This window comes from Leptidea sinapis, chromosome 37 (assembly GCF_905404315.1).
Source record: "Leptidea sinapis chromosome 37, ilLepSina1.1, whole genome shotgun sequence".
NCBI lineage: Eukaryota > Metazoa > Arthropoda > Insecta > Lepidoptera > Pieridae > Leptidea > Leptidea sinapis.
The window spans coordinates 8,082,802-8,226,980 of record NC_066301.1 but is presented as its reverse complement, the minus strand read 5'-3'; the positions used below and the strand labels follow the sequence as shown (position 1 = coordinate 8,226,980).

The 144,179-nt window shown below is 35.4% G+C and overlaps 1 long non-coding RNA gene and 1 pseudogene across 1 annotated transcript; one reads left to right on the top strand and one right to left on the bottom strand.

Moving 5' to 3' along the window:
* The first annotated feature begins 58,302 nt into the window (after positions 1–58,302).
* On the top strand, positions 58,303–59,587 carry LOC126975797 (uncharacterized). The gene is made up of 3 exons (XR_007731795.1): positions 58,303–58,540; positions 58,841–59,044; positions 59,236–59,587. It is a non-coding gene; the product is annotated as an uncharacterized LOC126975797 (long non-coding RNA).
* Positions 59,588–65,531: 5,944 nt separating this feature from the next.
* LOC126975716 (interference hedgehog-like) lies at positions 65,532–115,381 on the bottom strand (annotated as a pseudogene).
* Positions 115,382–144,179: the final 28,798 nt, after the last annotated feature.

The window sequence follows — 144,179 nt, the reverse complement described above, 5'->3', positions numbered from 1 at the left end:
CGAGGACCGGAGGCCATCCCTTCCCCCCCCCCCCCTCCCCATCACCCCCCAACAAAAATATGAGAGCGGTCCTAAAAAAGGTATTACCCCAGGAGGGTACCGGCTCTACCGGAGAATCCCTCCCCGAGCATTCGCGCTCGGGCTGCCCCTCGTATTCTGGGGAGAGCACAGTACCGCGCATTTCACAGGAAAAACGGGGCAGCAACACTGCGGCACCCCGCTCCACGCTTAATGTGGACTTTTGTAACATCAGGAGAATTCACTCCAATTTAAACGCCGTCCACCACCACCTTGAGACGGCGCAGCCGGCCTTGTGTTTCCTTACGGAGACGCAGATATCTCGACCTAGCGATACGTCATATTTAACGTACCCCGGGTACAAAATTGAGCATAATTTTTTGCCTCATGCCGGGGTATGTGCGTACGTTAGCGAGGATATCTGCTGTCGCCATCTCGGCAATTTAGAGGGTAGGGACCTGTCTACTCTCTGGCTCCGCGTAGATTTAGAGGACCGCGTCCGCATCTATGCGTGTGTCTTCAGGTCCCATAGTGGTAACGCAGAAACGGATCACCTCATGGGCTGCGTTCAAACGGTATTTGATGACGTGCTTGCACAGATCCCCTCCGCTGAAATCGTAGTCTTGGGTGATTTCAACGGGCACAATGCCGAATGGCTTGGATCACGTACCACAGACTATGCAGGGCGATATGTGCATAATTTTGCATTGGCGTATGGTCTGTCCCAATTGGTTGAGTTGCCAACGCGGATCCCGGATGTGGATAGCCAAATGCCGTCCTTATTAGATCTTGTGCTGACTACACATCCCGATAGTTACCAGGTCACCAGCAATCCCCTTTCGGAACGTCCGACCATTGCCTGGTCAGGAGTGTAGTGCCTATCCGACGCCAACGTCGCAGACCACTAGCGACCCGCCGCGTTTGGCACTACAAGTCAGCAGATTGGGGTAGGATGCGTTCCTTTTATTGTATCCTACCCTTGAGGCAAGGTTTGTTTCAAATCGAATGATCCTAGTGCCTGCGCCGTTGCAGTAGCCGATGTGATACTGCAGTGCATGGATATTTTTATACCAAACTCTCTAGTACCGATCGGTGGCAGATCACAGCCCTGAATCGATGCGTCAGTTAAAGCAGCATCTGACTGCAAAAAACAAGCGTATCGAACTTGAGTTGCGGCGCTGGGCTCAAAGGATCCGAACTGCAAAGTTCTGAAGAGGAAATATAACCGTGCCTCCAGATTTTTTAAGCGACAAATCGCCCGTGCGAAATCGAAGCACGTCGTCAAAATTGGCGAGCAGCTTTCCAGTTACCCGACCGGAACACGCAAGTTCTGGTCGTTTTCGAAAGCTGCTCTTGGTAACTTCAACCTGCCGTCCATGCCGCCGTTGCACATGAGGAATGACACCCTGGCCCATACGGCAAAAGAGAAAGCCGATCTCCTCTGCACTCTTTTTGCCTCCAACTCGACACTTGACGACAACGGAAAGACATCGCCGACCATCCCGCAGTGTCAGAGCTCCATGCCTGAAGTACAGTTCAGACAAAAAACTGTTCGGCGAGCTCAGTTTTCGTTGGACGTCAGGAAGTCGAGCGAGCCGAATGGCATTTCTCCAATTGTGCTTAGAACTGAAGGTGCTAACCCGTTTATTCCGGCACTCTTATTCAAAAGTCGTTGTCCCTGACTCATGGAAGTCAGCCCTTGTTCATCCAATCCAAAAAAAGGGAGACAGTTCGGATCCGGCAAACGACAGGCCTATAGCGATTACCTCCCTGCTTTCCAAAATCATGGAGAGCATAAGTAACCGCCAGCTCTTGGTATACCTGGAGGGTCACCAGTTGATCAACGACCGGCAGTACGGCTTTCGCCATGTTCGGTCGACTGGCGATCTTCTGGTGTCGTTGTCGATGGTTATTGCTCGATTCCAAAGCCCGTGAACGCTGGAGTATCCCATGGCTGTGTCTTATCTCCCACGCTGTTTCTCATTGCTATGCAGACGACAGCACTGGTGATGCCGTATACACGGGCCATGCAGGTCTCTCTCGGGAAATCGTCGACCAGTGCGGGGAGAAACTTGTGTCTTCTATCGATTTCTCTCTCGAGAAGGTCGTGGAATGGGGTAAATTAAACCTTGTCCAATTTAACCTCCAGAAGACTCAAGTTTGCGCGTTTACCACAAAAAAAAACCCATTTGCCGTATCGCCGCTCTTCGACAACACTTCCCTTAAAGCCTCGCCTAGTATCGGAATACTGGGTCTCGCAATCTTGAGCGACTGCAAATTCCGTGGCCATCTGGAGGGCAAAGCCAAATTGGCTTCGAAGAAGCTGGGCGTCATAAATAGAGCACGGCAATACTTCAAGCCGGCCCACATTCTAGCGCTCTACAAAGCGCAGGTCCGGCCACACATGGAGTATTGCTGTCATCTCTGGTCTGGCGCACCCCAGTATCTGCTCGATCCATTTGACCGCGTGCAACGCAGAGTAGCTCGAATTGTCGGGGACCCAGTGCTCTGTGAACGGCTGGATCACTTGGCGTTGCGTAGAGAAGTCGCTAAATTGTGTCTCTTCTACCGCATTTATCACGGGGAGTGTTACGAAGAGCTGTTTAACCTGATACCTGCCGCCGAATTCCACCTTCGCACGACACGCCACAAATTAGGATATCATCCCCTACCATCTGGATGTGTGGCGGTCCTCCACAGTGCGGTTTTCAAGGAGCTTTCTTCCACGTACTACTAAGCTGTGGAATGAGCTTCCTTGTGTGGTGTTTCCGGGATGATACGACATGGGTACCTTCAAAAAAAACAGCGTACACCTTCCTTTAAGTCTGATAACGCTCTTGTGATTCCTCTGGTGTTGCAAGAGAATGTGGGCGGCGGTGATCACTTAACACCGTGACCCGTACGTTTGTTTGTCCTCCTATTCCATAAAAAAAGTCTAAGTGTTATTGCACTTACAGGCAACGACCACATGCAAGTAAAACGAACATAATTTTTGAATTTTAACAACATAAGAACTAATACTAATATACAATATAATACAATAATATAATAAGATACAATACAATTATTAGTAAAAATGAACAAAACTTACTTTACTTAAATACGGCAGAACTAAAATATTAAATTAAATGAATATTTTTTGTTGAGCAGCAAATTGTATTCCTGTCTAGCAACATATCAATTTCCGAAGTTTATACCGAAAAGCAGAGAGCTTATCATTAAAAATGTCTATAGTTAGATCAACTTTCGGAAGGCCTTTATTAAGGCCTTAATTATAAGTACGAACAATTCTATTAAGAGTACTATCGCAAATATTATTAGTATTATTACTGCACTGCAGGCTCAATTCGATTATATATATACCAGATAGCTAAGTTTAAAGTATTTATTCTAATTATTTTAAAAGTACGGAATCCGAGCAAGAAACGTACTTGTCAACATAAAAGAATATATAACATTATATAAAATAACAAAAAAAACATTAAAAAAAACAACCGACTTCAAAAACACTATTCCAAAACAATAGATATAATTTTCACTAATAATTTTAAAATAATATGAATAAATAATTATATAAATAATAATAATAGACTTTTATGGCTTTCTCATGGCTGCCATTGTCAGATCTGGACCAAATTGCAATGGAACCACACGGGAAGCACCAGCTTTAAAAAAAGAATTATCGAAATTGGTTCACCCATTCGAAAGTTCTGATGTAACACACATATCGACGAATTGAGAACCTCCTCCTTTTTGAAGTCGGTTAATAAGTTTGGCTCATAAATAATCAAGACTTTTTTTTAATGAAAAAATAAATAGCGTCTGATAAAAGTTCTCGAAATCGTTTACCCTAGTTCGTCTTTTAAATTGCTAAGGATTACTGAGTTAAATTAGAAATCTAGAAGATTAATAAAAGGACAAACTCTAAAGCTGTTTTCATAGAATATGAATTTAGATTTTGATCAAACTATGTAAGTTCCAAACGTTGCTTGAGCCACGATATAAATAAATTAGGTTAATGTCTCCGAACTTGAGATAACGTTAAATCCTAATTCTTTATTAAAATTTTTCTTTCAGAGTAAATGGGTTCATTTACTTTGTCTTGTTTTATAATATTTTAAGTTTTATGATCCTTCAAATCTATCTTTAACAAAGTAAGACAAATACATTTTATAGAGTAGCTGTCTTTTTTGTAACAGACTCAATAATAGCACTACATACCTCGATTGACGTTATATTATTGTTGGTAATTACAAATAAATTGTTTCCCCGATATCCAATATCCATAAGTCGCATTGGTCAAATCGCTTATTTGGCTCTTCGGCAACAAATTCAAATATTTTTATTTAAATTAGGATTTAAAATCATCTTCCGTTATTATAGCCTAATGGTGGTTGATTTCCAGTCTGTGATATTATTAACAATATCATTTGTCTTATGTTTATCAGTCCGTCTCCAGGATGAGTTCTCGAAGCCTATCTATATCGCTATATACTGCCAACGCAATTCTACCAGGAAGCTAAGCAATTGAAGTTAACGATGACCTATGATTTAGTACAGCATGATTTGTAGAAGTACCCAAAACTGCTGTCTCCCAAGCCATCGCAACTTTCGTGATAATCCAGGGTTGCTCTCAATAGTCACATTTTGCATCAACAAAATGTGACTATCTTAGTACATATAAAATTGACAAAAGATTTAGAGAATTAACAGCATCGATTGCTAAATACTTAATAAGACGCGCAAAAATAGAAAAAAGATTTTGTAGAACTTTACAAAACTCTAAACGTGGCAGTTATTTTGGTCGAAGATCAATTACCTACTTAACATATAACGCAGATATACTGCTAGTATAGTCTTAATACAACTACCTTATACTTTTTACTACAGGTTTTAATTGAAAATTATTATTTAAAAAAAACAATGTTGATAATTGTATTTACAATTTTATGATAACATTAAATTAAAACTATCATTACGTGGAGCGTACTAAGAATACTGGCAGCATTTCCGTATTGGATAGCTAGGCTGATCCGATGACCGAAATAGCTGCCAGCGCTTGGGTTACCAGTAGACTTATTGAGGCACGCAGTTAGGAATTTGTACAATTTCCGAGCCTCAGGGACCCCACGGGCCAATAATTTTGGTTTGAAAATAAAAAATAAGAATATTAAAGTTACGTGAAGAATTTACATGTTTGCGCTGATATTCATTAAAGGACTTTTTCAAAAAGCATTTCTCTGTTCATTTAGCACGACTTTTTTATTTTTAACGCATTAATAACTACAACTGGTAGTTAAATAGTAAAATTCATTCTTTTTGTTTTGAAGCATTACAGATACCAACTTTTCGTTGATGACGTGGTCAAAACGCCTGAGTTAAAACTACGATAGATGATCCTCGAAATTACACATATATCGACATATAGACATATTTTTATTTCACATCACACAAATTAATTTACAAAGTTTTATTAAACACCTAAAATTAAAACATAACAATATCGTTTAAAATGAAGTAATATTTGTGAAAATATATAATCAAGAATGATGCGAAAATGGACATCGCTCGTAGCGTATGCTGTAGCAAATGCTACAGCGCTGGTTTTCAGCGAAGCCCATTACGATTATTAATTAATTATTGCGCTTAAATAGTTGAAGTTCATCATACTTGTAATTCTTCTCGATTAGATTAGTCTATTTAAATATGCCTAAAGCTTTACCAGTGGGAGGCTCGTTTGCACGGGATGCCGGCTAGATTATGGGAACCACAACAGCGCCTATTTCTGCCGTGAAGCAGTAATATGTAAGCATTACTGTGTTTCAGGCTGGGCCCTTCAGGGCGCCGTAGCTAGTGAAATTACTGGACAAATGAGACTTGAAATCTTTTGTGTCAAGGTGACGTGCGCAGTTGTAGTGCCACTCAGAATTGGCGGCATGGGCAGGGCGTATCAATTACCATTAGCTGAACGTCCTGCTTCAAAGCTACAAATCTCAAAAATCGATTAGATAATTTATACAATAGAGCGTCTTTCTCCTAGACAAGCGCTTAAAAACAGGCCAGGAATATTAGTTTAGTGTACTTGACAAGCTACGTCTTACACTCGCAATTTGTATGGCACTTTGTGTTAGTGCGGTAGGGATCTAAGAGGACTCATATTAATTCCTCAATTATAAAATAATCAAATACAGTCCATTTAAATAAATATTTATACCGAATTACCAGAGCTAGTTGTAATATAAAACAACGTGCCTTTAAGAAACTTGTAGTATTACCTACAATCATTTAATCATTGAGCTATACTTAATAATAAGTAAATATACCTCCAACAAGTCGTTTTTCCTTAAATATCTTCCTGAATTTTAAGTAACTAGATTTTAATTTACTTCATACCTGTCTGTCGTGCAGGAAACTTATTTTTCTAATAAATTTTTCAGCTTTTGTATTAAATTTGCAATTTATAAAGTTTAGAATAATTAATTAATGATAAGTGTAACATTAGTAGTGTATCAAATATTACTTAAATAAATTATTAAATATTAATTATTAGTAGTAGCATATAATTATGATACCCATTTGGATATGATTTGAGGTTGTATTACATCAGAATTATATATCTTTCTTTATCCCAGGCCTCAACTATTTCTGCCATGAAGCAGTAATGTAGAAGCATTTCTGTGTTTCGGTCTGAAGGGCGCCGTGGCTAGTGAAATTACTGGACAAATGGGACTTAACATCTTATGTCTTAAGATGTAGTGCCACTCTTTTTGGATTTCTGAAGAATCCTGAGTGGCACTGCATTGTAATGGGCAGGGCGTATCAATTACCATCAGCTGGACGTCCTGCTCATATCGCCCCTTATTATCATAAAAAAAACTTAAACGGTTTCCACAAAATATTGTGTGATATATTAATAAAATTTGAGTATATAATCTGGTCCATGTCTTTTTTTATTTTATATTTTTATAATATTGACACGGGAGTGGGTCAGGGATTGGAAATAATACTGCGCTTATAGGAACGAGTCTTTATTTGCGTTCACTTTTTCTGAACTTGCACTTCGCCGGTCTGCCGCTGTTCCTCTTGTGGGCGGCGGTACCTTCAACGCGTCACACTGCACCGAACACTACTTCTCTTCTATCTTCTTCCTCTTGGAACACTTCCACTTTTCACTACTTCTTCTTTTCTTCTGCTTCTTCTTTACACTTTCGAGTCAGAACTAGAACTGCCGTAGGCCACGCTTAGTATGGCTTATATACCCCCGGATCCGTTCTATTTTCAAAATGATTCTCCCATTCCATCTTTAAATTTAAATTGTACTAGAAAATTCTTTTAACTATTTTTATCCTGCTTACACATTTTCCATCCCTTTTTTTCTGTTCGGTTTGATCCTGAACTTACTAGAAATTTCCTTTAACTTTACAAAACCCAAAAAAATCCATACACTGGTAGGTGTATCGAACCCGGGTCTACAGCGTCTAAAGTAAACACTTTTCCGCTGAGCTACGAGTATTGCTGACGGAGCTGTTGAAATTAACAATGTCTTGAAGTTTGACAACTCTCGTCATATACTTCGAAGGGTTGCTACGCAACACTGCCCCCTCAAGACATGATCGTCCCGATCATCGTTGCTTCCGTAGTACTTAGCCACCCGATCGACATGTACGATTTTCGGGGGACTTCGAGGGGTACGCTGGATCCTGAGAGTCACATCATTTATCCTTGTGATTACTTTATATGGTCCCTCCCAACTTGGTTGGAGCTTCGGAGACTTCCCCTTTCGCCTTACAGGATTGTGTAACCAAATCAGGGTTCCCTCTTCAAAACTAGGAATATTAGCTTTTCGATCGTAGCGGGTCTTCATCCGTTCACTTGCCTTAAGCCCAGTTGTTCTAATTTCCTCGTAGATGTCAACCATCTTTTTCCGTAACTCATCCACATATTCTGTTATACTTTTCGGAGTATCCGGTGGACAGCCTGAGAGTAAATCAGCTGGCAATTTCAATTCCCTTCCAAAATTGGCGTACGCAGGAGTCACCGTTGTTGTCTCGTGTATTGCGCTTCTATACGACATAAGAAACAGTGGAATGTACTCATCCCAGTTATCCTGATGACTGTCCACTACTTTTGCCAGATGTCGCTCCAATGTTTGGTTAAACCTCTCCACCATCTCGTCCGACTGTGGATGATATGGCGTAGTTCTGGTCTTATGGATTCCCAAGATCTTGCAAACTTCTTGAAATACTTGTGACTCGAAGTTCCGCCCTTGGTCACTGTGCAACTCCAAAGGCACACCGAATCTGCAGAAAACTTCATTCACCAGCTTCGTCGCCACGGTAACTGCTTCTTGATTCGGTAGAGCAAATGCTTCCGGCCACTTCGTGAAATAATCCATCACCACCATTATGGAACGGCTTCCAGCTTTGGTGACTGGAAACGGTCCGGCTATATCCAGAGCTACTCTCTTCCACGGAGCCCCAACATTATACAACTTCATAGCTCCTCTGCTCCGGGTTTGAGGTCCTTTGACAGCTGCACAACTCTTGCATTTACGGCACCAGTCTTCCACATCATCACGGCAATGCAACCAGTAAAATCGTTCTTTAATTTTTATGAGAGTTCTTCTTATTCCCAAATGTCCACCTGAAAAACCATCGTGATAAGCTCTCAGGATCTCGTTCACCTTCTCCCTTGGAACGACCAGTCCCAATCCTTTCCTTGCGGGGTTTCCCATTTCCGGCAGAGCAACCCGTCCTGCATCACCAAACTATTCCATTGCGCCCAGAGACTCTTGGTAGCCGTACTGTTTCTAGCCACTTCAGACCATTTTGGTTTAAGTGATTCACTTGATAGCCAATGTAAAAGTGGTTGAAGATCCTTATCATTTTCCTGAGCTCTCCTCATTGCATCGTTGCTCCAGTTCCCATCGATCGAATCTGTTCTGATCAGTCGGATTATTGGATTTTCTTTCTCCTCCTGACGAATGCAATGTTTGCATTCCGTCGGACAAGGACTTCTAGATAAAGCATCTGCGTTTCCATGAGTTTTTCCTCCTCGATGTTCGATTTCAAAGTCATACTCTTGAAGTTGCTCAATCCATCTGGCCACTTGTCCTTCCGGATTCTTGAATTCTAGTAACCACTTCAAGGCGGCATGATCAGTCCTTACGAGGAATTTGCGACCCAACAAGTACTTAAGTACTAAAGTATGCAATTACAACTTCTTGATCTCCCCTCTTCTGAGATAACACTCCACCAATTCCAAAAGAAAAGGCTCTTTTCTCCTCCGTCAGTCGATGTAAGGGCTTAGCAACATCGGAAAACCCTTGCACAAAGCGTTGATAATAAGAGCATAGTCCAAGGAATGCTCTCACATGTGTCTTTTCTGTCGGCGGCGGCCAGTCCTTGACAGCACTTATCTTGGCAGGATCCGTCGCAACGCCTTGCTCCGAGATAACGTGCCCCAAGTAATTCACCTGACGTTGAAAGAAGGAACATTTCTTTGGACTCAACTTCAAGTTGGCACCCTGCAGTTTTGCGAAGACGTTTTCGAGCTTCTTAAGATGATCTTCAAAACTTCGTCCCATAATGATTATGTCATCCAAGTAGACAAGGCAGGTTTCTCCCGACATACCTGACAGCACATACTCCATCAACCTTTCGAAAGTAGTTGAGGCGTTGCATAATCCGAAGGGCATTGTTTTGAACTTCCATAATCCTTTTCCGGTTGAAAAAGCCGTCTTCTCCTTGTCTTTAGGGTCTAGATCAACTTGCCAGTAGCCACTTTTCAAATCCAGAGTAGACAACCACGTCATACCACAAAGTGAATCTAAGGTGTCATCGATTCTTGGCAATGGATAACTGTCCTTCTTAGTAACATCATTCAGACGCCAATAGTCCACACAAAATCTAGTTGATCCATCCTTCTTCTTCACCAGAACCACTGGAGAACACCATGGACTCGACGACGGTTCTATCACACCATTTTCTTTCATATCCCGAATCATGTCTTCCACTTCTTGTTCGCGTGCAAACGGAATACGTCTTGGTCTTTGCCGTATCGGAACAGTGTCTCCTGTGTCGATCTTGTGTTTCACCAAACCACTTCTTCCGATGTCCCCGTCATTCTTTGAGAAAATCCCGGAGTAGCGTAGCAGGAAATTTCTCGCTTTTATTAACTGTAGCTTGGTAAGATTGTCCATCTAGAAGTTTCTGTATGTTCACATCCTGGTTTGCAGCTTCGGTCTTCCTCCCTTCTTCACACTTTCTTAACCAAGCTATCTCCTCACAAGCTCCGATCACTGTTCCCTTCCTAATGATTTGCTTGTCCTCATGAGGATTAAACAAGGGAACCATCGCAATCTGGGAGTTATCCACAACAGTCCTGGCCGGGATCCATGTCGTGTCCGATGTCTCTCTTTCTATTATAGCGCATTTACAAGGTCTTCCTCTGTCATCCCTTGGCAGGACTACCGGGACTAGGGTATGCGATCTGGGATTTAAAGTAGTGTCTCTTAAGCACAACACTTTCCCAACAGTTCCGCCTTTTATTGGAATTTCTTCACTTCCATGCTTCAATACACCATGTTTCATGTCAATGGTACACTGATGATTTCGAAGAAAATCCAACCCAATGATGCAGTCATCTGTGATATCCGCGATTACCACTTTTTGCCAGTACAACGTATCCCCGATTTTCATGGCCACGATCTTCTCTCCCTGGACTGGTATGCGCTGGCAGGTAGCTGTTGTGAGTGTTATGTTTACATTTTCTCGCATATGTCGTCTTCCGGTGCTCTCTAGTCTTCTTTGGCTAACGACTGTACGTGAGGCTCCCGTATCCAAAGTGAAACTGCAAGATTTTCCATTTATCATTCCTTCTATAACTAAAGTGTTTCCGTCACATGTCTGCTTAACGAAGATCCTTGGGGCTTTGCTTCTACCGGCCAGCGCCCACCCCACTGCCCTGCCCTTTTCCTGCTGCTCCAGCGGTGATGTTGAGACCGCCGCATCCTTCCTACCTTGCGTTATGCTCTCACGCCTGGGGCAAGTGCTTCTAATGTGTCCTCGCTCCCCACAACCATAGCATGCTGGGTTATATGATTGCCTTCGGCTGGAATCTGCTGGTACAATTTTGCGCAGTCTCAACGCCCGAGAATCGTGGCGAACTGCTTCCACTTCCAACACATGTGCCACCGCTTTCTTCAAGCTGGTATGATGACTCAATCGTACGGCTGCTCTAACTTCGGCGTCCCGTATTCCATCGATGAAAACTTGGAGCAACATTTCTTCTATTGCAGCTGGCGACGACTGATATGCTTTACGCACTAGTTTCTCGGCTTCCACGGACCACTGCTGAAGAGTTTCGCTGGCCCTTTGACTGCGGTCCTAAAGTTGCGCCCGGTACACATGTTCGAGGTGTTTATCACCATAGCGTGCCTCCAACGCGTCAATAAGGTCTGTGTAGGTCACTTCCTCCTTCCCAGCGCCGAGTGCTTCCAATACGGAGAGTGCTTCGTCACGGAGCGCTAGTGTGAGGGCAGAGTGCGCTTCTTGGTCACTCCGACCGCAGGCTCTTCTGACCGTCTCCAATTGTAGCTTAAAGGCAGCCCAGGAAGACTTGCCGTCGTAGGGAGGTACTTTTAAATTTCTGCTCGATGTGGTTCCGCAGGAAACTCCTGTGTTGGCTGAAGGACACACGACCCTCCCACTGAGCTGGTTAATGGTAACTTCCATCTCTTCCATCTTCCGTTGAAAGTTCTCTTCAACTTTGTCCATCTTCTTTTCCACACTATCAATCTGGGCGATCTCTTTTTCCACAGCGTCAATACGGGTGGAGTTTTTCTGCACAACGGATAAAATGTCTTTGGAGAGGCCTTCATGCAGGCCTCGCAGCTGCTCCTCCTGTCGGCGTGCTTGTTCCTCCTGTTAGCGCGCTCGCTCCTCTTTCAAGCCCCGCAACTGCTCCTCTTGTCGGCACGCTTGCTCCTCCTGTCGGCGCGCTTGTTCCTCTTGCAAGGCCCGCAGCTGCTCCTTCAGTCGGCGCGCTTGCTCTTGCATCATGGCGGCCATCTGCTGCATGAGCGCGCTGATGTCTACGGCAGAAGCCTGCGGTGCTGACACGGTCGCACTGAGTCCAGAGCCGGATGTTTGTGACTCGTCCTCTGCCGCTGCAGCTGCTCCCGCTCGCGTGGTCACTCCCTTATCGTTCCTGGGCACTAATGGCATCTTTCCAATCCCACTTCTGACACCAATTGACACGGGAGTGGGTCAGGGATTGGAAATAATACTCCGCTTATAGGAACGAGTCTTTATTTGCGTTCACTTTTTCTGAACTTGCACTTCGCCGGTCTGCCGCTGTTCCTCTTGTGGGCGGCGGTGCCTTCAACGCGTCACACTGCACCGAACACTACTTCTCTTCTGTCTTCTTCTTCTTAGAACACTTCCACTTTTCACTACTTCTTCTTTTCTTCTTCTTCTTCTTTACACTTTCGAGTCAGAACTAGAACTGCCGTAGGCCACGCTTAGTACGGCTTATATACCCCCGGATCCGTTCTATTTTCAAAATGATTCTCCCATTCCATCTTTAAATTTAAATTGTACTAGAAAATTCTTTTAACAATTTTTAGCCTGCTTACACATTTTCCATCCCTTTTTTTCTGTTCGATTTTATCCTGAACTTACTAGAAATTTCCTTTAACTTTACAAAACCCAAAAAAATCCATACACTGGTAGGTGTATCGAACACGGGTCTACAGCGTCTAAAGTAAACACTTTTCCGCTGAGCTACGAGTATTGCTGACGGAGCTGTTGATATTAACAATGTCTTGAAGTTTGACAACTCTCGTCATATACTTCGAAGGGTTGCTACGCAACAATATTTTCACTTAGATTTGTTTGTTTCCTCTTCCTCAAGCAAATTAAAATATAACTTTTGTAACGACATGACGTCTTCCTTTCATTGACTGATTTCGAGCTCTCACAGCTCATATCTCCGCTATGCAGAGCTCACATCTCCTCTCCGCTTTGGTGGAAAAGTGTGTATGTAAGTGTATGTTTGTATGTATGTAAGTCGTGTAAATGTTTGTGTGCATGTATTTTTGTGTTTGTGTCAGTTTGTGGATTGTGTTTGTGATTGGGTGATGTCGACATCAGGGTAAGGGAGAACCGCGGCCTCCGACGCGCTATTTATAGGCACGCTCCCGCCGCCCTGCTGGCCGGAACCTGTAATATCTTCGAAAATATACATTTAAATCATATGCTGTAATGGGCCATATAGATCTATATCAAATCAGCTATGTATTTAAGGTAATTAATTAGATAAGGATTAATGCTGAATTGGTTAAAAAAGCTTCGAATATTACCCATTATTTGTCGTAAAAAGTTATTGACAAAAAATATTTATTTCTGTGGGAAATCCATAAGAGAAAGACATATACCATAGCGGAGTTCCTTTTCTATGTGCAATACTAAGAACATTATTTTGATAAATCTCGTAGGGTTCAGTCTGCGTTTGCAATGTGAGCGGAAAAATATAATTATTTACGACATCACATTACAAACCTCAAAAAATAACAGTATTTCTCCACTATTTAATGGATGTTATTACACCTTCCTCTGCAATCACTCTATCTATTAAAAATTGCATCAAAATCCGTTGCATAGTTTTAAAGATTTAAGCATACATAGGGATATAGGGACAGAGAAAGCGACTTTGTTCTATACTATGTAGTACGCATTAATATATCTTCAAATGGTAGGTTAATAGTAAAATTCTTTCTTTTTGTTTTTAGGTATCAGAGATACGAAATATTGGTTGATGAAGTTGTCCAAAAGCCTGAGTTAAAACTACTAAAGATGCTCCTCGAAATTACTTTGCTTAAATACTTTTAATTCATCAAACTTGGAATTCTCGTCGATTAGATTATTTTGTCTGTTAAAATATCCACTAAAGCTACAAATCTCTTGTGAAAATTCGATTAGATTATTTATACGTCTAATATTTATACCTCTTCTTGCTAGATAAATGCTTAATAAAAGGTCGGGCTTATTTCTTACAAGTATGTGACAAGCTACGTCTTACACTTACGATTTGTATGTCACTTTGTATTAGTGTGCGTGCATTGCTCAAAATATAGGTTAACTGTGAACCTCACTTTTTTGGATGTTTTCACAACTGACAAGCCATTTAAGCTGTCAGTCTATTAAGATGTATAAATGATCTAAAGTTGCTTGATTGACAAGAAACACGTCATAATGATTTTTTTGCACGCAGCATTACTCAAAATAGAGGCTATTAGTGAAGCTCAATTATTTTCGAAGTTTTCACAGCTGTCATAGTCTATCTAGGTGTATAACTGATCTAAGGAAACTCGTAATATTATTTAATACAGAGTAAATAGAACTTCCAACTCAAATAAGTATTGCGGAATTTTCTTTGCCCAGTACTTAATTGATAAAATAAAAAGCATCTACTATTATAACGTGGAAAGAGCAGGGTCTTAACTTTTTATGGTATTCCTTAGTTCAATATTTCCTTTTATGCTTCCCGAGGGAAAATGCGAGATGCCTTTGAGATAAAATTTTAAAATTTAGTCCTCTTAATATAAAATTAATTTTAACTTAATTAAACTCATTAATATTAAACTTTTATTTTTGATACATATGAAGTGGTGGTTACTATGTTTTTATTATGATATAATGGAATGATATTTGTTGAAGCTCCACCTTCGCACGACACGCCACAAGTTAGAATATCATCCCCACCATCTGGATATGTGGCGGTCCTCCACAGTGCGGTTTTCAAGGAGCTTTCTTCCACGTACTACAAAGCTGTGGAATGAGCTTTCTTGTGTGGTGTTTCCGGGATGATACGACATGGGTACCTTCAAAAAAAGCGCGTACACCTTCCTTAAAGGCCGGCAACGCTACTGTGATTCCTCTGATGTTGCAAGAGATTGTGGGCGGCGGTGATCACTTAACAACAGGTGACCCGTACGCTCGTTTGTCCCCCTATTCTATAAAAAAAAACATGGCCTGTGAGACTCAGACGCGCAAAAATAGAAAAAAGATTCAGTAGGACTTTACAAAACCTATATCTATATATATATATATATCTAATCATCCATAAAAAAAAGTTATATTGTTAAATAAAATACATTAAGAAAAATTGTTAAACATATTTAGAATATTATTCTATTTTTAACCCTTTACGAAGTGGCGGTTTAAATAAATAAATCATTTATTTTGCTAGACAACATGTAACAATGGGTGTAAGTAGTTTTAATGTATCAATGTTATCGGCCATTTCTGGCATGCAAAATTATTATTAACAAAATTTTAGTTATTATTATAATTGATTTAGCATTAACAAACTCTATATTTCAAGCACTTAGGTCAATTTAAATTATAATTATTATTTTTAAATGTCATTATTTAAAGACTGGAATTAATATATATTTTAAAGTCAATTTAATTTAACCTAATGTGTCAACATTTCATTTATGGAATAAAAACATTTATCTATAAGCCATGTAAAAAGATCCTTTTTAAATCGTTGGACGGGTAATACGCGTAAGCTTGGAGGGAGTTTATTAAATATTTTATACACATGACATAGCTACATTTTCCGTAGGATGCATTATGAAATTTTCGTGCAATCACCAGTCTGTCACCGTTTCTTGTATTTCTCGGATAAATATCTCTTGCTTTTGTAATTAAATGGTCATGTTGTTTGACAAAGATACATATTTCGTATATATACATACAGGGAAATGGAAGAATACGTAATTCTTTAAACAGTGGTTCACACGAATCTAAGTAAAAAGCTCCTGTCATAGCTCTTAAACATCTCTTTTGGGCTATGAAAGCCCTATTAGCCTCGCTAGAGTTTCCCCACAAGATGAGTCCATATCCAAGTACTGATGCGACATAACCATGATAAGCTGCCAGGAACAGTCAAGTACAGACTTGTGGTAAAGCCGTATTCCGCAATCTATATAACACATAAGCATATCTATCAATTTTTTGGCATACCATGTCTACATGCTCTTTCCATTTTAGATTTTTATCTAGAAGTACTCCTAAAAATTTAACATGCAGAGCTTCTTCTATTTGGGTATTTGTATAATTTATCTTAAGTTTATAGTTACTAGTGCGGTTACTTGAACGAAATTGATTATTATCCTCTAGCCAATTTACCACTGTATTAATTTCACTTCCATAAATATCAATCTCATTTTTATTATTACATGTCATAATTATTGATATGTCATCGGCGAATAAATAACAGTCATTTTTTGTCACACTAGGCAGGTCAATAATATAAATTAAAAATAATAATGGTCCAAGGACGCTTCCTTGCGGAACACCAAATCTATTTAATATAAAGTTTAAAGTTAAATTTTGACAAGTAATATTTTGACATTTATAAGTGTCATTTCCGTGACCTACATGAATAAAGTGATTTTGATTTAATTCGACTTGATACAATATGTTTTATTAATAATATTATAAATATATTTTATTTCTTGAACTTACTACTCGTCTACATCGAGTTTTAATAAGTATCGTACTTCTTAACTCAACTTTCAACTAAAAAATTAGGTTCATATAAGATTTATAAATTTAAAAATCTATACCTAGCCAATCGCTGCGGACGATAAGGCATAATAATCTATTGTTTTTACAGTATCTGAATCTATCGGAAACCGAATTGAAAACGAGTTATGGTTTTGGTTTATGACGAATTGACGGTAGCTTGGGGCGGGAATGTCGAAGAAAAATGTTTGCAGATTCTTTTTCATGTATCGTAAAAACGGAGGCAGGTACGTTTGATCAATTGGGTGGAAAAACAAATTGATTCAAGCATTTAAGTTTGACGTGTGTTCGATCAGTGTGCAAATGACGGTGGTGGATAGAAGCGACCGTTAAACTAACTACCCTCATATTGTCGAAGTGACAGCTGTCAACACCTACCAGACTGTGCGAGCGACACACACACGAGTCGAGAGTCCATGTCCGAACACTGCAAAGAAGAGGTGCTGTCACTTTGCACTCTGAAAACCCCCTTGTTCTATTGTTGCGTCTTACGTAACGGTTTCGATTCCTAAGTCTCCTTTTAACATCCGTGACGAACTCCTATTGAGCTACGAGTGCCGTGCATCGAGCTGTAAGTTAAGGTGCTGGATTCAGATCCAGTTCGTCCTCTTCGTTCGTCGTCTTCCTGCCTCAGGGCAGGAAGAGGCGAGGAAATTTCAGGTTAGTGGTCACTATTCTATCGTTGTCCCGATTTGGCACATTGCGGTAGGGATCTAAGAGGACTCACATTAATTCCTCAATTATAAAATAATCAAATACAGTCCATTTAAATAAATATTTATATAGAACTAGCTGACCCGACAGACGTTGTTCTGTATATAATAAATAAAATTATGTTTTTATTTGATTTTGTCAATAATATATCATAACATCAAAAATTACTTCGTAAAATATGCACCCTGCTGTCGTAATGAAATTGTTTCACAGCAGAACTGTCAAACCGTGCGTCAATAAATTCTCTCATAGAAATTATGTATGGACATATCAAAGGAAAAACAAAATCGTTGTTTTTATTTAATTCCGAGCATTCTTATATTTATTCACCTTTTAAACTTTCTCTGGACATCGACAAATAATTCAAGGCCGAAATTAGCCAAATCAATCCAGCCGTTCCCGGGTTTTAGCGAGACTAACGAATAGCAATTCATTTATATATATATAGATTACCAGCGCTAGTTGTAATACAAAACAACGTGCCTTTAAGAAACTTGTAATGTCAGCTACAATAATTTATTTACTAAGCTGTACTTAATAATAAGTAAATATACATCCAACAAGATATTTTTCCATAAGTATCGTCCTGAATTTTATCAAGTACCTAGATTTTAATTTCCTTTTACCTGTCTGTCGTGCAGGAAACCTACTCTTTGTATATAAGTAGTGTGTTATTAGTAGTGACAATTAAAATATAATAAACATTATTTTAATTAATTTTTACTACTTTTTATGTGAAACTGTAATAACTATCGTTTTAAGCGCTTATTTCTTGTTAAACATTCATGTATCTTCATACCTTTATGTCGTATTTTTATTCTTGTAATAAATTTTTCAGTTTTTTGTATTAAATTTGAAATTTTTTAAGTTTAGAAATATTAATAATAATAATAATTATATATAATTTTCGTATTTGTTGTCCACTTAACTCATACATCATATTATATCCATTCCTATGTGTGAAAACTTTTAACACATAGGAATGGATATTATCATTTTATCTCTAGCCTCAACTACTTCTGTCATGAAGCAGTAATGTATAAGCATTAAGGTCTGAAGGGCGCCGTAGCTAGTGAAATTACTGGGCAAATGAGACTTAACATCTTATGTCTCAAGGTGACGAGCGCAGTTGTTGTGCCGCTCAGAATTTATAGGTTTTTTGACGAATCCTGAGCGGCACTGCATTGTAATGGGTAAGGCCTATCAATTACTTAATCAGTTGAACGCCCTGCTCGTCTCGCCCCTAATTGTCATAAAAAAATCTTGAACGGTTTTCACAAGATATTGTGTGATACAAATATTTTAATATTTGAGTATATAATCTGGCTTATAATACAGAAACTTCCATAGAAGACTTACTGTGGGGAAACACATCCAAATAGTAAAGAGAATATTCAAGGTAGTGCGTGTCATTCGAAGGTGGAATTCAGCGGCAGGAATTAGGATAGGACAATACAAAACAGGTGTTCAATGCAGTCCCTTGAAAAGCATTCATATATTGCATACTCTCACTAGTTTTATTAATTGTCACATACATATGGTCAAAGGGGATGTAAATACTACGTAATAAGAGGCGAGACTGCCTAAGTAAAAATTGAAATTTAGTATAGTATGAAACGTGCAGTGATTTGACGTGTTTGAAATACCAGTAATTACAGTAATGCGATTGGCGACGAAGTATAATCTGGCTAAATTTAAAAGCGAAAAATTTAGTTGCTTTTAAGACTCATTGGATTTGGATTTCAGTTATCTCTGTTTTTTACAAGATTATATCCGTCATCTGTCAATCTATCAATGACTGCACGTTTCATGCAATCGAGTGAATCGCTTTTTTCTTAGTTTCGCTAGGCTGATATGGCCTAGTATTTAATAAGAATTAGTTATATCAAAAGAACTAACATTATTCGTTGAAGTTAGAGATTGCTAGACAACCAAATCTAGTTGGGTAAGAGAGGTTTTGTTGTATCTTATAAAGTTTGTGTAATTTATGGGAAGAGAAAACTGAAACCTAAGCTTCAGATAATGTGATAAAACTTGACTTACCTCTGTAATCCTACTAATATTATAAATACGAAAGCTTGTGAGTGTATGTGTATGTATGTTACGACTTCACGCAAATACTGCTAAATGGATTTTAATGAAACTTTACAATCATATAGCTTACACATCAGAATAACACATAGACTGTAACTTATAAAGATATAAAGTGAATTTTCCAAAATATAACGATAATTGCCAAGAAGTAGGAAAAAAATCTGCAATTGGCGAGCTATTCATTTTTGCGGCGCAAAGACCGTAGGGGTTACAAAGATACATATTGTAATGAATATCGGTGCCAATACTACAACACACTTATTATAAAAACGAGAATAATACGATTAATAATTTTACTCTAAAGTTAAATCATCATTTGATTAGATTGTGATGTAAAATTATTGTTAAAAGCATTGTCGAAAAGTAATGCTGACCGAAATAAATCATACAGCAAGTTTATAGGAGTATATTAGAGCTACCTATAACTTTTCCATCATATACATTTGTACCTATCTATACTGACAAACTATAGCGTTCATAATACCTATTAGTAAGATCAAAAAAAATACTTCCAATTTACATACAATACACAATATAGTTGTTCGAACAATTATAACTGGGGAACGGTTGGACCGATTTTCATGATTTTCTAGAATTTTATGGATTTGTCTCCGTCCTGAATAGCAAAATAATATAAAAACATTGAAATATTGACGAAAAAATTAAAATAATTTCTATAAATGATAATGTCTGGATCTACTGAACCGTTTCTAAAATTTCTGTTACCAATAAAAAGCCACATTTATTATGAGTGTCTTATAACCCAAAAAATGAAAAAGGATTTAGTGGAAGTCGACTTTAAAAAGTAAGTCTGAGAAAAAACTGGTCGTACACTAGAAATAAATTATATGGCAAATCAACGTTTGCTGGGTCAGCTAGTTTTATATAAACACGATAAGGTAATGTTTTTTTATGGAAATAAGGGTTGTGACGAGCAGGACGTTCAGCTGATGGTAACTGATACGCCTTGCAATGCAATGCCGTTCAGGATTCTTGAAAAAACCCTAAAAATTATGAGTGGCACTACAACTGCGCTCGTCACCTTGAGACATAAGATGTTAAGTCTCATTTGCCCAGTAAATTCACTAGCTACGGCGCCCTTCAGACCGAAACACAGTAATGCTTACACATTACTGCTTCACGCCAAAAATAGGCGCCGTTGTGGTACCCATAATCTAGCCGGCTTCCTGTGCAAAGGAGCCTCCCACTAGTTAAACGCGTTTGGAGTTTCCCTGCGTGATCGAATCAGAAATGAGATCCGTAGGAGAACCATAGTCACCTACATAATTCGGGCGATGACGAAACTGAATTGGCAGTGGGCGGGGTACATAGCTTGGTATCTATACCGCATCATCTATGACGTCATCTATGACGCATGTACTATCGATAAAATTGCCAGTTTCTGGATACCACAACGGCGCCTATTTCTACCGTAAACGGTAGTACGGTAGCAGTACCTTATGTGTCAACATTATTGTGTTTCGGTCTGAAGATCGCCGTAGCTAGTGAATTTAGTGGGTAAATGAGACTTGACGTCTCAAGGTAATGATTGCAGTTGTAGTGCTGCTCACATTTTTGGGTTTTTCAAGAATCCTGAGCGGCACTGCATGTAATGGGCAAGGCGTATCAATTTCCATCAGCTGAACGTCATGCTCGTATCGTTCCTTATTTTCTTAAAAATATAGCCCTCTCCATTACCCTCTGGGCGACCATAAACTTATTTATTAAAATTTAATAAATTAAGCCGCGTTAAAAATGTCATCTCGCACGTGACTTATGCCAACAATCGAGAAAGTAATCCTTAAATATTAATCAGAACAGCGGACGTGAAACAACGTGGAAATAAAGCAAATTACAGAATATTAATCACAATAATATTATATTACATCAGTCAGTCGTTTCAACTAACAACTTATCTTTTGATAATAAAATATTATTATAAAATATATTATTGCAGTTTCAATTTATTCGCATTGCCGTCATTTTGCACACCACTGCTGTACAAGTCTCTCAATATCCGAGGCGTTGCAAGCGTACTAAGCAATCTAATGTGTCCAAATGTTTTGAGTTTTTCTTTAGTGTTAATTCCGCCAATATTTGTCTTTTTAAACAATTTGACGTGTTTCGCCTGTTCACGAGGCATCCTCAGGACATGTTGATCACCAAAATCTGACACGAGACCATAATATAGTGTAAAGAAAAACTCATTTGGATAATTATGGATTCCCGCAAAGTAATGCCTACTTCAATAAATAATGTAAAGTGTGTATATATGCGAAAAGATCACGCAAGGACATCACATAATATTTCTATCACCTTATTACATTTCTATAAATGGGGTAGTGTAGAACATTTTAGTTTTCGGTGCACTTGCTCTTTCCAGTAACAAGACTGCATGAACGTGATATTAACATATTAAAGTAATACTCAACCAAATATATCGCATAACTCTTAGAATTATTGGTAAAGGATTTGAAGATGAATAACTCGATCACAATAACACGCTCTCTGGAGTTTCTTGATTTTCATTTAAATATTTCACAGCTTAGTCGTAAGTTTAATTAATTAAACACACACGGATGAAATCAAATGGAATTATTCAATAAATATTTATATTATTATAAAATAATATGTGTCACACGGTAGAAGATTAAAAATACTCATTGAAAAGTATTAAAAAATAAACAGTCGCTTCATGTATACTGTATATTTGTAAATACATAAAAAAAAGAGTTAGGATTATTGAAAATAATTCAAATTTCATCATTTTCTATACTTTTTTCAACCTTTTTACCTGTTTGTGTCTCTATCGTGTCGCTTTTTCGTTTCATCGAGTTGCAAATCACAACGATTCTAAAGAAGTTTCAATTCAAATAATAACAGTACCGATTGTAGAGTAGGGTCCTATTAACAGGCGGCAGTGTTGTCTTCAATAAAATTCAATATAGCTTCTTCAATACGTATATTACTTCATTGCATTAATTATTATAAGTGAACCGAACTACATGAGTTACAGACCGCTACTGAATATAAAAATAAAATATAATTGATGGGAACACAGTGTGGACACGCATACATAAACAAAATGCTGCCTTAAGCATATTTGCATACGTTTGTCCCTACACCGATCACCGAGTAGGGACGACCGAGCTAAGTGTTAAATAAAATGAAAAAAAGACGTCAGGGACAATATTCAAGGTTTGTCTATATTCTACAGATAGGATAAGCGAAACAGCTGATCTCAACGTATATACAAATTTCAAAAGTGACTGGCGAAGAGAAAGAGATTGATAGCCACGGCAGTCACGTACACTGACACGAGTGGGGAGCGCGGAGCAGCTGCCACTCATACACCTATATATCTCGTAACGCTAGATCTGACGCTCTCGTGTAACGCTTAAATCTGACGCTTAGGACGGATTGAGTTGCCTCGCAGCGAGCGGCCCGGACATCCGTTTAAAAGCTTCGATTCAATAGTAAATACCATTAAGAAGGCAGGTAAGTTGCCCGTAAAGGTGGCAACGTAAACTTTCTGTATGGACAAACTTATTCTGTGACATCGAGTATTTACGAGTGAGAGGCTTCCCTGCACAGGATGTACTTTATCTACCTTGAAGCAAACCTAATCTGTATGAAACTTTGGCATCTTTATAAGCACTGAATTTTTAAAGTACAAATTATTTATAATTTAAAAGTAACATTATATATTAATATTTTATGCTTAGTGACTAAGAATCAGCAACAATATTATAGTGTTAGATTAAGGATTGGTCTCCACTGCGCTCCAACTAGATACCGCACCCCCTAAGAATAATAGATATTTTATTACGGCAACTATTAGATGCTTGTGTGCGTGGCATCTTGACACTCAATGGAATCTTTCAAATTGTAACATACGCTTCGTGCATATTTTATATTAAAATTAATAAATTACAAAATACCTACTGATGATATGTGATCCCAGTGTCTTTCTCATTTCTTGTATTATATTATTACAAAGTCTTCTACGCAACTCGGTATTTTAGTTTCAAGTATTTAGTTCAAGCAAAGCTTAACCGAACATGTGGTACGTCAACGTCACACATTGTTGGAGACTGGTTTGAGTACGCCCACTTGGGCGTAGTCAATTAGTTCCCGCACTTTGCGACTACGCATATCTAAGAAAATAGTTGACAAAATTATTTGTCGTTTTTGCCTGGTGAAGTGGAATTGGGCTTTTAATATAAGAATATTTTATTAACATTTCATTTTATAGATTTGATTATGTCATATAAATAATCATTTAGTAAAATATTAATATACGATACATAATCTTTGCACATATTATTTTAATCTTAGTAAGGTTTAGCTATCTACATACTCGTATTCGTTACAAAGTTAAGCTTAGCTGACCAAATTGGGCTTTGCAAGCTCACATCTAGATAAAACTTTAATTGGTTTTTATGCTACGAAGTTATATTGAGTTTTTGTTATTCCAGCAAAATAGCACCTGTTTGGATAGTTATAATAATAATAAAGCCTTTAATAATGATTTTCCATTTGATTTTCTACATTTTAGTGTTAGTATGTTAGTACGGTTAGTCGACAAACATGATTATTTTATTATTAACTTTTATGTTAGTAAGTTATAATGCATGCACTATGTTAGTTTTCTTCATAATTTTCAAATGGATCCCAGTTGGGTAAAGGCCTCCTCCATTCCTTTCTATTTTTTCCTTTATCGAGCCAGTTAGTTCCGCCAATCTCTCTGATCTCATCGGTCCACCTATTATATGGTCTGCCCACATTTCTCTTTCCTGCAGGTCCCTTCCATGTTGTGGTCTGAATGGTCCATCTAGCGTCTGTTAGTCTGGAAATGTGTCCGGCCCATTGCCACTTTAATTTTAATGCTTGACTTAAGGCATCAGTTAGTTTTCTTTTCTTCCTTATCTTCTGGCTGTATCTTATTAATTTTCCTTAATTTAAGCATGCTTCTTTCCATTCCGCGCTGATATGTCCTAATTAAGTGTTGTATTTTCTTCGTAAACATCCATATTTGGCAGCCATATAATAAAGTTGGATGAACACAGGTTTCTATTACCTTTTTCTTGAATTCTAAGCTGTTTTTTTTTTTTGTATTTTTTTTCCATGCTAGATTTAGGTTTGGATAGTTAAGTGGATAATATTAAAATTAAAATAGAATTTTAAATCACATATTTAACGTCCAATACTACCACCCATAAGAAAACGTATGCCTCAGACCTGAAATGAGCTAGTGCAAGTAACTGAGAGGTCTTTTTTTTTTAAATACACTATTGATCTTACAGTAAGCATTTATAACTATTCAAATTATAAATAATTAATAATAATTATTCATAACTTATAACTATGATTCGAAGTGTAAAATCTATTAAAGTGTATACAGCATTCACAAAACAAAAACAACAACACGTTAGTAAAAACAAAAAAAATAAAATTAAATAAAAAAAAAACTTAAGCTAGTTTATGAAATCAGTTTTTTTAGTTCACTTATAAACTTGGACCCTTTATTATATCGGAAGATATCGATAGTGCTATTATTAGCTTGCAGTTTGTTATATGATCGTTTCATTCTGTTGTGGAGCGAATTAAAAACTTGGGTTCGTTCTACTGTATGACAGATAGAAGGAGTTATGAATGGGTTGTCTAGGAATGATGTGCGGAACATATAGATTAATATTTGTAAATAAACTAAGGTCTTTAAAATATTATTAAAAAAATTTAACGATGAAGAATTAGTATAGACTATGTGGGGTCCACATATTACCCATCTAGCAGATAGACTCAGCTCTGCGGCATATGCAGTTAGAAAGATTAGAGAGTACACGAATGTTGCGACCGCTAGATTAGTGTTCTTTAGTTATTTTCAGCAGCATGACGTACGGTATATTACTATGGGGTCATGCTGCTGACATTGATATAGTGTTTGCACTGCAAAAGAGAGCTGTTCGTGCTATATATCAGCTTGGTTATAGTCATCGTCAATCGTCACCTTTTTGCTCTTAATAGTGATTTTCATTATTATAACACTAGAAATAAGGGATTGCTTGTAACTAATTCTAGTAGGCTTCATAAGATACATAATAGCTTTAAGGATAAATGTATACACTTCTACAATAAAGTCCCAGCCACTGTTCAGGCATTATCTATAAATAAATTTAAATGTTTTATAAAATAATGGCTCTGTCGTAAATCCTATTACTCCACTGCTGAATATCTAAATGATCGGACAGCCTGGGACTAGATTGTGATTATTTTATAGCGATAGAAATGACTGCACAATATTGAATATTTTTATTGAAAAGAGCGCAAAAAAAAGAATGCTGTTGTTGTGAGTTTCTTGCGCTTCTTCTCTCTCAGAGCGCCATTTGTTTCCGAAGCGGTAGTAGTATCTAGTAGTATAAGAAATGACATCAAAAAGAATTCTAAAGGAATCAATTTTGAAAAAATTAATGCCTTTTATGCCTTTAGATTGGACCAAACCAGTTTATCCTGAAATGTACTTATTCATGTTAGTCTCAACTAGTTTATTAGTTTTAGCTTAGGCTAATCGGGGCTGTCCTAAAGCCGATAGGTGAAATTAGTTCAACCCAGTCTGTACCGGTTTACCCTATTGCCTAATCAAAAGAAACTAGTTTGTCCTAAAATCGGAATTAGCCTTTAACATAAATATGAAGTACAAAAAAATTTTACTATAGCTTAACCAAAATTAAAAGGAAAACTGTAACTTCATCCAAGTATGATTCGGTTGCAGACAGAAATGTAAATATACAATTGCTTTTAGTACGCGCAGCTAAGTCGTAAAGAAAATTGAATACGAACTATTATTGTGGTACAAATAATCTTTCAAAATATGTTCAAATACATAACGTAGGTCTTAAAAATTTTTGTTATTTACAAATAATAAAGTTTTGAATTCATTCTTAAGACCGGAAAAAGTTTGTGTATGCAGGAATTATTCAGGTTAATATTAGTACCACCTGTCGAGTTTCACTACCGGAAACACGTCAAACATCGAAATTTCACTTGTACCACATTGATATCTGATATTTTACCGACTCGCGTTTCGCAATAAAATTCCCAGAGCCAAATTTCAGAAACCTGCTGCCGAAAGCATCATTCCCATTATTAATAATACAATTTAGGGAACTCCAACAGCATAAGTGAGTTTTTTTAAGATTAATCACTTTTTTTTTTAATCTCGTAGGGTTCAGTCTGCGTTTGCAATGTGAGCGGAAAAATATAATTATTTACGACATCACATTACAAACCTCAAAAAATAACAGTATTTCTCCACTATTTAATGGATGTTATTACACCTTCCTCTGCAATCACTCTATCTATTAAAAATTGCATCAAAATCCGTTGCATAGTTTTAAAGATTTAAGCATACATAGGGATATAGGGACAGAGAAAGCGACTTTGTTCTATACTATGTAGTACGCATTAATATATCTTCAAATGGTAGGTTAATAGTAAAATTCTTTCTTTTTGTTTTGAGGTATCAGAGATACGAAATATTGGTTGATGAAGTTGTCCAAAAGCCTGAGTTAAAACTACTAAAGATGCTCCTCGAAATTACTTTGCTTAAATACTTTTAATTCATCAAACTTGGAATTCTCGTCGATTAGATTATTTTGTCTGTTAAAATATCCACTAAAGCTACAAATCTCTTGTGAAAATTCGATTAGATTATTTATACGTCTAATATTTATACCTCTTCTTGCTAGATAAACGCTTAATAAAAGGTCGGGCTTATTTCTTACAAGTATGTGACAAGCTACGTCTTACACTTACGATTTGTATGTCACTTTGTATTAGTGTGCGTGCATTGCTCAAAATATAGGTTAACTGTGAACCTCACTTTTTTGGATGTTTTCACAACTGACAAGCCATTTAAGCTGTCAGTCTATTAAGATGTATAAATGATCTAAAGTTGCTTGATTGACAAGAAACACGTCATAATGATTTTTTTGCACGCAGCATTACTCAAAATAGAGGCTATTAGTGAAGCTCAATTATTTTCGAAGTTTTCACAGCTGTCATAGTCTATCTAGGTGTATAACTGATCTAAGGAAACTCGTAATATTATTTAATACAGAGTAAATAGAACTTCCAACTCAAATAAGTATTGCGGAATTTTCTTTGCCCAGTACTTAATTGATAAAATAAAAAGCATCTACTATTATAACGTGGAAAGAGCAGGGTCTTAACTTTTTATGGTATTCCTTAGTTCAATATTTCCTTTTATGCTTCCCGAGGGAAAATGCGAGATGCCTTTGAGATAAAATTTTAAAATTTAGTCCTCTTAATATAAAATTAATTTTAACTTAATTAAACTCATTAATATTAAACTTTTATTTTTGATACATATGAAGTGGTGGTTACTATGTTTTTATTATGATATAATGGAATGATATTTGTTGAAGCTCCACCTTCGCACGACACGCCACAAGTTAGAATATCATCCCCACCATCTGGATATGTGGCGGTCCTCCACAGTGCGGTTTTCAAGGAGCTTTCTTCCACGTACTACAAAGCTGTGGAATGAGCTTTCTTGTGTGGTGTTTCCGGGATGATACGACATGGGTACCTTCAAAAAAAGCGCGTACACCTTCCTTAAAGGCCGGCAACGCTACTGTGATTCCTCTGATGTTGCAAGAGATTGTGGGCGGCGGTGATCACTTAGCAACAGGTGACCCGTACGCTCGTTTGTCCCCCTATTCTATAAAAAAAAACATGGCCTGTGAGACTCAGACGCGCAAAAATAGAAAAAAGATTCAGTAGGACTTTACAAAACCTATATCTATATATATATATATATATCTAATCATCCATAAAAAAAAGTTATATTGTTAAATAAAATACATTAAGAAAAATTGTTAAACATATTTAGAATATTATTCTATTTTTAACCCTTTACGAAGTGGCGGTTTAAATAAATAAATCATTTATTTTGCTAGACAACATGTAACAATGGGTGTAAGTAGTTTTAATGTATCAATGTTATCGGCCATTTCTGGCATGCAAAATTATTATTAACAAAATTTTAGTTATTATTATAATTGATTTAGCATTAACAAACTCTATATTTCAAGCACTTAGGTCAATTTAAATTATAATTATTATTTTTAAATGTCATTATTTAAAGACTGGAATTAATATATATTTTAAAGTCAATTTAATTTAACCTAATGTGTCAACATTTCATTTATGGAATAAAAACATTTATCTATAAGCCATGTAAAAAGATCCTTTTTAAATCGTTGGACGGGTAATACGCGTAAGCTTGGAGGGAGTTTATTAAATATTTTATACACATGACATAGCTACATTTTCCGTAGGATGCATTATGAAATTTTCGTGCAATCACCAGTCTGTCACCGTTTCTTGTATTTCTCGGATAAATATCTCTTGCTTTTGTAATTAAATGGTCATGTTGTTTGACAAAGATACATATTTCGTATATATACATACAGGGAAATGGAAGAATACGTAATTCTTTAAACAGTGGTTCACACGAATCTAAGTAAAAAGCTCCTGTCATAGCTCTTAAACATCTCTTTTGGGCTATGAAAGCCCTATTAGCCTCGCTAGAGTTTCCCCACAAGATGAGTCCATATCGAAGTACTGATGCGACATAACCATGATAAGCTGCCAGGAACAGTCAAGTACAGACTTGGTAAAGCCGTTTTCCGCAATCTATATAACACATAAGCATATCTATCAATTTTTTGGCATACCATGTCTACATGCTCTTTCCATTTTAGATTTTTATCTAGAAGTACTCCTAAAAATTTAACATGCAGAGCTTCTTCTATTTGGGTATTTGTATAATTTATCTTAAGTTTATAGTTACTAGTGCGGTTACTTGAACGAAATTGATTATTATCCTCTAGCCAATTTACCACTGTATTAATTTCACTTCCATAAATATCAATCTCATTTTTATTATTACATGTCATAATTATTGATATGTCATCGGCGAATAAATAACAGTCATTTTTTGTCACACTAGGCAGGTCAATAATATAAATTAAAAATAATAATGGTCCAAGGACGCTTCCTTGCGGAACACCAAATCTATTTAATATAAAGTTTAAAGTTAAATTTTGACAAGTAATATTTTGACATTTATAAGTGTCATTTCCGTGACCTACATGAATAAAGTGATTTTGATTTAATTCGACTTGATACAATATGTTTTATTAATAATATTATAAATATATTTTATTTCTTGAACTTACTACTCGTCTACATCGAGTTTTAATAAGTATCGTACTTCTTAACTCAACTTTCAACTAAAAAATTAGGTTCATATAAGATTTATAAATTTAAAAATCTATACCTAGCCAATCGCTGCGGACGATAAGGCATAATAATCTATTGTTTTTACAGTATCTGAATCTATCGGAAACCGAATTGAAAACGAGTTATGGTTTTGGTTTATGACGAATTGACGGTAGCTTGGGGCGGGAATATCGAAGAAAAATGTTTGCAGATTCTTTTTCATGTATCGTAAAAACGGAGGCAGGTTTGGAAACAAATTGATTCAAGCATTTAAGTTTGACGTGTGTTCGATCAGTGTGCAAATGACGGTGGTGGATAGAAGCGACCGTTAAACTAACTACCCTCATATTGTCGAAGTGACAGCTGTCAACACCTACCAGACTGTGCGAGCGACACACACACGAGTCGAGAGTCCATGTCCGAACACTGCAAAGAAGAGGTGCTGTCACTTTGCACTCTGAAAACCCCCTTGTTCTATTGTTGCGTCTTACGTAACGGTTTCGATTCCTAAGTCTCCTTTTAACATCCGTGACGAACTCCTATTGAGCTACGAGTGCCGTGCATCGAGCTGTAAGTTAAGGTGCTGGATTCAGATCCAGTTCGTCCTCTTCGTTCGTCGTCTTCCTGCCTCAGGGCAGGAAGAGGCGAGGAAATTTCAGGTTAGTGGTCACTATTCTATCGTTGTCTCGATTTGGCACATTGCGGTAGGGATCTAAGAGGACTCACATTAATTCCTCTAGATCTGACGCTCTCGTGTAACGCTAAAATCTGACGCTTAGGACGGATTGAGTTGCCTCGCAGCGAGCGGCCCGGACATGCGTTTAAAAGCTTCGATTCAATAGTAAATACCATTAAGAAGGCAGGTAAGTTGCCCGTAAAGGTGGCAACGTAAACTTTCTGTACGGACAAACTTATTCTGTGACATTGAGTATTTACGAGTGAGAGGCTTCCCTGCACAGGATGTACTTTATCTAACTTGAAGCAGTATGTGCAAACATTGATTTTCAGTTTGATAGTGCCGTGGTTATTGAAATTATGGGTCTACTTAGACTACTCTTAGTGTAATGTCCTAAAGTGACGAACATAATTGCAATAATAATCATAATTTCTATATAATATTGAAGAGCACTGCGTTATAATAAGTAGAGCTTGACATTCAGGTGAATGTCTGTCTTGTCTGTAGAATATTTATAAAATTCCTAATGAAATGGTAAGTTTTAGTAGGTTAACTCGCTCAATAAAATGAACTTTAATAGGATTATGTTTTTTAGTTTTAATATAAGACATAAATTGACGGTTTTTATCCGTTGCTTAATCATTAATATTAAAACTAATCTGTATGAAACTTTGGCATTTTTATAAGCACTGAATTTTTAAAGTTCAAATTATTTATAATTTAAAAGTAACATTATATATTAATATTTTATGCTTAGTGACTAAGAATCAGCAACAATATTATAGTGTTAGATTAAGGATTGGTCTCCACTGCGCTCCAACTAGATACCGCACCCCCTAAGAATAATAGATATTTTATTACGGCAACTATTAGATGCTTGTGTGCGTGGCATCTTGACACTCAATGGAATCTTTCAAATTGTAACATACGCTTCGTGCATATTTTATATTAAAATTAATAAATTACAAAATACCTACAGATGATATGTGATCCCAGTGTCTTTCTTATTTCTTGTATTATATTATTACAAAGTCTTCTACGCAACTCGGTATTTTAGTTTCAAGTATTTAGTTCAAGCAAAGCTTAACCGAACATGTGGTACGTCAACGTCACACATTGTTGGAGACTGGTTTGAGTACGCCCACTTGGGCGTAATATTAGTTCCCGCACTTTGCGACTACGCATATCTAAGAAAATAGTTGACAAAATTATTTGTCGTTTTTGCCTGGTGAAGTGGAATTGGGCATTTAATATAAGAATATTTTATTAACATTTCATTTTATAGATTTGAGTTATATCATATAAGTAATCATTTAGTAAAATATTAATATACGATACATAATCTTTGCACATATTATTTTAATCTTAGTAAGGTTTAGCTATCTACATACTCGTATTCGTTACAAAGTTAAGCTTAGCTGACCAAATTGGGCTTTGCAAGCTCACATCTAGATAAAACTTTAATTGGTTTTTATGCTACGAAGTTATATTGAGTTTTTGTTATTCCAGCAAAATAGCACCTGTTTGGATAGTTATAATAATAATAAAGCCTTTAATAATGATTTTCCATTTGATTTTCTACATTTTAGTGTTAGTATGTTAGTACGGTTAGTCGACAAACATGATTATTTTATTATTAACTTTTATGTTAGTAAGTTATAATGCATGCACTATGTTAGTTTTCTTCATAATTTTCAAATGGATCCCAGTTGGGTAAAGGCCTCCTCCATTCCTTTCTATTTTTTCCTTTATCGAGCCAGTTAGTTCCGCCAATCTCTCTGATCTCATCGGTCCACCTATTATATGGTCTGCCCACATTTCTCTTTCCTGCAGGTCCCTTCCATGTTGTGGTCTGAATGGTCCATCTAGCGTCTGTTAGTCTGGAAATGTGTCCGGCCCATTGCCACTTTAATTTTAATGCTTGACTTAAGGCATCAGTTAGTTTTCTTTTCTTCCTTATCTTCTGGCTGTATCTTATTAATTTTCCTTAATTTAAGCATGCTTCTTTCCATTCCGCGCTGATATGTCCTAATTAAGTGTTGTATTTTCTTCGTAAACATCCATATTTGGCAGCCATATAATAAAGTTGGATGAACACAGGTTTCTATTACCTTTTTCTTGAATTCTAAGCTGTTTTTTTTTTTGTATTTTTTTTCCATGCTAGATTTAGGTTTGGATAGTTAAGTGGATAATATTAAAATTAAAATAGAATTTTAAATCACATATTTAACGTCCAATACTACCACCCATAAGAAAACGTATGCCTCAGACCTGAAATGAGCTAGTGCAAGTAACTGAGAGGTCTTTTTTTTTTAAATACACTATTGATCTTACAGTAAGCATTTATAACTATTCAAATTATAAATAATTAATAATAATTATTCATAACTTATAACTATGATTCGAAGTGTAAAATCTATTAAAGTGTATACAGCATTCACAAAACAAAAACAACAACACGTTAGTAAAAACAAAAAAAATAAAATTAAATAAAAAAAAAACTTAAGCTAGTTTATGAAATCAGTTTTTTTAGTTCACTTATAAACTTGGACCCTTTATTATATCGGAAGATATCGATAGTGCTATTATTAGCTTGCAGTTTGTTATATGATCGTTTCATTCTGTTGTGGAGCGAATTAAAAACTTGGGTTCGTTCTACTGTATGACAGATAGAAGGAGTTATGAATGGGTTGTCTAGGAATGATGTGCGGAACATATAGATTAATATTTGTAAATAAACTAAGGTCTTTAAAATATTATTAAAAAAATTTAACGATGAAGAATTAGTATAGACTATGTGGGGTCCACATATTACCCATCTAGCAGATAGACTCAGCTCTGCGGCATATGCAGTTAGAAAGATTAGAGAGTACACGAATGTTGCGACCGCTAGATTAGTGTTCTTTAGTTATTTTCAGCAGCATGACGTACGGTATATTACTATGGGGTCATGCTGCTGACATTGATATAGTGTTTGCACTGCAAAAGAGAGCTGTTCGTGCTATATATCAGCTTGGTTATAGTCATCGTCAATCGTCACCTTTTTGCTCTTAATAGTGATTTTCATTATTATAACACTAGAAATAAGGGATTGCTTGTAACTAATTCTAGTAGGCTTCATAAGATACATAATAGCTTTAAGGATAAATGTATACACTTCTACAATAAAGTCCCAGCCACTGTTCAGGCATTATCTATAAATAAATTTAAATGTTTTATAAAATAATGGCTCTGTCGTAAATCCTATTACTCCACTGCTGAATATCTAAATGATCGGACAGCCTGGGACTAGATTGTGATTATTTTATAGCGATAGAAATGACTGCACAATATTGAATATTTTTATTGAAAAGAGCGCAAAAAAAAGAATGCTGTTGTTGTGAGTTTCTTGCGCTTCTTCTCTCTCAGAGCGCCATTTGTTTCCGAAGCGGTAGTAGTATCTAGTAGTATAAGAAATGACATCAAAAAGAATTCTAAAGGAATCAATTTTGAAAAAATTAATGCCTTTTATGCCTTTAGATTGGACCAAACCAGTTTATCCTGAAATGTACTTATTCATGTTAGTCTCAACTAGTTTATTAGTTTTAGCTTAGGCTAATCGGGGCTGTCCTAAAGCCGATAGGTGAAATTAGTTCAACCCAGTCTGTACCGGTTTACCCTATTGCCTAATCAAAAGAAACTAGTTTGTCCTAAAATCGGAATTAGCCTTTAACATAAATATGAAGTACAAAAAAATTTTACTATAGCTTAACCAAAATTAAAAGGAAAACTGTAACTTCATCCAAGTATGATTCGGTTGCAGACAGAAATGTAAATATACAATTGCTTTTAGTACGCGCAGCTAAGTCGTAAAGAAAATTGAATACGAACTATTATTGTGGTACAAATAATCTTTCAAAATATGTTCAAATACATAACGTAGGTCTTAAAAATTTTTGTTATTTACAAATAATAAAGTTTTGAATTCATTCTTAAGACCGGAAAAAGTTTGTGTATGCAGGAATTATTCAGGTTAATATTAGTACCACCTGTCGAGTTTCACTACCGGAAACACGTCAAACATCGAAATTTCACTTGTACCACATTGATATCTGATATTTTACCGACTCGCGTTTCGCAATAAAATTCCCAGAGCCAAATTTCAGAAACCTGCTGCCGAAAGCATCATTCCCATTATTAATAATACAATTTAGGGAACTCCAACAGCATAAGTGAGTTTTTTTTAAGATTAATCACTTTTTTTTTCTCCTTTTAAAGTTTAAGTAAGTCAAAACATTTGAATAATTTTGATGCATCACTTTATATACACTGTATAAAATATAATGTTAAATGCTGAATCTATAAATATAGGTAGATCGCTTTTGTCCCCCTTTTTTAAACAAAGGCATTTTTTCGCTAAATTTAACAAGATCTGGAAATACGCCAGTGCGATTAATCACTTATTTAAAATGATGATGGATATTTAACTGATGCCACAAATCATTTTAAATTATTAAAATTTTTGTAACATTTGATATACAGTTGATAATCAACTGTATATCAAATGTATGAAACATTTAAAACTACTGGGACCAATTTAAGGTCCTTCATCAGGGTGTGTTAAGTTCGCAGTCGCACCCGTTCTAGCACCGAGTGTTTAAGCTCGCCACGTTGCGGGCTCGATTAAGTTTAACATATAATTACTTGAGAAAATTAAAGCCTATACGATATTGTACATTGGCATATCATAAGCTGAAAAGTAAAAGTGCAATTTTATTTTGTATGTTATATTCATGTTATAATGTTTTATACTATACTCATGCCATAGCTTCACTCAGTATGGATTTTATTAATTTTTTTTTGTATTTATATAGTAACGAAACATGTACGATATTTGATCAATATTCAAGACAATTGACATAAAAATATTCAGAATCACAAAACCCATGATAGCTGACGGGACATGTCAAGTGTTAGTAAATATTTCTTTTGACCCGCCAACCCTCCGCCATGTTTGTTCGTCGCCACTATCGGCTGTCAAACGGTGCCTTGACGTTGAGTCAATCTTGAACTCACCCTCATCATTCTCATTACCGAATCGCTTTCATCATTCTTACTGGCTAAAAAGGTTTGGACAAATAAGATAAGATGTGGATGTTTATTTGAATGCTTACAGACACTTGCGGTATATTCATTATTTTGCAACTTCTCTTCCGATTCTATCTCATTAATATTGTATTTATTCCCTTTGCCAATCTCTACAATTAAACCACTGAACTTTTCTCATCCTTTATTCTTAATGTCGTTAGCAGTTAAAGCCAAGAAAGCTTAGAGGAATCTTAATGCTAAAGATTTAGATCAAAAAGAAAAGAAATTCTTCAATGCAATCAAGTGCAATAATAAAACATGACATTCAAATCAATTCAATCTCACTTTACTCATGTAGGTCAGGAAAATGGTATAAATATCAAAAGTTTTCTTTTCTTGTAATATTTGCCGCCACTTCGGAAAAGGTTGAGCTTTGATGAGAAGAAGTGGCACGAAACTTATTGTCGCTCTTTTAACATTCATAGTTTCATCTTGTTACAAATTATTTCAAATAAAATATCCCGTCCCATGTCGCCGCTACCAGGACTACGAGGTTTCACAAATAATTATTATCACTTACTAGTAAACAGTAAAATATTATTTTTACTATCTGGTATTGCTTGTTTTATCTCACTGAATGTTTCATTGATCGCTCGATCTCTGATTGATTACAAATGAACCAATGAATTAAATGAACTTTTATAAACCTAAGTATTATTCTCAAATGATGTCGAACAGTGTCATAAATAATAAACAAAACTTAACACGTAAACAGGTTGTCTATGTAACAGCAAATTATAACATACTCGACCTTAGTATGTGAGTCATAAGATCGAGATTCCTGTAGGTACTCATCGGTTGATTACTTTCGCGAAAATTGGACATGATCTTTGCAAAAATATATCTAATAATTTAAAATCCTGTCCTTTAATATAAAATTCGCCAAATAAAAAACAGTTTTTATTAATCCTAAATATTATAAATTGTTGAAATGCTACTCAACCTTAACCTTGTGGCTTGAAAACTCAAAAGTTTTATTTGGATTCGAGATTGCGAAACCACAGTCGCTGGTTAGCATAGCCTAACTTTGTTTATGATGTATAGACCGCTAACTCCGCTCTCATGTATGGTTCGAGTTATAGATTTAAAAGTTATGTAAGTATTTATACATTGCTGATCGAATTGTTTTCAAAGCCTTTGTTATAACTTAATCCTATTTCGTAAAAATGGTTTTGTTATTTTCACAATTGTATCAACTATATCGCGATCGAATTATAACTCTCTTTCGAGTTGCTAAACAAACTGGAATTGATGACGGATCACTGATGGATGGAGGTTTAATTCAACTAAATCAAACCCAGAATATTCTTTTCACATTTCCTTACATCTTAGATAATTGAGGGATGGGTTATGAACATATTTTCACCCTTTTGGGTAAAAGGCATAAAGGCATTTACTTTTTCAAAATTGATTCCTTTAGAATTCTTTTTGATGTCATTTCTAATATACTAGATACTACTACCGCTTCGGAAACAAATAGCGCTCTGAGAGATACTTTTTTGCACTCTTTTTAATGAAATATACAATATTGTACTGTCATTGCTATTGCTATAAAACAATCATAATCTAGTCCCTAAAATGACGCTGTCGGATCAGTTAGATATTTAGCTGTGGAGTAGAAGGATTTAGGACAGTTATTTTTTAATGAAACATTTAAATTAATTTATAGATTGTGAACAGTGGCTGGGACTTTATTATAAAAGTGTAAAAAATTACCCTTAAAGCTATTATGAAGATCATATAGCTTCATAAAGATCTTCTAGACATTCATTGCAAAAACAAGAAATATTTAATGAATATTTTGAGAAAGTATATTTATAAAAACAATGTTGTTTTTACCTCACACTTTTGCGATAATTCATATCACGCTTTACTACCAAGTCATTCTTTAACGATATTTATAAGTTCCACTGCAGTGGTATTTATATTTCCTTTTTTTAATCTCGTAATAACGCTCTTTTGCATGCATGCATCAGAAAGACTTGTAATTAAACTGGATTTTTTCTTATATCGAATATTTTTTGATATTTTATATTATCCTAGTGATTCAAGCCAGTTATAAATATACAAATAAAATTTAAAAACAAAATTTATGAATCTCTCGCGCGAGATCTGCGTGTTCTAGTTCCGAATCGTTCATAAATTTTGTTTTCAAATTTTATTTGTGTATTAATACCAGAAGTGAGGGTTATCACTTTAAAAGATAACAAATTGTTCAGTTATGAATATATTGTACGTAGGGCGTTTAATAAGAGTTGTTAACTTGTGTGTTGCCGCATTTAATAAATCTAGATTTATTTTCGACATAGTCGAATCTGAATACACTTGAAATATCTTTATTTTAACTGAAAATGCTTATTTAAAAACTCTTCATCTTGTGAACCACCACCTAAAAAATCCTGTACTGCATCGAGTACAGCTTCATCATTGAAACATCGTTCATATTGTTGCGTACAAGATAAATAACCTTTACAATAATCTAAACAAATAGCTGTCAATTTACTATCACAATAGAACTAAATGCAAGCTTTATTTGAAAGAGTGATTACAGAAATTGTACTATACCTTTAATGAAAAGCTTCTACACTTATAGTACACTCACACACACATTATTCTGCTAGTAATGTACAAGAAAAAAGTGTTATTATAATAATAATATTGACTCACTTTTTACACAAATTATCTTACAATTAATTAAGCATATAATATAGCCTGTGTTATGGGTTGCAAGACAACGATATATCGAATACAATATACTTACTTAAACATACATAAATACATATAAACATACATAAGTACATTTAAACATCCATGACTCGGAATAAAAACATCCATATTCATTCAAGCATTCATATGAATGCTTGCACCTACCGGGATTCGAACCCGGGACCTCTAGCTTAGTAGGTAGGATCGCTAACCACTCGGCTATACAGATCGTCAATTAAGTAAAAAAATTATATTTTCTGTTACACACTACAGTACTATTTTAGCTTTAAGATCGTGAGGAAAAAATAAATAGATATTCATTTATTATTATGACATCTTTCTTAGACCGGGGTCGATAATTTTTGAAACCATAAAAAATTACAGTAGGGTAAAACCCATTGGTAAAGGACGAGAATTTAACAAATCTTTTAATACAAATAAATTACAGTGTATTTGGGACATAATAAGGTAAGTTTTCACCAAATATCGTAGAAAAATTTTTTTTCTTTGAAAAAGATATAAATAAAAAATAAAAATGTTTTTTTGAATTTTTCACCTAAATTTTGAGGTTATGTGAAAAAAGTGTAATTACAAAAGTTGTAGATCTCTTTATTACCTACAACTTTTTGCCATAGGACTTGTAGTTTTACCGGATATCGAGATAAACCGTTTTTTACCCTAAAACACCCACCCTTTTCCACTTCCCGACCTCAGATCGCCCGTAATTTATTTTGCCCTTATTTTTTTTTATATTCTCGTCCTTTTCCAATGGGTTTCATCCTACTATTATTTTGTTTCACTTTTTATCATTTTCAAAGGCTTCGGCACTGGTCTATCTCTGTGCTATCAGATAATCTGACAAGACCGTAATATTGTTAATTATAATATTGTTTCTGGATCAAAATTATGAAGCCACGTTTCATCCACGATTATAATTGGGCTTGGTAATGCTTAGAATCGTGTTGTAACACTTCCAAGAAGCTCGAAAAATGTTCAGTCTCATTTGTTTTTGTGCTTCGGTAGGCATTCTGGCAACCCAGAGCACGATTACTTTTTCCATTCCGAAGCGTTCGTGTAAAATCCTATGCACACGATCAATCGAAATTTTCCATTACATAAATCACTTTAATATGAAACGCATTAAGGAATACGATCGATAATAAGAGAAAATAGTAGGTAAGTAGTGGGTATAATTTATATTTTCTTATTCTGCGTAACTAAAGTCGTAAGGGAAATTGAAAACTATCCAATATCGTAATAAATGCACGGAAATATATACGAAATTCTTGATAAATACCTTAGTTTGGGTTTATGCTTCGGCGTTCGCGGTAGTATTTTGATGCGAAAGGGTTCGAGAGAAATGTTTACATACTGTTCTCATGAATAGTAAATACGATGAAAATATTTTTGATCAATTCGATAGAAATAGGGTTCATGAGGTCTTTCTTATTTCGTTATTTGATTATGTAATAAATTTGTTGTTAATAAGGAATTGTTATATAAGAAGAATTAATATGTCATTTCATTACAGTAACTAAAATTCTATATATCAAAATACAGACAGTCACCAAACAATATACGGAATAATCGTGACAAGAACATTGAATTAAAGTGAATGGACGCAAAAAATGAGCAAATTTTATCGAAATTCTAATGTTCTAAAGCGAACAATTTGTAATTGGAGGCTTTTTATTGGCGTAGTACAATTGCCTTTAATGACTGTCAGAATTGAGTTGTTATAGTAGAGACGATCAGGCCTTAATTTACATTTATGTCGATTGAATACGGGTCTTAAATCCATATATTGGATATCAATGAGATATAACTGAACAAAGCATTGAATTTAAATTGAATACAATGTTGAAAAAGAGAATCATTCAGCATTATTAACACAATAATAGGTTAAACGACCATGGAGATATACGAAACCTGTTTAGATTATTGATAAGTCTCCGCGTCCTCCTGATTAGATGCTGCAGTACATCATAATTACATCTCCGTGAAAGAGATAACTTAGTGCGCGGTCATACCTCAATATCCACAAAACTTGGATTCTTAGAGAGTTGATTACAACATAACGCAATGAAAATATTCCGACGCAAAAAATACAGTGCACAAAGAACGACTTAAAGAAAATTTCGAACTGAATAGAATATTTATATGAAATTTAATATCAAATAAAAAATTTGGAAGTTGCTTTCCAAAAATAAACTTTAGGGTCAAAAATATCAGCGATTACAACATTCTTTTTTAAAGAATTTAATAGAATTAGTACTTCTCTAAAACTTAAACCGAAAAATTATTCAATAATTCAATATGTAAATTTTGAATAAACGAATAAACAAAAGAAAACTAGTAAAATTAATGCCCATTTGCAGCTTAGCCACATGATCAACACAAATATTTTAGAGTTGGTTGTAGCGTTTACAATCCTAGTCAGTCCGCGCCTTAAGGCGCAATACAGTATATATTCAGTACTTTATCTTTATACTAGAGCGCCCGAATCGACGCACTTTCACATACACACAATTTACACAGCCGCTAAGGCAATCTTGTGGAGACAAAACTATTGAGTGTCACGCCGTATGCCGCCGAGACTGGAAGCTGTCCGTCTGAAATTAGCTACGTCGCGCCGTCCGCGTCTACAATCTTTCTCAACCGACTTCAAAAAAGGAGGAGGTATTCAAATCGTCGGTATGTTTTTTTTTATGTTTACTTACCTCAAAACTTTCGACTGGGTAAGCCGATTATGATAATTCTTTCTTTTTATTTGAAAGCTGGTGCTTTCCGTGTGTTCCCATTGTAATTTAGTCCAGATCTGACAATGGCATCCATGAGAAAACCATAAAAGTCTTAAATTTGCTATACGTATGTGGACGACAAATTTTCGAATAACTAAATATTGCGCCAACCGATCTCGAGGATTATTTTTTAATTGGAAAGGATATACTTCATAGACAGTTTGGTGAGAGTTTGGTTAGGTTCTGATTACGGAATCTATAACAAAGTAACGAAACTCTTCAATTCTTAGGAGCAAATTAACGATACTCGACCGAATCTTTTTTATACTATCCGGAAATTTAAGTCATCTACCATAACATAGTTATGGTCAAGTAATTGTCGTAGTCGAATGTAATGATCAATGGGACTCCTTAACTGTCTGTAATCAATTTGATTACTCAAAGCGCTTACGTTCATTGTTGCATTGAAAAATTTAGTATATCTGCACATATTTAGACAAAATATTGTTAGTGTACTTCAAATTCACTAAAAATCAAAAAATCAAAAATAAATTAACAAAAAAACAACCGAATTTAAAAACACAAAACTAAAACAATAGATATAATATGCACTAAAAAGTGTAAAAATAGTTGCGTATTTTATACAATCTCATTAGTTAATTGAATTCTAGTTACGATTATGGTAATCTTTGTCGGTGTCATCCAAGATAGGTTTGTAACTACATACGTCATAGTTATAGGTGAGTTGTGCTTGAGTCGTGAGGAGGCGAGAGGCGAGAGCGCGTCGCGACGGAAGGACGCCGATTCCAAAAATAACAATAATCGTAACTAGAATTAGATTAATTATTTAAATTGTATAAAAATACTTTTTAGTGCATATTATATCTATTATTTTGGAATAGTGTTTTTGAAGTCGGTTGTTTTTTTGTTATTTTTTTTAATATTAACCCTTTTTTTATGGAATAGGAGGACAAACGAGCGTACGGGTCACCTGGTGTTAAGTGATCACCGCCGCCCACATTCTCCTGCAACACCAGAGGAATCACAAGAGCGTTGCCGGCCTTTAAGGAAGGTGTACGCGCTTTTTTTGAAGGTACCCATGTCGTATCGTCCCGGAAACACCACACAAGGAAGCTAATTCCACAGCTTTGTAGTACGTGGAAGAAAGCTCCTAGAAAACCGCACTGTGGAGGACCACCACACATCCAGATGGTGGGGATGATATCCTAACTTGCGTGTCGTGCGAAGTTGGAATTCGGCGGCGGGAATCAGGTTGAACAGATCTTCGGAACACTCCCCGTGATAAATGCGGTAGAAGACACACAATGAAACGACGTCTCTACGCAACGCCAAGTGATCTAGCCGTTCACAGAGCACTGGGTTCCTGACAATTCGAGCTGCTCTGCATTGTACGTGGTCAAAGTAATATTTAACACATTAAATGAAAACATTCTTTAAAAAATTATTTCCTGGAAACTTTCAAAATACATTTCGTAGTAGTCATGTTTTTATGTTAAATTACAAAAAACAAACTCGGCAAAAGTTTAATTTTATTAAAATATGAACACAAAAATTTTTGAAAATGGAATCAACTATGAATGTTAGACTTGGATCCAGATACATAAAAACAAGGATTTAATGACCAATCTGTTCTGTGGTAAAACCAAATTCGTGCTAATTAAAAACAAAGTATTTATAAATCACCAATTCCTTTCATATTTTATGTGAAATTATGTTCCCAGAGTTCCTAATAAAAACAATCAGCATAAAACCCCATTTCATAAAACAGACCATTGTGACACCAGAAATTATAAGTTAAGGACGAAAGCGCCTTGCGCTTAATCTTGATAATAATGTCTGAAAAAGTCTGTTTCTTTGATCCGAAGGGAATCGTAAAAAATGATGATGATGGATGGTCAAAATAATGAAAAATTTAACGTCGCAGAAGTGAAATGTAATTTTTTATGCTACTGCTATATTTCCGTTACGTCTTTTTCTGCAATTTTACGGTTGCTCAGATAAGAATACCGTCCACATTTTTACTGGACCTTTTATGGTGTGTTTACTTTTAAAATACTTGAATTGAGATAGTTTAAATTTATTGATGCCTAAGGTAACATAAGTTAAACATGACAATTATAATTTAATTCGTGGAACAATCTGTAATATAATAATTGCATTTCAGTCATCTTTGTGGAATACGTTCGAAGTTTGAGATATCTTCAAATTTAGTTTTTAACTTTCAGTATGTCATATGTTAATTATAATTATTGTATACTAGCTGACCCAGCAAACGTTGTATTGCCATAAAAAGTTATGAATAATGTAATAATCAAAATTTTTAGGGTAGAATATAACGACAAATTCTCAGACCTACCAAATATATCGTACATAAAATTCGATTCGACTCGTACTATAATAATTAATGTATTCGATCTTGCACCCCTATTGCGGATCTGTAGTAGGAACACAATTATATAAAATGATGATTAAAAAACAGAAGTTGATCGTAGAAGGGTGAAAATTTTAAGTTTGTATTTTTTAATACTGAATCATAATAAAATATAAATAAAATATATTAAGGGGTGGGGTCATTTATATAACTTAGAGGCATGAAAAATAGATGATGGCCGATTCTCACACCTATTCGAAAGCACACAAAATTTCCTATAAATCGGTTTAGCCATTTCGGAGAAGTTTGAAAACAAACACCTCGACACGAGAATTTTATATGTTAGATAATAATATCTATTTAATATTTTATAAATATTTTGGTTACGACGCATAGTTTTCCAAAAGTTCAGTTATTTAGCTGGGTTCTGCAGAGCGGGGTCGCTTGCCGCTAGTACATCACTAGCACTACACTAACACTCGCTCACGATGGTGAGAGCGGGCTTCTGAGCGGCACTTTGTTATGAAGTCACGCGCCTTCGCGCCGTATGATATATTTAAATATTTTAGACGGCGAAACGAAAAACATCATAACCTCGAAACTACTCGCATGATCTAATTGAAACAAAACTAGTGTGTTTCTAGGCTATTCCTTCATAATTTGACATACTTTGATGGGCTTAGTACCTAATACTATCAATTAATGACAATTGATCCACTTAGTAATGCAATTCGAAGGTCCTGTTATGGATGGATTTCATTCCTGTGAATTTTCATCCATTTAAATAAAACACTTAAATTATTAGAACGCGTGTAAATTGTAACTGTGTTTTTGCATTAGATTTTTGCGTAGGAGTTACATTATTATTATTATAGTTAACCCGACGTTTCAAGACCTTTCCAGATCTCGTTTTCAGGGGTATCCAAAAAGTGTTTCATTTAATGCGTAACACTCGCGTTAATCAAAGAAAATTTTAATCCTATAGATAAGTTTTGTGAAGTAAGATACAAGTACCAGGATGATATTTTAAATTTCATTTGCGACTTTTCACAAACAACACCGTACACGATAACATCTTACTCGTTTTTAAAGCAAAATAAATCGAAAACATTATATTGCTTCTTATATTTTATGTCCCAAATCCTCCGCGGATTATGGCAACAATTCGCAAATTAAGTACAGTTTTAGGGATCTTTTTTATTTTATGAAAGTAAAAATTTTCATTTAGCTAAATATTTATAAAGATAATGAATAAACAAGTAAACAGTACTTATCGTAGTTAGATTCATAACATTTTAATTTTTCAAAAAATATATGAAGTGATATGCCCTGCCTACTGAGCTAGAGGTCCCGGGATTGAATTCTGGTAGATGCAATCATTTACATAATGAATAGGAATGATTGTTTCCAAGTCATGGATGTTTATACGTATTTATGTATGTTTAAATATATTGTATCAAATATGTCGTTGTCTTGTAACTTGTTTTCATTTGGGGCAAGATAATCTGTGTAAAAGTGTGTCAATATTATTATTATAATATATTATTATTAATTATGACCAAATAACTTATAACTAACAAATACTATTTGATCCATCCATTTACCAATTCTCTATGTCCCACGAAGCAAATAATTATGGGTAAGGACTTTATCTGAATTTGTCCATTACCTATGTGTACTCAGGTTGAATATAACAACATAACTTTTAGACGAGGCATTTGACCAGCAGTCTTCCGGCTGATATAATGATGATGATGTAGCAACTGTTTGGAGGACTGAAATTTAACAAGGACATAATATTAAATTACTTTCATATTATTTTTTTAACTCACCAAACAACCAAACCAGACATTACCAATTTACTAAATGGCTATTTAGTTATTGGTGTATGCAACGACCAGGCTATCAATATATAGACATCCAAATAACAGGCTGCTTTAGCTACGATATAACATCGCACCCAACAATTCGTCTCCTTGATAGAGCCATACTTTTTCTTTTTAGTCCTAATGTTGTCTGAACGTAGACCCAAGTAGCTACTTGGGTCTACGTTTAGCTAATTAGTTCAGCTAATTTAACTTCTTACAAATGTTAATTACTACTGTCACTGAAACTATTCATTAATATTCATAAAAAAACAACCGACATCAAGAACACTATTCGGTTGTTTTTTGTTATTTATTTTTTATTTTATAAATTTTGCATAACAATGACTGTAAGGGCATTGCAATTTGATTGCCACAGATCGCACCCTTACTGTAAGTCGTTGAGGAGTTCCATTGATCACCATATTCGACTACGATAATTACTTGACCATAACGACGTTACGGTAGGTGATTCAAATATCCGGATAGCATAAAAAAGATTCGGCCGTGTATCTTTAATTTGCTCCTAAGAATTAAAAATTTCCGTTACTTTGCCATGGATCTCATAATCAGAACCTTACCAAACTCTCAACAAACTTCCTTTGAAGTATATCCTTTGCAATAAAAAAAGAATCATAGAAATCGGTTGGCAGGATATTGAGTATTCGTATGTTTTTCGTGCGCATACTTATAGCAACTTTAAGACTTTTATGGTTTTGTCATGGATTCCATTGTCAGATCTGATCTGTATTTTCAAATAATAACAGAATTATCAAAATCTGGGTGAACCCAGTCGAAAATTCTAAGGTAACAAACATTCGGTTTAAAGAACTTTAATTTCTCATTAAGACTGTCGTCACTTACATGAGAACATAAAATCAGTGAGTGAGAGGCGAATTTGCTCATTGCTGCTTTCCGGTTTTTTAAGGCGGTGGTCCAAGTTACAAGATATAGTTTATTGTTATTATGATAAGATGTTTTTATTCATTGCTTTGTAAATGATATAGCAGCCTTTTTTTTGAAGATGTTGAGCGAAGTCGCTTCTCTAACAGTTTTCGGTAGCTTATTGTATAGCTGAGCTCCTGCAAATGTTATATTATTTTTACCATAGTTGGTTCTAATACTAGGTAATACAAGGTGTCTGGCGCGACGTAATTCATATTTGTTGGTATTGTGTTTTGTTGTGAATGTTGTATTTGAGTGAATGAGTCTATGAGTTATCTTATATATAAGTATGCATGTGTAGTAGTTGTAAAGTTGAGTAATGTTCAATAGTTTCGTTTCGTTGTAAATAGTTTCTGTAGGAGTTAAGTAGTCATAATTATGTAAAATTTTTATTGTTCGGTTTTGTAGCGTTTGGATTGGTTTTATATTAGTCTTACCCGCATTACCCCATATTTCAATGAGGTAGAGTAAGTGTGGCTGTACTAGGGCATTTTATATCAATAGTCGAGCTTGTTTTGGAATATACCGAACTATTTTGTGTAGAGAGCCTACTAGAGATGAAAGTTTGTTTTTTATATTTATTAGGTGTGATTTACATGTTAAGTGTTTATTGAGTGTCAATCCAAGGTATTTTTCTTCAAAAGTCTTTTGCAATACTTCTCCGTTGATGGTAAGATTAGGAATGTTAGGTAGTTTTTTATTTTTAGCACTAAATATCATATATGATGTTTTGGAGGCATTGATAGTTAAAAGATTACATTGAAACCACTTTTGCAGTATATTTAAATCATCTTGTGCATTTCTCATTAGTTCTTCTAAGTTTTTGCCGAAGTAAAATAGACATGTATCGTCTGCATAAAGGGTAAGATGACCCTGCAAATCTGCTTGATGTATGTTATTTACGTACACCAGGAATAATAAAGGTGCTAGAAGGGATCCCTGAGGAACCCCGCATGTCAGCAGCTTGGATTTGCTTTGATGAACTCCAATTTTTACAATCTGGTACCGACTTTTTAAGTATGACTCTAGGATTTTGTGTGCGGTTTCTATTATACCGATGTGTTGCAGTTTTTCTAGGAGCAGGGTGTGGCTGACGGTATCAAAAGCCTTTTTGAGATCAATAAATACTCCTATTGCCACTTCCCTCTGATCTATTTTGGTTTTTATTGTGGTTACTAGATCAATGGTGGCACCAACTGTATTTGATTTTGGCCGGAAACGTACTTTTTATCATATATAAAGTTTATCTCAGTTAAGTATTTCTCTAATCTGTTATATATGATTTTTTCAAAAATTTTTGAGAATGTCGGTAGAACTGAAACTGGTCGGTAGTTCCCAGAGTTAGATTTATTGCCTGCTTTGTACAGTGGGGTAACTCTAGCAACTTTTAGACTGTCCGGAAAGATACCTTCAGCCAAAAGTTGATTTAGACATTTTGTTAATTTATTTATTATAAGATTTTTGATACATTTTATGGCTTTGGTACTTATACCATCCAGTCCTGTACTCGTGTTGGGGTCTAAGTTGTCTATAATTTTGGAAACCTCATTTATGGTACACGGAGTAAATTGAGACAAATTATGATGTTTGGTGTTGTGGTTAACTATGGGTAGTGTGTATGTGTTACTATTATGAAACGGTTTAGGTATTTTGTTGGCCAAATTTGTCCCTATATTTGCAAAGAAATTGTTAAAAATTTCGCATACCTCTATTGGGTCCGTAGTAACAGTGCCGTTTTCAGAGGTTAGGTTTGGAGGAGCACAACTATTAACAGTTTTGTTATTAGAAAGGGTATTGATTAATTTCCACATTTTTTTCGGGTTATTTGTGAATTTTGAGAATTCTCCGTAGTAATATTTTTCTTTTGTCTTCCTTATTATTTGTGCTAGGTTGTCTCTTTTTGTTTTAAAATCTTTTTCTAGTTGACTATTGTTAGGGTGTTGTTTTAGTCTACACCATAATTGATTTCTTTCATTAATTCCTGCTAATATCTGTCTGTTGATCCATTCATTTTGTGGCTGATTAAGTGTTTTGTATTTGTATTTTTTATTTTCGGAGATCATCTTTTTAATGTACTCATCAAATAGTGTGTAATCAGGAGTATTGACTTCTAAAATTGTCGATTCAACCGTTTTATACAATTTCGCAAAATCTATAGACTCGTATTGAACTATTTGTTTCTTTGGTGGTCGTATTCTTTTTAGTTCTGTATAGATATTCTTATGGTCTGATAAGGATGACTCAATGATAGCTGTATGAAAATTGTCTTTCTTTAGATTTGTAGAAATGTGGTCTATGATTGTTCTAGTGGTTTCAGTCTCACGTGTACAGTATTTTGGATCAATTTTGTTAATCAGTTTATAGCCGGATTCCATAAGCATGCTACTGTAACGTCTAGTTGTACTGTCAGAGCTTAACAAGTCGATGTTTGTATCTCCAAAGATGATAGTTCTCTTTTGTTTAAGAAGTTGTTCCTGATAGTCACAAAGAAAGTCATTAAAATTTGTGTGTCCAGGCTTATACACAACCCCAACTGTGAGTGCATATTTGTGGAGATATATGGATAGGTAGTTATTTCCACCGACATATAATGATGTAGTTATGTCGTGTTTTAAGTTGTTATGCACATATATGAATACACCGCCTCCGATGATATCTGGTCTGATATTATAGTAATGAGTATAGTTTTGAATTCGAAATTGTTGTACTTGTGTATCTGACCTTATCCAGGTTTCAGTTAGTAGGACTATGTGTATACATTTTTTAAAGGAATGTAGGATACAGATGAGTTCGTCAAATTTACCTGGACTACATATGCTTCTTACGTTGGCGTAGAAAAAGTTAAGAGTTGATTTACAGGTAAGTATATTTTGGTATGTGTCAACTACTTGATATGTCATTGTGTCTTCACTGTTTGAGTTTGCATTGCGGGTATTGAGTTTGGTTGTCATATTTAGTTTTTTGAATCATTGATTTCAATGATTTTTGGTAAATCCTTGACATACTTTATTGTGATGTTGTTTTCTCCATTAGCTTTACGCTGCGCTAGTTCAGTTTTCAAAACTTTCAAGTATTTTTGTTGCGCTGGTGTTTGATCTGAGTAGATTTTTATGTTCTTACTTAATTTATCTTTATTACGAATTTTTATAAAATTTATTCCCATACCGCGAAACTGCTACAGTTTCGTGGTATGGGAATAAAACTTTGATGCTACGGTCTTTTTTTGCATTATACTTCCCAAGTCGAAATATTCTGATAGGTTTTGGGCAGTCCTCTAATAGGCTATTTGTGATATTGGTTACCTCCTTCATATCATATAAGCGGCCCTCCTCAGTGTTCGTAGAGTTACATTCCGATATACCCATCAAGATAATATTTTTTTCCCTAGAATAACGGTCCTGTAATTCATGAAGAAAGTTTTCATTGCAGATGATGGTACTCGCAGTCGTGTTGTTTTTCATTCCCATAATATCAGATTCAATTGTGTGAATTTTACTATCGGTTGTAGTCGCTTTGTTAGTTAGATCAGATATTTGCTTCTTCATTGATATCTGTTCCTTTTTTAGGGAGTCAGTTGCTGCTTTAATATCATTCAACTGAGTTTTCATTTCAGAGATGTTTTCTTGAATTGACTTCATTGTATTTTCTTGGTTTTCCGTGAATTTTTGTAACATTGCTGTTATGTCTCTGTGGATATCTTGAAGCTCTTTTGCACAATTACAACTTACATCTGGCTGCTTTCGTTTTCTGTGTGTAACTTGAGACTCCATTGAAAACTCACTTGCTTTGGATAAGTTTGTTAAAGAACTACTTTGGCCCGGTGGTGATCGCCTGACGCTCATGATTTGTACCACACAACAGAATAATTGTCGGTATTGTGTATGAGTCAAATGAGGGTAGTTTCGAGTTACTTTGTTTTGTTCGGAAAAAAATATAGCCAGTCGATATCTATTGGTATAATAATCTAGATGTATTATAATTGTGTTTGTATCGGTTTTATGTTATAATATTTCGTTGACAATGTTAAACAATGTACATTTTCATTCAAACACCAAAAGTGGATGTGATAAACAGTGTAGTTGTTTATAGCAACTGTTACCTTTTTGAAGGAATGCTGCTTGAAGATATTTATGTTTCACAATAATTCACGATATTTTTACTAATCGTAAGTATTTTGAGCAGTCACCATTTATTATAAATTTTCACCGGTTCGTACAGCTATTTAACTCACATATATAGGTATTTGTCCCGAGAATCTAATTTTAAATGATATTTTTATGCCGAGCACAAACCACTGTTACGCGTTTCTGTAGTACTTTTAAAAAAACATACCGACGAATTGAGGACCTCCTCCTTTTTTGAAGTTGGTAAAAAATGTAAGGGTCTTGTTTTATCCTCATTTATCATTCCAGTAGTTCATTATACATTCTGCATTTGCCAATAACATCTCTGCCCTTTACTAGAATTACTTAACTTGCAGGGTTATTTAAATGTGTTTAAAGTTTTTAATATGTTTAGTTACCTTCAGCCATACAAATGATCATTAAACATGGAGTAACTCGTTTATCCTTACCCGAGGAATCACTGCACCGTTGCTAAATTTTGGATGATTGTACATTCTTTTTTGAAGGTAAGGTGAGGTGAAATATCGCACAAAGATCTTTTTTCCATTATAGTTTGATTATTATCGTGGAAGAAACTTCCTTGAAAATCGTTCTGAGGAAGTACGCTGTACATTCAGATGATGAGAACGATACTTGTTTGTGGCTTATGTAGCAATGGTAGAATTCGGAGGCCTAAATAGGTTTAATAGATCTTCAAATATTTACCCTGAAAAAAAAGCGGTCTAAGACACACAATGAAGCAATATCTCCACGCAAAGCCAATTGATCGAGCTATTCACAGAATACTAAATTCAATTGAATCACTTGAGAATTCAAGTGATTCGAGCTAATACTGCAGCACAGAGATGATAGCAATACTCCGTACGGATGTGCCCATACAGTGTGGTAAAAAGTGGGGCGGGTTAAACTTGTCTTGTAGGTGTATAAAACAATAGCTCTTTAGCACTACAGAAAAATTCAGAATCATTATGTAGGTACACGGAATTTGGTGTTCGTAGAAGGAAACTTTAATTTTTTAACATTATAAGTATTCAAATTATTATTTTCCAAGGTCTACTGATCTCACCGCCTAAATTCTTCGTTACCATCAGAACTTCAGACTGTTTATCAGAGCTGTCTTCTCAAGTCATTCCTGATTACATAATACAAACTCAGAATAAGCATCGCAAAGGCAAGAAAAAAGGAGTGGGAATAATCTAGAATCCTGGAGGATTTAGCCAAATTGATGACCCTTGCCGGATGACTAATTAAATAATGTGTGGGCTATTTTTTCTATTGCTGATTGGCACATAGGCTGTGAGCTCCTCAAATTTACTAAGAAGCTAGAAACTTAATCATCTAAAGTGTTGTTTCAGAGACTGAAGGAAGTTAAGAGATCACTTCGTAAAATTATGAAGCTGTATCTATTTATATAAGACTGACAATGAGTTTCTAGGCAAAGCGAATTTTCACTTAAGCATACCTATTCATCATGAAACCAAATTTCCGTTAGATACTTATAACTTAGAAAATTCTTGATTAAAACATTTGTGAACTCTGCATTCTTTCAAAGGTACATTCTGGATAACCATGTCGTTCCAAAGAATAATTACTCCTTTTTTTTTAACTATGCGTACAGACTTTTGGGTAACACTTCCATATTACTTTCACTGTTTTTCTGTTTCTTCGTTGGAAACTAGCAGATTCTTGAACTAGATTCGGAGCCTACCCAACGCAGATCCTTAGTAGAGCTAACATCCTGAGCTGTGTCAACAATATTATATCAAATACTTGTTACTACTCTCAAATCCTACTCTATCTCAAATTCTACTTGAAATAAATATTTGTTAAAATTCTGGATTCCCTAAACTACATCTACACATTATGTTATGTCCGATTGCATAGAACAGGTAATACCAACAATCCCTAGTAATATTATAAATGTGAATGTAAATTTGTTTGTTACGCTTTTACGTCGCAGGTGCTGAACTGACTTTGATGAAATTTGAAACAGCGATAGACTACTTGGAAAGGGATACTACGATAGACTGCTTTGGAAAGGACCCCGCGGGATTTTTGAAAACCTGAAATTCACTTCGATGACCTGTAACTATACCAATAGTAGTTTAGTTTGCCATAGTAATCTTTCTCGAAATAAGATTCATATAATGTGTTGGGAACGGGAGCGAAAACGGGAACCGGAACTGAAATAGGACATGAGAAAATCTTCAATTCGAAACTTGCTTATTTTTTTTAAAAACCCCTTATCTACGCTAATGAAGTCACGGGCATCAGCTGATATTAAATAAAAATGTCTAATGTTATAGTAAATCAATCCAATTTCGTACTTTACAAAATTTACCTAATAATATATAATATAATCCTACATTACGAACTGTTTGCCTAAAACAGCACACTTGTGGATTAGAGCCCAAATTAAACAATCCTATTTTATAGCTGGCTTTGCGCGCGTTCCGTTACAGGCGACAATTACGCGCTACAACTCTGATATTATGACCTTACATTATTAATTATCCTTTATGTAAAAAAAAAGTAAAAATTATCACGTTTCCCTAGAAGGTATCCCCGGAAGCAAATTATTCCGCAATAGTTCCGCAATAGTCTACCAGTTCGAAGATGTCTGTTTGGAGCGAAATCTCCTATTCCTAGGCTGTGCAAGATGGTAAACACATATACCTAGTGACATCATCGATATTAATCTTACGCCTTCTCTCCTTACAGTTCGTAAATAATTTGTATGTAAGTTCAGCGAATAAAAGATAGTCAACGTCGCCTCACATGTAACATACGACCACCACCGAGTAAATAAGGCTGACATCTATAGAGTACTTAGACTTTGCTCAGACTTTACTTAGGTAAAACTTAGCTGAGTGTTTGCTTAGCGTAATCTTTGATTTCGTTTTATAGTCATTTGAGAGCTGAAATTATGCTGAGATTATGCTAAGACAGCCCAATGTAAAAGTCAAGTTCGTGTTTTATCACACTCAGCCAAGTTTTACGTATGTCTTAATTAGTGATCGATATTATTTGGAAGGCGAAAGTGAAACAACGTGGTAATATATAATATTTCAGTATTTAATGCCTTTCGTTGTCGAAGCCGTGATTGGTGCGTAGCGTGTCGTGCTAACCGCAATTGAGTACTTAACTATTCGTTATAAAGTAGAGTTTTGTTTACTAATTAATATATCTAAACAGACAGATACGACGGATACTCAAAAATTCAATGCGTTGAGGTGGCAGGCTATGCGACTCACCCGTGCTATAATAAGTACTGTTATTATCTACCTATTGTACATATTTTAATCGTTTTTAAGTATATAATTATTAAGTTATAATAGTATATTTCTAACATGCAGGACAAACCTCCGTGGTTTTCCTGGTATATATTAATAAATTGTAATTCTATTTTTCATAATAAATAAATATCTAAATGCAGAAACTCTTCCTTAAGTTTGTCCATTTAAAATATTACTATTCACCGTTGTCTTTTTTTTAACTAAACTGCTGTTTCTGCATTAACACTATGAGACTTATTATTAATTTATTTGTATTGCCGTTATTTTGCACGTCAATGCTGCACAAATCACTCAATATCCGAAACGTTGCAAGCGAACGTAACAATCATATGTCTGTATGTGTATTTCCGTTACAATTAGCATTTACGTGTCTATTACCTTCTTATTTAGATTTCATTGATTAGGTCGCAAATGATTATTATTATCTTAGATTATGTATACGACTAGATAGTCTAACCGCCGTTCCCAATATTCAGTCTATCTCTTACTTGAGATAAAAATCGTAACTATCATTGACTTTTATATCGCAATAAACTTATCGACGGTAACTCACCTTATCCGTACACGCTGTCTGTCAATGAGACGATGTATAGCTTACCGGCGATAGAAGTTTGTGTGGAAATTTCAATTCACACGTCCCAATATAAGGCGATTAGAAAGACTTATCGGGTATATTGGAACAACTTCAGATTATTGACGGCTAATTACTGTTAGTAGAAGGTAGTAATTTATCTCTATCTGTAGATAGTGTATTGGGAACTGCTGTAAGACAGCTGCGAAAACGTCGAAAAAAATTATGTTTAGTACTAACCTCTATTTAGTGCAATTGACGCACAATGACACACAGTGTCATACAAATCGCGAGTGGAAGACGTAGCTTGTCACGCACACTAAACTTATATTCCTGGCTTGTTTTTATCGGTTGTCTAACAGCAAGAGACTCTATCTATCTATGATTATTATTAAGACATAAAAAGATTACAAATAAGACTTTAAGTGCGACAATGTCCAAAAATACACAAATAAAATTTGAAAAACAAAATTTTATGAACGATGCGGGACTCGAACCCACGACCTCACGCCAGTGTCGTGTTGTGTCATCTCAATGTTATTCATAAATATTAGAATATTTCATACAAATTTAAATGGTTATATTTAAAACGCACATTTCCGAAAAGTTTAATACTTTGTTCAAATAAACAGCTCGCCAAATGGTTTTTGTCTCAATGAAGACATTGATGATTCATTTGAGCAGACTTCTGATAATCGCTGTAATTTATTAACAGTTATGAATTCAAACTTTACAGATAATTTGTCTCATTAATACTGCTTCAATTATTTATTTCTATTCCAAAGTCGTTGAATGAGTTAGCTTTGTTACAAAAGTTTCATATTTTCTTATTATATTAAATATTTATATGATAAATCTAACTTTAATAAGTGCTGGATTTTAATATAAATGTATTGAATGATGTATTTACTTATGTATATTAGCTCTGCGGGTCAAGTCCAAAAAGTATGGTTTAAAAATATTAATATTAGATAGAATACAAGGCTAAATTAATGAAAGCATTTTACTGTCGTCGGTCCTTGAAAAACGTAAAATTTTTCTATTTGAAGTTATCTTGAAGTAGATGAAAATAGCATCCATAAATTAACATACATTTATACATGTGAAGCTAATGTAAACCATATAAAAATAGACATAAATATCTCTTAAATAAATGCAGAACCAGTTTTAAAATTAAATTAAATAAGTTTTGTAATTGCAAACGACGAATAAGTCTTTCTACAAACCAAGTTACTTTGCACTCAATTAAAAGTTTCTCTCCGTGATCAAATTGGTAAAACTGTTATTGTATAATAGTAACAGCTCGATAGCAAATATTATTATTGTCTTTTATCCTTCAATAAGAAGCTAAGAATATTGCAAATGTTAACTGTGCGAGACATGATGTCACAATAGATACACACTCATAAATAATACAACAGATTTTATTACTAGCTTCATGCGGCAAGTTTCCTTGTGGTTTATTTGACAGAATCACTCGTTGGGGTAATCTGAATATTAACTTACGATTTGTTTGTCGTTCAACTTTAGATATAACAGTCTTAGGAACACAATTATGCTAAGCGTGTGCTGAGACGTAGATGACGCAGGTCCACGCAGCACAGGGCAGAGGAGATTTTGTAATATATGTACGTACTAAGTGCTTCGTACGCTGAAGCACAGATTTCTGCGCGTTGCGTGCATGTTTTCACCGCTTATTCTTAATTTTGTTGCAATTACAGATCATTTAATTAAATTAGTGCGAATTATTTATATGATTCTAACCATCGAGACTATTCAAAAAAGATATTTAAAGCGGTATAATGCGTATTTAATTATTGCCTAGGAGTTAAACATTTTCTATGTAATGTATATTATATAGAATAGAGGTTATTATAATATCTTATATCTTTAAACAAGCAATTCTTGTATATATATATATATATATATAATCTGAATCTCGGATCTCGGAAACGGCTCCAACGATTTTCATAAAATTAAGTATGCAGGGGATTTCGGGGGTGATAAATCGATCTAGCTAGGTTTCAATTTAAAAAAAATGGTTTTATCCATGTTTGAATGAGAAACAGCTACAATAACATTAGAATACAAAGGTAAATTTCGCCACTATATACAAGACTATTATAGCTCAGATGGGACATAGGGTGATCCGGAAAGCAGAAGACCCCGGTTCGAATCCAGATGTCCTATTAGTTTTTTTTTGTTCAAGTTTTGTACATTCTTAAAAATCCGAGCAAGGCTCGGTCGTCCGGATATTAAAGCATAATTTAAGGTCAAACTTCTATGATGTAATAATGTCATTCACTGATTACAGTAGTGAAAAGTGTGATTAACACCACGACAGAAATTATATTCATAAAAGCGAGGTTAAAAATATGAAATATAACTATGCTCAACGAGCGAGTCCCCGAGAGTTACATAGCCAAGCGTGATATCACAGTCCCATTCAATGACAACAAATGAAAGTGCTCAGTAAACGTAAAGAAGTATTCACTTCAACAATAAAATAGCTGGCTAGAACAGTGATTATTTATCATACTTTAGCGTGATTAGCACGTCATCAATCAAAAGTTGGTATTTCCTGTTCCTGAATATGAAAATACACTATTAATGGTGTATTTAAAGTCGAGTTGTTTTCGCTAACACTATCGGAGAGTGCCTTAATCATTCCGTAAAAAAATAGAGCAGTAGTAGTGTGAAGGGCTCTTTTGTTTTGGGTTGAGTTGTAAGTACTGTTTTTTGTTGACCGTATACCTTATACGAAAAAAATGAAGCACTAAGTGATTAATTACTTTTTATTTTTTAAGCTTTAACTATGAGTTTTGTATAATTTTTTTTTTTCAATTTTACTATTGTCTTGCAATCTACCTAAGTACTTGGAATTTAGAATCAGTAGAGAGACGAATCGATTTTCACTACAACGAAGATGGTAGGTGTATACCAATTCAGGGGCCTGACTTTTTAATTTGGTGAAGGCTCTTGCATTGTTGAAAAAATCTTTTATTAATATCATGAAGGAATAAGACCTGCCCCACGATACCGTCACATACAATTCGTTATAGAAAGAAATCTTGCTGTAGGTATATGATAACCATATTCATACTTTATGCTATCTAACATCAGACTTAGACCTATCAGCTAGCGTTAAATATATGATTTTCATGCAAAAAAATAGTTAAATCGATTTTCGAGATACAAAAAACATATATAATGAAAGTATGGCTCCATTATAAAGAAAGTTATAGATATGATTATGATATTGTAATTGAATGATAAATAAAAAAATACTTCAATAATATTCTTTATATCCGGAGGCACAATAGTGCCTCAAGCCAAGTACACGTTCAATGCAACAACATATGTAATAATGTGTGTGAACGTGTAGGCGTGAGGCTACAGTGCCTATATTCTCGAGTCAGATGTCAACATAACCTCACCATATTTTTAACTCGATTTATTTTATTACTACTTTCATAACAACACTTTACACTCACTTTAAATAGTTTAATTATTAGTTCTTTTTATAAAACACCAAAAATTATATCGTTTTTTTTATTATTTAGCGTTATGCTAATTTATAAAATTTTCGCTCCCCCGTTTTTCGATTCTACGAGAGATTTTCCTAATTTCGGTCGAATTTTTTATTTTGAAGTTGGAACGCGCGAAATATTAAAGGAGACCTTTTTTTGGGCCCACTGGATATTATGATGTTTATTAATCGTATTGTAGCACAATAAACAAAAACAAAAAAGTAAAAATGTAATTAATTTTTATTATTATCAACAGGCTATATTCTATTGTAAAATCTAACCGGGTTCATGAAATTATAATAAAAAGGCAAACACTTGATAGATTTCCTGTATCCAGTTATGGTCAGCATGGTACACGTATAATGAAACATTTGTAACATTCATGCGAAAAATTACAAATATTACTGCAAAATGTGGTTGTAACAGTGATTATCAGCTTTTGAAAAGTAACAAATATCTATTGGATCCATGAACTTCATTTTAATTATTGTTTTAGAGGTTAAACTATTTTAGCATTATGTACATGGTATTATATAACCGTGCAATGGAAAAAAGTATCATAGACAAAATCTATATCTGTGATCAGAGCATCTGTCATTTTGATTTTTCAAAACAGAATTCTGTATTTTCCGTTTCTTTCGAGTTGCGTGACAGTTTATTTTGCATTATTATAATTCTTTAGTATATTTCAAAGATTTTAATATGGCATCTACAGCATATTCTACTCCAGAGAGTCGTTGTGTAAATTGTGTTGTACGATTTCAACATGTGCAAAAATGTGTCTGAGATAGCTGGAGACTTACGCCAACTGACCCATGCATGGATTTTTCGTGAGGTGAGTTATTTAGCTATAGAAATTCAATACGTATAATATTTACGTTACGATAAATTGTTGTAAGTGTAACTTAAATGGGATTAAAGAGTATGTTTATATTTATCTTGTTCGCATTGTATGAGTGTACTTTATCTAAATAAAGAAATTATGATTTATAAATAAATTAGTATTGTACATAAAGCAAAGACCTATATACAACCTGTGCACCTGAAAAAATACCTTGTATGAAGTTCCTAGTATAGGGCTCAATACACCTATTTATTTAAAGTATATTTTAAATAACTACAAATTTTTTTTCAGTTAAACCTACTAGACTCAGTGTGTGGAAAATGCTTATTGATATTACAAGATAGTATTTAAACTGGTCAATCAACAAGGAGATTTGGGTACAGGAATATTTGTATTCCATGTGGGGCTTCAATATTAAGAGCATATCAAACTCATACTGTACCTATAGACTCTGCAGAAAGGAGTAGTATTTTGCAGTGGATACCCTCACACCAGGTTAACCATCTCTTAAGCTATTATAGTAATAAAAAGAGTAATGTAATATGTATCTAGGTTTAATGAACATTTATTCTTATTTTAAACATACAAACTCTATTACATGAGAACAATATTTTAAATAATAATCTATGAGTCAGTGTTTTTTGTATATTTTGTATATTATGTTACTAATCTTATATTATTTTCAGATGGAATATTTACAGCAAGTCTTGCTGGCTGAAAACAACCAGAGTGGTGCATCGGCTCAGGCAACATGATAGTAACAGAGACATAGAAGTTCAAACAATGAGTGCTGAAGTTGTCAATACTACTATCTCATATCCACCACCTATGCCTGAACTTGTTATGCCTATGCCTATTTCCAGAGTAGCACCAACAATTAATGTCTAATTACAAGCATGCTGCTTCAACTTCCCATCACTGTATTTTAAGATTATGTGAAAATGTTTCTCGACTCTTAGTACCTGTAATACTAAAAAAAAGATTGAATACTCATTTTATGTGCCCGGTTGTGAATAAAAAAATATAAAGATAATTCTCTGAAAACTTTTGGTTTTATTTACAATTAACCTCATGTGTTTAGGTTGGATCACCCTTTATATATACAATAAGTTTTTCTTCCTATGACAAGTGTACAAGACCTTACCTAGTATTTATATGAAATACTTATTTTAAGACACGAATGAAATTATAATGATGGCTGTTAAGTATTTTTGGCAAGCTTTCTGGTTTAGTGGTTATGGTGCCCTGACTATTATTATGAAGTATTCGGGTGTACATACACCTGGGACTATTAATTCTTGTGTGATGAACATTTTTGTTTGTTAAGATTGCCATTGCGATTTCCACTATTCAAACAGTACAAATCGCATTAAAATCTAAGTAGGTACCTAAAAGACAAATGCCTTTATTATAAGCTTTATATTAAAAAAGAACCTATACTTAATGATTTTTAGGTTATTTTGACGTTCACTTTCTAGTCGCATTTCTCAGTATTCCAGTTAGATGATTTAAAATGAAATATACGGTTGTAATCTACAGATTATAAGGAATAAATCAATATATGTTTCAATAATATATACCGCACAGTGGGCCCATTCGTCGAACAAAAAAAAATGTCTCCTTTAATAATTCAATTAAAATTTTATTATCATCATTGCAATAATTATAATTTTTCTGTTTAAAAAGCATGCGAAACTTATAGTAATTTATAAAAAATTATATCTTACCTTACTGAGAATAATAATTTTATATTGAGTTAGTAGCTTAAACCACTAGGAATAAGAAAAATAATAGTGTTGAGTCCAGGTGTTCCTAATTTGTTATTGTGAAGGTTTTTAAAATAAAATATTATTGTTTTTGTTATTTTTTTAATTATTAAATAATTTATCTGACGCATATGTTAATAATATGTTATCTAAGAACTGGGTAGGTGGATTTATTGAATCTTGATACCTTGCCCAGCTCAAAAACCAAATAATTGTCATTACATGGGCACAGCAACCCACTGTCCGTCGGCCCACTATGCAATTACAGCAATATTGTTTTATGGCTTTTCTGCCTGACCTATTATTTTCATATAAAATATAAACAAAATACAGTTTTCGGCTTATGTGCCTGTTGTGGATTTTTCCTCTCAGTAATGATTAATTTTCGGTCGACGGAAAACCTTCCAGTAGGTTGCTGGGCGTGTCTCTACACACTTCAATAGTATAGGAACCATCACCTCTAATGTGCTCTCCATAGTAGGACCATGCTTGTTTTAACTGATAGGTCCCACAAGCAATGAGGATTAACTCATTTAATTCCATCCTGGGAAAAGGTTCTTTCCAGTGAGTTACACTCTGGAAAAAAGCAATGTCCCTGGGTATCTGCTGCTCTTTTAATGTTCGGTAGAATAATGGTTGATGCTCCTTGTTGAGGTGGCTCAATAATATGTCTTGACAATCTATCACTTCTCTGCCAGCAGTGGTGGCAGATATCATCAGATCTGTGCAGCTGAAATATAGTTCACTTATACATATAAACATATTCTTAATTAGCTATTTGCTCGACTCCGAAACTCTGCTCAATTTTGGAGTAAACCCAGAAATACTTTACATTGCATATCTCGTCATTATGGTCCGGCAACATGGTTTGTTACAGTAAGCCCTGCTGAATGGCTTTGGCAAGATCTGATTGATTACATACGAGAAATAAACACTCCTAATTTTGATAAGTTATCTTCTAATGAAGTGATCATATCTGATCCAGTTTCTGTGTCTAGATTTATTAATAATAAATTTTAAGCTGTTCTTGATTTAATTACGTCAGAAAGTCAACCTCTTGGTAAAGTAAACCATTATTATTGGCGTCTTGAACATCAAGGCAGAGGTATCCAACATCTTCATATGCTGTTTTGGATAGAAGGCGCACCAACTATAGGTATCAATAGCAATGACGAAGTAGCTGAATTCATTATGAAGTATGTAACCTGTAAGTTACCCAACAAAAATATTTCACCTACTCTTCATAGGCGTGTCACTTCACATCAACAACATCATCACAATGATTACTGCTTAAGAACGAAAAAATTAAAATCTAACTACCAAGAAAATTTTAAAACTTGTAAATTTGGGTTTCCACGACCTATTACTGATAATTTTGTTATTCGAGATGCTGCAACATCTATAGCTGGTCGTAGAAGCTTGAAGAGTAAAAGTCGATTTTACGATCTCCCACGTACTGATAAAGAGGATAATATTAATGATTATAATCCAGCTCTTTTAAGTGTGTGGGAGGGAAATATGGATATTCAATTTCTTGGTGAAAAATCAACATTATACCTACCTGAATCGATTCAAATTTTTACCAAATTTAATGGCAACGATACTCTTTGAATCGTCAATTATCTCGATCCGATTGATCGAGCTGTTCAAAACTTATAGATTCATATGGTTGCATCAAAATAATCATCAGTAGGGTCAATGACTTGGTGAGAAGCGGCTGAGAGAATTGTTGTCCCTAAAATCGCTTTTCGCATCAGTTCTTTGGGCTTAGTTATCAGACATGAAAAAATTTGGGGTACTCAATGACGCACGCCAAGTACGTTTGAAAAGTTGTTCGTAATTGTTAAATTTACCACAAAATTTTTTCAATTAAAAATCATAACGGCTACTTGGTCTGTCTTTTCTTTGATTTTACATCTTTTTGTAAAGTGATAATTTCTCCATGGTAATTTTGTAAATCAAAAGTTGTGAACGTGTACTTGGCGCAATTTATTACAGTGAAGCTGTTTTTGTTCAGATTTATATTTTAAGAAAGTCTTAAGATTTCCCTTATAATCTTAAACCAAATATATTTTAAAACTTAATAGAAAAGAACAATGTATATTAGCACGTATGAGAATAGGCACCAATGCATCTCATGTACATTATATCACGAAAAGCACTCCTAAGTCTTGTCTTAGATGTAGCTCATCATTTACAGTCAAACATGTTTTGTTCGAATGTGCTAGTTATATTTCTGAAAGACAAATGTTTAACCTTAGTAGTGATAGATACCTAATATTAAGTGATCCTGATATGTATTGTAATGTTCTACGATTCCTCAAACTTTGTAATCTTTTTAATTTGATATAATTATTGTATTTGTGTTTGTGGTCGCTGATAACCTTGTTGTTCTAAGCGTCCTTAAGTAAAGGGAAAAAGATATATATATAATTATTAAGTAGCGATACTACGTAATGAACCAACCATGACACGCGGGAAGTCGCGTCAGTTCGAGAGGCTAAGCGAGCGAATTGCTCTAAAACGCGTCCCGCGTCCAGAGCTTTATTCGCCTCAGTTTGAACAGAGCTTAATTCTCAACACTCGCGATTTTCACTGTAATCAAAACACAATAAAACGTCTAGTACATTCATCAAAATAAACATATTATTTTAGGAACTTAACGTCTTCTAAGACGTTAACAGTGGGGATGTGATGTGTTTCAGTATGACAGTTAAATAATTTTTGTGCTTCACTCTTTTTTTTTTTTATTCAAACCAGAGTTTCAATAAATGTACACGATATATGTATTTTCGCTCTATCCGCGTTTTATTATTTTATTCAGCGATATGTCAGGTTACTTAAATTACGTTATGATACTGTGTCCAATGTTGTTTTTTTGCTTTTTATATCCCGGGTTTTTTTTAATAATCTTACCGTAAATAAGTATGAACCAGTTTTCATAATTGTAGTGCTGCTTTGTGGGCACTCACTAAAAACTTAACAACAACTTAACAGAGGTGCTTAGTGTAAAATATAGGATCGACATTCTAAATAAAGAGCCGCTAAGTTTCAGTGTCACATAATTTACATAATATTCGAGTTGAGATATTTAATCACCCTACCATATTTTCCTATCGGGCATATTTTTACGTTTTATATAATCTTAATTTATTATTTATTAAAGCCTATTACAATTTTAAAACTATTACTAGTAAATTTACAATATTTTATATATCATCCCGCTGTTGGGCAAAGGCCTTCTTCTTCCATTCGTCATTATTGTTTCCTGTGCGGGACCACATCACTCTTTCGTAATTTACTAGACCGTCTCTCCATCTCTACCAGGTCTAGCTCTTCTTCTCTTGGCATCTAATGGGGACCAGTTTGTTGCTATACTACTCCATCTTTCGTAACTGGCCCTTAATATGTGGCCTGCCCAATTCCATTTTGCAGTTTTTGCGATTCTTATTATGTCTTTAAATTTACTTTTATTCCGTATTTCATTCTTTGTTATTTTGTAGTTTGTGTTAGTTTTTTAAAAAGCTGTAATGTAAAAGCTGTTTACTCTAACACTATGTTAATCCTTATCATTTTATTACTACATATTACAAAATCATTCATTTCCGATGGCTAAAGACTACATTATTTCTGAATACCACATATAGTGCATCATTTTTTATTGACAGAACAGCGTCTGTCGGGTCAGCTAGTTAGTTATAAACAACATCTATCATCCACCGGGGCGCTTCTTTGGCGACAATAAATGAACACGCGATTGGAACGCAGATTGCGGAACCCAGAATCAAATACATCAAAGTAAAATTCGTTCATGAATATTGAATCCTGAGCTCCGTTTGTGTTTTATCGTACAGAGGAACTTGTAATCCTTCGAGCGCAGCTCAAATGCTCTTCTTTTAAATATTCATCAAATAGTACACATTGTTCACTGTACTGAATAAAGATTTGCATTTTTGATTCTTTTGGATGACTTTTTAATATTTTTCATTACTCGACAATATTGACAGTAGATATATATTTTATAATTAGATGAGATATCTTCAAAGAATCCTGAGGCATTCAAATTATGAAATTAATCAATAATTTATCTGATTTTAAATCAATAGCATTCCTAAATTTGATATTCTTCTTCTTTTCAGTCGTTTCCCTCACTGCTGAGGATCGTAACTCCTTCTGATCTTGTCCACTAGCTGTCGCCATTGGTTGCGTTCCGTTGCCTGATGTATTGCAATATTCATTGGCACCTCCAGCTCTTTGGAAATTTGGTCAGACCACCGTTTGGTATTCCGGCCTCTCGGTCTCCTTCCTTCTACCATTAAATTATTGGCATTTCTTCGAGCAATGTGGCCAAAGTATCGCACTTTGCAGGCAGATTGTGGACAAACGCTGAGTTCTCTCTATTTTCAGCTCCTTCAGTACAGAAACGTTTGTGCGGTATGCTGCCAAAGGTATCCTCAGCATCCTGCGCCAGCACCACATTTTGAAGGCGTCGAGTTTCTGCCTGAGTTTATTACTTAATCCCAAGCTATGGTTGCCAACAAATAACGATATTTTTAAAATTATATATAGGTACATAAATATAGGACCTGACGTCGATGACGTCACATCGTCGCTTTGTTACGGTGGGCAGAACAAACATCACTAGGATATAATTATTAGTAAAGAAGCAACGATTTATTTTTTAGTATTATAGATAAATTTGATCATTGATGTAAAGGTGTTGTGTTGTGATGCAGATTATTACTATTATTATAATGATGACAAAAATTAATAATCTTTTATTAATTTTTAATCAGGACTAAGTAAAAAAAGTATTTTCTACTATAAAGTACTATTATAGTGACACAATATAATGACAGAAACTACAGAATTGCACAACAAGATTCAAAACGTATCAAAAAATAACTTCAAAAACAAAGCATTTATTTAGCGTGCGGGGGTGTAAAGGGAACTGGAGGGGCTTCACGTTCCAGCGAAGTCCATAGATAATGTGGCCGTATAAGGAAACTGCCTAAAATACAGCACGTGTTACCAATTTGCAGATGACACTTGCCTTATTGTGTCAATTAAAGATATCCATAGAGCATGTGAAGATCTTCAGTCTGACTTGGACACGATAACTAAATGGTGTCATGATGCTGGTTTAGTACTAAACATTAGTAAAACTAAGCTCATGATTATCAAATCACCCTACATCAAGCACCCTACACCAAAATCTATAATTTCACACAATCATAACTGTCTGCATGGGCTTGGAACCTGTAGGTGTCCTGCAATTGATATAGTGGATACACATAAATACCTTGGCCTAATAATTGATTCAAAATTCAACTGGAGCTACCACATCGAACACATTAGCAATAAGTTACGCCAGTTCCTAGGAAACATAAAAATATTAAAAAATAGAATTCCCTTTAAAGTAAAAATTATGCTTTATAATTCATTAGCGGAATCCTATATTCAATATGGCCTAACAAGCTATGGCCGTACATATTCCTCATATCTGAAGCAAATATACAATCTTCAATTAAAAATTTTAAAAAATACATTATCTGCAAATATGTTTCGAAAATTAAAACAAAACGAAAATGAAATATTTAAACATTGCAATATCTTGCCCATTTATCATAAAGTTAAGCAAATGCTATTGAGCCAATACTTTTTTAATGAAAAAATAAGATTGCAAAAGATAGAACATCCTATACAAACAAGAGCCATAACTCAGAACTGGTTGTCGATTCTCCGGGCCTGCAACGTGTACGGCGAACGAACTGCCGATTACCTAATACCTCGCTTGCTAAATGAGCTGCCCTTCAGTGAGCGGCAAAATTTAAATACTAAAAACATTAATTATATAATAAAGGATTACCTATTACATAAATTATAGCAGCTAAGAGAATTTGAACCTGCTAAGTCATATTTATAAGTTATATTTATTCGTTTTTAAGTCTTTTAAAATATTTTCACTGTGTTCATTTAATTTATAGCATAAGTTGTTGTTGAGTTGTGACGTATTATTAAGTGTTATTAGCATTAGTTGTTAACCTTTGTGGTTTTTTTTAGATGCTAATTTGACCTAGTTTTATATCGGTATATGTAATATGATAAATAATAAAAAAAAAAAGTATTTATGACTATAAAACATTTATGTTCATCATAACATAACTTATTGCACTTACAGGGATTTGAAACCCCAGATTTTAGTCAAGGTCACTAACCACTGTGCTAAGCCGTCGTCTGATGTTTATAGTAAAGTGTGCATGACTTGGCTACGATTCAGTGAACTCTTTGAGGAAACAGAAGGTTTTAACTATGCAAATGCCGAAGTTGTTAAGAAAATAAGTTATAGAAAATATATCACCAGGAATGGTACTGTAGACAAAGTTTTAAATAAAATACAATTTTATTTATTATATAATTTATTTTAATGTTACAAAAACACGTCAAAACAATTGTATGTCGTTGAAAGTATAATCTCATGTGTGCCTTTGTTGAAATTGTAATGAATAAATAGTACGAATATGAAAAATATGTTCCAATAAATTCAAATATTTTTGACTCTTATTACTTCAGCCTTTTCTTGATACATAAAACTGGAAAGTACTTAATAAAAAGCTAAAGTCAGTGTCGTCAACATACAACCATCGGGCTCAAATGATGGTAGGTGGTCACCCGACAGTTTATTTTAACTTCTTCTAAATGTCATGTCTAACAAACTTATCTTAATTTTTAAAACAGATTCATTTATTACCCGCTTTAAAAAAAACCGATTGATCATCATTATGAACACTCATCAAATAATATCAAAAACTCTTAGATTAAGGATTGGCCTCCGCTGCGCTCCAACTAGATACCGCAGGCGTAGTCGCAATGTGTGGCAACTAATACTACGCAAAAAAGGATATACTCGAGCCAGTCTCGAACAATGTGTGGCGTTGACATGTCACATGTTCTGTTTCACTTTACTAATAATTGAAAACGAAATGGTCGCGTAGTAAGACCTTGCAAAAAGAATACTGCAAGAAATAAGAAAGACACTGGGATCACATATCATCAGTAAGTATTTTGTATTTTATTAATTTCAATGTAAAATAACACGAAGCGTATGTTACACAATTTGAAAGATGCCATTGAGTGTCAAGATGCTACTCATACAAGCATCTAATACCTTGTTGCCGAAATAAAAAAGCTTAGCTGCGGTACCTAGTTGGAGTACAGCGGAGACCAATTCTTAAAATATATTTTTTAATCTTACAAAATATTGGATTTCGAATTTGCTTTGTAAAACCACTTATGTTTTTGCTTTCCGTAGTTAAATAAATAAACTCAAATTATAGCCATTATTTAGAAAAATATGCTAAATACTGGTATCATAGTGTTGTGCAGATAAATTGTTGTTATCGATACAATGAAGATCTTAGTATACAGTAAATATGAATGCTTCAATTAAAAAATATTATAAAATATATAAAAGTTCTGAGAGCTATAAAATCTTGCCATGACTTTTTTATGGTATATAGGAAAAACATTTTTTTTTTCTATCGATTATATTATTTCATTTTTTCTTTTTCTCTATAAACAAAATATTAGCAGCCATCAAAACATTCTCGGCTAAACTCTAAGCATTTTGTTTCTATTTCTTATATGGAGGACAAGAGAAGTTCTTTGCAGAGATGCCGTGCTGACAATATAATTCAAAATAAGCACCATATTAGTAGATCTTGTTACCCTGTTGAAAATAAACGCCACCTATCATTTTTGTCTACTGTATTTTTTTTGTTTATTACAGGTAGGTATTATTTGACTTAAACCAAAATTGATTCAGTCCTTCTGAAAGTTATCAGGAATAAACAAACAGAGCCAAAATTATTGTGTTTTTCGTCATTTTGATGTTGAAAAAAATTTATTTATTTGAAAACTACTTGTTCAACTGTAATAAATAAACATAGATTTTTATACACAAAATATTATTTTTTGTATAAAAGGTACCTATTATCTGTTTTTTGAATTTCAGGAATCTTCAAAGTTGGCCAGAAATAAAATGAAATACTCACAAAGAAAGTATCAATATTCTGTAGATTAACCATCAACGTTAAGAGATTCGTGTGCTCCGTCTGTTACTCCTGAATAATTTACTGAGCCGTGTTTTAATAACACTCCTCGAAAAAAGATACTTCAGAAGATTATTGTGAAACAATCAAAAACCTCTTCACAACGGCTCAGAAATTAAAAGCTTTGCAGCTAAAGTGCAAAAGATTAAAACGCAAAATTGCATCCGTCTCTTTTTCAATAATCTCTCTTCAATTTTTTTTTCTACGGGTGTCATCTAGAGGTTTAAGATCCTAATGTTTAGTTTTGAGTGATTGTTGTCCACTGAATATAGTTTAAATGTAAAATGCACAATATGTATAGGGCTTAATAATACCCACATGTAGGTAATATTATAGAATGTAAATTAGTGTAAAGATAGATAATTATAAAGTAAATTATGTATTAAAAATTTAAATGTGTTTATTGCAGTACTTCTAGTTGGACAAGCAAATAAAGACGTTTTTCCTTGTAATCCATACATTCAATTTTAACATTACAGAATGTGTTTGTTTATCCTTTCACGTCAAAATGTATCGGCAGGTTGACGTGAACTTTCTATGAAGAAAGTCGGAGGGCTCTTGGATCACGAGCTACATTAATTTAACCCAACAGTATCTTTCTTTATTTCTTATATTCACAATTTTCTATTTATCGATATTTTGTCGATATTCTAGTGGCCAGCACTACCGTACTGGAATAAAAACAGCTACATATAGATTTGAATTGAAGTCAATTACCGCATGTCGTCTCTTTCTATCGCACTACTAGGTGTATTGGATGAGAGAATAACACTACTTATAAAATGTTCAATTAAATGCGAGCTCTCTAGGCTTTATATTACTGGTCCGAGGCCCAATGTGTTGTGTTTTGACGACTGATTTATGAAACTATGGATCGAATTTTTGAATTTTCGAACACTTTTGGCATTTAACATAATATTGCTTACTTGTTAAGTTTTGAGTCTTTTCCTTTTTATTCAATCAATAGATTTTTTCGTATTATCACAGTAATTGTTGTATAATCGTCTGAATCAGAACCATTCTATAAATGCAAAAATATTGGCATGTTCAGACTTAAGTACCGTGCCAAAATACCAAATACTACCATATATCTGGCAACACTAAACTACTTAAAGACTATTACATATATAATCTATTTTTTAAATCATGTTAATGTTGAATTTAAATACTTTATACTTTTATAGAATTTAATAAAAAAAGAACAATATTTTACTTGGACCAAACAAAATGGATTTATTAGTAGTTTCTGGGACTGTACATAATGAAGTGCATTAAACACGAGGTGTTATAATGCCTAATTATGTACAGTTCCATATACTACTTTATCTAACCCACATACCATAAGCCTCCGTGATACATTCGAGAGCCGCATACTACGACCACCATATATTTTAACCGATAATGGCGGTAGTAAAAAGTTTTCTAGCAGCTGTCATATTTTTTTTAATTCAGAGACAAACTAGAGTTGGCCCCAATTATCATATCATTTGATATCTTACTGTAGTGTAACATTTGTCAAATTTGTTCGCAAATGACATTTCATTTTGAATTAAACGTCATCTCGACCGATATTAGAATAGAGGTCAAATCGAATATTTTTGTTTTTTCAGAGATGTTCGAAATTTGAATGATATAATATTAACTAATCGATGTTTCGATAATCGATTATAGCAATTATAAAATGTTTACACATAAGAAATTTAGTCTAACAAAAAAGTCTATTTTTAGGGTGGTCTGTGCGGTTCTTGAACAGAGGGTTAATGATATGAAATATCATAATAAACATTTGAAAGAAGCTAAAAACTAAAGTGCATGCGATTTTTTCTCCATTAAAGTATAAATGTCTCCTTTTTTATATCAAAATTAAAAATCGATACGTACTTATTATTTTGAGTCGCTCATATTATCATAATTTACCGTGTTATTTTCGTTATAAATTATATAAATCCGCCATATTTAACTACAATCATTAGAAATTACTTATGATAAATTAATAAAATACTGCTCATTTTGCCATATTACACTAACCATTTCTAACTAATTAGTGACATCTGTGAACTCTTAATGGGCAGCAATTACGTTATTCATTCTATATAAAAACTGGGAATGTCATCTAAACCTATCGTCTCAGATCTAAGTATAAATTATTGATATAAATACTAACTAAATAATATATACAATATCGTAACAAAAAATTATTAATACTTATCTAATTTAATAATATCTCATTATTTTAACTGCTCTTTGAAACAATAATTTAAAATATTTCCAACATTAGGCCTAGACCACACTACGGTTAAACCGCAGCGGTTTTTAACCGTGTGAGTTTATGAAACAAGAAAACGAATACAAGCGGCCGCACTTGGTGGTTTTTTCCTCGGCTGATTGTAAAACCGTGATATGTTGCAAATACAAAAAAATCGCCGCAAAATTTGTCAATCATAGAACTTAGTGCGGTTTTTTACCTAGTATTCGGCAAGAATTGTCGCGTTGTCGCGCCTTTACAATTATGTCGTCAACCGAGACGAAGTCTGTTTTAAACGCAGAGTACGAAATTTATCCCAGAATCCCAATCTTGTATCCTTGAAGGTGATGTCACACATGATCGCACATTGTGCAAAATTTTATCGAAGCTGGCTACTGACATCCGATAGTAATTGAAAAAATTATCTGGGTGTTATCTTATAATTCTATGTCTTGTGAAAGAACAGAGGTTCTGTTCTATGGCTAGTTAGCCAGCTAGTTAGTGGATGGACCAAATATTTGCAATATTTTCGTTAACGTAATTTTTTCTGATTCTTAGTATCAAAGCAACAATACATTATTCTTTTGAAAGCCATTTTCAAATTGTGAAAATCATGGGTGGTTTCGCGGATTATAATAGTGGTGTGTGCGCCTCGAGCGGTTTTCGGTTAGAGCGGTTAACCGCTCACTGGAAAAAAACTATAGTGTGGCCTAAGCCTAATAATTATTGTTTCATTAGTTACATACATTTCTAGAATTCTAATACTTGTAACGTTATTAGATATAATAAATAATAATGTTGCTTACAGTATCAGTCTATGGACTAAATAAAGGCTTATCTACATCTAAACTGCCTTAACTAGAAATAAATATTTTGTACTGTCAATAATCCGCGCACTTCAAGTCTTAGACCGAGCCATTTCTACCAAAATGGTAGTTTCTCTATACATTTACATAGTACAGATAATAATATGTGTAAGTTTTATACATATTGCCGTGGAGGTCTGTTTTTTCTTGGATGTGGCAAGGTGTCGTCATTATTGCCGTTCTTACCGCAGTTATTGTTGTGTAGGAAAGACATCTCCACGCCTGCCTCACCGCTCTGCACAAAAATAAAATAATATTTAGTCAAATGCGCCTTATATTACATACCAGTAATACCTAGTTGTGGTAGTTTATCATATGACTATTCGTTGCATATTCCTAAATGCATGTTGAGAAAAATTTATAATTGGAATGTACTTTACAAAAAGATGAAAATTCAAGGAATTATTGGAAACTTGTTCACATTTATTTTAATTTGTTCCCTACATTCTTAATAGCAATTCAAGATCCAACAGGTAATCAACAAAGTTAAGTAGTAGGAAGTGCTATATCGGCAATACCGGGTTGGCAGTAATGGTGATGGGCACTTTTGCTGGAATGTAGCCGTTGGAGCCAGCTACCTCAGCGGGGGCCTTTTCCTCTGTTTATAAAAAATATGTTAATATATTCTCAGTTTTGACACGACAGAAACAGACATTACAAAAGTCACAGATGGGGCCACGCATTGTAAACGTTTCAGATGATGACATTTCTCATCAGATCCGTATGAGTAATTGAGGAATCTCCTCAAGTTATTTAAGCAAAGAATAATATGTAACAGTTGATAAGGTAACACGTGTCGAAATCGTGTCGTCCAGCAGCAGGTTTAACTGATGGTTATTGATACGCCCTGCCCATTTCAATTCAGTCCCACTCACCATTCTTGATAAACTCTAAAATTCTGAGCGCGGCACTACAATTGCGATCGTCACTTTGAGACCTTATATGTTAAGTATTTTTAAAATAAATCAAGCATTTGTATATAGAAAGTATCTAGTCATTAGAACTTTTCAATAATTCGATAGTTCAGCAAATACAACAAACGTAATATAAAGGGTTTGAGCGGTGATGAATCGGGAAGGTAGGGTAAGTAGGTACAACTGACATTGTAGACGTGATTGGGTGTTTTGGAATTTTCATGAAATATACTCTTTTAATGTAAAATTATCCGTATTAATATTGTATTGGTCGTCCCGTGTTATAATTAATACTTTTTTTATGGAATAGGATGACAAACGAGCGTACGAGGGTCACCTGGTGTTAAATGATCACCGTCGCCCACATTCTCTTGCAACACCAGAGGAATCACAGGAGCATTGCTGGCCTTTAAAGGCATAAAAAGGCCGTACCAGTATCTTCCACTGATTTGAAATTTAAGTATGTTACAGGTAGCGATATAATAAAAATCTTCAAATTAATTAACCTAAAAAATACAAAAGACCTATGGGGCCATTCGACTAATATTGTAAAATACATACTTGACATTATAGCACCTGAATCAGCAATAATATTTAATGAATGCATAGATGAGGGTGTGTTCCCTGACCTCATGAAATACAGCAAAGTTATACCTTTGTTTAAATCGGGCAGTTCTTTTGACCCTGCTAATTTCAGGCCTATTTCAGTGCTGCCTGTTATTAGTAAAATTTTTGAAAAACTTTTGCTTCAACAGCTACAAATTCATTTTTGTAAATTAATGAACAACAATCAGTTTGGTTTCACTAGGGGCTTATCAACAATTAATGCGGGTACTAGACTCATTGAGCACATCTTTGACTCCTGGGAAGAGTCACAGGATGCATTGGGCATTTTTTGTGATTTGTCAAAAGCATTTGACTGCGTCCACCATGAAACTTTACTCCTAAAACTAAAGCATTATGGAGTGAAAAATAGAGCCCTAAATCTGTTAAAATCATATTTAAGTGAAAGAGTTCAGATAGTCAATGTAAATGGCAAACGGTCTTCGGGTATACCTGTGGAAATAGGTGTTCCACAGGGTTCTATTCTCGATCCTTTCTTGTTTCTTATATATATTAACGATCTACCGTTTGTGGTAGATGATAGCCATGAGATTGTATTGTTTGCTGATGATACTTCACTTATTTTTAAAGTGAAGCGACGTGCGGATATTGATGACGAGGTAAGCAATGTACTCTCAAAGATAGTGCGTTGGTTTGAGACGAATAATCTGCACTTAAACAGTAAAAAAACAAAGTGTTTACGGTTCATTACACCAAACACAGCGGAGGTACAAACCAACGTACTTATAAATGACCAGAGATTGGAACTAGTGGACACTACGGTCTTCTTGGGTATCACGTTAGATAAAATGCTTCAGTGGGGTCCACATATTACCCATCTAGCAGATAGACTCAGCTCTGCGGCATATGCAGTTAGAAAGATCAGAGAGTACACGAATGTTGCGACCGCTAGATTAGTGTACTTTAGTTATTTTCACAGCATCATGACGTACGGTATATTACTATGGGGTCATGCTGCTGACATTGATATAGTGTTTGCACTGCAAAAGAGAGCTGTTTGTGCTATATATCAGCTTGGTTATAGACAGTCTCTCAAAGAAAATTTAAAGTAATAAATATTATGATTGTTCATTGTCAGTACATTTATGAACATTTAATATATGTTCACAAAAATCGTCACCTTTTTGCTCTTAATAGTGATTTTCATTATTATAACACTAGAAATAAGGGATTGCTTGTAACTAATTCTAGTAGGCTTCATAAGATACATAATAGCTTTAAGGGTAAATGTATTCTACAATAAAGTCCCAGCCACTGTTCAGGCATTATCTATGAATAAATTTAAATGTTTTATAAAAAAATGGCTCTGTCGTAAATCCTATTACTCCACTGCTGAATATCTAAATGATCGGACAGCCTCGGACTACATTGTGATTATTTTATAGCGATAGAAATGACTGTACAATATTGTATATTTTTATTGAAAAGAGCGCAAAAAAAAGAATGCTGGGAGAGTTTCTTGCGCCGTTTCTTCTCTCTCAGAGCGCCATTTGTTTCCGAAGCGGTAGTGGTATCTAGTAGTATAAGAAATGACATCTAAAAGAATTCAAAAGGAATCAATTTTGAGAAAATAAATGCCTTTTTATGCCTTTTTTTATGCCTTTAAGTACGCGCTATTTTTTAAGGTACCCATGTTGTATCGTCCCGGAAACACCGCACAAGGACAGCTTGTAGTACGTGGAAGAAAGCTCCTTGAAAACCGCACTGTGGGGGACCGCTACACATCCAGATGGTGGGGATGATATCCTAAAGTGTGGCTTGATCTCTTTTCTTGTAGTAGATTTGCAAATGTGTAAATGTTATATAATTATGTAATATCTGTCATTCAATGTACAATTTGCCTATTCTCCTGTACTAATTGCTGGGGCATAAAAAGAATAGGGAAGTCCCATGCCCAAGGGTGTCGTAAGAGGCGACTAAGGGTATTTACTAGTCGGAGGCTCCTTTGCACAAGATGCCGGCTAGATTATGGATACCACAACGGCGAATTTCTGCCGTGAAGCAGTAATGTCTGAAGGACACCGTAGCTAGTGAAATTACTGAGCAAATGAGACTTAACATCTTATGTCTCAAGGTGACGAGCGTAATTGTAGTGCCACACAGAATTATTGGGTTTTTTCAAGATACCTGAGCGGCACTGCCTTGTAATGGGCAGGGCGTATCAATTACTATCAGCTAAACGTCCTGCTCGTCTCGTCCCTTGTTGTAATAAAAAAAATCACCACTTATTAGTTCATTTTTGTTTCTCACTTGCAGGCTTGCGACACTTGCACAACAGCAGCGTGATGGCCAGTAACAGAAGCAGGGCAGCTGCTCCAAGCGCCCCACCAGCTTTTACCAGCGTTCCTCTACTCTCCTTGACATTCTCTTCCGGAGACTCCGTGCTTGTACTGGGGCCGTCTGATGTGACGGACCGATGGGTTTTTGCCACCTGAACAAAAATACGAAATTATATTACAACTTTAAGACTGTTCTTATCATTACCGCGCAATGGTGTGGACCCGACTAGTATGAATTGATTCTATCTCCGTTACTTCAGCTTTCCAACCATCAAAACCGCACCAAAATATGTTCTTTAGTATGGGAGTTTTTACGCCACTATCAACTTTCAAACTGTCAGTATGAAGATACAACAATATAAGGAAGTACTGGATTGTCAAAAAAGAGAAAAAGTTCACATATGACAATATGTTAAGGGAATTAACGCATACATTTATACATAACTGACTGACCCGGCAAACGTTGCTTTGCCGGGCTTGCGATGGTTGAAGGTTAAATTAAATTGAGAAAAATATATTATCATCGTAAATATTCGATTGCCATCTTGCAACCCTTCTACGTTTCTTGATCGTTTTTCCCTGGGGAAATATGCTTTCCGAATGAGCTGTTCTATAAAAAATGAAATATTTCAAGTGTATTGTGATAAACCTACGATATAAAAAAAAATGATTGATTGATTGATTGAATAAATATAAATTTATTTTAAACATCATACGATTCACCCTTCAAATTAAAAACTAATGTTCCTCTTACTATATAAGTATCACTGAACTCTACTATATACCACTCGACTGGCGGCTGTCAAAGTGCTTTTGTGCCTGTTTGATATTCGCCATTTTGGCGCTGTTGGCCATGTAGTGAGAGTCTGCGGTACTAAAACTAGTGATGACAACCTCAGCAAACATCGATAGTTGGTGGGAAACTATTTTATTATTATTATTCAAAAAAAAATGTGTACTTTATAACGTTGCTTCTTACAGTATAAATAACACGGAAAAGGAACGAAACTAATTCAAAATGTAAAAATACTTCAGAGTATTGTATGTTCCTTCGCAGCCATTTGTATTATACGTCAAAATTAGTTCTGTAGACGCTCGCGAGTGGCGCTTCCAATAGGCACAAAGAATTTGATGTTAAACATATGGAATAGCCTGTCCAGTGGTATTTATACACGTCAGTGGTAAGTATAGATTATACTTACAAGTATAGCAGTGAAGTCTGACGGCGCCTGCGCAGAGTAGGCCTGCAGTTTGAGCTCGTACGCCGTATCAGGTGACAAGTGACTCAGAATCACGCTGCGAGATGATCCCTCCACCGTCACCTGAGTGTCAAACATTTATTATTACAATGTCAAATCAAATTTTTTACATGATCAGAGACATCAATGACGAACTCGTCGTCAACTTAGTACGTCAACAATTCTCATCATTCAAGTTAATAACTACATTTTTTTACTTTTGATATGTAAAATGCGAGCCAGACTCACATGGGTTTCGTTCCCTTGTATAAATGACTCCTTTAGAACTATTATTGATGTCATTTCTAATATACTAGATACTACTACTGTGTATTAATTTTATTGAATTATAATAATTTAATATAATTTTATAAACTATAATCAAAACTGAGGTTAATAGTCAACCTCAATTTTTTTCAACGTTTTGACAGCTGTCACTGTCTAGACTTATAAATGTTCTAAGCCTACAAACCTTTTCGTAAGGCCCCGCAGTGGAAACCGCCCTGAAGTAGACGTAAAACCCTTCCGCTTCAACGCCGCCATTACTCGACCACTGTTCAAGACAAAGAATAGATAAATAGTTTACACTCAAACACACATCATTAATACTATTACAATGCACGCACGTATCTTTGAGGTTTTTTGGGTTTCCTGTTGTTTAAAACACCAGTGAGACGTCTTTGCACAGCATGGCAGCTAGGTGGTGATCACGGCAGTGTATCGGTGAAACAGTAGGTAATGTGCAAAATATATAATTGTTTCAGTTGAAAGTCCGCCATAGCTAGTGAAATTACTGGACTAACCAGATTTAACATCGTATGTCACACTATCTCACTTAGAATTTTGGATTCAATGAATAATCATGAGAGGCACTGCATTGTATTGGTCAAGACGTATCACTGACCTCTATTATTTACCACTGAACTGGCGGCTGTCAAAGTGATTTTGTGCCTGTTTGATATTCGCCATTTTGGCGCTGTTGGCCATGTAACGAGAGTCTCCGGTACCTCAGCAAACATCAATAGATGGTGGAAAACTACTTACAAAAAAAAATTGTGTACTTTATTAGGTTGATACTTGAAGTATAAATAACAGGGAAAGCGAACGAAATTAATTCAAAATGCAAAAATACTTCAGAGTATTGTACGTTCCTTCGAAGCCATTTGTATTATACGTAAAAATTTGTTCTCTAGACGCTCGCGAGTGGCGCTTCAAATAGGCTCAAAAAATTTGCTGTCAAACATATCGAACAGCCTGTCCAGTGGTATTTATACAGGTCAGTGAGGCGTATCATATCTACATATACATACCATTACAAACGTCTTGCTCATGTTGTCACATTTCCCATAAGAGTTTTTGTTACGGGGAAAAAGTGAATGACTTTTATTCTGATCGTGCGTAGTATTAAATCACAGGCGACATTTTAATACTAAAGGACGAGACGATCAAGACCTTGAGCTGATGGTAATTGATACGCCCTGTCCATTACAATGCAGTGTCGCTCAGGATTCTTGAAAAACCCAAAAATTCTGAGCGGCACTACAATTGCGCTCGTCACCCTGAGTCATAAGATGTTTCACTAGCTACGGGGCGCCCTTCAGACCGTAACACAGGAATGTTTACATATTACTGCTTCACGACAGAAATAGACACCGTTGTGGTACCCATAATCTAGACGGCATCCTGTGCAAACGAGCCTCCCACTGGTAAAAAGTTTGTTTGTAAGAGAGCGTGGTTAGCGGCGACTGGTTGCGCCGCCGCCGTGGTATCTTTGTGAAATATAGCCCTAAGTATATAGCCACGACAAAATATAAATCAAGCGATAAGAATTCGCAGCGGTTGCAGAAAATAAAATAAAAAATAGCAATCGAGTCGATGGCTATCATTTTAAATAGCTTTTAAAAAGTTCTTTTCTATTCTGGTTGTGATACTCACAGTCCAATTGAGTTGTATCGTGTTCGGAGACAGCGCGACCGCCTTGTCCACGACTGGAGTGGTGGGACTGCGGAAACCACCTCGCTGCAGGTAGAACTTGGCACTGCTGCGACCCATATTGTTGTCCTGGTTGGAGTACACCGCTGCGATGCGAAATTATAATGCGCTGTATAAAAATATAATTAGTAAGACTTAGATAATTTATACGTCTAGATAGAGCCTCTTAAACAGGCCAGGCTTATTAATTTAGTGTGCGTGACGAGCTACGTCTTATATTCGCGACTCGAATGTCACTTTGTGTTAGTGTGCGCACATTGCTCAAAATAGAGGTTAACTGTAAACTTTAAAAACCAAATAATTAAACTGTAAAAATATATCACGGCGAGATTCGATCCCTCGACCTCGCGGTGTTTCGGCTTCGCAATCACATTGATTCAACCACTGGTCCAATGACGGTATGATCAATAAGTTATTTTCGATCAGGCCACGTATCCTAACGCAAGTTTTACATTGGCCCCTAAGGAAGTTTTTACTTCCAACACCACAACTTTTTACTTACAACCACGCATCGCACGGACAGACCTGTCGGCGCTTGCGATTAACGAACGAACGAGTCGCGTAGGTACTGCGGTGATGTTAAATCCACACTTCATTTATTGAGATGAAACCTTTTTCAAAATTAATACCTAATTCTATTATACAATCAGAACGGAAACGATATCCGACTACTCTCCTTTAATTTGATTAGCGTCTCACAGTCATACTGTATATTACTTGCTTAACCCGGCCACGCTTCACTGTGACTCATTTTTAGGGTTTCGTAGTCAAATGGCAAAAAACATAACCCTTATAGATTCGTCATGTCTGTCTGCCCGTCCGTATGTTACTGGCACTTTTTTCCGAAACTATAACAACTATACTGTTGAAACTTGGTAAGTAGATGTATTCTGTGAACCGCATTAAGATTTTCACACAATAATAGAAAAAAAACAACAAATTTTGGGGGTTCCCCATACTTAGAACCGAAACTCAAAACTTCCACCGAAAATTCGTTTGAACAAGATCTAGTAAGTAGTTTTTTTAATACATCATAAATCGTTTTATCAATAATTTCATTGTAAAAATACGCAATTATTAAAAAATCGATCAAAGTTACAACGAACTACAAGAACTTTTATATTCTGTTACATGCTGCTATGGAACCCTTCGTAGGCGAGTCCGACTCGCACTTGGCCGCTTCTTTTACAATGTAGCTAATAAATATATTTTAACTTGACTTCCCTATACCTTTAAATGACCTTTGGTATGTGCAAGTATTCAGCTGGCATAGTTTGACGACAATCGGATGAAATGAATGGCAGTAGATAAAATGAATGAAATGAAAAACAAATATTAATTTTTATATACGTAACATCTAATGAATATAAATTCAATAGCATCCACGGTAATTTCAATTTAAATGTATCTGATAAAAGTTAAAATTTCAATATCGCTAATATTTTACGATCAATAGTAAAATATCAAATTATTTACACGTCCGCCCATTAGATTTAAATGTATTAATTACTTTAACGAAACGCTTAGCTCGAATGTAATGAAAAGCGTAAGAGTCAAGTATATGTAATAAAAAATTATAATTAATAATTTGTTGAAGGTTGCTTCATTGACAAGAAACATAGATGTTTTTTTTTAATTAAAAAAAATAATACGAATAACTATGGGTAATTGTTTGTTAATTTTCACTTTATGAATTTGGCAAGGCATAAAAAAAGGCATTAATTTTCTCAAAATTGGAATTATTTTTGATGTCAGTTTAAACACTACCACTTCGGAAATAAATCTCGCTCTGAGAGAGAAGAAAAACGCAAGAAACGCTCCCAGCATTCTTTTTTTTTTGCGCACCTTGGATTGAAGAATTGTGTTCAATCAAGGCATATTCTACTTGTGACTATATTTTGATACTATACACTTTAAGGTTTTTTCATTTAATCATTTAAGAGGAATACGTGGGCCCAATGGGAGTTACTCAACCTCATACACAACCTTAAATTTTTTTCGCAGGAATTTGTTAGTTCCCAAGAGATGTTTTTATTCTCTTCAGATAAATCAATACATCAATTCGAAACTTTAAAAGTACCTATCATTTCTACCATTACTTGACCTCCAAAAATAAATAAATAACATATTTGAGTCGGGTTTCAAATAGACGAGATATTTACTTAATATCAAACTATTCTACATATCTGTTTAAAATAATCAAGAATGATGTAAATTAAAACAATAAATTATTGACTAGCTCTTACACTAGACCGCAAAGCAGAGCTTAGTTCGATTAATATAATATTATGTTATAATGAATCTGTTATGTGTTGCCACAACATAAATTATTCCGAATAGAATAAACACATTAATGCAATAATTTTGCTGCACATGTTGTAATTTAGTTTCAAACTGCGACAAGTTATAAATGAAACAGGGGCTACACTTTAGCTACAAATAATTAATGATATAACATGTTTACCTTTCCATTGAAATTGTGGGATTAAAATTTCATAATGTTGATTGACACATTGATATAGAACATTGATGCTATAATTATTTTCAATTAAAAAAATTCGCTGACCTGTATTAATACCACTGGACAGGCTGTTCCATGTTTGACAGTTTGTTAGAAATTTTTTGTGCCTATTTGAAGCGTAACTCGCGAGCGTCCACATAACTAATTTTGACGTATAATACAATTGGCTGCGAAGGAACGTACAATACTCTGAAGTATTTTTGCATTTTGAATTATTTTCTTTCGTTTTCCGTGTTATTTATACTTCAATAATCAACGTTATAAAGTACACAAATTTTTTGTGAATATTTTCCCACCATCTATGTTGTCCACTACGTTGTCATCACTAGTTTTAGACCGCAGACTCTCGCTACATGGCCACAGGCCAACAGCGCCAAAATGGCGAATATCAAATAAGCACAAAAGCACATTGACAGCCGCCAGTCCAGTGGCAATTGGTTTATAGTAGAGGGGTAGAGGTCAGTTGACCCATTTGCTATAAATGCTCCAAAAACCGTCAGCTTATTATCTACATTAAATCAATAAGTCTCATAAAATGTTCATATTTAACGTCGGATCGAGTGATACTAACCCCCGGTTTCCTAAGTGCTATTCAACGGAAAAATCAACAAATCAAGTGTCAAATCTAATCGTACGCATGAATTGGGTTTCTGAAAGGATGATTCATCATCATCATTAGCCAGAAGACGTCCACTACTAGACAAAGGCCTCCTGCAAAGATTTCCACAACGATCGGTCCTGCGCTGCCCTCGTCCAACGTATTCCGGCGATCTTGACCAGATCGTTGGTTCATCTTGTGGGGGTCCAACACTGCGTCTTCCGGTACGTGGTCGCCATTCGAGCACTTTACTGCTCCACTTCAGTTTCTCAATAAATTGTACTTTGTATTGAATGTATTCGCAATAAATATAACCTCTACTATATTAACTAGTTTGCGGCTAAATTTCTACAATACCTACATATAAAATTTAAACAAGCATTAAAATTTACAGAATGTTCACAAAAAAATATAGTATTTGTCACTTTCTTTATCATTTTTATTTTTAAGTACCCCACATTTGGGATTGAATATACAAATTTTATTTGTACCAAAATTCATGGATGTACTCGTACATCTGTAGATGGAGCCACAATCGGAGAGTTGAACAAGACATACAAAAATTTCAGTTGGATAGAGCGCTCGGACGGAACCTAAGAGGCGCGGTTTGAGTACCGCATCGTCCATGAATTTTGGTATAAATTAAACTTGTGTATATCTGTAGATTTTGTTTTTTATCTTTGTGTATATGTGTATATTTGTAGATTTTGTTATCTTACTTGAAAAATCTGTCCGGTACCAGTCCTTCAATCTCGTAGGAGTGTATGTATGCCGGTATGTCGTTGTTAGCGGTGTGCTACTGAACGCTGGATGAGTTAGTTACTTCACGGTATTGTACCTGCAGAGTAACACTATTACACACACCTATAATATTTATTTATGCAACTGTTGTGTTACAAGTGGTATTAAAACACAATGTGGGTTTATCATATATATAATAGTATCACATGAGTGTTTTATTACCTAACTAACTAACAGTTGCATACAAGACTTTATCTACACCCATAATATGAATCCTCTATAAAATATTCTGAAATAGCTTACTGCTAACATTAAAAAAGCCAGTTCTAGTAACCATTACATCATCCAAACGAGTGTTGTAATGTTGTACTGAATTTCATTACAACACTTGTTTGGATGATGTAATGGTTATTAGAACATTGGTTGTTTTAATGTTGGTAATAAGCTAATTGTTTTAGAATATTTTATAGAGGATTTAATGCTGAATCTAACACGGTCCAATGCAAAAGTCAAGTTCGCGTTTTATCACACTCAGCTAAGTTTTACGTAGGTTAAGTGTGATCAAAGTCTAAGTACGTTCTCAGCCTAAGTCGTATCGCAAAAAGCGCGGTTGCAGAATGCGTTAACATGATTTAATTCTCACATGGTGGAATTCTCATTTTGTGGAAGTAGTGTACGGTGGTAAAATTAGGCTGCTCCTTAATCTGAAAAACTCTACTGAGCACCCCCGTGATATATTTGGTGGAAGATGGCGAGAGACAAGAAAGCAAACGAATCAAACCGATCGGTGATGACTTGATTTGAGTCGCTCTTCGTTGTATGGGATCAAATTGAAGAGACTGGTACTGGGGAGCGCCCGCCCAGAGGTGATAACAGTACTTCATATGCACGTAAGCACTAAATTAAATATATAGCGCCCTCTGTAGTACACATACATACCATTTTATGTTAAAGAAATTGTACTGAATTTCTTCTATGTTTATCATAAATATTTTGCTTTTTGATATTGTAAAAATCGAAACGCTTTGGCTTATAGAATATTATTGATATATATAGTAAGTTGAATATGATTATATATATAATGAAAATGGTCTTTGTTTGAGGCTCAATCACGCCTAAGCCACTGATCGTATCGACATGAAACTCACACCATTCGATGCGAAATTTATCCTAGATGGTTTATTTTTTTTGTTGTATTTCTAATAAGATTGATAAAATGTATTTTTTTTATTTCCTTTTAAAATTCGCACACCGAAGCGGACGGGCCTAACGCCTATTAGAAAATGGACTCAAATAATTGTGTCTTACCTTATAAAACTGAATTGGCAGACCGTGGTTAGAGTGAGTCCACGATATCATGACGCTCTCGTCTGATAGCCGAGTCACGTTGGGTCGCGATGGTGCTATCAGTACCGCTGATAAACGAAAACAAAAATGAATATATTGTTAGTTATGAAACTCTTCTACAATGGGCACGATGAATATGAAATAATCAAATGAAGAAAATTTATTAAATTGCTCGTTATTTTGTGAGCCTTCTTGAGTGTAAGTACCGCTAAGATTGCCAGAATTTGGCGAGCCAACATCTCCTGAGGATGCCTCGTGTTAAAGCGAAACACGTGTCGAATAGATTGAAGACGAATCTTAGCAGGAACTTACAGTCAGAAAGGCTCACAACATTTGGATAATGAAAGAAAAATAAGGTGTTAAAATATAAAAAAAATTCATACAAACATTGAGATAAGTAAAAAGCGATCGGTCTTGTAAACTGAAATATCAATCAGAGTAATTGACGTAGTGACGTCAATTACAATTCAGTGGCTCAATAACCGTCACCATTTTGATTTTTTATAAGAAAAAGTGACATGGATAGTAAGTAAGTGAGACACCCTGACCATTACAATGCAGTGCAGAAAAGGATTCTTGATGAACCCGAAATTCTGAGCGCATCGAAATTGCGCTTGTCAAAATCAAAGTCAAAGTCAAAATATCTTAATTCATTGAAATCAAATTTGATTTTTTTATTTCTTATAATAATAAGAGCTACATAATAATGTAGTTTGTAAAAACAATATATTATTCTATAAAATTATAATGTTTTGTTTTATTTAGACAGAGTTAGAGCATATTCATTCCCAAGCTTTTTTATCATCTAAGTAATCCGTTATTTTATAGTAAGCTTTTCTATTAATTTTCTGACAATTTAAGCATATCACTTGGGAGTTAATTGTAAAAGCGTTCCCCTTAAACATTGCCCTTTAACCGTCGCTTTGAGACATAAGATGCCTCTCATTTGCCCAGTAAATTCACTAGCTACGGCGCCCTTCAGACGGAAACACCGATGCTTACACATTGTTGCTTCACATCAGACAAAGGCACTATTGTGTTACCCAACCTCGGCGGCAAAGAAATCTCCCCCAAAATGGGAGCTTGATGGATTATTAATATATATGTATAGATATATTTTATTTATATAGATATTACGGGTTAAACTAACAATAGTTTTCACGCGGGAACAAAAGTCCATTAGTAGAAATTGCATTAATGAAACTCAACTCAAAATCTTTTATCCTCATGTCCAACTCGGAATCAACTTCTTTCCGAGTGTTGAGGTAAATGCAATCTGACTACTGTCAAAAAGAGCTCGTTTCAGACTAATAGCCATTTTAATGACAATAAGGAACGAGACGAGCAGGACGTTCAGCTGATGGTAATTAATATGCCCTGCCCATTACAATGCAGTGCCGCTCAAAATACTTGAAAACCCAAGAACTCTAAGCGGCGCTACCACCTAGTCACCTTGAGACATAAGATGTTAAGTCTCATTTGCCCAGATATTTCACTATCTACGGCGCCATCTGGCCGGCATCTTGTGCAAAGGAGCCTTCCACTGCAAAAATCACAGATAAATAGACTCGCATGTTATGCTAAGGTATCACACCTTTTCAATAAAAATGTAGAAGGCACCAGAAAACATTGAGACAGTGCGTTTAACATTTATCATGAACATAATCGACTCTCCAGTGCGAAGAATTTCCTGAACGCTTTTCTTAAATGGCCAGCTCGAAAATCTAAGCATTTGAGTTTATGCTATTGCAATCACCAACACGGGTGCACTGGAAGAATAATAACTTACTCCGCCTGGTATTTACCTTGACAGTTGGGTCACGTGACTTGCCTAAGGATATGTCATCAGGTGCGATGCGGTACTCAAACTATTTTCGAGTGAGATAACGCTATAGATATGAGAGAGACGACAACAGCGATTCAATGACGAGGTGTCAGTATAACACTTGTCAATGCGATGTCTTGCCACTGTGTGAATAACCCGAGCAAATTGTGGTTTTTAACTTAATAAAGCACTAATAACTAATAAAATAAATTAATTTGAATCTAAATAGATGAATCACTCGAGTAACTAATTAGTTACTAAGTAGAAGAAGCTGACTTTAGAATATCTAGAACCAGATTGTTCTAGAAATTTTTAGAACAAAGATTGAAATTTTTAACCAATTAATAGTTATGGGCGTAAACTATCGCCTGTTCTCTTACCTTTATCTTTTCTTGAGTTTATCCTATTGTGCCGCTTCGGCGGTTGTGATGGTATTTGCATTGTCTTCGGAAGTTCCGCTGAATAATCCTGTAAATTTACATATTTTATTTATATTCTTAGGTATATATCTTAGCTATATGAACATTGAAATAAAATAATTAAGTTTAAAATATTAGTATATTTGATTATTAAATAAATTATACCCTTAATGTCCCAGTTAGAGGCCGTCAACCGGCTCTAGTGTTGGAAGAGAATAATAATACTATAATTTATTTGCCTATTATATAATACTAGTTATATAAATAGTTAAATAGTTTTATTGTTAATTATATTAAAATACATAACGGTTTTGCAACGATGTCAAAAAGGTTGGACTTCTGACCCCAAAACTAGCAGAATTTCGGGGTCAGTGATACCTCGATAAATAACATTGGCGTATGAAACATAATTATAATTAATAAAAATTTTGTGTGTATGTGTGTGTTTTGTGTGTGTCTGCGTTTTTTTTTCTAGAGGTAGGTATGGACAAAACTCTTACGTTTCATCAGAGCCTATCGTAATAGTATGAAACGTATTTCATCAGGGCCTAGCCTGGGCATGTCGGACTCGATTTTATGACTACAACCATACCGATTTAAAAAAAACCTCCTCTGGCGTCAACCTCTGTATGTCTGTGTGTGTGTGTGTGCGTATTTTTCCAGAGATATGGACAAAACTCTTACGTTTCATCAGAGCCTAGCCTGGGTATGTCAGACTAGATTTTATGACTACACCCATTCCGACTAAAAAAAACCTCCTCCTCTGGCGTCAACCTCTGTCTGTCTGTCTGTGTGTGTGTGTGTGTGTGTTTAATTCGTAGTAAGTAGCTTACAGTAGTAGCACATAATATGGGCTGTGATAGGATTAATACCATAATGTGAGCCGTATGCGCGTTTGTATACTAATTACAATAAAAACAAGAGTACCTGGTCTGATAACTGCACTGGCACCACAGTGAGTAGCGCCGCGTCGTACGCACACCCGAGTGAGTTACAAGCGAAGCACTGCACTATACCCGCATGCCGCTTCTCTACCGCGTCTATGTGCAACTCCGATTCTGAACAGACAGACAATAATTACATTCGATATTCATAATAAGAAACGTCTACGTCTCGGTACGCCCGACACAACTCTTAGGTTGCGGCTCCATCTACAGCAGAGATTCCCAACCTTTGACTCTTATGTGCCTCACCCAATGTTATGCAAAAATACTAAGCCCCCCTGTTTAAATGGGGAGTCAAAATAATAATATTAAACAAACATTTAAAATATAAGTAAGTTAATTTTTATTAAATTGACAAGTACCTTAGACATTTTAGTGAGAGGCGGAAGTCGTTTTTATTATGAAAATAAGGAACGAGACGAGCAAGACGTTCAGGTGATGGTAATTGACACGCCCTGCCGACTGCCGACAATGCAGTGCCGCTCAGGATTCTTGAAGAACCCCAAAAATTATGTACGGTACTACAACTGTGCTCGTCACCTTGAGACATAAGTTGCTTAGTCTCATTTGCCCAGTAAGTCCACTAGCTACGGCACCCTTCGGACCGAATGATAACTTAAAGTAATCTAAGTTGAAATATTTATATTGAAATGGTTTAACTTAAGATAAGCTTACGTTATTACTTAAATTTTATGTATATTAATATGATAATATAGAGGAAAGATTATTTATTAATTAAATCTTTTATTTATTATAAAATAAATTTTATTCAAAGTAACATTTCTTGAGTATGTATACATTACAATTTTGTGTATGTACATTATTATTTAATCCTATAAAAGTAACAATTGGTTAGAGTGAGTGAGGAGGAGCCTGCCTACCGCTACCGTATGCGTGAGCGAAAGGGAAGCCAGACGGACTGGCTTCGTAACGCGTTACGTTACGAAGCGGTTTACCCTCCCTTTCATAACGTGATACATCAAATTTAATAAGTACAACCACGTACTAGAAGACGCAGTGTTGGTAGGCTCACAAGATGGTGCGGTAATCTGGTAAAGATCGCCGGGATAGGTTGGGTGAGGGGAGCGCAGGACTGATCGTCGTGAATTTCTTTGGGGGAGGCCTTCATCCAGCACTGAACGTCTGTCGGCTGAAGTAATGAACTTTTTCCAGTGGGAGGCTCCTTTGCACAGGAAACCGGCTAGATTATGGGTACCACAACGGCGCCTATTTCTGCCGTGAAGCAGTAATGTGTAAGAATTACTGTTTCGGTCTGAAGGGCACCGGAGCTAGTGAAATTACTGGGTAAATGAGACTTAACATCTTATGTCTCAAGGCGACGAGCGCAATTGTTGCTCAGATTTTTTGGGTTTTTCAAGAATCCTGAGTGGCACTACATTTCAATGGGTAGGGCGTATCAATTACCATCAGTTAAACGTCCTGCTCGTCTCGTCCCTTATTTTCATAAAAAGAAATGTTATATGAACTAACCTGTCGCCTTAATTCCTTTTCCAGTCTCCACAAGTTTGGAGTTCAATGCACCGTTGGATGTGGTTGGCCATACAACCTTCCGCAAGTAATGTGCGCACTGCCACCTTCGCTAGCGCTCACGCTGCTAGCAGTATCTTCCCAGTGCGGCGGTTGTAACGCGATCGCTTTCCACGAACGACGAATGCCGTTTGCTGAACAGGAATATATGCCCTGCGAAGAAATTCAGAGGAATCATAATAGGGCATTTTTCCATGAAAATTTTTTTAATCCTATATCAAAATTATTGACAAATAAGATCATATATGTCTCTGATTTACTTTTTTTATATTTGTGTTTTTGTACTGCGCTAGAGTACTTCATTTCACAGTTTGTATATTCAAATTCAACAATTATTAACTTATGGATGCGTTGATTAACAATTAACATTTCGATGTGATTGCATTTTTTGTGATAGTCAATTTGAGCGAAAACATAAATAGTTTTAGCAAACTTTACCGATCCGGGAAATGCACAGGCAGTGTAAAGTTTTTAATAGGCAGGTAAATTAAGTTATTTTAGATTTATTTCATTCATAATAAAAACGGCATATTATTTAGAATTTATTATATTTATCTATATATTGAGTGTTGGGTGAATGGGTGAGTGTTAATGGCATAGTGATTGTGTAATTTGTCGTGTGTGTGCGTGTGTGGTTTTGTGGAATGTGTGAGGAATAGAGGAATACTTTTGATTATGTTGATATTAGATAATTAATAACAGATTCGCAATGCAAATTTACGTAGCGTAGTAACGCTCTGGTTTTGTATAATTTAAGTGTAAATACAAACAGATCCCTTACAAAATTTATCATGTTTATATTTGAAGGCAAATCCTTAAAATAATGACAAGGAATGAGTACATTGCAAACGTTTAAATCCTCTTAGCTTCAAATGTCAAGTGCTCGCAATTCTAAGGCAATTGTTGTAAATAAAGACGGGCTGTAAATCGGCTTATATTTGCGTTGCAGGTGAAATTATTTTTAAGCAAATTTTACTATCTCCTAGTTCACCATAAACTATAAAGATGTTAACTTTCGTTGTTTGCTGTGTTATTATTATTATAGAATTCTTATTATGTGGTTGCAGCGTAATCTTGAGGAAACTTACAACATATTTCAAGATGAAGAAACTTAATTGTGTAAGTTGCCACCAGTGAATTTAGAGAGACAATGCGTTACTATTCAAGTGAAAAATGTCACTGGAAATTATTTCATATTGAAAAATATATAGGTATCACTAAAATCTTATTTCAAACTGGCTATTGCCAAGAATATGTAACAGTACAAGTACAGAAGTCTCACTCCGCAAAATTCATTGAAGAAATAGGGACTCTTGCGGCTATACAATAAGGTGTAATTCAGATCGCACAGCGCTATTAATCTACATTCTTATTCACCTACAAGTTGCCTCTCTTACTGTCGCGTAACTCTTACCTCTTCTGACGACATTAGGGTTGCCTTCTTTACCTAAAACTGCACCTACCTAGTATAAGATCAACTTGTAAAAATATGTCAGTTTTTTCTAAAAATATGAATAGGTATGTAATCGTAATTTGAAGTCAATATTCTTTCGTTGTCAAACCTACATTCGTTGCAGATAGTAATGTATGCGTTGGAAGACCACAACATAGTTAATTTCATAATAATAATAATCACTTTAAATTAGATTGTTTCATCGTCTTTAGGAAGCTAACTTTTATATGCTTTGCTGTAATGTTTCTCCAATTTTAAATGATCGGTCGGACACTGCTCGCCCGTGAGTCCTTACTGGATAGCCACGCTGGCGTGGCCTCTGCGAGTTCTTATGATTTCAGTACCTACACGGGGAGTAAGACAGTCCTGCTATTGCCCGTGACGTCATCCTAACGCTATAAGCAACAATGTCTGCAATCTGCATCTAGCGTGATATTATATTATATTGTCTTAATATTGGGACAAACCTCTTGTTAGTTTAATTTATTCATTAGTTTTTCTCAGAAATACATACAAGCAAACAGACAAAAATTTTATATATTACTTTTCTAGCTTTCGTATTTAATGTAGAACAGACAGCAAGTTCTTTTAAAAAATAATCTTTGTACAGTTTTCACTTTGTTACGATTTTATTACATGTAAAGACTTAAACTCACATTTTTCTGATTAATGGCACAAAAACATGTTTCATATAATGCTAGTAGGTATATACACTGACCTTCAAAAGTAAGTATCACACTTTTAAAATTGGGATAACGTTTTAAGTTCACAAGATATACTTTCGAAATAAAAAGGACTCCAAAGAGAATTTAATTTTGTACATAAAAACTTTATAGTCGGTAACCTTCTTTTAAGAATTGGCTGAAAAAAACTTCAAAAACAAATTCATTCCTTATTCAAAGTAGACGTTTCCGAATTACAATTTTACCATTCACATTTTTCTTTCTGTTTTAAATTTTTTTCAAGATTGATGGGTCTTGTTTTAAAAATTTACGCTAAAAAGCACATAACATTTATTTATCATGCCTCTTTCTCTGGAACTACTGGAACTGGAACTTTTCTGGAACTAGGCATCAGTATGCGTCGCACTGCAAGAATGGTGGGTGTGACGGTACGAACGGTCCAGAAGGTAAAGCGAAGGTACGAAGTGACTGGACACCATCTGAGGAGACCTTGTAATGGCAGACCCAGGTGTACCAGTGCCCGAAAAGATCGTTATATTATTTCCACTGTGTTAAGAAATCGCCACCAAAATGCAGTTGAAGTCCAGCAACAGCTACTTCAGACCCGGAGGGACTACATTAGTGACAGTACAATGAGAAGAAGACTTGCTGAAGCAAATTTGAAACCCCGAAGACCAGCGAGTGGCCCAAAACTGGAGAGACAGCATCGAGTAGCGAGACTGCGATACAGATGAGTCTCGATTCTCCCTTTACACTTCTGATGGAAGACGAAGTGTTTACAGGCGACCTGGTGAGCGATACCTTCAAGCCTGCATCTCAGAAAGAGTCCAATAAGGTGGAGGCAGTGTACATGTATGGGCTGGCATATCTTCAGAACGTCGCACAGAGCTAGTAGCCATAGAAAATGGCACCCTCACTGGGCATAGATATGCTCAAGAGATTCTCAATGAGTATTGCAGGGCCGTATTTAGCAAATATGGGTGATGGATCGATGCTGATGCATGACAATGCCCGGCCACACACGGCTCATATCGTACAAGAGTATATTCAGGAGGTCGGTATCAGCGTGATGGCTTGGCCATCAAGATGTCCTGATCTCAACCCGATTGAACACCCCTGGGATGAGTTTGGGAGGCTAGTCAGAAATCGCAGACCACCACCTACTACCCTCAGGGCACTAAAGCAGGCCCTGGTAAAAGAATGGGAGAATATTCCCCAACATCGGCTCCGAAACCTAGTGTTCGGTATGCCAAACCGGCTCGAAGCTGTAATCAGAGCTCGAGGAGGCAATACCAGTTATTAAAAATTAAATAACATGTAATACATTTAAGTTGAATTTTTTTACACTAAACTAAAATGTCTATTTTCATTGTTTTATCTTTTTTAAGTTAAAAATTTTACTAATATATAATTTTAGTTTCTTAGAATTAAAGCCTATAAAATTTGCAACAAAACGTATTTAATCTTAAATCTCTACCTTCTATAGTTAAGGAAAAAATTTAATTTGAAAAGTGTGATACTTACTTTTGCAGGCCAGTGTATATTAATATTTAGACATGATTATTTTTGTCCTAACTGGAAACACACTGCAACTTTACAAACATTTGATTCGAAGACACCCCATTCTAAAGAAATTATTTCAAGTGCAAAATGTATTGAAAACTTTTAGAGGGAAACCTTGTGTAAAATGGAGTCCTATTGAGCAATATGTAGCAAAAAGAGTATTGATTTTGACATCTTTCCTGGTATTTGTGATTGAATTCAAATAAAGAAAGTTTGTATTCAATCTGTAAAGTGACATAGATACACATGGAGATTGTGTTTGTTAGGTTGTTAGGAATGTTATTGAATCGAGACGCTTCAGGAATGGAGAAAAATTTCGAGGAAAACATTATCTGAACTCTATGATTTATATATTTAGGAACCAAATTTTTAATCACACTTACATGATCGCATAAAATGGCACGAAGTAGGTGTGTGAATCTGTAAAAAATCTAGAGCCTACGCTAGCGCACGGCTACTAGATTACTTACAGGTTGTACCGAAATGATAATACGGTAAACTGATTTATTTATGTGAATTATGAATATTTTTTATAATTACGGATAAGTTGTTAACTATATACAAACTGTAACTTTACAAACATTTGATTTTCAAATCAACACCACATTCTAAAGAAATAATTTCAAGTCCAAAATATATCGAAAACTTTAAGAGGAAAACCTTAAAATGTAGTCCTATTGAACATAAAATTTATAGATTTTCTTGTATTTGTGATGATGAATAAAGTGACATAGAAACACGAGGAGATTGTGGTTGTTGCCATGTTATATAACGTTGTTGGGAAAAGTTATTGAATCGAGAAGCCTCAGAAATGAAGACCATAGATTAATAAAATTTACTCCAATATCTCTGTGTTTTGTCACAAAATTATAAGGAAAACTATTTCTGAACTCTTTAATTAAAATCGTAAAGGCAAGTGTGCATTAAACATTTTCCTATGTAGATGTATATTATACAAGAGATTTTTAATTAAGGAAATTCTTAATAAAAAAAATAGAGATTTGAATAAGATTTTCAAAATCATACCCGAGTTTGGGATTAAAATGACATTAAGCCTACCTTCATGATGTCTATTATATGTAGAAGTTATTACTTATCAATTTTTATGAAAAATCTGCTTGCTTGCGCAAACGTAACACGTAAGCAAACAATATACCTTTTACAGTAATAAATAAGAATCGGTGTATGCTTTACTATTGGGAGGCTCCTTTGCACAGGATGCCGGCTAGATTATGGGTACCACAACCGCGTCTATTTCTGCCGTGAAGCAGTAATGTGTAAGCTTTACTGTGTTTCGGTCTGAAGGGCGCCATAGCTGGTAAAATTACAGGGCAAAGGTGACAAGCGCAGTTGTAGAGCCGCTCAGAATTTTTGGGGATTTTCAAGGATCCTAAGCGGCACTGCATTGTAATGGGCAGGTCGTATCAATTATCATAGCTGAACGTCCTGCTCGTCTCATCACTTATTTTTATAAAAAAAAAAACACAAGACCAAAGTGAAAACTCATTCAAATAAAGTAAGTAGGTGTGCAATTCACTGCAACATCAGCCGCCTGCCTAGACCACCTTATGTTTTATAGTCACAAATATATATCAATGAAAGTTATAAATTGCATAGAATCGGATTATTGACAAGAACTAGTCACATCAATAAAAAGAACACAGTTAAATTCTATTCGAAAGTTGAAGCCGATAACAAATATAAAATTAAAAAAAAAACTATCCATATGTTTTGAGTTTTCCTTAGTGCTAATTCCGGCAATATTGGTCTTAAAACAATGCGACACGTGTTTTGCCTCTACACGACGCATGCTCAGGACACGTTGACTCGCCAAACTCTGGCAAGAGACTGAATTAAATGAGCCGGAAACCGCTCTTTTATACCCTCGTCTCATGAAATGACGCGCTGTGATTGATCGGCTGTTGTGATGTATTACCCCCGTAAGAGATACGTAGCAATGGTGAAGGGACCAAATTTGTTTGTTCATTCAACAATGTAAACATGTTATTTTTGTGTTTTATTATTTCTATTTGCTACAACATATTCAAGCGAAATCCTTTTTCACATGTATGTTTCGAATGTACATATCACACATAAATATTAAAATTATTATTGTTTCCGAATGAGTGACGGTATCAATTAAATGTTTCGCGAAGTGTGAATTTATTTCCAGATGCAGCAATATGTTACTTTAATCTGATTTTTAAAATTTCGACCCGTTTGACCTATATATACCCCGTTACAAGTTTCACAACTTAGTTTATAAACGCCGGATTTCTCGAAATTATTTAAGCGATCTTTGCCATTACATATTCGATTGATATTGTGATTCGTTCGGAAGGACACATTAATATTGTTAATGTACATGTGTTTTTTAAGACAAAAATTGGCGGAATCAACACTAAGAAAAACTCAAAACAATTGGGTAATTATGGATTTCCGCAAATTTACGCCTACTTTAATAAATTTCCTAAAAAAGTTCTATCAAAACTTTCTTTTTAGTTTTAACATATTTAATTTCTCAAACGAGGACCCCAATTAGATGCTCCACGATTTGTTTACAGCAGTGAAAGATATTCACGAGGAAACCCTCCTCGTACAATCAAACAATCAAATTCTATTTCTATTCGTTCTTCTGTCATAGTGCAAGTTGTAACTTTTGGCTTTGCCAGATTAGTCCTCGGCCACACAAGCATCTGTAAATAACTACGTAGCCAGTCTTATTCGCGAGTTTCGGCGCTGAGTAGCTTCCGAATAAGTAAGCACGAATAAATCAAAGTGTGCGTCGATTTATCAATGTGTTATGAACCCAACGCAGCTACGAAATGAGTACGATTTAAATTGAATCTTATTTACAGGCATTTAAAGTAATTTCTTTAAAACTGTAAATGTAGTTGTGACTAACTGAGACTACCTACCTACCTACGTAACCACTCTTTATTAAGTACCGTTACATAGACTAGCCTCACGGCTCGCAACCGGCCCAGAACCCATAAAATACAAAAGATCAGCGTGCCTAATAAAATTTTCAGCTCAAAATACGGGGCGCAGGTCGATTCATGTTATCGATAATAATTCCCAATCCACCGGGAACTGAGAAAAAATATTGTTGATTTGCTAACCAATGGCTATACACAAACAACTTAGATATATTTTTCTGCCGCCTAGATGATTCTTTACGAGATTTTTGTTTGTGAACGCCGAATCCATAATAGTTGGAATTTATGCAATCAGAGAGCTACAAAATACTATTCAGTTTGTTTTCAAGTTCAGTCTATTTTAAAATGATAACCCTCACTTCTTGGATAAATTATACAAATTTTATTTGCAACCAAAAGTTGTTGAACAAGAGAGCTGAACAAGATATTTTAACAAAATTTACGACCTATGCGTACTCAAATCGTTGGCTGAGTTGGTAAGAGCCCTTGGATGGAACCCGAGAAGTCGCGGGTTCGAGTCCCGCATCGTTCATAAATTTTAGTTAGAAATTTAATTTGTATAATCTTACTATTATACATTTTACTGCAAAAAGTTGTACCCGCTAAATTCGTCAGCGTGGACTTAAATCTATTTCTAGACAAATTGTTACTATAAGATATAACACAACTAGTCCTTATTTGTCTGTTAACTGTATTATAACTTACACAATTATTTTGGTGTTTGTATGATGCATGTTGTAGATCGGGTAGGATAATGACCTGGAGCCCTATTACATAAATCGAAATGCGATGTTTCGGTTCACGGATCATACATTTTCCTATTACGAAAGTGTTTCGGATCCGAAGATCGATACGAGGTTCGCGTTAAGACATTTTGTCTTTCGTTTACCTTATTTCCAAATTCTCTTGACATTTACTTTTTCATTATTTGACACCATTATGATCGTAACTACAACATCACTTTTTATGGTGATGTTCTATGTATGATATATGTTATGTCTATGGTTCCGAAACATCCGTCCACACTTTTCGGATCCGAAAAACTTTGGTAATAGGATTTAATTCGAAGTTCGTCATTCTTTCGTTTCGGACCGAAACATCAGCTTTTGATTTTTATAATAGACCTCCTGTGTCCAAGAGCTATCATAACGTACATGAAATGTTTAAGGTGAGTAACGGAATTAATTTGATAAGGCTTAGTACTGAATCCGTCTTTTTAGAAATACGAATAGGTCTTCTAATTTAACCTTAAAAGATAGACATAATATTATATACCATTGTGGACTTTTCTGTACAACAATAAAAGAGTAACAAACCCGCCATACATTGTTATGTTATAATATCTCAAAGGGATTAGACAGCGCTCTCATTGAAAGCTTCCAGCCGGCTTGATTTTTCCGAGATCTTCAACAATCATCATCATTTATTTCAACCATTACATAAAATATCATAGGTAAGTAATGTATTAGATAATTTATACATCTAGATAGAGCATCTTGCTGCTAGACGACCGATGAAAACAGACCAGGTTTATTATTTTAGTGTGCGTGACAAGCGACGTCTTACACTCACGATTTGTATGTCACTTTGTTTAAGTATGCGTGTATTGCTCTAAATAGAGGTTAGCAGTCAACCTTAACTTTTTCTACGTTTTCACAGCTATAACAGTCTATTTAGACTTATAGATGATTTAAGGGGCATGTTATCTTTGTGCCGTTTGTTGTCGAGACACTTAATCCGTGGGTCCACGGGCGCGGAGAATTTACAAAGTACTATCGTCGCGCCTCAATAGGGCTACTGGAAATTCAAGCGCTGGCAGCTATTTCGATCAACAGATCAGCCCAGCTATCCAACGCGGAAATGCGGCCAGTATTCCTGGTACACTTCCCCGTAATGATAGTTGATATTGTAAATATAATTACTAACATTGTTTTGTTTCAGCGTCAAGGCTGAGCTTCCTCATAAGGCCTAATGAGGAAGCTCATGGTCGCTCAGAGGGCAATGGATAGTGCTATACTCGGAGTTTCCCTGCGCTCGAATCGGAAATGAGGAGATCTGTAAGAGAACAAAGTCACCAACATAGTGGTTGGTTGGACATGGTTGCGTAACTAAACTGGCAGTGGGCATACACCTCGACGAATAGATAGACGTTGTTATTTATAACGAAGGGCTGTAAAGTCCTCGAATGACGACCAGGTACCGAAAGACGCAGTGTTGGTAGGCCCCCCACAAGATAGACCGACGATCTGGTCAAGATCGCCGAAATACGTTGGAAGAGGGCAGCGAAGGACCGAACGTCATGGTGATCTTTGGGGGAAGTCCAAAAGACGTCCACTGCTGGAGGATGTCTTTTTTTATGAAATGAAAAATGAAAACATTACTGATTCACGGCAGAAATAGGCGCCGTTGTCCCATAATCTAGCTCGCATCCTGTGCAATGGAGCCTCCCACTAGTAAAAGGGGCCCCCACGCCTTCCAGCTGATGATGATGATCAAGAATGACCAGAAAATAATTACTACTAACCTCATGCTCCGAATTAAAGGGGGACACGACGAGCATCTGATCTCGACGTTGTGGCAAGCTGGCCATACCCTCCTTACTCCAAGTGACTTGAGGGGGAGGAGTTCCCACCACGCCACACCATAGAGTCAGGTTATTCTCAGGCCTCACCGGAGCCAGCAATACACCATCCTCTTTGACGCCCACGAAATCATCCGTCTCGAGATATCAACAATATATTGAAACTTATTAACTGTGAATATATATAATAAATGCAATTAAAATTTGTGTTGGTGTTATAGATTTTCTTTTGATCAATGCATTTTAATGAATACATTATTTCTTTTTGTCCGTTCCAGCCAATCTCCGAAACGGCTGGTCCTATTTTGACATTACTGATTGGCACTGGCAGATAGCCCATACTATAAGGAGTAACACAAGTTTATTTTACTTTCGATAACGGATTGGGGTTCTACATAAAAAAACACGGTAATTGTTAACAAATTCCAATTCAATTTTCAGTTGAAATGAAATCTACGCTTGTATAAAACAGCAAACGCAAGACATACCCCATCTGGAACCCCGAGGATTTTAAAGGCAATAAATAGTCCTTGCAGATATTGTTTAAGAGCTCAATTCAAATGCTACCGCTTCAAACAATAAAAAATACTTGCGGGTTTGTTTCTGGGGACTGCCGATGGAAGTAAAAACTAAAATAACTTGTGAATTGTAACGTCGAGCTATTAGATTATTAGTTTTGAATTATTTTTGGTTTGAAAAGAAGTGTTAATGACCGATTTAAACTATAAATACTTGTAATAATTTCGCATGAATTGGTTTTATTTATCAGTAGAAAGTACTATATACATATACACAGTATATATATTAAATAGTTCGGTGACGATGACGTGAGTTTCACGCTTTTTGTTCACTCAAAAACTGCTATTCACTTCATAAAATACATAGTAATTAACGGTAGTCTAGATATTCTATTACCTAATGCCTCCACTTCCCTCGTGCTGGACCCTCAAGTACGTCCTCTCCGGCAGGTCCACGGTCTGTCCACAGCTCGTTAGTAGCGCTACAACCGTAGACGCCGTTGTCTTCCGGACTGGCGTTGGCTATCACAAGAACCCCGTGCGGAGTATCCAATTGTTTTCTCAAGCCCTGTGAATTATTTAGTTTTTTTATTTACAAGAGTAGTAGGGATTCGCCGGTTCTGGCTCACAGTAGTAGGGATTCGCCGGTTCTGGCTCCTCGATTCTGGCTCACTTGCTCGTGATGCCTACTAAAAAAAAAAAAAGAAGTTTGGTGTCAAACTGGGGGTTTTGATGTATTTCCGAGCGATTGCGCTGATCCGTTTTTCGATATCTCTTATAGTTTCAAAGTTAGCATTTTAAATTAAACAGATCCATAATCATTAATAATCACTGGTCATTTAGCTAATGATTGGTGAGCGACTCAATGTCTAAATTTCCATGAACGTGATACAGGTAATTTACTAATTACCTCTATCACATTCGTTACTACGATTAAAAAGACAGTTTCTGTATTTATTATTTATTTTTAAAACATGATTTAAATAAAGTATATAATAAAACATCATTGCAGATTGTATCATTTTCAAAATATTTGATGAAATCATTCAAACTCTTCTTATTAAACTTAAAGTATAGATACATTATGCAGTACTCGCCACACACTGCGGTATATTCATTCTGTACTCTTGCAGTATTGTAGTTATACATTCTGCAATTCCTTTGTAAAAACATCAGCTGGAATCCCTGAGGTGGACGACCATATGAATCGAAGTATTGTCCAATACCCTGCTCATCAATGTGTATTGCAACCCAGTGAGTGCCTGGCTTATTATCACTATCTAAATTGCTGACAATATAACAGGGCGTTACAACATATATCGGCAATCGGTTTGCCGCATAAACATTATTTTTAATACTGGGATCGATTTTGTTCAAATAATTCTGTATCTCGATTGTATTCATATTAGTTGAGAACAGGGTCTTGTCAGTTGCGAGGATTGAATAGTTATGTGGATCATAATAACATAAGCACTCAATAAATAAGGCTTTAATGTACCTTATTCATGTATTTAAAACTTATATGGTTACAATAAAACAAACTATCATTACAAGCGATTCAAATATAAATCTATGAACATTTGATGAAATTATATTTTCATCAATTTTATTATAATATAAAAGCTGATTGAAAACGAACTTTGTACCTACATACTTACGTAGTCATTAGTACAATCTGGAAATGTTGACTCAATTAAACTATCAATAATTGAACTTATCATTTAAGTGCCATTATGTTTCACCATAATAAAACAAAATATCATTTTATATACATATTTTTATTATATAAATTTATAAGGTAATCTAGTATTTAATCAACATAAAAAATACACAAGGATACAAACGATTCAAACATTAATTATTATATTCTAACTGCTGTAATCTACAGAAATATTACGATTTTTATCAATTTCAATAACATTATCGAATTCCGCATAAACAATACAGTTAATTGTTTGTGTAAGAGCTGATTCAAAACGAACTTCTAATCTTACACTACCATGTTTTATAAGATTCCAATGACTTGAAGAATTTGCTGATAAATCGGGTGTTAAGTCGAAGGCTAGCAAGCAAAACCCTTTGGCATATTGCTCTCTTGATACTCCATTGCCTTCATTTAGGAAATGTATACCTGTTCCTGAGAATAACGTATGATAGACCGTAGTAAAAATATTATTGTCAAACGATGGCTGTAAGGCTTTTGAAGGTATCTGTTGTCCATCTATGTATAAACAAAATGTATTAATATCATAATTTTCGAAATTGAATGGGTTTTTTGTGAGACTACCATTAAAGGATGCATTATTCACAAAACCGACTATACACCTTTTGGGTATTTGGCCAAGGAATATGTTATCAAGGGTTTTCCCCTGAATGCCTGATGGTATAGTTAAAACTTTGACTTCTGCTCGCGTGATTGGATATTTTGCTGTGGTAGATGATAAAACTTTTTGATGTGCAAGTAGCACAGTTGGGTTGATTCGTGCTCTTCGAATAATAAGAGTTGCATCTGTAATAGACACTTTAAATTTATGGTCAGTTGATGAAGCCATGAGATTGAAATTTTCTCTAGAACGAACTAACTTTACGCACATGTCAACGCCATTAATCAAAAATTTTTCTTGGTTGAATAAATCTCCATGTAAATGTCCTATCATTTCTATTTCTTTGCATTCACTAGCCAATTCTTGTCTTTTAATAAATCCTTTATTTTGTTCATCAGTTGCATCCATTTTTCCAGCTGTATCTTCATACCATAGACCACAAGTGAGATGAGATTCTTTTGCAGCAGGTGCATAATTCAATAGAGTTTCAATATAAGCTCGATATGCATATGTATTATTCGGTGGCGATACAAGTTTTTGATTTAAATATACATCAAGTTGACTGAAAAGTGTATGTAACCAATTATTAACTGGGGCCACAACTGTCGGTACTGTCAGTTTTGTATAATCTTGATTCAAAACTTTAGCTTTTATATGGAGTAAAGTATGGGATAAATCCACATAGTCATCACCTGCCCCAGGTACTTGAAATTCTATTGGTCCATCATCAGCAAGTGATCAAATGGGCTTATAATGAATCCATAGTCCACTTTCAATGCTAGTTTGAGTTGATGGTAATGCAAATAAATCCAATTCGGACTTAATGCATTCACAAGACTGACTATGTAAAAATGACATATTTAATCAGTAAATATATCTTTGATTTGTTTTTGATTCAATTTTAATTTTTTAATAGCTTTCGCTTTCGCAGTCAATGATGGAATGATCGCAGAACGACGTTTTCGTTTTGTTATATACCCAGATCCAAACATGTTGATATTATCTATTTTGGCATCAGCTTTTCGTTTCAAATTTGAGCTGACTTCTTTTAGACGAGTTTTTATTGAATCTTCCATGGGGCGTGCATTAACCATATCTGATAATATACCTACACCGGTACTTAATGCTTCTTTACCAATAGTTCGAACACCACTAGACAGTAGTGGTAAAATAGATCTAAACAGCCCCCCAAGAAAACTTCCGATTCCATGACCTCTTTGATACGGTGCTCCTTTATAAATAACTCCGATACCTGATCCGGCCTGGTGAGTATAATAGTGTTCATATGGACATGAAATATTATCACGTTTGCCGTACATTATAATTTTTGAAAGTGGAGTTTAATGCACACTGTTCCAAATTGGAATGGTATCTTTTGACCGGTGCTTGTTCTTATATCTATTTCAATTGTATCAAATTCTCTACGCATCACAGGTAGGTAATGGGGAGGAGAGAAAACGTGCATTTTGTACGCTCCATATATGTATTTTGAGGGATCCAATGGTATTATTCGTAAAAGGGGTGTCATAACATCTCCAACGATTTGAGGCTCCACTATGTCACAATAAACAAATAATTGAGACGGTAAACCCAAATGCAAATTAGCTGGACACTTTCCAAAATTTTTTTCAACGAGGTTCCTGTTTGGTTCGAACCCTAGTTGAAGACATAATTTAGGTGATAGAGTTACAGATTTTATGGATTCATCCGTTATCGTAGCAACTACAATCCTTGAAACCTCATCGCACTTAAATTTAATTTTTTCTCGAGTGTTATTCAGTGCCATCAAAATATGATTTATGTTATCGTAATTTGTGGCTGGAATATGTGTCTTGTAATAAACATATGACGGTTTACTTTCATTGGGTACTTGCATCAACTTTGTTATATAAATAATGTTTTCATGTTCTTGAACGGTGAACATAGTGCATGGGTACTGAAATTCTACTACTCCAACCCTCCATTCACCTTCTAGTATTGTTGGTTTTGGCAGTTTCGTAGAAAATAATGTTGTTGTATTATCAGGAAAATAATCCATAGAACTATTGCTTAGTAAAGTTAAATAAAAACTATCTTTATTCATATTTTTTTCAAAGTAGAAGCTAATATCCAGCTATTAAATTTATTTGGATAACCTCTCCACTTCACCAACAATTCTTTTCTGTTACCGGTATATCGAGAGCGTATTATTTTATCTATTTTGTATTTAGTAGTGGGGTCGAATATGATTTTTTGTAACTCTTTTTCATAAAAAGTACCAACTATCTCTTCGCCTTCTAAATCCTTTAAAGTAAATACTACAAACGGAGATCGGTGTATTATGGTAGATACGATGAATATTTCGTCACTCCAATTTGATTCATATCCTTTTTGGAAAATATGTTTATGTTTTGTTATTCTAACATAATCTCCAACGTGAATTCTTGGATTCACCATACTAATTGATGTTTTTATCTTACTTTCTCTATCATATAAATTTTGCCATACACTCATTATATTTGTATTATTAACATCACATGGACACATTTTTATACTAGAATGAAAACTATGATTATATGAATGCACTAGATCTTGTAAAACATCAATGTATTTATGAGTATTTTTGTGTGTAAAATAGCGCCACATTTTCGTTTTAAGAGTTCTCTGAAATCTTTCGACAATACTTGCTTTAATATCTGGATTATTGGTTGTATAATAATTTATGTTTTTTAATTTAAAATATTTTTGTACATATTTGGAAACAAATTCAGTTCCTTTGTCAGACTGTATATGTGTAGGTGTAGTATTAGCTTCAGCAAAAATACTTTCAAAGCATTCCTTAACTGTTTCAGAGTTTTTCTTTTTCATTGCTCGAACATACGCATATTTACTAAAGACATCAATAACACAAAGTATGTATTTGAAACCATCATTATATTCAGAATAAGATCTCATATCACTTAAATCGGCCTGCCATAACTCATTAATATTAGACAAAATATATCTGTTACGAGAAAATTTTCTTTGAACAGGTTTATGTAATGTATATGTTTCTTGTGATTGTAACCACTTTAAGACACTATTTCTGTCCATTTTACCCTTCATTGCTTTTGACAATTTATCAATAGTGCTGTAGCCAGCAGGATGTGATGCATCATAATAAATTTTATTTATTTCTAATATGGGGTCCATTTTTCCCAGTCCGATCTTTTTTTTAGTTTCCCTGTGTACTTATTACTTGTTGGTGTAGAAAATTCTTCGTCAGGTACTGATTTAGATTCAACCTCTTTTAATTGCAAATGGTTTATAAAATCCACTCGCTTTGGGTTCCCGATATAAGTGAGTGGTACTTTTATTTCCTTCAAAGTTGTTGCGAATTTTTCCCAACCTATAGGTTCACTTTTCTGAAGAGCTCTCAAGGTATCACTCACCAAGTCCACAATATTACTCCCAGGTATTTTTTCATTATCTATAATCACGGTACCAGATTCATCCCAGCTTATTTTATTTTTATTCAAGGAAATCAAATTTAGTAAAAGTTCACCTTTTTTAGCATATGTTTTCGGTATTAGTTTCAGTATTTCAGAGCTCGTGTATATTTCCCCAATATTTTTGTTAACCTCCACTGATGTTTGAGTAGGAACTACGTTTATTTTATTCACATCATGATTTATATAATCAGTATCGATTTCATTATGACCTTGATTAAAACCAATATATGAATCATTATCATTTATAAGTGGTATGTGGTATGGTTGTCGATCCTCTTTGACGAAGTTTAGATATCTTTGAAGGGTTTGCAAATATAAAATACATTTCTTTCGATCTTCTATGTCACTGCTTAAGATATTTTGCATATCAGTATCTAATCGACATCTTGGCGTATCATTTTCTTTGTGTTGTTTTAACTTCTCCAATAATGATGGTTCAATAAGTAACATTTTTTTAGCACTATCCATTTTCTTAAATAAATGAATTAATCAACCCACTTAGAATAGAACCCAATATTATCGGTAGAAATGAACCTCCTTTTTGTACAATTATATTTTTTCTAATTTTATTCGTACCTTTTCTTACCAATTTTCGAAGAATATTTTTATATTTCTTTAATTTAGATTTTTCTTTCTCGGCCAATTCAACGTTACCCCGCAGTACGTTATGAATACATTCACAAATGTAATTTATTTCTGTTTTGTTACATGATTTTAATAAAGCTTTTTGATATTTTGGCTTCAGTTTATGTAGAGCAATTAACAAATCTTTATGCGTCTTTAAACGTCTATGCATCATTTATAAATGATCGAAATTTCTTGATTCTTACCATATTTAAACCCTTTTGTGGGTACATAAACAGTGCAATATCCATCGGATGGAAATATCTTTGTCTTAACGCGACACAATTCATTTGTTTCTTGTTTCAAATCAATCATTAAATAACCATGAGCTTCATTGGTAGCATCTCTGTAAGAATCTTCCAAATATTTCGGATTTTCAGGGAATACTTGACGAGATAAGTATCGAATTTGGGTTTTATCTCGAGGATTTTTGAAATATATTATATAACTTGAGTTGAGTGATATATCTCTTTGTCCTTTACCTTGATGAAACAAATTTTGAGATAAATAAAACACACTTAAGTTTCTATGATGACTTCCTTTCGTGAATATATCAACAATACGACCATCTGATTCCCTCATCAGGTCATCAATTATTACAAGTTGAGGATTTTTTCCGTCAAACATAGATAAATCAGGTAAACCTTGAAGATAATTAATGTGGTTGAGATTATATAAAGGCTGCATTTCATCAAAGCACCAGGTGATTTGGGTAAAATTTGCATCACAGATATCATTCAAAAATTTTATAAAATTATTTACGAAAACTGATTTTCCACATCCACTTGGACCAGCAACTATTGCAGTGAATGGATGATTGAAATGATGCATTATCTACTACGTCTATGTGTGTTAAGGTTTAGTATAGTAATGAAACAATCTGTTATTAAACCACCATTTATTTAAACAGAAAAATCTATAATTGAAACAATATACAGTACATCATGTTTTACTCCGCAACTTATACATCTAAATACAATAATCTCTCATTTGGTTTTTTAAAACTATAATAATTTATTCTTAAAATTTAATATAATATTTATTCTATTTTATGATGACCCCAAGCTAAGGTATCAATATTATTTGGTAAAATGTACCGTTTGGTATCATTAAATGACAGACTAGATTTATTTATTCTTTGAGTAAAAATATTATGCTTTATTGACTTAAATCTAAGCATTGAACAATATTCGTTCTTATTTTCAAATAAGCAAGTCTTATAATTTTCCATTTTCATATTCTTAGTAACACTTTTATTAACCCCCTTAGCTTTAGCTGTGAATTTTCCCTCAACATCTAATGCATACATTTTAGATCTAAGTCCTACAAATTCATTAAATATGTTACCATTGTTTTCATCTTTAAAGTAGCCTAACTTCTTTTTATTGAGTTTTGGATAGCCAAATATATTTTTTTCTGTATAGTCCGAGGTATCGAAACGCAAATGTAAATCAGGTTTTATATCTCTGTAAAAATCATCTGTAAAAATTTGATATATTAAACTATCAGTATCTGTGTACAATAATTTTAATTTGTTTTGAAACTTTTTAAACATATAGTTATAGTGAAAGTCGTACATTAGAGTTTTAGAAATATCCAATATACAAAATCCCAAATAAATAGGTTTATTATGGAACAATTTCGTCTTTCGTAATTGAACTGCAACCAAATTTTCATTAAAAATAGATAAACTATGGAATTCTGGCTTAGCAATTAAATCTTGTGCGCCTAGAATTTTACCCTGATTTTCCCAATGACTCAATAATTTTACATTTACTCTTTTTTCGATATTTTCCATTGTTTTTCCAAACACTGAGTTATTCATTAATTTATAAAAATCTTTTTCGAAATCAGATGTGGCTAGTTTACGCATGCTTGTATTTAAATCTATATAATATTGTAACCATGCGCATTGTTTGAATTTTAAAATTCTATGAATTTTTTGTAATTTTAAACCCATTGTCAGACATTGCTTTAAATTTCTGTAGTGAATCACATATTTAATTTTATTACGAAGGTTTGGAACTAATTTTATGTCTTTTGTATTACCAATACATATATTCTCGGGACATAAGGGTAGGTCAGAATGTAAATCATGCAGTTCAATAGGATATTCTAGATCTACTTCCAAAATAAAACCATATTCATAATCATCAGGGACATCAAAATTAGTTGTGACATCTACCCACTCAAAACCTCCTGTAGGAAGGAATTGAGACATGGCCCATCCGTAAAGGTTATTAGCATCAAGATAAGTTAAAAATGAGTTTGGTGTGTCTTTATCATATTCTCGCATATATTTGTTATTAGCTTTGGCATAACGATTGCTACATTGAGATACACCTCCTCGAATGCCCGATCTAATAAAAGCTATTTGTTCAAAGTCTTGAAGTAATTCTAATTTAATTTTTGTGCATTTTAACATAGCATCCCAACTTAACCCAGGTGCTGTATAATAATGAGCTGGATCTAGACCATATGTTTGCAAACATAAGGCTCGGAAATTTTCAAACACATCTGTTAAAAGTAAAACATCGGTTTTAAGATATAAATCAGAATAATCTGACATATTTTGACAATGAAAGTGTTGCCAAACATCCTTGGCATGTTCATAATCTTCATCGGAAATATGTGTGTCGGTTAATGTATTGTAAAATTTATCGCGACTAGGGAGTGCTGAAAGTTTTAAGGAATCATGTGATGACATAAATTCATATGGATAAATTCCTTTTTTTCTAAGACGTAAAAAATCATTATTATTTGGAAAATTATATTTTAATGTTTGAAATTGTTCTTCCTTCAAATTTTGAACAAGTTTGTCTAAACTACAAGGTAAAAATTTAAACGAATCAACGAATCTCAATTGAATTTTATGATTATTTAATTTTATCGTTTTTGTGAAAGAAATGTACTTTTCTTTCGTTTGTGGAATAATATCAATTTCCCCTTCAATAGAATTTAATGCATGAACAATAAAATGAGAGTCATATTGACTAAGATTGTGTAAAAAAACTGGAATGTGATAGGGGATTCTAAACTTTGTCTTACATACTTCGTGTGCAACTCCTCTAAAATTTCCTGTATGCGAGTCAAAGTATAATGCACATTCACCATTTAAATTAGATTGACATATAAAGCAGTCTTTACATTGTGAAATAATTTCATCATCATTGGAAGTCAAAGGTTTTGGACTTATGACAAAATAATTTTTTGTACAAATCACTTCTAAATCTTTATACAACTGATTCATAAAGACATGAGTACAATGAGGACCACTATATGTTTCATATTTTGATAAACTATCATCATATGAACATTTAATATAGTACCCAAAACTATAAACTTCGTGTTTGTGAACATTAGTTGTATAAGGTTTTGATGGATCGTTAAAGCATGTCTGAATTGGATTAAGGAAAGCTTCAAAATCCGCGTATATAACAAAGGGTATTTGTAACATCTTATTAAATTTATCAAATTTTAAGACATTGTTTGAAATTGGTTGTTCAAACCAATCTTTTAAAGTTTTTTCTGTATTAGGCAATTCCACTTTAATATGACAACAATCATTCAATTGATGAGCTGATAACTTATCATTTGTTGAGAAGTGTAAAAGACAACCGTCACAGATGTAGATTGCATGTTCATGGTTTGAAATTTGACCACTTACTAAACGCGATAGGTTTTTAATGTAGCAAAAATGATTAATTGTTCCGTGCGAAATAAATAATAAATTGATATGAACAATTTTCCGTGATTTTGTTAAATACAATGGACCAACTAATTCATGTACTTTCTTTTTACAATTGTATTCAAGACCAAAAACATTTACACTTAAATTATTTAACCTTTCTACTTTCTGTATATCTGTCATTTTAACAGGAAACGTAACTCCATCAAAATTTAATTTATTTGAATATTTACTGTAAGATGAAACTCTCTGAGAGTTCTTAGTAACTGGATATAATGCAGAAAGCAAAGCCCATTTAAAGCATAAATCATCCGAGTTTTGTACATTTATAACACTTTTTTTTAATTTGATTTCTTTAGGTAATTCAATATATGATTTTCCACGTAATGGATTGAATTTGTTTATATTCATGTCTAATGCATTTATTTTCTTAAGACTCCAACCACTATCTTTTTTCTCAAATGTGCTAATTTTAGTCATCAACATATCACATAAGGACGAAAAGAAAAAATTTAAATCCTCACCCTGCATTATAGTATAACTACATGTTTGAAATTCAAATTCATTAGAAATATTTTTTGTTTCTTGAACAAAATTAGCGTGCAGAATAAAATTAACTTTAAAAATTGTAAGCAATCGAACAGATTCCTCAAATAGTGAAATAATTTCATTTTTAATAGAATTCAAAAACATTTCTGGTGTTTCGAATGTTTGTAATTGGTTGGATTTACTCTTAATTTTATATGAGATAATTCTATTACCAAAAGCCGATTCGTGTACTGTGACATTTTTTAAAGTACTATGTAATTGCATTACGTTATTCTTATGGAGGTTACTTCTAAGATGATTTGCATAATATCTTTTCCGTATTAAGATTTGACATAAAGAACAGTTCACCATTTCATCGTTCACACTGGTGAGCCCCGATGATGTGGATGGTTCCCCTTGTCGTCCTCTCTTTGTACTTGTATCATTGTCTTCACTGCCTTGTAATACTGCACTTCTTCTCTTAAAACCTCCTCCACTTTGTAGAACAGGTTGACTACAACATAAGTGAATGATATTAGCCACATTTCATCAATAATATAATACTAAATAATTTACAAAGAAAATAACTCACTTGATCATTTTTTCAACCTCATTACATACAAAGCAGAGTTCCATATCGTTATGTTTAATTTTCCAAATGATGAGAATATAATAATATTATTTGTATAAGAGAATAAATAAACTAATAACTAAACTGAACTAATATTTATGTATTTCTTCATAGCTACCTACTTATTGTTAAAATTATATTTCTTATAATTTTCTGTTTCTAAAATTTTCTTCGTAACATTGTATAAAATCTTTTTTATGTCCTTATAACTTTCATTATTGTCGATTGTATAATATTTTAATCTATAATCAGCGTATTTCCATTGTTCTTGTGCAGGCGTGTTTTTTATTTTATTGAGATCATAGATTTCTATTTTAACCAAATGTGATGCATTTCTTCCGTCATCTGCATTAGTTGTAATGTAAATACTTCCATTCTCATGTGCTCTGGATATTGATGATGATATTTTCTTTTGTTTTGTTTTTTTCACTTCGAATAATGCATCTATATTTTCATTTGAGCTGGCCCTCTTCAAGGATTTAAGTTGAGGAACTTTTAATGAATCCTGACTATCTTCAGATAATGGATAGTAAAATGTTTTATATGTAGTTTCTTCCATTGTTGGGGTGAATGCATTCTACAACAACAATAAGACTGCTTTAGAATAGTATTATACATACATATCTTAATATAACAAATGATATTACTTTTTAATTTCAAAGTGAATAATAGATAAAACTTACCTCCATTGCAGCAAATCACTCAACAATTACACAACACACAAAATATATAATAATTTGACTGAATACGCCACTTCAATGATTATTTTTCTGAACAGTTCTAGCATTTTATACTAAAATATCGTAAAAGTAAATTTGTTTATGATTAGTACTGGTTTTAAATATTGTGGTGAAACATAATGGCACTTAAATGATAAGTTCAATTATTGATAGTTTAATGGAGTCAACATTTCCAGATTGTACTAATGACTACGTAAGTATGTAGGTACAAAGTTCGTTTTCAATCAGCTTTTATATTATAATAAAATTGATGAAAATATAATTTCATCAAATGTTCATAGATTTATATTTGAATCGCTTGTAATGATATTTTGTTTTATTGTAACCATATAAGTTTTAAATACATGAATAAGGTACATTAAAGCCTTATTTATTAAGTGCTTATGTTATTAATATCCACATAACTATTCAATCATCGCAACTGACAAGACCCTGTTCTCAACTAATATGAATACAATCGAGATACAGAATTATTTGAACAAAATCGATCCCAGTATTAAAAATAATGTTTATGCGGCAAACCGATTGCCGATATATGTTGTAACGCCCTGTTATATTGTCAGCAATTTAGATAGTGATAATAAGCCAGGCACTCACTGGGTTGCAATACACATTGATGAGCAGGGTATTGGACAATACTTCGATTCATATGGTCGTCCACCTCAGGGATTCCAGCTGATGTTTTTACAAAGGAATTGCAGAATGTATAACTACAATACTGCAAGAGTACAGAATGAATATACCGCAGTGTGTGGCGAGTACTGCATAATGTATCTATACTTTAAGTTTAATAAGAAGAGTTTGAATGATTTCATCAAATATTTTGAAAATGATACAATCTGCAATGATGTTTTATTATATACTTTATTTAAATCATGTTTAAAAATAAATAATAAATACAGAAACTGTCTTTTTAATCGTAGTAACGAATGTGATAGAGGTAATTAGTAAATTACCTGTATCACGTTCATGGAAATTTAGACATTGAGTCGCTCACCAATCATTAGCTAAATGACCAGTGATTATTAATGATTATGGATCTGTTTAATTTAAAATGCTAACTTTGAAACTATAAGAGATATCGAAAAACGGATCAGCGCAATCGCTCGGAAATACATCAAAACCCCCAGTTTGACACCAAACTTCTTTTTTTTTTTTTTTTAGTAGGCATCACGAGCAAGTGAGCCAGAATCGAGGAGCCAGAACCGGCGAATCCCTACTACTGTGAGCCAGAACCGGCGAATCCCTACTACTCACAAGTAAGACATAATTGAAAGTGTCAAAATTAAATGGGCAAGAGGTTCACGTGCTCAGGAGTGGTGAGGCAACCGCCCATAGACATACGCAACAACGGGTGTCAACAAGAGATACATTGCGGGCAATGCCCTTCAGAATTGTTGGTTTTCAAGAATTCTGAGTAGCGCTGCATTGCAATGGCAGTGTGTATAAATTACCGTTTTTCTCATAAGAAAAATATCTATAAATATAAAATACCTATCTGACCGGAGACACGTTGTTCTGTACATAAAAAATAAAGAAGTGCTATTTATGAATTTGTCAATAATATTTCATAACATCAAGAATTATTTCGTGAAATATGCCTGTTTTAATAATGAAATTGTTTCACAGCAGAACTGCCAAAACGTGCTCCAATAAATTCTCTCATAGAAAATGTCATACAAAACAAATATTGGAATTAAAAAAATGATGCGACACAACCGAAATAAAAACTATCCAATCTCTCTAGTTGAACTGAACTGCACTCCATGAAGTAATCCCCATTAAAATCCGTTAATTAGATTACGAGGAGTTCACTGAAAACAAACATCAGGACACTGGATCTATATATGTATATTAAGAAGTATACACTAAATCCAGTAATACTCATAAAATAAAATCCGAACTGTATCATAAAAATGTAGTTTTTAAGTAAACTCACTTTGTTCTCTTTCCACCAGGTCAATATAGCTGGGGGTTCAGATATAGGCTCCTTGCAGTGTAGGACCACGGTGTTGTGCAATAGTGCTGTAATGACTCGCTTCTCTGGAGTATTCCGACTTAAATCTATTCTTGCTATAGACAATCGGGCAGGAACAGACACCAAACTTATCGCCATACCAGACTATACACTGAAATCTATATATGTATATTAAGAAGAATACACTAAATCCAGTAATACTCATAAAATAAAATCCGAACTGTATCATAAAAATGTAGTTTTTAAGTAAACTCACTTTGTTCTCTTTCCACCAGGTCAATATAGCTGGGGGTTCAGATATAGGCTCCTTGCAGTGTAGGACCACGGTGTTGTGCAATAGTGCTGTAATGACTCGCTTCTCTGGAGTATTCCGACTTAAATCTATTCTTGCTATAGACAATCGGGCAGGAACAGACACCAAACTTATCGCCATACCAGACTATACACTGAAATAAAAAAGAAAGTGTGTGTATTTAAGCACGCAAGAAGTTATACTTCTTTGGCCTAAAAAAGGAAAAATCCTTAAAATTATTTATTCCTCGTGCTAATCTACGTTTGTAGATAGAATAATATTGTAAAAATCTTGCGATGGCTTTGCCAGTTAATTATTAAATAACGAGTATAGACCAGTGTCGATAATTTTTGAAACCAAAAAAATAACAGTAAGATGAAACCCATTGGAAACGAATAAGAATATAGCAAAAATGAAAGGAAAAATAAATTAGGGGCGATCTGAGGTCGGGGAGTGGAAAAGGGGTGATGTTTTAAGGTAAAAAGGGTTATCTCGATTTCCGGCAAAACTGCAAGTCCTATGGAAAAAAGATAAATAGCAAAGTTATAGGTAATAAAAAGATCAACAACATATTATGTTTTAACAATTTTTTGACATAACAGCATAATTTATGGGAAAAATTCAAAAACCAAGTTTTTGGTTTTTTATTTTTGTCTTTTTCAAAACTAATTTTTTTTTTCATGAATTTTGAATATTTTTTTATTAGAATTGAAATATTATTTTCACCTTATTTTGACTCAAATCGAAAAAGAACCCTTATTTTCAATCGAAAAGTCACCGATGAGTGACGTGACGGTGACGTTTAATAATAGTTATCGTCCAATGATTTATATCGATAGGTTATTGAAATGTAAGTAAGCGTAAAAGGAAAGATTTATCTATCTATAGTAAGTTAAACTAGGGATGGATAGGTTATTGAAAACGGCCGAAGATCATTCAAATCGAAAGAATGAAAAAAATCTTAGATCATATAATATACGTCTAGATAGACTTATGACAGCTGTGAAAATGTCGAAAAAAATTGAATTTAGAACTAACTTCTATTTTGAGCAATTCACGCACACTAACACAGTCATATATCGCGAGTGTAGTTTCTCACACACACTAAACTTATATTTCTGGCCTGTTTTTATCGGTTGTCTAACAGCAAAAGACTCTATCTAGACATTTAAATTATCTAAGGAAAATATCGATACTTAAAAACTAAATAGTTGAATACCTTCACAAAACAGAAGGGTGAGTACATGGTTTTTGGCGGTATTTATAAAAAGAAAACTTTGGACATTCATCAGTGTCATTTACTTGAACTACATGAATAAAGTAAAAGGCATAAAAGGGATTTATTTTCTCAAATTTGATTCCTTAACAATTCTTTTTGATGTCATTTCTAATATATTAGACACTACTAGCGCTTCGGAAACAAATGGCACTCTGAGAGTGACAATTTTTCTGTGATGGGAATAAATGAAAATCACTGTTAAGAGTAAAAAGGTGACGATTTTTGTGAACATATATTAAAATTTCATAAATGTACTGACAATGAACAGTCATAATATTTATTTCTTTAAATTTTTCTTTGAGATACTATCTATAACCAAGCTGATATATAGCAAGAACAGCTCTCATTTAAAGAGAATACAACGTGATTTTGATTTCATTTGATAATATTTTTGTATTGATCAAAATTGTATCCTATTAGTTTAATGGTAAATTTACTATTATTAATATAAATAGATAACTTTCACATGACTGACTAAGAACGTTTTGGTGTCAGTTTATCTCTGCAAATCTAAAGTCCGTGGCTTGGCATGTCTTGGATGTCTTTGTTCAGCGACACGCTACCCCCATGCAACTTGATAATGAACTGAGCTTGCGAAGAACTTACTTCGGAATCTCTTAGATTTTGGAATAATTATTACGATGCCTGTGTACAGAATTAACAATTTCCACCATAACATATAATATATGTATAACACTGATATTTTAATATGGCAAAAATGTCTGACGCCGCTTTCTGCAAAGTTTTAACATATTTTTACGCTTGCACCATCAAAGGAATCACAGGATGCGATTGCCGGCCTTTTTTTGAAGGTGCTCAAGTCGTATCGGCCTGGAAACACCGAACAAGGAAGGAAGGAAAACTAAAAACCTAGATGAAAAAAAACTACGTGCGCGACCGTCCCACGGGGTGACAGACGGTGGTGGGGACGGGGTATTAAAGATGTCAGCGGGTACCGGGTGGTTTTTTTTATGATTATAAGGAACGAGACGAGCAGAACGTTCAGCTGATGATAATTGATAGGCCCTGCCTATTACAATACAGTGCCGCTCAGGATTCTTGAAAAACCCAAAGATTCTGAGCGGCGCTACAATTGCGCTCGTCACCTTGAGTTAATTTCACTAGCTACGGCACTCTTCAGACCGAAACACAGTCATGTTTACACATTAATGCTTCACGGCAGAAATAGGCGCCGTTGTGGTACCCATAATCTAGCCGGCATCCTGTGCAAAGAAGCCTCCAGGTACACGCGTGGGACAGTCGCGCACGTAGTTGTCGGACTATTGCATAAACTTATATACCAAATAGCAATATACCAATTATCAAAAGATTTACCTGATAAAGGGCATCTGGCGTATCCTCTTTAACTTCAATCACCAGCTTGGTCGAGACGCTGTCCTTCTGACTGGTCCCTGGTGTCTCCAGCCATTCTTTCCAGTTGTCATCGTTGGCCGGCTTCCGCCTCCACTGCAGCCTCTCTCCCGGAACACGGACGGCGCACTCGAAGGTCACTTCATCACCCACGGGCTCCGTCACCGACTCAGGATATTTTGTGAACTCCATTTAAATTTCTGTAAAAAATAAACATCTTAGAAATATCAGACACGCCTTCCTAACAAAATGGAGTAGAAGTGAATACGCAAACGAAGATTGTTGATCCGTTGGAAAGAAAAAAGCTTGGCCGCAATCTGTTCAGACTTAAAAAAAAAAAAAGATACGTAACCGTAAGTAAACGTAGGACGTAAATAAAACAGCTATTCCACATTCGACACCAAACAAAAGAAACGGGGATTTGATCGTCGGTGGTCACTGTTTTTTTTTTTTATGGAATAGGAGGACAAACGAGCGTACCTGGTGTTAAGTGATCACCGCCGCTCACACTCCTGCAACACCAGAGGAATCACAGGAGCGTTGCCGGCCTTTAAGGAAGGTGTACGCGCTTTTCTTGTAGGTACCCATGTCGTATCGTCCCGGAAACACCGCACAAGGAAGCTCATTCCACAGTTTCGTAGCTCCTTGAAAACTGCACTGTGGAGGACCGCCACACATTCTTGTCTCGGCCCCCGCGCCGAGCAGACAACTACACGCGCCTGTGCTCACGCCCCGCTACGCCGCCACGCTACGCTCAGTGCTGCGCTACGCAGCTCCGCTACGTGTGGTACGATGTATACTACGCCAAGTTCGACTGGTTACGTCGAATTCGTTCCGGCCCGCAGCTTGTTTACAGCAAATTTTATTGTAGTAAGTGAGTTGCGTGTCATCGCGGTTGAGCTGAAGGATACCTAACGGTGACAACTAACTCGGCTAACGTTGACCCGGTGCGTTTCTCAGGCCTCCTGACCTGAGAGAAACCGGACGACCCGATCCCATTGCACTTGGGCTTTCCCAAGGGTGACGGTTCGCGGCTATAACCATTAGGGATAGCCGCGCCACTTCCAACCCCCGTTGCTCCCTGCCCTCGGCGGGGAGGCTTCATCAGTATGGCTCCATCAGCGGACCTTCGCAACGCCCTTATAGTCCAGATTGCGGCTTTGGTTAAAGCCACAAATATCCAATTCGACCAGTCTCTATTCGATAGCGTCTCCTCCGCGGTCAACACTCCAAGTCGGCCCCTTGCTGACTCTCCCGCGTCCCACGATGAGCCCTCCGCTCACAAATCTACTTCCGAGGACATGGAGTTCTCCGACTCCGCCTCCTGCGGCCGAAAGCGGCCAGTCCAGTCCTCCTCTGAGGACTCTGACAACGGAACTGTCACTGGCTCCGTTGTCAACACCTCCCGATGTCATGGTTCAATCCAGGAAGAAGCGCCAGTCCAAGCGCTCAGCCACCACCTCAGATAACGTACTCTCCGCAGCAACCCCTGTCCCTCTAATGTCTCTCGACATTAGCTTGCCCGAGGTCTCTGTCACCTCATCTATGAAGCCAGCCACGCGCTGCACGCCTGTCCTCCCTGTAAATAAGCCCCCACCGCCTATCTTCATCCGAGACAAGGCAAAGTGAACTTATGTTGCACAGCTCTGCGCCGACAAAAAGGTGCAATACAACCGTGCTACCAACACGGGTGAAGCCATCCGCGTAGTCGTCCCGACTACGGAGGACTTCCGAGTCCTCACTCGCCTCCTCACTAATAAGAGTGTTGCTTACCACACTGATGCGCTCCCGGAAGAGCGCAAAGTGAAAGCCATTCTACGTGGCGTCCCTTATGAGCTCCCCAGTGAGGTCATCCTGGAGGACCTGACCAAGCAAGGGTTCAAGGCCGAGGCTGTACACAAAATCTACAGCCGATCCGGCAGGAAATACCCACTGGCTCTGGTTATCCTCACCAATGTCCCCGAGTCGAGGGAAATCTTCAAGAGAGAGCTCATCGTATGTGGGCTCTCAAACATCCGAGTAGAAGCTCCACACAGACGGGGCTTCCCAGGGCAGTGCCATCGCTGCCAGCTTTATGGCCACGCAGCTGCAAACTGCTCAGCCCCGCCTAGGTGCGTCAAGTGCCTAGAGCCTCACACAACCAAGGAGTGCAAACGCACCCGCGATGCGGAGACTCCTCCCGCTTGCGTCCTTTGTGGGCAGGAAGGACATCCCGCGAACTACCGCGGATGTCCCCGCGCCCCTCGTCCCTCAACAACGAAGTCTGCTAAGAAGCAGTCTTCAATACCAGGACCACCTCCGGCCACTGGCGCGAACTTCCCTCAACTGAGGAACAGGACAACCGGGCCTTTAATCTCCACTTCTTGGAGACAAGCAGCCCCGGTCTCCCAGACATCTAATGTCAATTCCCGCCCCGTGAAAGTCACCCCGAGTGGCCGCAGATGGGCAACACCTACTAAACCAAACTCAGGAGTGCATAACCCCCTGAGTTTCTTGAAGAATGGAGAATTCGACATAAAAGAATTCAACATTCTCGCCAACAAATTCAAATCAGCTAGGTCTCCACATGAGCGCCTTATGGCGATGATAGAGCACCAGGACCTGGTGAATTCTATGTACTAATGTCCCAATCGCGTAACGCTTCATCACAGAACATGGGGCGAGTGAAGCCTCAGGGCGTATCACTTGTCTCATTCAATACGCGCGGCCTGCGCACCAACCTCCCAGAGATTAAGGAATTTGTTCGCAATAAGGACATCGACCTATTGCTTATCCAAGAAACATTCCTTAAACCCGACGCTTCAAAGGGATTATCGATCCCTTCCTACTCTCTTGTACACAATGGCAGAGCCGACGACCGTCGTGGCGGAGGCACAGCCATTTACTACAAGAGATCCCTTCACTGGTCGCAAATCGCTACTCCAGTGCTTACCAACATGGAAGCAACCGTCTGTCAGTTGGGCATGTCAGGTCATCCGTCTCTGATCATAGCCTCAATCTACCTCCCTACTCTCAAGATCCCTCTCCAGAGCGACCTTGAGACTCTTCTCTCACTAGGTGACTCAGTCATCTTGTTTGGAGATTTCAACTCCAAACACACTGACTGGAAGTGCCTATCCACAAACGGGAATGGCATCAAGCTCCGCCGTCTAATTAGGTCTATGGACTTAGACGTCCTATGTCCCACCTCTCCAACACACTACCCGGATAACGTAGCACACTCTCCCGATATTTTAGACATCGCCTTGGTCAAGGGTGTCGCTCTTAATTTAAGGGCGATTGAACCACTCGATGACCTGGGCTTCGACCATCGTCCAGTCTCCCTCAAGCTCGGGCCCCATGCCCCCACCCCTACCACCACTCACCCTAAAACCCTCACCAACTGGGAGGGTTATAGGGAGTCTCTTGCATCAACTTTTGATGCCCGCAATTCACCATATGCAATCTCGTCCAACTACTTCGATAGTACGGATAAGATTGACATCACGGTAAAAGCACTTACTCAAACAGTGCAGTCCGCTCTCCATGATAACGAGCGGGTGGTTAAGGTTAACAACCATAAGCTCCCACTCGATGTCATGAACCTCATTAGAGCCAAGAATGCAGCTCTCAGAAGAGCCGCCAAGTACCCAACGCCCAACTATAGGCCTCGCGCTAACTTCCTCCAGAGCCAAGTTAGGTTACGTCTCTCCGAATTGAGGAATTCCAACTGGGATTCACTCATGGAGAATATTTCCCCTTCACACCAGGCGTATTACAAAGTGGCAAAAGCCCTTCGTACTGACGCAATATTCCACACTCCGCTTTTGATACGCCCCGACGGCAGTACAGCTTTTGAGGACAGGGATAAAGCGCTTCTTCTTTTGAACCCCTCCACGTAGCGTCGGTGTAGGATGAGGTCAGCCGCCTGAACTCAATGCTTCTCACCGATGATCCCATTCCAGCTACTGTAGAGGAGGTTAAATCCATCATCCGTGGATTAAAACCTCGCAAAGCTCCAGGAGCCGACGGTATTTCCAACCTGGCGCTCAAACACTTCCCCGAGCAGGTGATCTTCTTTCTTGTCCTCCTCTTCAACGCCTGCCTCGACCACTGCTTCTTTCCAACCGCTTGGAAAGAGGCCATAGTTATAGGGATCCCTAAACCAGGAAAACCCCTCAATATCCCCTCCAACCATCGCCCCATCAGCCGCCTCAAGGCTATGGGGAAAGTCTTTGAATGGGTTATTCTGTTCCGTATGAGAAAGCATCTCTTTCCAACGGACGGCCCTCCCTTAATAATACATCAACAATTCGGCTTTCGTGCTAAGCACTCTTGTCCTCAGCAAGTCCACCGCATTGTAGAGTACATCTACAGCGGGTTCTATCCCAAACGTAAGAAGACAATCGCTGTCTTCTTCGACGTCGCCAAGGCTTTTGACGAAGTCTGGCACGAAGGCCTAATATATAAACTCCACGCTCTAGGCCTCCCATCCCGATTAGTCCGCATAGTGGCTTCTTATCTTCACAAACGTACCTTTCGTTTCAGACACGAAGGTGTCCTCTCCTCCCCTCGCCTGCTCATGGCTGGGGTACCACAGGGCTCAGTGCTCTCACCACTTCTATACATATCGTATACCAACGATATTCCCATCCCTAGAAATGGAGTCCAACTCTCTCTCTTCGCTGACGATACCGCTCTCTACGTCCAGTCCCAACAGATATCTTCAGTACTCTCCAGGCTCCAACGCTCAGTAAGTGAGCTAGGTGACTGGTTTAGGAAATGGCGTATTGAGGTCAACCCGGAAAAAAAGCTCCGCAGTCCGTTTTGATTTTAAGCGCAGACGCTTCTGCCGGGACCGACCCATTCATCTATTAGGCTCCCCTATCCCCTTCAGGTCCACAGCCAAGTACTTGGGTGTGACCCTCGACTCCCAACTCACCTTCAGGCCCCACGTCAAGAAGGTGACCGGAACAGCCCGCTTCTATCTGTACCGCCTAAACAGTATGTTAGGTAGGCACATTCTTCAAGGTTTGCATTCGACCGGTTATGACTTACGCCGCTCCAGTTTTCGCTCATGCGAAACCCTATATTATAGATAAACTCCAAACAGTCCAATCCATTTTCTGCCGTAAGGCTCTCAATGCCCACTGGTGCGTTAGAAACGCAGACCTTACCGGGACTTAGAGCTCCCCACCATCCAACAACACCTAAAGTGCTTGTCCGAAACTTTCTTTAAGTCCTCAGACAATCACCTAAATCCCCTGATTAAGGAGGCAGCGGATTATACCGCCCCCTCTCCTTCACGTTATCAAGTCAGGAGGCCCAGACACACCCTCTCCGATCCCCCTAACAAACTCTCGTCTGACCTGGAACGCCTCTTGGCATCCGGGGACAATCAGACGCATTTAGACTCACCTCTATTTTGTGATCATCCTTCTGATGTCACTAGTCCCAATTAGATAGCACCTTCTGTGCAATATCCCAGCGGAAACTCCATAGGGAGTGCCGCTTGCGCCTCTCTCTCCCCAAGAGAAGGTCGCCTTCGATGTAGGCTTAGAGGGCACCTGCCCAAAGCCAACTGCAGGTGGTGTTTAGTGGGTAGGCACCTAGGTTTTCACGTGAGTCCCACATAACCAACGCAGACTAGGGCTGCGTTGGTATGCATGCGCATTCACCACCTCCCTCCCGTCGTTATCCCGGAGGGTAGCCCATTCCCTTGCTTGGGCGCAAAAAAAAAAACCGCCACACATCCAGATGGTGGGGATGATATCGTAACTTGTGGCGTGTAGTGCTAAGGTGAAATTCGGCGGCAGGAATCAGGTTGAAAAAATAAAATTATGTATGATGTCTACGTTATTATTTTTATACTAGCTGACCCGACAGACGTTGTTCTGTATATAATAAATAAAATAATGTTTTTATATTAATTTGTCAATAATATATCATAACATCAAAAATTACTTCGTAAAATAAGCACACTGCTGTCGTGATAAAATTGTTTCACAGCAGAACTGTCAAACCGTGCGTCAATAAATTCTCTCATAGAAATTATGTATGGACACATCAAAGGAAAAACAAATTTGTTGTTTTTATTTAATTTAGCAGCATTTTCCTATTTCTTCACCTTTTAAACCTTCTCTGGGCTTCCACAAATAATTCAAGACCTAAATTTGCCAAATCGGTCCAGCCGTTCTCGAGTTTTAGCGAGACTAACGAACAGCAATCCATTTTTATATATATATAGATTACAAATAAATAGAAAGACAACGGAGCATCTTATCGATAATTTAGATTTTGATATCGATAAATCACATCATTTCACTAAATTTTGAAGTAACTAGAAATTGCCTCTCTTTCGCGTGACTCTTACCAATTCTGACGACAATTATTAGGGTTGTCTTCCTTCCCCAAAACTGTATCTACCTAGGTCATCGTCATAGGTATAAGGTCACCTTTTAAAAATTGCTTAGTTTTTCCAATAATATAGATAGGTATGTAATCGTAATTTTAAAACAATATTTTTTCGTTGTCAAACCTACATACAGCGTTACTACTCGCTCTTGAGTTCTTATTGGCTGGCATACTCTGTATTTATTTATTTTTATTTATTTGATCGCATCACACAATGACCCCGATTAAATCTCATTGCATCCGTCATCGTGAGACTTAATATGGAATGACGCATAATCCTATTATCCTTGTATTATCCTTACACAGCAAAAACTTGACATTTTCAACAAACTATAATTTAACCAGGGCAGGTCTCAGGCGTTGGTTGAGATCCAATCATAAAATATTCAGAGAACGTTTGTGGTTTTTAAATTTCAATGATTAAGTCGTTACAACGAAATATTTAATAAGCGCCATGACGGGACAGACACTTTTTATTGGAATTCTTAAATCAAAAACAAAAACAATGATCCTTGAGTGATCATACATTGTAAATACGACCTTATTTCAAAGGGTCTGGGTATCTTATTGTATGTACTTTGTGTGTCGTACCCTACGTGTATCAGATATTTCTCACGTGGCAATGACCGTTTGCTAGAATTTTAACGATTTGATTTGTTTAATCATCCGAGATACTTTTTTGTTGGCACGTCGGTAATTATCGCTTGATCAGTCGGGCTTGACTGGGAATGGAAATAATTATTTGTTTAACATAAAACTTTAGCAGATTTAAATAGTTAATGTTACATTGCAGATTCAATCCAATATATTTTTTATTAATAAATTTAATTAATAAAATAAACAAGTAAATACCTACTTTCGCGAATACCAGAGGTTTTAAAGTTGATTTTGAAGAGATAAAATCTTTAGATGCGACATGTACCTTTCGGTCTAGTAAAGTCGGCTCGACTGAACTATGGGAGGTATGTCAGGTCCCAGCTAATAAAGGTATGAATTTTCCACCTTCTCCACTGGGAGACAGGCATGATAATACTCATAAATCATTAGTGTGTCGTGACAAAGCGCAGGTAACATACACACAAAAAAAGATGAATTAAGAGATTCATTCCTTTTTTCTAACAAGGGACCGGAGCCAATACTTTGCACGCAATAAACGTTCACACTGAAAGAATACAACAAAATGATTACAGACCACAGAACAGGAAAAGCTAGGTTTTTCTGTTCTGTGTTATAGATCGTCTATACGCCTTATTACTAGATATCCTTAGATACATATAATATTAAAAATGAGCGAATATTATTTACGATGTGTGTTACAAACAATACTGAAGCCAAAAAGTAGTTTAAATAATATTTTTATGTTTGTGTGTATGTATGTCAGGGCAAATCGCAAAAACTATTGAATAGATTGAATTTTAATTTTCATATGGCATAATATTTTTGTTGTTATAGTAATAATAATACTCTACACGACACTAAACGTCCACGCAGACGAGGTCGCGGACAGCAACTAGTTAACAATACAACAAATTATTAGATTATACTGCTAACGGTTTGCACTATTTTTTTTAAAAAACCTATAGTTTAAAAGATAGTTTATTTGATGAAAATTATGGAAGTTAACGCATTCCGATAAAAAAAACACCTGCTTATAGGAAATGATATATAGATAACTAGCTGACTCGGCAAACGTTGTTTTGCCATATTGCAACTATATTGCGAATATATGGATGGAACAGAATAATACAAAAATGGCCATTTAAAACAGGAGTTTGTTGTAAAAAGGTGAAAATTTGATGTTGTCATGTATTTTTCAATGCAAGATCATAATAAAATAAAAATAAAAAAATTGTAAACAAATAAAATAAAAAAATTTTGGGGTGGGTCACCATATCATTTAGGGGCATGGAAAATAGATGTTGGCCGATTCTCAGACCTACCCGATATGCACACAAAATTTCATACAAATCGTTTCAGCCGTTTCGGAGGAGTTTGGTATCAAACACCGCGACACGAGAATTTTATTAAAATTATAGATACTAAAGTCCCTAGGAACGTCGCGTACCAACTGTCAACTTTGACATTAAGCCCGTTTAAAATTATGACCAGTTTGTGAGACGCAAAATCTATTATTCAAATAATTTTTACGTCACAAGTCACAGGTCACATTCTTGCCCCGCGGGTCATCAGAAATTAAAAAACAAAATCTCAAACTCACAAATTAATTCCCATTTATCTAATAGTCAAAGCACCAATTATAAAATGTAATTTTTTAAAATATTCACAGAGAACATAACTTCCAACTTACTATCAAAGACACGGCTTCGGATTGTTAAATTATGTGAAAATTGGAGATAAAATTTACATTTGTCTCTTAATAGCGTACTATGTCTTGTCTGAGTGTCGCCAAAGATTTGGAGTCGTTTTGTCTTCGTTACGATATTTTCAGATAATACTAATTGTGTGCACAGGATTCCAGCTAGATTATGGGTACCACAATGGCGTCTATTTTTATCAGGAAGCAGTAATGTGCTAGTGAAATTACTGGGCAAATGAGACTTAACATCTTATGTCTCAATAAGATGATCGCAGTAGTAGTGCCGCTCTGAATCTTTGAATTTTGCAAGAATTGCCTGAACAGCACTGCATTGTAATGTGCAAGGCGTACCGATGGCAATTACCATCAGCTGAACGTCCTGCTCATTTGAACCCTTATTTTCATTTCAAAAAAAAAAATTCCTGGAATAACTTTATACTATGTTTATTTGTAAGGCCGTTAAATATTTTTTTATTTTTAATAACACTTGTCAACTGCAATCTCATACTATGTCGTTAAATATCACTCCAGGTTCATACAAACTTCTAATAAAGCTTACTCAATAGCTCTGTGAATAAAACGATCATCAAGCCACGTCTCATCTAGCTTACATGAAAAAGTCCTAATGCCATGTAATTAGGGGCTATAATCGTATTGCATTATATAAGAGCCAGATACTACGAGTAATGTTAAATCGTTTGTGTGGGCATTCTTGTTTCCGAAAAAAGTGTATGTGGGTTGTTGTTTGTGTTCGGCCAACATGATGTTCTACGATTAAATAAATTATGTGAACTTACTATTTGGATTATATATTTTATATTCATAGTAGAGGAAAAGGTAAACAAAATAATTATAATTGCAAGAGTTCGCCCATAGGTCGTAATTAATGTGAAATAAATATTTTTTTAAGCTCGTATTCACGACCAGTGCATCTTGCCCGTCCTTACGTATGGGGCTGAGACTTGGGTTTTTAGTAAAAACTTTTTACTAAGGAGATCCTCCACAAACTTCAGGTGGCTCAAAGGGTAATTAAGAGAAAACTGGTAGGAGTTACACTGAGAGACCGTGAATGTTTACACATTACTGCTTCGCGGCAGAAATAGGCGCCGTTGTAGTATCCATAATCAAGCCTCCCACTGCTTTTAAAAATATAAGTGATGGCGTATTCGATTCGGAATAACGTCTAGAAAATGCTAGCACATAACAAAATACAAAATGTTTTTTTTTGAGAGATTTCAAGAGTTTTTAATAAAGATCCTTAAAGAGCAAGAAGTATCGAAGACATATCAGTTTTTGTTTTCAAAATTTTATACCAAGATGAATTGTTTAACTCAATTTATAATTAATTGTAAATTTTAAGCGCTGCTAATATGAGTGACTTATTATTGTGTAGTATTGGACGCAATCTAGATTTACTAAAGTATGTCCGACAAATTGATCGAATCTCGCCGGCTTTCATTAACATCATACGCGCAATCCTTCAAGTGTCAAAGGTAACGATACAATCTGCCGATGTATTCTAATCCTCTTCCAGACCTTTTTGTCCCGACACTGCCTTTAGTCCCGCTACCGGATTATTTACTAGCAATAAGTGTTCAGTATAGAACTATTGTCAATGTGTGAGTGGCTACCTGCTCTACAACATACATAAACATGTAGAGCGCGCATACATCTGCATAATTTTTTAATAGTTTTATTTCATAGATATGTAGTTTTAAATATTAAGACATATCCTTTTTTTTATGGAAAAGGAGGACAAACGAGCATACGAGCAAACGAGGAGCGTTGCCGGCCTTTAAGGAAAGTGTACGCGCTTTATTGGAAGGTACCCATGTCGTGTCGTCCCGGAAACACCGCACAAGGAAGGTCATTCCACAGCTTTGTAGTATGTGGAAGAAAGCTCCTCGAAAACCGCTGTGTGGAGGACCGCCACGTCCAGATGGTGGGGATGATATCCTAACTTGTGGCCTGTCGTGCGAAGGTGGAATTCGACGGCAGGAATCAGGTGAAACTTTTAATTCAAAATATGTTCATTCTTTTAAATCCTATTCGATTAATTGTATCTTTGATCCTATTGGATCAATGTAATCAGGCTTACATGACAAATTTACTTTGGCTTCTCGCCCCAAGAAACTCAGTGAGTAAAAATTTTATGATTACATCTAATAACAGTAAAACACATCGATATTAATTATTGTAGCATTAAGAATCAGATCATATATCAGAATAAGAATCATTAATGAAGTCTTAAAAATTTTAAGCCTTTTAACTTCTTAACAACTAACTTTTAACATAATGTTTAAATCCCAGTCCGTCAATCTACTTTAATCTCCTCCTATTATTTCTTGAGATGAAAAATTTATTTATTCGTTTGTGTCAAATTATTATACTTATTAATGTTAATGTAACCATTAAATCAGTCATTTTACCATTTTATCACCACTTTGGAAAAGTTCAGCTTTTATGACTAGAAGTGGCAAACACATGTTCACAAAGGGTTTGATGTGAGTGGTTAGGCCAGGAATGGATACTCGTCAGGACCGAGGCAAAGTGAGCAGCGTAATTTCTGTCTACCTCTGGGAGACTGGCGTGACTGTATGTAAGTATGTTTATGTTTATAACCATAAGAAAATAATAAATAACAAAACCATAAAAAAATAACACTTTGTGTTATTTTTAAGTAACAAACATAAATAACACACACAGGACAAATTTAGAGCCTCCTTCTTTTAAGAAGTACCAGTGGGAGGCTCCTTTGCACAAGATACTGGCTAGATTATGGGTACCAGAACGGCGCCTATTTCTGCCGTGAGCAATAGTGTGTAGACATTACTGTGTATCGGTCTGAAGGGAGCCGTAGCTAGTGAAATTACTGGGCAAATGAGACTTATCATCTTAAGTCTTAAGTCGAATGCATTATTGTAGTGTCACTAAGAATTTTCGGGTTTTTCAAAATCCTGAGCGGCATTTAATTATAATGGGCAGGGCGTATCAATTACCATCAGCTAAACATCCTGCTCCTCTCGTCCCTTATTTTCATAAAACAAAAGAAGTTGGATAATAAATGGGCGCGCTCTATAACTAAATAAGATTATATATCATCCATGTTTAAAACGGAATTTGGAATTTGATATTTATCTTTGCCCATCAATTTTTAAGGGATTTAAAAAGATAATTGTGTGAACAATTTATTTCAATGAGTAAATTTAATTTTGTTAAATTCTTATCGATGGCGTTGCAATTCTTAATAAGTGCGGAGCTTATAACTATAACAAGGTTTTCTTACTGCAGTCTCCTATGAATTAGCGTAGCTTTGAACAAAGGAAGTTTGTTAATTGTTACAGGAAAATTTGGAAATTATGCACTGAATTTTCATATAAAATATTATTATTCCTTTGAACGCTTACAAAGCATTTTTAACGTAGTATTTCAATTTTTTCCATCATAAAAATCCAAAATAGTACTTAAAAAGGCAATAATAGTTTTTTATGCAACTATTGTGTAATAAGGGGTATTAAAGCACGAATGTGGGTTTGTTTGAGTGTTTTAATACCTAATTATCATCAGTTGCACACAAGACTTTATCTACACCCATAATATGAATCCTCTTTAAAGGATTCAGAAACAGTTAGCTTTCTGCTAACAATAAAAAAGCCAGTCCCAGTGACCATAACATCATCCAAATGAGTGTGGTATTATTGTACTGAATTTCATTACAACACTCGTTTAGATGATGTAATGGTTATTAGAACGTTGGGTGTTTTAATGTTCGCAATAAGCTAACTGTTTTAGTATCTTTAATAGATGATTTAAAGCATGGGTGTAGATAAACTATGTTACGGTGATGATTTCCTTGTGAAATAAAAATTACTAGTATAGTATTAAAACAAACTTTTAAACTAATTCTAGATACATGCATAAAAAGAAATACAATTAGTTCGTCTTATATTATGATTCAGTTACCAATTGAAGCAACAAGAATACTACTTAAACATATCGAAGGCAAAGTATGTAAAAATTAATTAAAATTTAACGACCCATATGCTATAAAGCCCAGTGGTCAGTGACAGTGCCTACTGTGCTAGAGGTCCCAGGTGAAGACATTTATATGACGAATATGGATGTTTGTTTCCGAGTCATGGATATTTATATATGTATGTATAAGTAAGTATATTGTATTAAATTTATCGTTGTTTTTCAATCTATAGCACAGACTATGCCTAGTTTAGGGCAAGATAATATGTGTAAAAGTGTGTCAATATTATTATTATTACTTCTTATGTAAGGTAAGTTTGGCTTTTTCTGATTGTTCCTCGATATTACAACAAAGAGCTAGTTTGCTTTAGAATGTCGCCTTCTGTTTTTTTTCACACGCCTTATACCTAAGTAGTTATCCAATATGGAGACATAATAAGCAACATAAAATCTTGAGGCCCAATAACTAATTTATCAATGTATAAGAAGTCCACCGTAGCTACGAACTGAGTGCAACTTAAAATGAACCTTAGTATCGAGCAGCTAAAGTTGCTATTAATTAGAAAGGTTTTTACTAAGTAAAACTTCTGTACTACCCCTCTTTGTTCTATGGGAGAACAAACGTACGATATCTAATGTGCAGTGTTCGTCCTGGGCACAGCCAGCACTCGCATTCTTTCCACTTACTTATCTTCTATGTTTGCCCTGTACTTTTCCCGGGGCGTAAAAAGAATAGGGGAGTCCTAGGCCCATGGGTGTCGTAAGAGGCGACTAAGGGCTTTTTAGAAGTCGGAGAGTCACGCTGCCGTCTTTTGACGCCAGCACAATCGGGCCAGGCTCGTCCGGGTTAATTACCACTTATCTATGTTTCGCATAGGTTAGTGTCGAGGACCGGTGGCCATTCCCCCCCCCCCCTCCACCCGAACATGACAGCGGAACTTAAAAAGATTTTACCCCAGGAGGGTACCGGCTCTACCAGAGTCGGAGAATCCCTCCCCGAGCACTCTAGCTCGGGCTGCCTTTCGTATTCTGGGGAGGGCACAGAACCGCGCATGACCAAGAACAAACGAGGCAGTAACACCACGGCACCCCGCTCCACACTCAACGTGGACTTTTGCAATATCAGGTGAATTCACTCCCATTTAAACGCAGTACACCACCACCTTGAGACGGCGCAGCCGGCCTTGTGTTTCCTTACGGAGACGCAGATATCTCGACCTAGCGATACGTCATATTTAACGTACCCCGGGTACAAAATTGAGCACTATTTTTTGCCTCATGCCGGGGTATGTGTGTACGTTAGGGAGGATATCTGCTGTCGTCGTCTCGGCAATTTTGAGGGTAGGGACCTTTTTTTTTTTTATTAGGAAAAGCAAACAACTACAACTTACAAAGTAGATACATAAAGAAATAACAATTAAGTCTAATAAAATTGTAGTCAGATACGCTATCCACATCTTACTATGAAAAACTTAGAGGTATTCAATGTTAGGTACAAAAATAAATGTTTATACAATACTAATTGAAACTAAAGAGAAATACACAATGTTCTTAATATTATGGCTAGTTGGAGTAAATTTAATTTATAGAAATCAAACAATTAATAAACACAAAAAGGAAAACAAAAGAAATAATTATCTACACAAATCTACACTAAATTATGACTATATATACAATGATATTAACCTAAAGTACTTATGATGATCAGTAGGTATTTAAAAGAATGTATGTAAATAAATCAAATATTATCCAGTATTTTTTTTTTAATTTGGCACTTGAACTGGCTCTCGGATAAATGGAAAATGTCAACACTAATGAATTCTTTGTTGTAATTGTCAACTAATTGATGCAGAGGTGATCTTATTCCTGCATTAGTACGAAATTTACCTGTTGCAAAAAGTTTACGATTACACAGTCCTCGGATATGGGCTGTTCTAGGAATAACATAATTTAATTTGTTGGTCAATTCTGTACAATCAAATTTGCTATGTATAATGCCGTGCATACATACATTGAAGAAGTTTGCGCCTTGATTGAAGGGATAGTAGTTTATACTTATCTATCAAATCTGCGTACGACATATTGTAATTGCCATAGCATCTGTAACTCATGGATCTTAAGAATTTACGTTGGACATTTTCTATCATTTCTAATAATGTAATACTTTTTAAAAAGAGGGTGCCAAATAGGAACGGCATATTCCAATTGGGAACGTACAAGGGATTTATATAAATGTAAAAAAGTATAGGGCTTCTTAAAGTCAATGGATGTTCTCATGATAAATCCATACATTTTGAAAGCAGTGTTAACAATTTTGTCAATATGAAGATTTAAGTGTAATTTATTATCCAAGATAACTCCTAGGTCCCTAACAGATAAAACTTTACTAAATGTAACATTACAAAGAGAATAATTATAATTAATAATGCATTTTTTTTTTGAAAAGTTGATAGAATTACATTTATGTAGGCTTAATGTTAATTTATTCATTCTGCAATAATCAGATAATCTATTTAGGTCCTGTTGGATTAACTCACAATCGTTGAGGTTTGTAATTGAGTTGAATATTTTTAGATCATCAGCATATAGTAAAAATTTACAATTATGAAAACACTGCTTTATGTCATTAATATAAATAATAAACAGGAGAGGTCCAAGTGTGGAGCCCTGAGGTACGCCAGAAGTGACATCTATACTTTCAGACCTAAATCCATTAATAACTACTATTTGAGTTCTTTTTGTAATATAAGAAGAAAACCAGCGTAACAAATTACCACGTATACCATTAAAAGCAATTTTACCTAACAAAATTTCATGGTCCACCTTGTCAAATGCCTTCATAAAATCAGTATAAATCACATCTGTTTGAACGTTATTGTCCATATTATTAAATAGAAGAGAAGTGAAATTAATTAGGTTGGTAATAGTAGATCGCTTTTTAACAAAACCATGTTGCTCCTCTAAAATTGTACTATGGACAACAGGATAAAGTTCATTATGAACAAGTCGTTCAAAAACCTTTGCTACTTCGCATAAAATAGAAGCGGGACGATAGTTTTCCACTAAATGTTTAGAGCCGCTCTTATGAACTGGTACAATGTTTGCACGTTTCCATACTTCAGGGAAAACACCATATAGAATACATTTATTAAAAATCAGGTGTAAAGGTTTGCAAATGGCATTAGCCGTTCTAACAAGGAAAAATGCAGGCAGCCCATCAGGGCCAGTACCTTTTGATGAATCCAGGGTTTTTAATGCTACTCGAACCTTATTTTCGGTGAGGTGTACATAGTCTAAAGTTATATCATTCGCCGTTAATTCTGGCGGGGGCGACCATGTATTGAGTGAAAGAGAGGAAGGTTCATACACAGAGTGGAAAAAATCAGAGAACATTCGACAAATTCTGTAAGGTTCAATCGATTGAAGATTTTTGTAACGCTTGTAAGAAGGAATACTACATTTTGTTTTTTTATTTGATATAAATGACCAAAAATGTTTAATATTTTTTGTTATACTATCTTCAACTGACGATAAATATTTTGTGAAACATTTGTTACATTCTAATTTAAACCTAGATCTGAATAAAGAAAATTGTTCATAATCAGAAGCGTTTTTATACTTCTTCCACCTAACCCAAGCTTTTTTCTTGTTTTTAGCAATGTGAATTAACGATGATGCAAACCAAATAGGGTATCTAGTAGATTTTTGCTTTGTTAGAGGAGTGTATAATTTATTTATACCAAAAATTGAGTTATAAAAAATATCAACAGCTTCGTCTACATCGCTTGTACTGAGTATCGTAGGCCAGTCAAGATTGTCCAGGTCCTTGTTTATAAAGTCAAAATTGGCTTTATAAAAATTATACTTTAATAGTGGGCACCGCGGCATATGATAAGAAACAACCTTAAAAGCGATTGAAACACAAAATGGGGGATGATGGTTATCTATGGGTAAAAGTGGAATAGTAGGTACAGTGATATCAACCTCTTTGTTAGATATTAATAAGTCTAATATTTTTCCTGTTCCGTTTCTAATACAATTATACTGCACTGCCCCAAGATATGACAAAAAGTTACTTAAGTGAGTACTTAGTGGGGATGTGCCCTTACAATCAAAGCCTTTAAGACTATCGATCTTGGACACCCATTCTATATTTGGCATGTTGTAGTCCCCAAAAAGCGAGAAACTTTCTATAGTTGTTTCTTCTAGAGTACTTATTAATAAATCGAAGTACGCAATATACGACTCTATTGACATTTTCGGTGGTATGTAGACTGCGGTGATAATATTATCGGTTCAAACCGACATATGTCGGTTTGAACCGTTTGACTTGGGAAGAGCAATAGTTACATGTTCCATTCCTTGTAAAGAACTACTATGATAAATTAAATCTATAGGCATTGGTCGTAGACCCTTTAAGACAGCTATTAACACGCCTCCCCCATCCTTTTTATTCGTAGCACTTCGGTTGCGATCACAACGGTAAACATTGTAGCGCTGGTCTATGAACTCACTATTGTCAATTTCAGGTATCAACCATGTTTCTATTAATATAATTAAGTCATATTCGTGAGAAAGAATATTCATGTACAACGTATGTAATTTAGTGCGAATGCCCCTACAATTTTGATAGTAGCACGTAATGCTAGCCATCTTTATTATTATAAAGCCCATTGTACGTTACCAAAGCAATTTTTGCGATTTCAGTTATATAAACGTAGATAATAAAATGTAGAATAAATGAGATCCGAGTTTGAATTATACTCCCTACAATCCAAGCGCCATTCGTTATGTACGGACATACAACACAAGAGATTATTTTCGTATAAAAATATTTAACTAAACACCATAAAAGGAAACATGAACAGTGAAAATACTTAAATAGCACAATATAGCAAATTGATAAAACAAAGTAACATAAATTATTTGTTGACATGCTCTTGGTAACTTCAGCCAGCCGTCCATGCCGCCGTTGTACATGAGGAATCACACCCTGGCCCATACGGCAAAAGAGAAAGCCGATCTCTTGTGCACTCTATTCGCCTCCTACTCGACTCTTGACGACAACGGAAAAACACCGCCGACCATCCCGCGGTGTCAGAGCTCTATGCCTGAAGTACAGTTCAGACAGAAAACTGTTAGGCGAGCTCTGTTTTCGTTGGACGTCAGGAAACCGAGCGGGCCGGATGGCATTTCTCCAATCATGCTTAGAACGTGTGCCCCTGAGTTGACGCCGGTGCTAACGCGTTTATTCCGGCACTCTTATTCTAAAGGCGTAGTCCCTGACTCATGGAAGTCAGCCCTTGTCCATTCAATCCAAAGAAAGGAGACACTTCGGATCCGGCAAACTACAGGCCTATTGCTATTACCTCCCTGCTCTCCAAAATCATGGAGAGTATAATTAGCCGTCAGCTCTTGGTATAGCTAGAGGGTCACCAGTTGATCAACGACCGACAATACGGGTTTCACCATGGTCGGTCGGCAGGTGATCTTCTGGTATACCTAACACATAGATGGGCAGCGGCTATTGAAAGCAAGCGGGAAGGCCCCTGGATATAGCGAAGGCCTTTGATCGTGTATGGCACAAGGCGCTCCTCTCCAAACTTCCATCACTTGGGCTTCCCGAGAGCTTGTGCAGGACCTCCAGCTTCCTCACTGGGCGCAGCATACTGGTCGTTGTCAACGGATATTGCTCGAACCCGAAGCCCGTGAATGCCGGAGTGCCCCAAGGCTGTGTGCTGTCTCCCACGCTGTTTCTTCTCCATATCAATGATATGTTGGACACCTTCAACATTCATTGCTATGCAGATGACAGCACTGGTGATGCCGTATACACTGGCCATGCAGGTCTCTCTCGGGAAATCGTCGACCAGTGCCGGGAGAAACTTGTGTCTTCTATCTAGTCCTCTCTTGAGAAGGTCGCGGAATGGGAAAAATTGAACTTTGTCCAATGTAACCCCCAGAAGACTCAAGTTTGCGCGTTTACCACTAAAAAAAACCCCATTTGTCGTATCACCGCTCTTCGACAACACTTCCCTCAAAGCCTCGCCTAGTATCGGAATACTGGGTCTCGAAATCTTGAGCGATTGCCAATTGCGTGGTCATCTGGAAGGCAAAGCCAAATTGGCTTCAAAGAAACTGGGCGTCATTAATAGAGCACGGCAATACTTCAAGCCGGCTCACATACAAGCGCTCTACAAAGCGCAGGTCCGGCCACACATGGAGTATTGCTGTCATCTCTGGTCTGGCGCACCCCAGTATCAGCTCGATCCATTTGACCGCGTGCAACGTAGAGCAGCTCGAATTGTCGGGGACACAGTGCTCTGTGAACGGCTTGGCGTTGCGTAGAGACGTCGCTTCATTGTGTGTCTTCTACCACATTTATCACGGGGAGTGTTCCGAAGAGCTGTTTAACCTGATTCCTGCCGCCGAATTCCACCTTCGCATGACACGCCACAAGTTAGGATATCATCCTCACCATGTGGATGTGTGACGGTCCTCCACAGTGCGGTTTTCGAGGAGCTTTCTTCCACGTACTACAAAGCTGTGGAATGAGCTTCCTTGTGCGGTGTTTCCGGGACGATACGACATGGGTACCTTCAAAAAAAGCCCGTACACCTTCCTTAAAGGCCGGCAACGCTCCTGTGATTCCTCTGGTGTTGCAAGAGATTGTGGGCGGCGGTGATCACTTAACAACAGGTGACCCGTACGCTCGTTTGTCCTCCTATTCCATAAAAAAAAAAGTCTCTGTTATTGGCAGATAATGTCTTTTGAAATCTTATGAAGCGTCTGCTAGTTTATTTTATTTATTTATTTATTATACTTTTTTGACACCACATTAACAAAATATAAGTTATATAATTACTAACATACATAATTACATGATATGGTGCAAATGGCGGCCTTATCACTATATAGTGATCTCTTCCAGGCAACCATTTGTAATACAATAAAAGAGAAAGGCAGTACATTAAAAGGGTAAGAAGTGTCAAAAATATAGACACACATAATACTACTATACTATACTAAAATATAGATAAATTTATACGAAAGTAAAATATGTAAAAAGTAGGAACAATAATTAACATTTCAGAATTGTTGAATTATGTTGGTGGATACATACAGATAGATTCTATCAAATAGAGGACAGATAATGTTTTTTTAGTTGATTTTTAAAGGATGCTAATGATTGTGCTTGACGGATAGTAAGCGGCATTTGATTCCAAAGAGTGATGGCATTAATGGTGAAAGAAAGAGTGATAGCTATCAGATTTATGGAAAGGAACATTTAGTATTTCTTTCGCAGCAGAGCGCAACGAAAGCTCATGCTGAGACCCTAGTAGCTCAAATCTGTCTTTAAGGTAAAGAGGAGTGTTTTGGTGAAAAATTATGGAGTAAAGAAGGTGTAGAATGTGGGAATTGCGACGTAGACGTATAGGAAGCCAGTTGAGTTTTTTTCGGTAGGAGGAGACATGATCGTATTTACGTAGGTTAAAAATGAAGCGAATACATACATTTTCTAGGCGTTCGAGTTTATCCAGCTGAGCCTCGGTAAGGTCGGAATAGCAAATGTCTGCATAATCAAGAATGGAGAGCAGGCAAGTCTGCGCAAGACATATTTTACTAGGTACTGGGAGAAGATTACGTAACCGGTGCAGGGATCCATGTGCGGAGAAAGCTTTTTTACTTAATTCATTCAGTTGCGTCTGCCAAGAAAAATTTGAATCTATATGTAAGCCTAGATTTTTGTCATTACTACTAAAAGGGATTAAAACATCATTGACACGAGGTCTAGGCAGTACATCCCAGTCAATTTTAGAGATCAGATGTTGCCTGCCTATGATAATTGCCTGCGTTTTTCCTGGATTTATCATTACACCATAATTTTAACACCACTCGCATATGGTAGCGAGATCCTTATTAAGACTATGAACTGTAGATTGTAAATCAGATAACGTGGAGTGCCTATAAATTTGAACATCACCAGCATATAAGTGGAAAGAAGAATTTAGATTGCTAGTGATGGAGTTTATAAATATTGAAAAAAGCAAGGGAGAAAGGACACCTCCCTGTGGAACACCGGCAGAAACATGAACCCAGGATGATTGTATATCCGCAACTTTAATACGCTGTCGTCGCCCTATCAAATAGCTATGGAACCAACTCTCGGCATCTGCTGATAAATTTAAAGAAGATAATGATTTCACTAAGATGTCGAAATTGACAGAACCAAATGCGTTACTAAAATCAAGTAAGGTTAAGATAGTAAGCTGTTGGTTATCCATAGCGAGACGAATATCGTCCGTAACTTTGACCAAAGCGGTCTCGGTGCTGTGTCCAGGACGAAAACCTGACTGCACGGGGCTTAGAAGACAGTATTTATTAAGGAAACAACTAATTTGTTTATAAACTAACCGTTCCAGTAATTTAGAAAGGAAAGGAAGTATAGATATTGGGCGATAGTCGCGAAATGTCAGAGGGTTTGAAATTTTTGGTAAAGGAATTAAGTGAGCTTCTTTCCATGTTTCTGGGAAAGTATTAGATTTAATCGAAAAATTAAGGATGTGGGTTATTATAGGAAGAAGAATGTCAATAATTGGAATAATCATGTTTCGGCCTACACAGTCGCTTCCTATGGCTCTTGAGGAAATAGATAGTAAGTTATTCCTGACATCACTTTCAGTAAAAGGTACGAAAGAGAAAGGTTCAGGAGCTTGTTTCATGAAATTAGAGAGAGTATTTAGTGTAGTTTGCTTTGTATTGTGATCAAGAACAGGAGACCTTGAAAAGTGCCTATTAAGAGAATCAACGTTAAGTGAAGCAGGAAGAACTGTTTGTTGCTGTTTCCCAACACCAAGTGATCTTAAAAATTTATATATATCGGGATTATCGACTGATTTAAATATGTGACGTTGTTGAGCATCCCTACATATTATGTTGCATCGGTTTCGGATACTTTTATATTTAACTCGATCGGAACTAGAATTGCTAATTTTGTACTTTGTTAATGCCCGAGTTTTTGCATTTATTAATGTTCTAATTTCATCTGTGAGCCAAGGAGCGGGGAGATGTTTCTTTTTAACAGGTCTAAGAGGCGCATGCATGTCATAAAGCTGTAAAATTAGAGAGTTGGAAAAACTGATTTTGGTATCAATTGAGTCAGTATTATATACTACAGTCCAATCGATATTGCTAGCATCATAGTTGAGACGATCCATGTTAAGATTGTTGAAGTTACGAAGCCAGACTGTTTGAGGTTTTAATTAAGGTAAACGAAGTTTATATGACAAGAATACCAGATCGTGATATGAAAAAGGCACTGAGGTGAACTGACCATGCTTATGTACAAGGTTATTTTTTGATACAATTATTAGATCAAGTAACGATGATTCACAATTAGGTAGGTTATGAGTAGGCATTAAAGGAAGTAACTGCAAGTTGAAGGAGTCAATTATTGATTGAAGCTTTCTGCTGCGATGATTAACTTTGCACATGCAGGTATTGAAATCTCCCATTATGATCACATGCTCGTATAGTGGAGTAAGACAGTCAAGAATGGATTCAAATGAACTAAAATAATCAACGCCTAACGAAGGACTGTAAAACACACCCAATAGTACTTTGGAGTGTGATATGCTGACTTCAAGTACAAGATGTTCCGCAGAGTCACCGGGGGGTGGCTGAGGAGATACACTTATTATAGAATATGAGAATCGTTCACGAATATATATTGCAACACCGCCGCCGACTCGGCCGGTTCGGTCATTGCGGACAAGCTGAAAACCCGGTAAGGAGTAGGAAGTGGAAGGAAGACAAGGTTTGAGCCAGCTCTCAGACACTAGAATTGCATGAATATTATTACAATCAAATGAAGCAAGCATATCAGTGTAGCTAAAAGGCACACTCTGAGCATTTATATGTAAAACATTGAAATTATTAACACAATCTATAAAAGCTTTCTCAAGTTCACTACGAAGAGAGAAGGTAGATGAGATGCTGTAGTAGCTTTCATCAGCGGAGCTTTGGCTGCTTGAGGAATTCAAGGACAAAAAATCAACTTCACTGCTATCACTAGTATCTGCCATTACCAGCTGCAATTTATCAAGATTAAAAAGTACAGAACAAATAAATAATAATTAATAAGTAGGTATGTTACAATAATACTTAGATCAATTTTAACTAAACTAACTAACTAAACAATAATACTTAGATTAATTATAACTAATGTTATGTATCTAAATCCAACGAAAAATATATGTATATATTATATTGCGTTTTCAAGTTATATTAATGTGTTTGAAATTAATATAATATTAGTGGTTTTATTCAAAAAACTGTATCCTGTTAACGCCAGTCTCACATGAATTAATTGAACTGAAATTATTACAACTAATCAAATTAACAATAACATTATAAAATTTATAACTTATGTTGCTATATAATGATATGCAATGTTACACCAAGAGTATTTTGAATATCAAATTGATATTATTTTACAATGAAATGTATAGTAAAATGATGATACAGTTACAGAACCGACTTACAAACATTGTCAATTTATGTATTAGTATTATTATGTTTTATTATTACAATGTTACACCAAGAGTATTAGAATATCAAATTTATATTATTTTACAATGAAACGTATAGTAAATATAAATGAAGATACTTACAGAACAGACTTACAAACATTGTCAATTTATGCATATGTTTTATGAATAGAAGTTATTAAATTGGATTAACTGATATATTATTATTTTTTTTTATTAGGAAAAGCAAACAACTACAACTTACAAAGTAGATACATAAAGAAATAGCCCAGTCATATTAGGGCTTTCACCTCGGAATGAAAGATAATAAGCTGCAAATTGGTATGAACCTTTGTTTTGTCATTCTAAATGTTGTCTCAAAAGTCACAATCGTTATCGTGTCCGCGTCTCAAGATATTCAAGGTCAAAGGTCACAAAAATCGGTTTTTCGCGAATATCTGGCTTCCTATCGGTTAAATGAGATTTAATCCAGAATTAATAATATTTTATACTTAAATAGTTAATTATGAATAATTATATATAAATAATCAAGTTACTTACTTTAATTAAATATAAATAATTAATAGTTAGTACATAAATAATAGGCATTGTTTAATAATTATAATTTCCAAGTAAATAATTGACTTTATAACGTACTGATAACCATAACTCACGCTTGACCTTGCATTAGGCCGTATATGACTGTACGATGTGCACTTCGCGCTCTACTTTCAAAACGGTTGGTCGTATGAAAAAAAAAGTTTAAACAAAAGTTGTAGGGAATTTTATAGCCTACAACTTTTATAATAAATGCAAATCTCATTTAACCGATAGGAAGCCAGATATTCGCGAAAAACCGATTTTTGTGACCTTTGACCTTGAATATCTTGAGACGCGGACACGATAACGATTGTGACTTTTGAGACAACATTTAGAATGACAAAACAAAGGTACATACCAATTTGCAGCTTATTATCTTTCATTCCGAGGTTGACCCCTTTTTTTACCTAATATGACTGGGCTAAAATAACAATTAAGTCTAATAAAATTGTAGTCAGATACGCTATCCACATCTTACTATGAAAAACTTTGAGGTATTCAATGTTAGGTACAAAAAGAAATGTTTATACAATACTAATTGAAACTAAAGAGAAATTAACAATGTTCTTAATGTTATGGCTAGTTGGAGTAAATTAAATTTATAAAAATCAAACAATTAATAAACACAAAAAGGAAAACAAAAGAAATAATTATCTACACAAATCTACACTAAATTATGACTATATATATAATGATATTAACCTAAAGTACTTATGATGTTCAGTAGGTATTTAAAAGAATGTATGTAAATAAATCAAATATTATCCAGTTTTTTTTTTAATTTGACACTTGAACTGGCTCTCGGATAAATGGAAAATGTCAACACTAATGAATTCTTTGCTGTAATTGTCAACTAATTGATGCAGAGGTGATCTTATTTCTGCATTAGTACGAAATTTACCAGTTGCAAAAAGTTTACGATTACACAGTCCTCGGATATGGGCTGTTCTAGGAATAACATAATTTAATTTGTTGGTCAATTCTGTACAATCAAATTTGCTATGTATAATGCCGTGCAGAAACATACATTGAAGAAGTTTGCGCCTTGATTGAAGGGATAGTAGTTTATACTTATCTATCAAATCTGCGTACGACATATTGTAATTGCCATAGCATCTGTAACTCATGGATCTTAAGAATTTACGTTGGACATTTTCTATCATTTCTAATAATGTAATACTTTTTAAAAAGAGGGTGCCAAATAGGAACGGCATATTCCAATTGGGAACGTACAAGGGATTTATATAAATGTAAAAAAGTATAGGGCTTCTTAAAGTCAATGGATGTTCTCATGATAAATCCATACATTTTGAAAGCAGTGTTAACAATTTTGTCAATATGAAGATTTAAGTGTAATTTATTATCCAAGATAACTCCTAGGTCCCTAACAGATAAAACTTTACTAAATGTAACATTACAAAGAGAATAATTATAATTAATAATGCATTTTTTTTTTGAAAAGTTGATAGAATTACATTTATGTAGGCTTAATGTTAATTTATTCATTCTGCAATAATCAGATAATCTATTTAGGTCCTGTTGGATTAACTCACAATCGTTGAGGTTTGTAATTGAGTTGAATATTTTTAGATCATCAGCATATAGTAAAAATTTACAATTATGAAAACACTGCTTTATGTCATTAATATAAATAATAAACAGGAGAGGTCCAAGTGTGGAGCCCTGAGGTACGCCAGAAGTGACATCTATACTTTCAGACCTAAATCCATTAATAACTACTATTTGAGTTCTTTTTGTAATATAAGAAGAAAACCAGCGTAACAAATTACCACGTATACCATTAAAAGCAATTTTACCTAACAAAATTTCATGGTCCACCTTGTCAAATGCCTTCATAAAATCAGTATAAATCACATCTGTTTGAACGTTATTGTCCATATTATTAAATAGAAGAGAAGTGAAATTAATTAGGTTGGTAATAGTAGATCGCTTTTTAACAAAACCATGTTGCTCCTCTAAAATTGTACTATGGACAACAGGATAAAGTTCATTATGAACAAGTCGTTCAAAAACCTTTGCTACTTCGCATAAAATATATACATACTGCAAATCATTATAGAAACACTAGATCAAGGAGTTTAATTCAAGTAATTTAAATGAAAAAGAACTTAGGATTTGATTTGTGTAATTATTGTTATTATAACTGTTAGTTTTCTTTGGCCTGGTGTTACCTGCAGCCTCCTGCCTCTGATCAGCACCACACTCTCCAGCTCTCAATTGTTCGTGCGTTGTGTCGGTGGTAATAGCATTTAATTCAGCGACAGAATTCACACTGTGTTTCGATCCCTTTGAATCAAGTATGAAAATAGTACCATTACTTGTCCAGGTTTTGTTCACCCCAAATTTTCGACGGGCAGTCATAAAAGTCTCATGTCTAGATTTGGTAAGAAACTCAGACAGAGTAATTCCAGACCCTTTTAGGGCAGTTTTACTAAACCATATTGATTTTTTTAAATCCACGTCTTCAAATTTTACAAGTATGGGCCGAGGTTTATCACTTTTATTTTTACCAACACGGTGTGACCTACTAATGGAAGTCACATCCAGCTTGGGAGTTTTAAGATGCTGGGTTAGGTTCTTAACGACAGCTGCCGATGTTTCCTCTTTACTATGCTCTGGTATTCCGCGCACCAGTAGCATTTTACGTCTGGACCTCATCTCCGCTTGGTCAGATATTTTCTGAAGTAATTCTACTTGCCTGTGAAGCGTCGACAGTGACGCAATTACAAATGACCGTCGTTGACATTTGAATTATTATTTGAAGCAGCTGCTGTGTTTTTAATGTTTTGGAGGTTATTCTCGAACTGCTCAAATCTTGTGGCGAAAGCTGTGGTCATATCGACCAACGATTTTTGAAGTGAATCAATAGACATTGATACAACTACTGCACCAGCACAAACAAATTTGAGAAACACGAAAGGAATATAACTGGTCAGTTAACAGGATGTATAGCAATTATTGAAGCATTATCAGATGCCTCAACAACACTAAAAAAATGTAGTTTATTTAATGAGGGTAGAAAAAAAATATTTTAAATACGTTTGAACTTCTTTGCACTGAATTTAATCAAATTATATTTTCTTTCACTTTGATAATACTTGTACAAGTTAATCAATATTATAATTTTATTTAACAAACGTTATTATTGTAAATAATGAACTTTTAAAATTAAATAGACGTAAAAACTTCGGCGGCACACGCGCGCTTGTTGAGAGATTCTGACGTGTTTCTTAGTTCTGTCACTATCTCCCATAATGAAAAACTTGACTATTATTTACAGAATTTTATTAAAGAGGAGAAATTTTTTTAATGACAATACTGGCCCAGACGCTGATGGTAACTGATATGCCCTGCCCAACAATGCAATGCCGCTCAGGATTCTTGAAAAGCTCAAAAATTCTGAGAGGCTCTACAATTGCGCTCGTCACCTTGATCGATCGATCGGTTCGATCGATTTTCGCCCGTCACTTATGAATGTCTTCGGTTTCCTAATTCATATGTACGTTTATTCGATGCTTGATAAGGTGGGCTCTTGTGGTTCCTCTAGTGTCACAAGAGAGTATGGGTGGTGGTGATCACATACCATCATCATACTAGTGGGAGGCTCCTTTGCACAGGAAGCCGGCTAGATAATGGGTACCACAACGGCGTCTATTTCTGCCATGAAACAGTAATGTGTAAACATTATTCTGTTTCGGTCTGAAGGGTGTCGTAGCTAGCGAAATTACTTGGCAAATGAGACTTAACATCTTATGTCTCAAGGTAACGTGCGTAATTGTAGTGCCGCTCAGAATTTTTGGGTTTTTCAAGAATCCTGAGCGGCACTGCATTGTTGGGCAGGGCATATCAGTTACCATCAGCGTCTGGGCCAGTATTTTCATTAAAAAAATTTCTCCTCTTCAATAAAATTCTGTCAATAATAGTCAAGTTTTTCATTATGGGAGATAGTGACAGAAATAAGAAACACGTCAGAATCTCTCAACAAGCGCGCGTGTGCTGCCGAAAATTTGGGGTACTCAATGACGCACGCCAAGTACGTTTGAAAAGTTGTTAAATTTACCACAAAATTTTTTCAATTAAAAATCATAACGGCTACTTGGTCTGTCTTTTCTTTGATTTTACATCTTTTTGTAAAGTGATAATTTCTCCATGGTAATTTTGTAAATCAAAAGTTGTGAAAGTGTACTTGGCGCAATTTATTACAGTGAAACTGTTTTTGTTTAGATTTTACATCTTTTGTAAAGTGAAAATTTCTCCATGGTAATTTTGTAAATCAAAAGTTGTGAAAGTGTACTTGGCGCAATTTATTACAGTGAAACTGTTTTTGTTTAGATTTTACATCTTTTGTAAAGTGAAAATTTCTCCATGGTAATTTTGTAAATCAAAAGTTGTGAACGTGTACTTGGCGCAATTTTCTACAGTGAAACTGTTTTTGTTCAGATTTTACATCTTTTTGTAAAGTGAAAATTACTCATTGGTTTTTTTGTTAATCAAAAGTTGTGAACGTGTACTTGGCGCAATTTCTTACAGTGAAACTGTTTTGTACGGATATAATTATTTCCAGTATATTATACCCGCAGGCCTTATTACCCTACCGTAGTAAAATAAGGCCTATTCAAAAGGCTTTAAAAAAAATTGTGTTTGTTTATGGTGAAAATTACCATTACTCTATTGTTTTTAATGGCTTATGTATTAATATATAAATTAATGATACATTAGAATAATTAAATAAAATATTTTCGATTTTTTCCAAAATCTCCCATAGCTTAGCCTTATTTCCCGCCGGTACCTAACTTTGAAAAGGCTTTATTGATCGATTTCAACTAATCAGCTCTTAACCTTGAAAAACCACCTCATTGCCGCTATTCCAGTCAGCATCGGGTAATCGATTTGACGTTTAAATCATCGATTTCCAACCATGCAGATTTATTTTTTGTTGTTGCTGTGTAATGATTTGATTTTTCATTTTTACTGTTACAAAATACAGCACTCACAACACTATACGAGTTATTACAAAGGATTATTTTGGATGTTGGTACATATTTTATAAGACCTTTACTTTGCATGCTCTTATTTTTTTGTTTCGAAAGTATTTAATTTGATCACGAGTATTTGTTGGCAAGAGTTTAACGTTACTTTACTGTGTGTTTCTTGT